General features: G+C 41.9%; 4 protein-coding genes across 6 annotated transcripts; 2 read left to right on the plus strand and 2 right to left on the minus strand.

Annotated features, from left to right (window-relative positions):
- Positions 1-3,277: 3,277 nt before the first annotated feature.
- On the plus strand, positions 3,278-8,756 carry prss35 (serine protease 35). The gene is made up of 2 exons (XM_080501573.1): positions 3,278-3,425; positions 6,194-8,756. Exon 2 carries the CDS (start codon positions 6,213-6,215, stop codon positions 7,485-7,487), a length of 1,275 nt encoding a protein of 424 aa, XP_080357699.1. The 5' UTR covers positions 3,278-3,425; positions 6,194-6,212; the 3' UTR covers positions 7,488-8,756.
- Positions 8,757-29,933: 21,177 nt separating this feature from the next.
- On the minus strand, positions 29,934-60,536 carry snap91a (synaptosome associated protein 91a; the record flags this gene model as incomplete). Its single annotated transcript, XM_080500692.1, has 9 exons — positions 29,934-29,999; positions 34,683-34,724; positions 34,809-34,915; positions 35,512-35,623; positions 36,682-36,775; positions 37,230-37,332; positions 38,168-38,243; positions 40,036-40,178; positions 60,407-60,536. The coding sequence occupies 9 exons, from the start codon at positions 60,534-60,536 to the stop codon at positions 29,934-29,936; spliced, it is 873 nt and encodes a 290-aa protein (XP_080356818.1).
- Positions 60,537-63,044: 2,508 nt separating this feature from the next.
- dop1a (DOP1 leucine zipper like protein A) lies at positions 63,045-88,274 on the minus strand. 3 transcript variants are annotated; one of them, XM_080501363.1, is made up of 38 exons: positions 87,892-88,274; positions 85,245-85,443; positions 84,781-84,962; positions 84,514-84,684; positions 82,877-83,066; positions 81,877-81,975; positions 81,357-81,456; positions 80,327-80,436; positions 78,408-78,522; positions 78,195-78,315; positions 77,716-77,835; positions 77,412-77,529; positions 76,049-76,078; positions 74,943-75,209; positions 73,080-73,602; positions 72,623-72,906; positions 72,389-72,541; positions 72,212-72,312; positions 71,786-72,051; positions 69,558-71,688; positions 69,239-69,350; positions 68,864-69,046; positions 68,574-68,699; positions 68,264-68,398; positions 67,649-67,704; positions 67,427-67,531; positions 67,224-67,290; positions 66,915-67,059; positions 66,436-66,515; positions 65,762-65,871; positions 65,471-65,620; positions 65,122-65,183; positions 64,626-64,778; positions 64,322-64,458; positions 64,184-64,239; positions 63,928-64,092; positions 63,552-63,681; positions 63,045-63,359 (listed from the first exon to the last, which is right to left on the minus strand). In XM_080501363.1, the coding sequence occupies exons 2-38, from the start codon at positions 85,380-85,382 to the stop codon at positions 63,051-63,053; spliced, it is 7,500 nt and encodes a 2,499-aa protein (XP_080357489.1). In that variant the 5' UTR covers positions 85,383-85,443; positions 87,892-88,274; the 3' UTR covers positions 63,045-63,050. The 3 variants fall into 3 exon arrangements, with proteins under 3 accessions (XP_080357489.1, XP_080357487.1, XP_080357488.1); XM_080501361.1 differs by lacking the exons at positions 76,049-76,078; positions 84,514-84,684; positions 84,781-84,962; positions 85,245-85,443; positions 87,892-88,274 and having other exon boundaries at positions 82,877-83,039; XM_080501362.1 differs by lacking the exons at positions 81,357-81,456; positions 82,877-83,066; positions 84,514-84,684; ... (1 more) ...; positions 85,245-85,443; positions 87,892-88,274 and having other exon boundaries at positions 81,877-81,953.
- Positions 88,275-89,980: 1,706 nt separating this feature from the next.
- Positions 89,981-117,060, plus strand: ube3d (ubiquitin protein ligase E3D). The gene is made up of 10 exons (XM_080500998.1): positions 89,981-90,099; positions 93,489-93,703; positions 94,233-94,323; positions 96,583-96,805; positions 97,190-97,262; positions 97,364-97,445; positions 99,032-99,140; positions 101,142-101,308; positions 107,361-107,499; positions 116,660-117,060. The coding sequence occupies exons 1-10, from the start codon at positions 90,011-90,013 to the stop codon at positions 116,678-116,680; spliced, it is 1,209 nt and encodes a 402-aa protein (XP_080357124.1). The 5' UTR covers positions 89,981-90,010; the 3' UTR covers positions 116,681-117,060.
- Positions 117,061-144,179: the final 27,119 nt, after the last annotated feature.

Genomic DNA, 144,179 nt, shown 5'->3' on the forward strand with positions numbered 1-144,179 from the left:
ATATTTTCCGTGTCTTTTCTTGGCTCATTGAGATTTCAACTAGTCACCGTGGCATTCTTCCTCGTGTCAGCCGGAGGCCCCTTTCATTTCTTTCTTTTTGCTGCCGACCACGCATCACAAAAAAACTAAACACAACACAATATTAGCCCGGGTTGTTACATTTTTCGGGGAGCACGTCAAGCCTCTAAGTGCTCAGAGAAAGCCAAGGGATTGAGGTTATCAGGTTCTGAAGTGCCCTTTAGCCTATAATTATTTCTGAGAGAGGGAAAAAGTGAATAGTTTAATATATTTTACGATGTGTTCCTGTATTTATATGCACTGATGTTGCAATAACTATAGCTTCCTGAAATATTCCATCAGGAGGAATCTATATTTGCACTCTCAGCTGTATGCTTTTGTCATAATGAGAATGGCAATTCTTCAGTTTTGTTTTTCAAAGAAAAAGGCGGGTCAGGCTTTTTAATATTTGGATTAGAGTGGTTTTATAGACAAAGAGAATGCTCAATATTTTTTGATATGTGTATTATGATTTATCTACAAATGGTATTTGGCTGATGTTTAAGCACCAATTACCAGTCGTGCTCACCGTCGAGCCTGACGGTTTGCTGCGACATGGGGCTCTATGGACAAAACAACATTTGTAACATACAATATTCACATAATAGGATTTTTTGGGGATCTTCAGTCATCTGAAAAATAAAAAAGTGAAGTGAAAAATAAAAGACGTGTAAATTGAAAAAAGCAATTTTCGACCACATCAAAATGCCCAAATAATTATAGCACAAGTCAGACACAAATCTATAGCGATTTACAGAATAAAAACATGTTCGCATGTTGTTAGGTTTGGTTCTGGAGAGGACTTAATGGGCCATACACACATCTTTAAGCCACAGGAGCATCATATTTTACTCTAAAATGGCAGTAATAAAAAAAAATAAAAAAATGCAAATCAAGTGCACAAGAACAGAGGGGAAACATGAAGAGACACTATAAAGTTCAGATGTAAAAACATAGAAACACACACGGAGTCACTGGAGTGCTTTACACACAGGAGCACCAACAGACCAGCAGCCAGAACACAGAGAAGATGCCCAGTGTATACCACAGCCACCAGGTGATGGCAATCACACACTGAGGCACAGGTGAAACACATCAGGGTGATCAACAACAATCAGATGTGAGACAGGGAAGTCAAGGAGCCTGAAATGAGAGACAGAATCAGAAACTAAAAAAAATACAAGAACACTAAATGTAAACCATGGCTTTCATTTAGGCCTAAATCTAAATGTACATTAGGGAGTCCTTCATTGTGATTTTATAATTTTTCAGAGATCTAACTCCATTGATAAATGCAGTTACCTGAACTGCTGTTAAATAGTTAGAAAGAGTTAAGAGTGAGAAAAATTAATGTGAAAACTGTCAAACACTGGAAAAGCAAGATGTTTCACAGAGTTTATAGACGATGCTGTGTTGTCACTCCACATGATTGTATTTGTGTACCTGGAAAGGAATATTTCACAATGATTCACTTAAATATGCCCGACACAGCTAAAATGAAAATTCACGAATATTCAGCAATCAACTGTAGGCAGTCATATTTTCAGATGTGAAGAAATGACATCTGTTAATTTGATGACCCATTATTTACTAGGTCCAAACTCCCCCAGTGGGACAAAAAATGCACTTTGAGCTTCCAATTGTGAAAGTTAGGGTTAAGGTTAGGCAACACAACTAATCTGACATCAATTAACACGGCAGGGTTTTTCATTTTGTAAAAGTTAAAAACAAACTATTATCTATTTTTGCTCTTTCTCATAGCTACAAAGTTTAATAGTCCTTCTTACAACTTACAGAGAAACAAATAAATCTATCGTTTTGTAACCGATTGCTGATGAGTTAAGAGCAGTAAACAAATCTCTATATGTAAACATGTTTTCATCCAACAGTTGATGTTTATGAGTGTTTAGATGACAAAATATCAATACTTACGTTCTCATGTCAAAATATTAATATTTACATGCAAATGAGTATTTTGAGTTAAACATTTGTTTGTCAGAGATTATTGTCCATTTTAATGTCTGTGTATTGGTATTAACATAGATGATAGATTTGTGACACATCCTCACATAATTACAATAACTATCTTCATTGAAGCCTGACCTGAAAAAAAAAATTATCGAGTTACAATTATTTGAGTATTTTTTTTATCCACTGACCTGATGGTACTACCAATGTTGATTTACTTTGTAGATAACAGACCCGCATGAACCCCTACGAGTTGTTTGCTCAGTTATCTGTATCGTTCAACTGTTGATAACGAATAAGAAATAATACTGTTTTTATGTCTTTTCATTGGCTGTAATGTAAAACAAAATAATTTACTTTTTTTAATGTACCTATAACCTTAGTTATTGTACACATGAGGCCTCTGTATCAATCAGTGTGAGTTCAAACTGGTACATGTTGTGTAAACTGGGAAATGGTACTTTCCCAACTGGTGGCCATCCCACTTGAATGCAGAATAGCTTTGTGATATACACAAGCGTCATTTCATGCATTTGTTGGCTTGATTTAGAGACAAGGGCTGCAGAAATTACTGGTGATGGCTTTTCTTGATGACACATAACTGGTGGAAGTGAATTTCTCTCCTGGTAATTTCCCACCTCTGGAACTTTAAACGAAAGAGCAGCGTCTTCACGGGTCATGGTTACGGTTGAATCTGATATATAGACCATCAGGGGAGGTATTTGTTGTTGTTTTTAAACACGTGTTAGGAATCTTTCATCCACATGTCCTGTGTTTTTCACTTCACTGGACTTTGCAGAATCAAAGTGCTGCAGATGTTCAGTTTCACACAAGCCTCAATGAAACGCCTCACAAACTATTGTGGAGGCCGGTGGAACTAATTCCTTCACAGTCCGCTGGAAGTCTCTCAGACTGAGGTGTGTTTCATCCTCCTCCTCTTCCTCCTCCTTCTCCTCCTCCTCCTGAGTTCATACCAACGCACCTCCCTGCTGCTGAATAGACCACTGACCTCACCCCCTAATTCAGCCTTTAGTTTAGATCTGTTAGCTCTGGCCCCACCTATATGTGAGCAGCTTTTGTCACTGGCTGGAAAAAAAAAACGAAAAAAAAAAAACTTCTTTTCAGATTTGTCTCCCCCTCAGTCCTCCCTCCCTCCCTCTCTCGCTCTCTCTCTCTCTCCCTCCTCCTCCTTAGCATCAAGTGCAGCCCTGAGCGTCCCGGCTGAGACTTTCCCTTCTCTCAGCCTCTTTTGAAGAGGCGATGAGAAGAAGGCAGCCTTCACCCTGCTGATACCAGGACGTCTGGGATTTGTTCTCTGGTGGGATCATATTTGTCTACATCCAGGGACAAACAAACAATACCCTGCGGATTTGGCAGATTCATCAATCGGATGCGAGCAGGTAGGACGACACGCAGTTATTGTGATCACTCAATGGAGACATGCAGAGAATAAACTCTGTTTTTCATATTAATTAACAGTTTGGTGTGATTTTGTTTTTTAAAACACTTTGTCTTTAGTTGTTTCTATTCTTGCTCATATGGATTTAGATCAGTTTTGTTGAAAAGGGGCTTCTATGTCATTTTGATCATTCAAAAATCCTTGAACTTTATTAAATAAGTTATTCAATTAAACACATTAAACCTACCAACTGCATGCATTTCCTGAATGTAGAGATTAGTTGCTGAAATGATGGAAATCACACTGTTTCTATATGTCCCTAGTTTTATTGTATTTTATATGCTTTAAGAAGTTTACTTTAAGAGGTTTAAGTGGCTTTTGTTTTTTCTCCTCCAAAATTAAAGTCTGTCTGGTGATGTAATTTTTATTTTTATTTTTAAACTGTATAAAAGAGAGAGAGAGAGAAAAGTCAGCTCGATTCAAAGTCGTAAAAATAGGTCAGAATGAATGGATTCACATTTTAATAAATGTGGTTTTGAACTGGACATCAAACATACTGAGCTGGACACAGAGGTCTGCGCCAGAGCGCCATCCACTGGCCTCTTTGGGTGCCGTTCCCACAATGACTCAATGGTGGGATGGAGAGAGGGAGAGAGAGAGAGAGAGAGAGAGAGAGAGAGAGAGAGGGGGTACAGCTTCTTGTTTAGCTGACAGCACTGGAAAATGGTTTGGTTTGAAAATGAGACCCAAAGAGCCACCATGGCACCATATCAGTTTCCAGTCTGAGCTGAATAATTGCAGGTTTTCTGCTGGAGTTCCTCCTGTGTGCCTCAGCCTGGCCGCTGGGAGTGCGAGGCTGTGCAAGGAAGGACTGAGGGTCATTTTTGTATCCTCATTTATTGAGTCTGTTATACAGCTCTTGTGGGCCTGTATTTTATTGCCGTCTCTTTCAGGCTGGTTAGACGTTGGCCGCGAGGATTGTTTTATTGGGCGCTGTGTGGTAGAATGAAGCCAAAACGTCCCCCTATGCACTCAGTTGGATGACGGTGTAGCTAATGACAAAGAAATTCAACTTAAAACAGGTAATATTTCAACTGACAAGTTGGGTGAAAAACTCAAAACACTCGAGGTGCACATGCCATGAGGTCATTCTCAGCTGAGTCTTCTGGGAGGTTTGCCAGACCGGGCTGCTTCTCATTTCAACTGAAAGAGAATCTACAGACCCCATCCCGGTGAAGTCCCCCCACAGGACCGTCCTCCAGATGCAGATGTCACCCTCTATTTAGGCCTTACTAACAGCCACAGTGAAGGTGTCCCTCTGGTACTTCACACTTAACCCCTGTTAGGAATTAGGAGCTGGAGTTGCACTGATTTCATTTCCCTGTGTCTGAAGTCACCCGTTTGACTTCACCACCGCAGCTATGCTGACGAAACAAAGCCCTCCTCCTCCTCTGCCTCCTCCTCCTCCTCCATGGACTAAGTGATGGTCTGGTGAATCTATTAAAGTTGTAATTTTCTTTATGGGGTTTATCAGACACACGAGCATCCTCATACTTGTACAGTATAGAGGCATGAAGCAGCAGCCTGTCTGCAGCCTCAGGCACACGCACAGAGTCTCATGGAGCAAAAGAAACCAGATATGGTCATTACTGGAAGAGAAGGTTAACCATTGTGGCAAACCTCCAAGCCAATGTCTCTACCCATTCAAAGGCTTCAGGGTTCATCTTCTCCTTGTGGCTGTCTGCAGCCTCAGACAAGACTTGGAGGATATAAATCTGCCCCGAATAGTGTGTCATCTAGCAACGTGCTTTAAATATTCAACAATATATTAACATTTTGGCCAAATGGTAGATAACAATTCATATAGGCATTATCATACCAGATGACCCAAACAGCTGAGCTGAACACTAAACACCAAAAGCTGTTGGGTCTAATGTGCTGGCCTATGTCGCCCCCTTGTGGCTGTAAGCGGAACTCGTGAAAGGAAATAGATATCCCAACATGAACAACATACAACTCCTACATCTTTTAAAATCACAATGAAGGTTATATGTGTAACGAAGCCTTATTTATTAGCAATATTAGATATAGGTTTTTGCTTGAATAATCTGTGTTTTCATTGAACCCTTGAGGGTTTTTTTGAAAGAGATTTCTATTCAAGCCACACATGTTAACCTCATGGAAACAGTGAGATAATCAAACAGTTTACTTTTTTCTCTCTCTCAGATCATTATTGTTAAATTGTCGGCAACCCATTATTGCAGATTTAGATATTTTCACTTCACCAGGTTGAGGTGTTCCTGAAAACATTATAGGATCACCAGAGGATTTACCCACTGAGGACTGCAGCCAATTGGTCTGAACTGCAGTAAGCGACAGATGCCATTAGAAAAACTCCGTCTGTAGGTAAAGAGAAATCAATTGATCAATTTTTGTCAAGAAGAAGAACACGATTGCTAAATTCAGATCTGATTTAAAAAAAAAAAAAAATAGATCACACCTACAATTAATAGACTTTTGTTTGAGTAGCAAGCTGTCACACTTGATCAATCTCAACATGATTTGCATGCTTTGTCGCAGTCACCATGTCACAATAAGACGTTCGGTAAAGTGGTTGTTGTTTCGGTTTGGAGACGCAGAAGTATTGACCTTGACATTGGCTGTACGACCTGAGTTACCACCACCTACTATCTCTTCTCAACAAGTCTGTCAGTTGCTATAAAAGGACATAGAGATGAATGTTTTCCATGTTTGTGCTTTGCGTTCCAGAGCCAGGCCCAACTTAGCAATGGGCCCCATCCCCCTGTGTCTCCTGCTCCCGGTGACGGTGCTGGCCGTGGTGGCGGTCGTGGCTGCGGAGCCGTACGCTGTCAACGATGAGTACACCTGGCCACAGTGGAAGGTTCCTCTGGTGAGGAAGAGACGCACCGTGAGTCTCAGCAGCCCCAGCTTCTCCGCCCAGTCTCAAGCCGAGCTGAGCGGAACCTGCGGGATCGAGTGCCAGCGTCACCTTCCCTCGCCCTCGCTGGACGACTTGGAGCAGCTCCTGTCCTATGAGACGGTCTATGATAACGGCACCCGCACGCTCACCTCGGTTTCAGTGCAAGGCCTCAACGAGGTGACGGCCTGGTCCAGGAACTCCTCGTCCAGCTCCCGTCGCAAACGAGAGGTTTACGGCACAGATTCTCGCTTCACCATCGCGGATAAGCAGTTCTCAACTAAATACCCCTTCTCTACGTCTGTGAAAATCTCTACCGGATGTTCTGGAGTTCTGGTGTCGCCGAAACACGTGTTGACCGCTGCCCACTGCATCCACGACGGGAAGGATTATCTAGACGGGGTGCAGAAGCTTCGCGTTGGTATTTTGAAGGAGAAGTCCAGGCGAGGGAAAGGAGGAAAGGGAAGAGGAGGGCGAGGAAAGGGCCGAAGAAGAAAGGGTGACAAAGGCAAAGAAGAAACAGAGGAGAAGGACGAGCATGGTGAGAAAGACGATCGGAAAGGAAAAGGGAGAAGTAGGAAAAGCCGGAGTCGGCGGAGTACAGAATTGGAGAAACCTTCGTTCAGATGGACCAGAGTGAAACAGACCCAGGTGCCTAAAGGTTGGTTCAAAGGAGTGGCCGATGGACTGGCTGCGGATTACGACTACGCGGTTCTGGAGCTGAAGAAAGCCCCCAAAGTCAAGCACATGGACCTCGGTGTTATCCCGTCAGTGAAGAAGCTCCCTGCAGGTCGGATCCACTTCTCCGGCTTCGACGACGACCGTCCGGGTAACTTGGTCTACCGGTTCTGCTCCGTGTCCGAGGAATCCAAGGATCTCATGTACCAATACTGCGACGCCAAACCGGGTTCCAGCGGCTCCGGGGTGTATATCCGCCTCAAAGAGCCCGGCAAGAAGAAGTGGAGGAGGAAGATCATCGGGGTGTTCACTGGTCACCAGTGGGTGGATGTTAACGGGGACGGCATGCAGCAGGATTACAACGTGGCGGTGAGGATAACGCCCCTCAAATACGCTCAGATCTGCTATTGGGTCCATGGGGACTCCAGCCAGTGCCAGGTAGCCTGAGACAACACAGGACGCCTCTCTCACTCACTACATCTTTTACCCAGCATCCCCTCACTCAACATCCAAGCTATAAGACTCCCAAAACCAACCAGGGGCCTGACGACTGCCTCTTCTCTCCCCGCCTTCCAGTTGACCTCCTGTGCCTCGCTCCACCGATCAACACACACATACACACATACACACACTCAACACAAACACACACACACACACACACACACACACACACACACACACACACACACACACACACACACACACACACACACACACACACACACACACACACACACTCATCACACAGCCACCCAGACTCAGCGTTGACAACAACAGGAACTCATCAGCGCATCAAGAGAACTGTGGCTCTTCAACTTTTCTAATTTATTTTTTAAAAACAACACAGAAAACAAAATGTTGTATGTATGTGCAGCTCTGCAGTTTCTTTTTTTCATCTAAACAAATATTTGACGTCTTTCCAATGTTGGAAAGGCTACATTTGGTACATTCATACTCCTACTTGTCTAAAAAGTTGTTCTCCACCACTGCAGAAAAAAAGTGAGTTTGTTTTAACAAGGTCCCAGGAAAATTATTATTATGTTGCAAAGAATCTACATGGAAATATTTAGATTCTTCAATTTTTTTTTTATAAACATTTTAATTGCTGGTATTCTGCATTGTGTATATCTAGAACGTTTTTTTTTTTGTTTTTTTTACAACTACCTTTTTTTTTGTAAAGACTATTTTTATTTTGACTAAATAGAAAAAGGTTCCTTATGGTTCCTGGATAGAAGCTTTGTTTTTTCTGATTTGTGTGTCTCATTGTCTTTTTTCTTCTTGCAACGCAGTGAAATATGGTTTCATTGTTGTGCACATAATGATATCGGTGCTTGTCCAGAAGACGTGGTGCTAATTTATAGAAATATACACTTTTTTTGGGGGGGGTGGGAAAGATGGGGTGGGATGGGGAGACTCTTCGGAATATATTTTGATAGCCGAGTACTGTAACTTTGTATTTAATGTGAGGCTACATAGCGGGGTTGTGTTAATATGGGACTGAACCATTCAACAATTTACTTGAGCTGTTAATATTTCTCTAATTCTGACGGTTAAATGAGATTACAAACATTTTTGATATTTTGGGATCTTCGTGTTGCTTAATTTCCAAACCAAGAAATAAAAATACAAATCATGAGTGGCCTTTATGAATGCAAAATATCTAAAGGTAATGATGCAGATTGAAGACGATAAACCATTAAAGTAAGATTACTTCTTGTTTCTTGTTTGTGTGTGTTTGTGATGGTCCTTTCCTCTGACTGCTCTGCATCTGTTTGGTTCAGCTGATCATGATAGCTTAAGTCGCTGAGGGACTCATTTACAAAAATGACATTATGAAATTCACATTGATTTGTTTATGTGAATTTCTACAAGATATCTGTTTAATTTAACATAATTTAAAATCTGGAGAGGTAAACGTAATGTCATATACATCACACTTAATGCTGACTGGTTGAAATAACACTAATGACGATACTTTTTAAGTAGACACAAAGAAATTCAGACACTGTTCCATTAACAATTTCTATCGTGGCTTTTTTTGAGTGACAGATGAAATGTGTTGCAGGAAAGTGAAATCTAACATACACTGGGTGTACTTGTAATGCATCACTAAATATTGTTTAAGAAGACATCAGGAGTGTGTTTCAGTCTGATCTGGCTCACCATTTGGCTTATATTAAACTAAGATATTCCCCATCGACGTATTGTTGTTATGGATTGACAATGTTTTGAAAAGGATTAGTTGTTTGGAAAATAGTTATAACAAGTTGTCAGTTTAAGAGCAGATACATCAATTTTTTTATTTACAGAATAGTATAATTTCATTACTCGTCAAGGAGACAAGAGAAAGTTTTTGGCCCATGTTAATGCTGACAATGTTGTGTTGATAGTATGTGACCTTAATAGATATGACCAATATACCCAATTTAGTTTTCATCAAACGATGCCCAGTCCTTGGTTTACTGCATATCATTTTCCAATCATTCATTAGATTTAACAAAATTTTATATGCAGACATTTAGAAAAAGTTTGTTTACAGGGCATAGATCAATCCATGATGGTTCATCTCTGTTCCGGTGACTCTATTAATGACATTAAAAACACCAGTGTGTCTTTAGAGTCTTTAGGTGTTTTTCATTGTCACAAGCGAAAATGGAACAATTTATCAAGTCAAGCGAAAAAAAGAAGGGTCATTCAATCCGTCATTGAGTTTATTGCATCTCAAAGGGCTTACATGCACTGGATAGGGCCATTGTAAATAAAATAAATTTACAACTCAACAAAAATACAATTTCAATTATACAGTCATGAATAATGTCAATACTCTCCCGTTATTTTTAATCTGAATCACATCTGATTCTCACAACCGGTCCACTAGAATGACAACACACAAGAGTATGCTTTTTTAAACTGTCCATAGGTTACAGCACAGTAGACGGTGGAGGTGGGAAATGAAAAGAAACTGTTTCCACTACAGGTCAGAAAAGAAAGAGAAGCTTCCAGTTAATTATGTTTTGAAGGATGAAGAAGCTCACAGCTAAAAGGGTTCAATGATTTGTTTGCACACTGTCATGTGGCCACACAAACAAACAACTCGAACACTGTGTTTAGACATCAGTCGCAGGTAAACGTCTGTTTTTGGGAAGTCTTAAAGGTACCCTGTGGAATTTCTTGTTTTTACCAGTCGGAGTGCTGAAGAGCAACATTACAATTAGCAAAAGTCATTTGTAGCCAATGCAAGTCAATGCAGGTGATTTGGTTCATCACGTTTTTTTGTGTGGAATAACTTGAGGTTATTTGGTGTTGGAGGGTCTTAAACAACCCAATATGATTCTCAGACTCCATTCCGAAAATGAAAATTTTCTTCTAAAAAAATGCAATCTCAAATATTTACACGAAACAGGCAAAATCCTTTCACTGCTTTTCTTTTCTTTTTTTTAACACTTAACTTTATCATTATGGCTTTGATGCTAATGCTATTTTGGAATAGGGTCCATAACTTTTCTCCCTCACTGAGGCAGTGTGACCCCCACTGGACAGATTTGCTATAGCAGTTACATTTGATGGAAAATAGAAGTTATTGAACATTTTGCAAAGCTTGCCGGTCAGATTAAACCCTCACATCGGCTGATTTTGGCTAAATGTTTGACACCTTTGCTTGGACAGGGTAGCTTTAATCTGTTTTAACTTCACCACTCCAGCTGTTAAATCACGAACAGACCTAAGCGGACTTGTCAGAACACAGAGCTTTAACTGCAATCTTGTTGAATAAAAAAATAAACCCTCCTGGTATGATCAAAGGAAGAAATAAATCCTACGCTGCTGACATAGTCTGTTAAAAAATGGCCAGAACAAAGTGTAGTTGGCTGAATGGTTCTACTGGAGGAGAATCAGAGTGTTTAAGATATGTTATTTCATAACAATGCCAGGAAAATATCGACAGCAGTCTGGAGGATTATTCCTTAACGAGCCAAATATGAATAACAAAGAACAATAAGACAACAAAACAAACAAACCAAAAAGTGAATGAAACCACAATTAGAAAATAAAAATAGAAACACAAAACATTATGAATCACTTGCTGGTCTGGTGACTCAGAAGCCCATAGAAGTAGTTTCTAAATATACAGTATATTTAATCATACAGCTGGACTTTCCAATTACTTTCAAATGATGACGGAAATAGAGGGATACTCACACGACTTCATACGACTTCATGTCAGATTCACATTTATATTTCTCTTCAACAGACATACAGAATAGAGACTTAATCCTCGCCAGAGAAATCTATGTACATCGAAGAGGACCGTTCTGTAAACAACACACAACATGTTTCTCCAGAATGAAAACCAAAGAAAGAAAAACAAAATCTACTGGGTTTGGTTCACCACTCTCGACCAATCGGAGTGGCACAAACAAGAGCTCCTCCCCCCTTGGCAAGGGGGTGGGGCCACGGTGAAAGGGGCGGGGCTTAGGACACCAAAGCACATCCATCATTCAACTCAACACTAGAAATAAAGCTAAACACACACGCTTCCTCTCGCTTTTTTTTTTTTAAGTGGTTTTGCGTGATTTTGTTTAGACAAAAGATTAGTACATCGACATAAGCACACGCTTGTATTTTTTTTTCCTGTTATATTTATTATATAATCCGCTATGATTCACTTTCACAGTTTGTGCTACGACATCACACAGGAGAAGGGTGGGACGTGGATGGACGGGGTGGAGAAAAGAGGCTCCTATAAGGTCGAGTGGCTGAGCGTCGTCGACGTCCCGGGATGGACGCCAGATACAAAGGTGAGAGGGCCTCTGATCCAGAGAGGAAAGCAGCTGGAAGAGAAGAGTTCTCGGTCAACACAGAGAAGCCCACTTATCTGTTTATTTGGGAATAAATCATGATGGAAGAGAAATAAGAGGAACATAAAAATGAATTTCCATGTACATCCATTCTTCTTCATTTACACTTTGTCAGTAAAGAAAACGATAATCAACTTGAACATTAATGGTAACAAGTAGTGGCAGCACCTTGCGTCTGGCTGAATTATGCTAATGGTAGATAAGCAGAGGCGTGGTGTGGTCCGACTACAATCACAACCTTGACCTTGTAAATCTACCTGCCGTCTGTAAATCACTGTTGGTTTTGCAGGCTCTGTTTTCCAGTCATTGATATTGGGTGAAAAAAAAAGGGGAAGGACATGAGCACGAAAGCTGAAGCTAGGAAAACCGTCTTGTTTTGTTCCATTGTATCTTCAAATGTGTGAACCATTTGTTTCATTACGTTTAACCTCCACAGAATTGCCACCTGTGGGAATTAAACAGTTTTTTTAATCAGTAAAATTGCATGCAATTAGCGAAGGTGTGTTTACACTACAGGTCAACAGTGAAGTGATGATCAAGGTCAATTAGCACTCTTTCTATAAATGGCCCTTAAACAGGCTCTTCATTTATATGCAAAGTGTTGTAATGCCACATATATTTGCGAAAATAAGCTGATTCCATCTAGATATTGTTTGCAACTGGTGAAAACAATCAGTGATATTAGTCTATAATATCCCTGTAAACAGTGACAAGGGAGACACTTTTTTTGGTCTTTATTTGTAATTTCTACAGAGTAGTGAAGCAGTCTGAATTCTGTGTTTATTCCCACTGCTGTGACTGCAGAATTAAAGCCGTGTTGCCGTTGTTCCATGCTGTGTGTGTTCTGGGCTCCTACCTGGAGCGTTATAAGAAGTCCTTGAGGTCAAGATCTGCCAGAGGATCCTTGGGCTTCTTGGGGCTCTGGTTTGCAGGTCCTGGAGAGATCTGACAAATAAAACAATCCCGAGTTTCAATGCAGTCATGGAATCACAAATGAATCAAATATTCAGTATTGTACAGTTGAAGTAAGATCCTGATATGACACACTGATTATATTAAGTTGTGATTATGCATGAATGTTTATTGCACAACTAATTAGCGCATAATCAGATTAGCTGTGAGTCGTATATGAGCATGTCCAGGGTGTCAGTCATCACTTATATGTTAATTCTACTTGACAAGATACTTAAAATCATTTAAATGGAAACAAACTGAACCAATATCCTTAAGGCAAATCAGCTGAGCAACACAGGATCATTAATTGTGTTAACCATTGACTTCAGTGGGTGCGACGTCTTACCGGTGCTCCTGGCGCAGCGGCTCCGGGTGCAGCTCCAGCCACCCCAGTGAAGGGAGGTCTCATCATGGGCTGTCCCATCATAGGCTGCCCCATCATGGGCTGCATCAGAGGAGCTCCAGGGCCTCCAGCGGCAGTCTGACCACATGAGCAAAGCATTACATTCTGAATTTCACAGGTAGTGAACATCAAAAAAAAAAATGAAAAAAAAGAATTGCAGCTTCTTTTAATTTTGTTAATTCAGAGTAAAATGAATCTCACCATGCCAAAGCCAGGCTGTGTGCTCATTGGTGCAGCAGCTCCCGGGGCTCCAGGGCCTCCCGGGCCTCCAGGGGCAGCACCAGCCTGAAGAGAAGAGGTGGGGGAGAGGAGCACATCTCATAGGAGGGCTTTGTCTCAAATCTCAATCCATCGAATAAGCCGAGTGATGGTATACACATGTCATGTTCAGAGATATTATATTGTGGAGGAGGTGTGATGGTTTTTCTCACCATGGGGGCTCCTGGTGTGCCCCAGCTGGTAGGAGCCACCTGTGGCATCCAGTTAGCACCTCCCGTCAGCTTCTTCTCACTCTGTGGGTCCCTGTAGAGACAAACACACATCGGGTGCGCAAAAAATTAGAAAGACTGATCCAGTTCATAACCACTGCTATCAAGACAAAAACAAAAAACAAGCTATTATTAAAAATGTTTTTAACCCTAGGAACAGATCAATTCAATTGAGTTCAACTGTATTTCTAAAGCACCACATGCAAGACAGTCATTTCTAAATGCTGTTAACAGAGAGAAACCCAACAAATCAACATGAGCAAGTAAAAGCAACGGTGGAAAGGAAAAACTCCCTCTAACAGGAAGAAACCTTTGCAGAACCAGAATCAGAGGTGGCGGCTTCAAACGTAATAATTTAGATCACGTACTTTCTGTGTGTGCTACATTTAATAGCACGAACACAATATTTGCAATATATTTCCAGTCAGTGTTGTCTTACAAATATGAACATATGTTCACATGTTCAATGTTAGATTTGATTTTGGAATTATGATAAAAAAAAATGTGTAGCTTTATACTACCCATAAAGTTGTGAAGTATAAAGTTATACTAAACTACATATTTTAATTTAGACTTATTTAAGGGGTGTGTGTGTGTGTGTGTGTGTGTGTGTGTGTGTGTGTGTGTGTGTGTGTGTGTGTGTGTGTGTGTGTGTGTGTGTGTGTGTGTGTGTGTGTGTATCTAATAGCTGAGAATGGAAAAATCATTGGGCTGATTATTTAAAACATTTGCAGTTGAAGTGAGGAAAAAGTCTGGTAATGATCTGACTGGTGACTATTTTAATTATATATTTACATTTTTAAAACTGTGTTCCAACTGAAATATACCTAAAAATAACTCAATTATCTGCTGACTTGTCTCAGCCTATATGACCTATTGGACCCAAAGATGAAGGAGAAACTTAGAAAACTCCAATAATAAAACACACACATCACTTACTTTTTCTTCATTCCGAGGTCTGAGCAGCGAGAAAACAGAAAAAAAGAAGAAGTTATCTTCAGTCAATCATCATAAAGTGGGAATGAAGTAGCACCACGTTCAAAAGAATTGCCGTCTACCTCCAACCAGATTGGCCAGTGACGAGTCCAGGTCTCCTCCGATGGTTTTGGTGGGTGGTGGGGTAGCTCCTGTAACGCCTCCCACTGCAACGGGAGTCCCCAAGCTCCCGGCGGTGCTGCCCCCGGTGCTCTGGGGCGTTACGGCGGGCATCAGCAAGTCGCCTAATCCACCCAACACTTTGGAAATGACATCAGAAAAACAACGACGGATTACGGAGATGAAAATTCCTAATCTCACCAGCACAGGCAGACAGATCTGTGAAGGGAGGGGTGGGGGATCCAGCTGTGACTGCAGCAGCAGCAGCTGTGCGTCACATCCACGAAGGACGTTGGGAATACTGGAGCATTCAGAGGGACAGAAGTACAGCAGCGGCACTTTTGCAGGACCTGGGCCCGGTACGGCCACCCGGAGCCACAGAGAGGCGGACGTGGAGCTTTTCACCAGCTGTCATCAAGGTCACACACTATTTTTATTGTCATTACTCTGAGGAGGCTCTGTGGACTACAAGCAAATCAATAACTTAAAAATATAAACTAATAAAAAACTAACTATCTGAACTCCAGTCAGCATCTTATCAATGCTTAGTGAAACTCTGGACTCAATGTTGAGATGATTTATTTCTAGTTTAACCTGTAACCTATTTTTTTCTTTTAACTTTGGCAAAAATCAGATGAATCACTTTTAATGTCTGATCTGTTGGCGATTTTTTTTCTTTTGAAATGTGTCCATTTTCTGCATTGCTCTTGCCACATATGAAAAACAAAAAACTAACAGGAACTTAAAAATCTACTTAAATTACTGTTGAAATATTATATGCAATTACTGTGACATTTTAACTTTCTCTTTCACCATGGGGGTATTTTAGTTACACTGGGCAAGCTTTTTAATCATCTTCAACCTTGAATTGAATTGGGATCATGTGATATTTCCTTACAACTATTTTAATCATTTATTTAATAACTTAGTGAAGCACTTTAGACTCAGTCAATCAACAACTTGATGGTTTTCCACTTGATCGTTGGACATATTTCAAGACAAAAAGAAGAGACATTTCATGTCTATGTTTTTTAAATATACTGTACAGATAACAGTTTAGGTCAGATCATGTTAAGTGAGGCGAGGCTACTTCAAATCCTTTTTTACCAATTTTATCAAGAAGTTACAGAAAGTCTGAAGACGCTCACATTGTGTAGGTCATGATTCTCTGCAGTAATCGACTGAACTATAACTCCTTTGGAGGGTGAGAGCAGCTCTTAGAGTGCTATACTGTAATTAAAGAAAATGTAACAAAACGTTAAGCCTCAAACCGATGCTTACAGTGAAGTTTTATTGTGTTATCACAAACTGTTTTTTTGGGTTTTTTTTACATTGAAATGTTTGCTGAGCCACTTGGAAAAACACATCATTGAAGTGAGGCCGCTGCAGGCCTTGATGGCATGTGGTCACTCTGAAACGGGCCAAGGGTAAACAAAGATGGACTGAACAAACAGAGGCAACAATTCTCATCTCATGCAGTAGAATCACACACTCACACACACACACTGGGGTTATTTCAAAACATGCAGAGTGGAATTGCCCTCGAGAGAAGCAGAAGTGGGGGAGAGCCGTCCGAAGTGCACATGCTGCAACGCAGTGCGGGGTTCAACTCACCAAGTACAGATTAGAAGAAGCAAGCAATGACCCAGCAGAGTGCAAGAAAGTGAAAGGATGGGGGAGGGAGAGGGTGATTAGAGAAAGAAAGAAAGAAAGAAAGAAAGAAAGAAAGAAAGAAAGAAAGAAAGAAAGAAAGAAAGAAAGAAAGAAAGAAAGAAAGAAAGAAAGAAATGGGGAGGAGGATAAGCCACAGCATTTGTGAAAGTGTGAGAGAAATAAAAGGAGGAAAAAGAAGAAGAAGAGAAGTCGAAGAAGAGAGAGATAAAGACAAATCATTGCAACAGAGGCAGCAGTGCTGAGGAGTTAAGCAGTCAGCAGAATCAACAGTTTTCCGTCTGGACAGTGGCGGCAGCTCGTCTTAGTGTGTCGTTCATGCAGAAGTCAGGCTGTCAGCAGGAGGAGAGAACCTCGGTGAAAATAGTTCGATAGTTCAGTAAAGCAGGCCAGAACAATGCACATCAAGCACACCTGTGCAGACAGGAAAAGAAACGCTCCCACAGTTCACTGAAATGAAACCGAATGAACAAACGTGATTGCAGAATCGTCTTACTTGACGCGTCGAAGCCACCAGGGGGAGCCGCTGCGGACGATGCAGGGTCTCTGGCTGCAGCAGGTACCGGTGGTGTTGGTGAAGGAAGAGAGCCCAGGGCGTCAAAGCCTGACTCCAGGAGGTCGTTCTGCACCGGAGCCAGAGCCGGAGCCAGAGCCGGAGTCAAGGCCGGGGCCAGGGTGGGGGCGGCAGTGGGGGCGAGGGTGGGGGACATCAGGCCTGAAGGAGGCATGACACAGGAGCGAGGCTGTCGTTTCGTAAGTGGCTCAGTTCACAGGAATCACCATGATTCAGGAAGAAAAACACATCAAATAGGATTACAGATACTAGAGATGAAACATGAGAGAGAAATAGTCCGGCTGGTTCCACTGGTGGTGCATTTAAAATCTAAATATGGACATGAGGTAAGTACCAAGGTAGCTATAAAGTACTATATGTTGCAGTAGTGTATTACAGGTCACCACATCCAGTGATTGCTTGTAGGATTCAAGCCTGAGTCCCTCATACACAAAGTCATGAATCAGCCAATGCCAACATTAGTATTAGTACTAAATGATCTAACAGGAATGTCGTTGGTGCCTCTGTGGTCATGAATAGACGAACAACCCCAAAACAATTCCCAAGCAAAGTTCATTACAGTAAATGTGATGAAAGGAAATTAAGAGCAGAGACATGAAGGTCTGAAAGATGAACTACAGAAATGAGTTGCTATGTTATTGTCGGGAAGATCACATATACACTACAATGCATATAATGTTTGTAATGGGAGGAAAAACTCTTAAAAATATTAGCCAAAAGAAGAGTATAGGTTTCATGTCAAGACAGAGCTTCAGAGGGTCTGATCTCATGACGCAGCTCTTTATTCTGGCTGTTTAACCCACAGGAGGTCAGCGAGAAATTATAAATCAAATTGTGAAATATGTGTACCTAATGCATGAATGCATGCAAAAAAAAAATTCCCAGTGTGTATATTTCATTGTTGTGCATGAATATATTTGATAGGGCCAGTAGTTCATGAAAATCACATATTATTCTGCTTTTTAATAAGATATATTCATGTTTTGCAGAAGCATAATGTCTCGGCCCTCCACAGTAGTCTTAATTTATCATGTGGTCGCCTCAGGAAACATTGTCAGCCCCTGTTCTAAAGGAACTCGTGGCACAGGGGCCACCCCTTTTTAGTAAAGACTGCACTGTAATGCACTCTCAGTAATGTCTGCCTGCACGCCGATTCATGAGGGAATTAAAGGGCACAATTATAAACCAGAGCCAGGCCACGAGAGCTTTAAAATGAACCAATAACATCTTAAAATCAATAATAAAACAAACGGGATGCCGAATAAAACGTGCAATGCGGCCATAAGTCTTGGTTCAGCTGAGCGGCTGAGTTCTGCACAGTCAGCAGACTTGTCAGAGCATCTCGATTTACAGACTGCGATAATATTCAAGGTGAGAGGAGATTACGTGAGGCATTTTCTGTAAATCGCAGAAATAAAATAGATGTTAGTTTGAAAGGAGGATTTTACACGCATGGTGTGATTAGTCTCAGCTGATTTCCAGTGATGTCAGCAAGGAATGACACTGATAAATGATTGTCTGTTGGAAACACCCCAAAGGGAATGATGCTTGTAAGTGAAAGACATTTTGTCTCAGAGAAACCCAACAACTCATAGTTAATATAAGTCTACAATACAATGGATATTTATTAGAACATTGTTTGAAAAACCTGACTTTCAACCCTCAGCCAATGCTGAAATCCAACCACAAAACCACAACTAGTCACAACAACAACAACAATAATAATAATAATAAATTAGGCTACAACATTTCGTCAATCAGCCTGTAATGCATGTTTTTGGACTGTGGGATGATACCAATGTATCAGGACAAAATGCATGAAAAAAATTAAATACTAATTCCACACAGAACGGCTATAAAGTCCAGACGGGACTCGAACCAGGGCTCGATTAGGTGTGCTAATCTGTACACCACTGTTTGGCTTTTAAGTGCTTTAAGTTAATTTTTAATGTGTTATCACATATGTTATTATTTTCCTCCAACAGGTTTACTGTAATGTTTGCTTGACAAGACTTTTAATTAATAAAATGTTAATCAAATGTTAATCAAATTTTGAAGACACCAATCTAAATCAATTACAGGGAAAACAAGTGACCGAATGGTAGTTTATGACAAGTCTCTGATTTCAAATGAAGACATTTTTGAAGGCTAAACCAGAAGTTGTGGTACTTCACTGACCAAGGTCATACAGTCATAAAGTCATTCAGTGAATGACTTGCAGGTCAAGCTTATTGTTGCAGTCAGAACTAATGCATTTAGTTGAGAACTGTTTCAGTCGGCGCTGACCTGAGCGATTGCTTTGACGTCTTCAGGACGTCCTGGACTACTTTGGCATTGCTGTGTAATCACTTCAAGAAGTCTCGCCAATGTTCTGCTGCGATGTACTTGGCGAAAACATCCCGATATTTATACGCAAAATTTCCTAATCAGTATAAAACACTTCCACCAGCTCATTTGCCAGCAGTGAAACCTTTTACAAGTGATTGGTTGGTCTTTTTTTTTAAGCTTTTCGAACTCATCTGAACTTTCTAATTGAACCGTACTTTGCATGAAGTGTTTTGATGCCTCACCTCCCAGGAGGTCGTCTCCGGGCCCTCCAGGAGCAGAGCTCTGCGTCTCCTCGGCTGGACCGCCGAAGGAGTCTGCAGGAGCATCCGCAAGGCAGCATGAAGGGCAGAGAGGGGTGAAAGGTCAGCCCTGGACAACACGACGAGACATGATAGGAGGTACGATCAGAGAAGGGTCAAGGAGCGGAACACCCACGTTCAAAAAGAGAACAATAATGAGCTAAATGCTCACGTGGTCAATAGATAGAAATAGAAAAAGAGTAGTTGATCTTTTAAAATAACTCATATTTCTTGTTTTAAGTTCAGTTCAGTTAAATTGGCTTGTTACAAACCACACAGTGTAGTTACTATTTGGAAGCATTTCAAAGATCTACTGTTTTACTCTCTATTCTAACATCCAAACAAACAAAGCTGCAACAAACATTCGCCTGAGAACTTACTGTGAAAAACGACAATTGACTGACAAAAGAGGAAGGGAAGAAAAGTTACATTCATGATACTGTAAATAGAGACATCAGATGCAAAAGGTACGTCCTGCATTAGAGGTGCATGACACAGAATAATAACCTGTAATCTGACAGTCAGTGTGATTTTTGGCTTGTTCATAGTGACGTCAGTTCAGCAGTAGATCAACAATTTCCTTTTTATTTGCATTCCACACTGATTTTTTTTTTCTTTTAAAAGCTAAAAGCAGCTAAAGAAGGTAAAACAGATTAATGAGCCAGAACAGAAAAATGGGGGGAAAAAAAGAAAAACGGAAGAAAAAAAAGAAAGGGACTGAAAGGCAAAACGAGGAAAAGATATTGAAAAAAGGATTTAAAAAAAAGAAAAAAAATAGCAAGGATAGATAACTGAGCTAAGCATGAGGAAACACAGAGCAGCTATAAATAGCTAGAGGCTAAATCTGCCAAAATCTACAAAATGGCTAAAGCATGAATATCCATGGAAAAAAGCCTTTAAAAATGGCCATAACAGCTAGAAATGTAATAAAATATATGTTAATTGTGTCTATTGTTGTTTTCTTTTAAAGGTTTTTCTTTATTTCAAATAATTGGCATGTGTTGCAGCTCCAGACATATTTCATTTGGTGGACATTTGTGAATAAAGCTCTTTTGTTGTTAAAGATTGCAGAGCACTCAGCTAAAGCATACAGAGTTGGATCTAGGTTTTAAGGTATATTAAGGATGAGAATTCACGTTTATTAATGTACATTTTTATTTCTTGTTTGTCAACCTATTAGATTTTTGTGTTTGGTTTAACATGTGCAACATAAATCAGGCCCACTGGTCTAAGATACCGTACCCAACAGGTCGATGACCGGCTCTGGCTCTGCTTTAGGTGGAGAGGAGGCTTCAGGAGCTGGGGCAGGAGCTGGAGCAGGGGTAGGGGCAGGGGCAGGGGTAGGAGCTGGCGCTGGAGCAGCAGCAGCAGCAGCAGGAGGAGGACGAGGAGGAGGAGTGGTAGCGGCCGCAGCTGGAGATGAAAATGTATCTGTGCATCAAAGACAAAAACACAAGCAGAGCAAAAGTGAACTACCACTTTTATCAGTCACAACTACATTTCTGGGGACGCAGTGTTTGGCTCATGCAGCTACTCCGCCTGCTCTAACAGCTAAAACACACGTGCAGAAGAGGAGGAAGAGGAGGAAAGCAAGCATCCCTGCATCTCAACTGTGTATCCACATCCTTAAAGTGCACACCGTTTGGGAGTCGAGGTCTGGCCTGCATTTGTATGCAGGTCGCCGCCACCATGCAGAAAACAACTGGTTGAGGCTGCACCCCGGTTTAAAGAGGAAGGGAAACAGAGATGCAGTCGAGGTAAAGCAGCTTAACTCACCCGTCACGATGTCTCCAGCCGGAGCCGGCTCGGGCAAAGGAGAGGGCCCGCGTGAAACAGCAGGGAGGTCTAATTTACCAACGCAAGCAAGAGGCAGAATACAAAGAAAGAAGGAAACCGTGGAGGTCCGGGGAGCAAAAGAAACAGAAGCATTAGCGTGGCAGGTGGAAAGATAAAAGCGGAGACAGAAAGCAGCCACAACGACCATCCACTACGCCACAAGTGGGTTGCATGCACAGTTCTCATCGCACCATGGGGGACAAACCAAGACGTGTAGGAAAAAAGAACAGTTTGACACAGGAGTGGACATATAGAAACCAGAAGAAGATGGAGAGGTTCCACACACAGAGAAATGGATATCAGCTCCTGTACCTGAACCAAAAAGGTCTACGCTAGGAGTGGTAGCAGCTTTGGATTCTGTGGTAGGGCTTTGCTCAGGCATAGAATCAAACATATCTAAGAACAAGGACACACAATCATATGGACATTCAGATTTTTTTCCCAGTGCAGTGCAAACAGAGTGATGAGTTAAGAGAGAAGAGATAAGAGAGATGTGGGAGAGCAGAGAGAGCAGAAATCTGGATCATTGAATGGGTAAGTTGCAGTGTATCAAGTTCAGTGCAATGTAAAAGGAGACAGTGCAAAGGTTAAAGGGGGATACTGACAACTGTAAGCATGAAGGTTAACCTTCAATTTTACATTTAAAATATGCGATTAGAAATCTGGGGAATTATAGAATCTTTAAAATCAACACAAGCTCTAAGCCTTCTGCTTGCGCTTTGGATTTCTGAATAAATAACTCTTTAGTTCATAATATGTCACGGCGAATTCAAGGTTCTCATGCTGTCTCTGCTTTTAAGGTCCTTGATTTTCCCTCCTGGTGTCTGATTGGTGCCCTGATGTGTTTCGCCTGTACCTCAGTGTGTGATTGTCTGCACCTGGTGACAGCAGTAAACTTCGGCCTTCTCGTGTATGTCTTGTTCTCCCTTGTTTCTGCTTTTTTTCCCCTTTTGCTACAAGTTAATAGAATTAAAGTTTTTCCCTTCATAAATAGCTTTGCTAGATTCTTGCTTCATGTCCCCTTTCCCACACAATGAGTTTCTATCTCACCAGCTGCAGTGTCTGGCTGTCGGCACTCTTTGACATAATAATACAAAGTATAGCAGTATTGCATAAATGAAAACCTGTTCTGACCTGAAGATGTTGCCGGGCAAAATTACTTTGTGCTACAATTCCTTCAACACAAAATGTGAGGAATGAACTCAATATCCATGCATTTGATAGGTCAACCAAACTCGCAAACAATTCTTATTTTTAAGGCTTATGTCACCAGAAAGAAAAAATATTGTGGCAGTGAATTAACAAGAGGCTAAAATGTGAATTTGAATGCAAATCTGGTCATATAGATAAAGAAAAGGTTTCGTAGTAGATTTGTTATTTTGAATTATTTATCCTCCTCTATTAAACTGATTCTTCACTGTTAAATCAATTCTAAAGCCACAATCACACAAATATTTTCAGGTTTGGAGCCTCATTGAGACAATATTTCTCTGTTTCACATGTATGTAGCAATAAATATATTTAATTGGGAAAAAAAAATCTTTGTTGTTCATTTCTCAGGCCATGTGATGCTTAAATAAAATTTAAAAAACCCCCGAGGAAAACAGCATTTTCTTGGAGAAAACACATTGTTTAAATTCAAATAATTTCCAAACCTGCCAATTTGAGGAGCTGCTTTGACTATGTTGTCGATATGTTGCCACAAATATAATTATTATCACAATAAATTGCACTAGTAATCTGATATAATGGTTTTAACGTCATATTATGGCTTAGAACTTGTTTTGTCTCTGATATTACAAAGTGAAAAGTCTGCCACAGTTTTTCCCATGATAGGAATTTGTAATGTTTTCAACAGTGACCAATATTCCCTTTTAACGCAAGTGTGTAAAATACAATAAAGCATCCTCAGTTTCTAGCATGTAACACACTGGTCACAAGCAGGTGAAGAAAACAGTTTTCTTCCCTCTACGTTTTGGCAAACTATGTGTTAGTATTAGGTTGGTAATCAAAACACTTTGAGCCACCTCTGTTCATGAAGAAGACTTCATAAATCTCAAGATGTCAAATCATTTGCAAAGCATTAGCTCGAAAATGATTATTATTATTATTTTTTTTAATTACCATTCCATACCAGAGCGGATCAAAATGTTTGATTAACTGTAAAAGTGATCTGTACTGAGGGAGAAGGTGTCATGGAAAATTGAAATAAATCTGAAATGTAGGGTCTGGGCAAGTTATTATCATTGCCACTATCATCATCATCATCATCATCATCATCATCATCATCATATTGCAGGGCAATGCAGTGACAGGCATAATGAGAGCGAGAGGACTTTACCACCAAAGATATCTAGAGTCGGGGCGGCTGCAGACTCTGTGGTGGTGGTGGTGGTGGTGGTAGTGTCGGAGGTGGTGGTGGTGGTAGCGGTGGAAGAAGGGGTGGGGGCAGCAGGGGCAGCGATGGGAGCGATGATGGTCGGCGCCTCAATAGAGGTGGGAGGGGTGGCGTCGGCGGTGGCGGCAACCCCCGTGTCGGAGGGCTTCATAGCGAACAGGTCCAGCTCTGGAGCAATGTCCGCACTCCCCTCGGTGGTAGCGAAGGGGTCTTCAGGGAGAGCAGCCGGGGGAGGGGGGGTGTCAGGGAGGGTCATGATTAGAGAAGAAGGGAACGGGAGTGGTGGATGGAGGAGGGAGGGGAGGAGGGATTGAAGGGTTTGTTAAAAGAACAAACACTGTAAAAAGCATTCAGAGCTCCGAGTCGGGGTTAAAATTCACTATATCACTGGGCGGGGACCAAAAGGACAGTGGGATTCGTGGACTTCCACACACATTTGCTATTTCCTCAAGTGAGTATAACGGCCTCGCAAAACTTGAATATGTTGTGAAATGGTCTCATGGTTGTCGCACATTAGCTACATTTGGTTCACCGTCTAATCACAAAATGATTAACTGGAATATCCAATGTCATTCGTGTATCAAGTGCACAACTGTGAAGCATCAAATATACTGTAGGTAAGACCATCTGGAGAATGTTGGGCAAATCTCGAAAGAGCATCATGCAAAGCATTGTGCAAATGTTACGTGCATTTCAACCATTTGAATGTTATTTTAATGCATGTATGTCAATAAACCTCAATTAAGAGACACCCAGCTGGTTCCTTTCATTGAATGAATATTCTCATAATTCCAGCAACTATTCGGGAGGATGACATTTTTGTGGTGCTACTCATCCCTGGCCGACGCTGTCATGAGTGAAACAACAGAACGCTGGGCTTCCTGTGGACGCAGCATGAAGGTAATTCTCATACAGCTGCAGTAGTTCAGTATGCACGAGGCAGTTCTCAAAAATGTTACCATAAATATGTATTTGAGGATAATATGTTGAATAAACAATGAGCTGGTAAATAGCACAGATTGTTACAGTCATTGTATTGAAATGTAAAACGTCGTAGGCAAAAGAGAGCAACAGAATGGAGTTTAAGAAATAAATAAAGGTAAAACAAAAGCCCAGTGATGATTATGACAGTCATCATCGTCTAGCAGTATCAGGGTTATGAGCGTCATTGTGAGAAATAGAGTTAAAATAACAGCTGGATTGTGCTTTTTACTGCAGTATTTAGTGGGGGCATCAGGAGTAGTTAGGATGAAGGGGGAGAGGGTCCATGACTGGGGCATTAAAGCAGGACTTGGGGTGAGACAGTAGGCCCTGGGGGCATTCATTCTACTGTCTCCAACCGAAGCAGAAGAAGCTTTAACATAAAGACTAAACAACTTTCTCTCACACACACACACGCACGCATTTGCACACACTCGTGCAATAGAAGCAGTTTGATCACCCACCGGATCCACCAAAGGCATCGGCAGCGGGGCCCGCGGCCACGGCAGCAGGACCGTCTCCTGGGGAGGGTGCAAACGCATCTAGGGTATCGCAGGCGAGAACAGCGGGAACGCAAACGCATAACGCAACACATGGGCCAACACACCCACAGACACACAGATGTTTAGAACAAAAGATGAGTAAACAGATAAAACGAACAGGAAACAAAAAAATGAGAGGTCAGCATCAGGGGAAAAAAAGCAGAATACAAGAAATATGCAGCCCCGCTCATCAGACCATCAGTCATGGGGTTTTTTTTGGGGGGGGGGAGGGGGGTTCTAAGGGGGCGGGCGGGCTGCATAATGCTGCATTCAGTGAGTGCACAACCTGTGCAGGCTTGTGAGATGAGGCAATTTGTCACAAGTTCTATTTGACTCTGTGACAAGGAGGGACATGTCAAGGATCAGGGAAGGACAAGGCAAAATCGCTCTGTGACAAACATTTGTTCTTTTCAGTAGCAGCTGGAGCGTGAGAGCTGTTTTCACCAAAAAGACAAATTAACATCAAAGAAAATCCAGCTGACACGACAGTCACATACAGGCACATCTCTGAAGATTAGAATACGATGGAGAAGTTCTCCGCCCCATAATCTCATCAAATGACTGACATTTTTCTTTTTTTTTTTAGTTTAATCATTTATCATATTAGGCAATGATAAATTAAAAATGCATAAAACATTTCAGTTTTGATTTTATGAATAGCTGACAAAACAATTCACAAACAATACTGTCATTTTTTGAGATGCACCTGTAGAAAAAAACATCAAGAAATCACGAGATCAAGAAACCAAATCCCAAAAATATTCTTCATATTAGCAGAACAAATAAACTCCAGCAGGATTATCAAAGTGTGCACACTATCACAACACCACCAAACGCTCACATTTCTTTCAAGCATGTGAGTGTTTTGTGATAAGTGTGCTGCCCCGAATAAACCCGGTAGGAAAGCGAGTGGTCATATATTTTTGGGATGTGCCACAGATGATAAACATTTTGCCCCGCGCTGGACGGAAAAGAGGGAGCGTGATGGCTGGATGTTATGTCAGCAGATTAGTAAACGCGGACGCAATAAAGTAGGATAGAAAAACATTCTGAGTCAGGAGCGTTACGCATCTTTCTCATGTAAGCAGATACACCACAACAACTCATTATTCTAGTAAATCTGACATTTCTCAAACATTTCTCCAAAAAATGTCACGCAATGTTAGTGGTTAGTAGTGATTGTTATTTACAACCGTTTTAACTGTTAGATTGACTGGATTTATAAATATTTTATAGACAATGAATCACTTTTCACAACTTTAACTTCTGATATTTGGCAGTTTTTCAATAACGCTGTGTGTGTTTGGGTATAAAGTACTGAGAAGCTCATGTTACAAATGTGTGACACGCCGCAGAAAAAAATGGGCATAATGTTGATTTCCTCCACTTTCTAAAGATTAATAAATTGTATCAATAAACAGTGAAGAAGTTTTGGTTACGACAAGTATCACACAGCGACAGCCTAGTTAAAACTAATTATTTAGCTTTGAGACTCGTTTGTGATGGTATGGAGGCATAAACAGGGATAAACTGGGTAACGGTTTTTAAATCTGTAAAGCACTTTGTGTTACATGACATGTATAAAAAGCGCTATACAAATAAATTGATTGATTGATTGATTGGTAGTATTGTAGAGCTTTCAGCCATGATTTGAAGTTTTTAAAACTGCATAAACCTCAAACAGAGCATGTTGCAGATAAAGCAGGCGAGCCGCCGTGCCATGTATCCTGCTCTACACTCCCACACTCCGTCCACACTGACCTCCGAAAAGGTCGATGTCTGTGGCTGATTTGGTCGTGGCGGTCGTGGTGGGAGCAGATACGGGCAGCGAGGTGGGCGCCGGGGCGGCTGCAGCAGTGGCGGGGGGCGCGGCGGGGACGGCGGCAGCGGTGGGAGCAGCGGGCGCAGGGGCGGCAGCGGCAACAGCCGCAGCATCAGCAGACTTTCCTCTTGCCAGGAGAGCCTCAGAGGCTCCGTCAGCAACGGCCGGAGGCGCTAAACCCCGTAATCCAAATGCCACGACCCAGTCACAGACCCCCCCACCACCACCCCCAATCCCGAGGAGAGAAATAGACGAACAGAGTGAGGAAGTGGAAGCTAAACAGCGTCACACTGACTCAAAGGGGAAGGAGTTCAGACCTGATGTGTGTGTGAAGAGTTTAACTGGAGAGCTTTGGGTGTTAACGGTGTAAGTGCCACAGCTTGACAAACAAATTTGAAAACTCCAGATTTTAAAGACAGGTTTGACAGTGGAAAAAAAAAAGAATGCAAAACAAAACAGAGCAGTCATATCAGTCCGTAGCAAAGTACTGCCAAATAAAAAAAACTCACCCTCAGCCAAGAGATCTGCAACCACACAAACAAGAGAAAACAGAGAGGTCAGAAGAAATGATCGACTGCACCGAGAGAAGACGAATGATTTCACAATATGCAGATGCTCTTAGCAAATTAAACATATTTCAGCTAAGTAATGCCAACACGAACTGAAAAAGCAAAGAGTAGCTTGTTGAAACGACCTTTAATGTGATTGAGGCAGTGAAAAAGCTTGAGTTGGAATAAGGCCATTTTAAATGCCTCAGTAAGTTAAAAGAAAAAAACTGGAAAAACTGTCATTTAAACTAATGTGTTTAGACATTATGGGATGTCAGAAGAGGGTACCACTTCCTATCTGACAACAGGGAATTGCTCTCAAAGTGTTTATTCAAGCACTTATGACCAACTGTGAATATTTGATGTGCCCGTCAAATATTTCTCAAACCTTAGTGCCGATTTTTATATTGATTTTCGATTTTCTGTCCTCAATCACCTTAATGTAATCTGAAACTCACTCTGTCGGCTTTATGGTTTGAAAATGACGTTTAAGATCCTAGAGCTTCGAAAGTGAACAGATTCTGTTAAATATACTTTGTTGTTTATTGATATTTCGCTTCTGCAAGTAATAGAAATGGAAGTCAATCAGTCCTTTCGACAGTTCATTGAACCCCCACTGAGTGGATCTTTACAGCTCAACAGTAGATTCAAAAGTAAAGTCAACGATGGGATGCAGAAATGTATGCACACACAATGCTGCTATGTATGTAACTTATATGCTGTCCAAAAAGAAACTCGAGTACATTTAATGACTGCATCCAAAGCTATTATTCTTCACAATCTGAAACAGATAATAGGACATGAATCACCTCCCCATCCAGTTGTGGAAGTAGGTGCGGCAGCGCCTCCTGTCTTTGAGGACGACATGGGGTCTAAATCCAACAGGAAGCCGTCGTCCAGAGCGCTGCGGTCAGACATCAAGAGGGAGAAACTGTGTGTGGGTGTGTCTGATCTGATGGGCCTCACCTCCAACACTTTGTCATATTTTAGATTGACTCTCACTTGCTGGCGGCGGGAGCGACGGCGGCAGCGGGGGCCGGTGCAGTGGGGGTGACAGAGGGTGGGGGTGGTTTGGCCGGTGGACCAGGACGAGCGGGGGGCCCGCCAGGAGGCGCAGGCTTGGGCGGTGCAGCAGAAGCAGGAGCAGCGGTGGCAGCGGCGGCAGCAGCAGCCGGCACACTGTTATTAGCTGTTCCATCCTGCAGCAGAGAAATCTCGCCATGAGGTGATGAAGCAAACCATTATGTAATAATTTGATTCAACAGCTTTTTAATCACATGCGTTCACACATAGAGTTCATACAAAAAGTGCCACACTTTACAGCAAAACAAGCATTATCCACAATAAATAGCGATTATCATGTGACAGTACATACCTTAGTGGGCGACCTGCGGAAACAATAAGAGCACAGGAGTTAGAAGGGTTAATGATGTGCATGCTGAAAACTAATGGCTGAGATTGAGACGGGAGGCGTAAGTATCGCTTTGTTGTTCTCGGGCAGGCAGCATTTCGGAGCAATCCCATTAAGCAAACATCTGCAATTACTGGATCCGTGCCGCATCGGCTGAGTAACGGCTGCTTTTGGCCCCAGCTGCACTTCAACAAAGCTTTTTTTTCTTGTACAGACACTGAGAGGTGGGAAGCTTTCCAAATCGCATGCGTCAAAAGCAGGATGGTGACAGATACTTTAGCCATGACGCAACTCAAGTTGGAGACCTTGATGATCGACATTATTTTAGGCAGCAAAACAAGAAAATAATTCTATAGAACTGCATCTGCATCTATGATGACCACACAGAAACACACGTTTGTTCAGATGCTGTTCCTATAGAATCACTTAACAGAAACCTTAAACGGAACCAACACCACCACCCCCCCCCCCAAAACAATCAATACAAATGATTGAAAAAACACTTACAAATCCTATCTCTTTGACAGAATACTTACTTATCATCCCTGAGTCGTGTAAAGATAAGAAGAAATGTCATGTTAGACGAGTATAATAGATGCTACAGGTAGATGAAACGAGCTGCTGAAGCAGAGCTACACCGCCGCTAAAAATACTGCAGCTCAAGCACTAAAAGATATATATAGCGACTTACGGCTTCTTCCCTTCCAAAGTGTTCAGATGGGTCTCCAGCGACTCCAGAAGACTTTCGGGGGCCTGCAGGAAAATGCAGAAAGAGGCGGTGTTAATGCTACGAGCCCTGATTCAAACACCAGCGGCAGCTCGGGAACAATCAGAGAAGGAGACATATGATAGAAGGGCTCCTACTGAAGATGCATAGAATAACATCACGCAGCAAAATCTCATCTTTTTCCTCTTTGTAGAAACGCTCCGATCTGTTTGATAACTTCCTCCAAAGGTATGTCCATAATATCATATTTCATATCTTGCTTGTGGGACACAGCGCTCTCTGATAGAAACCAAGCAAACAAAGACAAAAACGATACAGTCTATCTTTCTCTTGTAAACCGGCTCCAATGCACACAAAGACTCCCACTGCACTCACAATAACATTTTAGTTCATCACCCCAAAATCACACACACTGAAACGACAGGGTGTTTAGATGGGAATGCAATTCAGCACGCGTCATAGAGGAGCCCAGCGAATCAGGCCCAGAGTGAAGTACATAGACACACAGAAACACAACAGACACAGTGTCTTCGATTGTCACATCATAATAGTCACATCAGATATCAGCCACATCTGATCGCTGTTACAAAAACCTTTAATACGACAAAGACATCAGGATTTCTCGTGTACAACAACTCCTTTGTATTTCTAAATCCCCTTTGTCGGTTATTGTTGTTGTCATTAATTCATTGGTTATATTATGCAGCTCTCATTCATACAAACATAAACTGAGCTTAATATTCATGCTCAGAGAGAAAACGTGGTTCCGGCTTGTCACGATGCAAAGCTGCATGCTCATCCAGGCTAAATGGGACATGATGGCCTCCCATCATGCAGCACAATAACCAGCAAGCTTCCTAAGAGCTAATTCAGCCAATAAAATATGTTGCTTTTTCACTTCCCCGCTCCATTTCTTGGGTCTATCACTTCAAAGCAGGCAAATCCATTGTCCTTATAGCAGGCGGGTGTGCTTTGTTAATACCCTGAGAGGGATAGACCATTCATCACCCTGGGACGTTTAAGCGTCTGTCCTCAAGCACAAAAGGCGCAGGAAGGGCAGATACAGTATAATAGGTCAATTACTGAAGTGCCTCACACATCCACTGAGCTCTCATTCATGGAGGCCAACATCTAAGTTACTGCACCATTTCCCTGCGGGTGTGACAGCAACAAGCCTCCAGGATGGCGTGTACGAGATTTCTATGATGTGACTGACACTGCCGCCGTTTGTTTTTCCTGCTCGCTGCTCTAAAAACCACAGCACGCAAGTGTGCCGGAGAGATGACATAACAGCTCAGCTCTTAAGTCAGCCAGTAGTGAAATCACTCCGTCTTGTTTGTGCTGACGTAGGTCATGCTCGCAGAGGGGGGAGGGGCCCAAACTGGTGCTTGAAATTGAGATGAATGGCAGTCATTTTGGTGTGAACGATAACGTTTATTCTGCCGCGCACATGAGATCTCGTTGGCCTCTGGAGGATGCTGCCCTGCTAATTTGAAGCAAAATACTTATTGCATAAACACAAAAACGGGGGCAAATTTAACTCGATCTTTCAGTAACTGAGCACTGATTCATTGTGTAATGTTCAAGACATGAGTTCAGTTATCTGCATTTTGAATTTAATGCAAAACCTGACCACAATCCAAGAAGCAAGATCAAGTTTCTCAGGGAAAATGTTCTTTTAAGGCACTCGATCTTCTACTTCTACTCCAAATGTTGAATCGAAAGAGTTTAGGCATGTCTGCATGGTTTCCATAATACATGAGAATCCTGGTGCTGCAGCGTTGTTTTCAGTTTGGGTTCTACTGCAGGACTAACGACTTTTTACCTGCATTTACAAACTCTTGCACAGTACCAACTCCTCTGGTCGCACATATATAATAATAGTTCATTTCAGTTTTCTTAGCTCATTCCTTAAAACCAATAACTTGTAGTTAAGTTAGATAGACCGTGTTTGTGTTTCCCGTTTTTGTCATGGCTGTACAACTCGGCTTGTAACACCATAAGAGAAGAATTAATGCACTTCAATAATTCTTCATTAATGCACATTTGGTAAATTCCACATTTCTTTGTCTTATCTCGCTTTACACTTACACATAAACCCCTTTGACGACATACTTGACGATAAGAACTTGTCATATAAAAAATGTTTTTCGGACAAAAAAAATTTAATCTGTGAAACTTTGGTCATTCTTTGATGAAGTAGATTATTACTTTATTAATTCCCAAGTATTTAAAAGAGTACCCTTTAAGGGTTATATAACATAAGAGTTAAAAGTCATTGGGAAAATCATTATGATGCAGGGAAAGTTATACTATTTGTCAGAACATATTGTCAGCGTCAACACTTTGAGTGTGGGTTTGTGTAAAGGTAGCAGCAACTGTGTGGGAAGTGTTTACAACATTAGTCCTATGAGAGCTACTGTAGCGCAGAATATCGCCTAAGTCTCTGCAGGTTTTGCCAAGTGAAGCAGCGTTATGTCATTTGTCGCATTTTTCAATGCAACAAAACTCAAAGAGAGGATGATTCATGAATGAAGGACATGTTTTGTGGATATTTCATACCAGCGGACACCATTACAATGACTCGTTTTGAAATTGCACTTTAAAAATGTGAACTTGTTCAGGACTTGAGAGAAGATTATTTGTTGAAATTGTGTATGTCTTCACACTGAACCAAAGAGAAACGTTTGAAGATGTCATAAAAGGTTTTTGTTTTACAGGTTTGGCCCACTCCAAATCAAATTGGGATACATGTGGCCCTTCAACTGAAGTAAGTTTGACACATGTATTCTAGTTTGTCTGTAGAAGTCAAAGTGTTCTCCATCTTTGACAGACAGAATCAGACCAGCTCACCCTCAATTTCAGATCGTTTTGTAAAAACTTTTTTTCCTGAGATCTCACACTCTTGGCCCAATTCTTTGAACGTTGCATCGCAGCAACATGTCAAGTGTGTCCCATTTCAAAGGCTGCTTCGCATTAAAATCACAAATTAAAACTGGCTCCATAACCGAGTCTCCATCATGTTCAGCAGCAGATGTCAAGGCTGATAAATATCTAGAGCGTCACGGCACGAGACAACAAAACGCTTCTGGACTGATTTTTGACCATCCTTCACACAGCAAAAATTAGATTGACGAATGGAACCACATTTCTACTAACCTCTGGATGTGACATGCTAGAAAAATTTATTCTAGTGACAAAAAAAACATCAAAGCAGAGTTTTTTTTTTCAAGAAGCAGTTTTTTTTTTCCATCCTCAACTCAAGACAGGAAGTACCTTAACATAAAATATCTAGATGAAGCGTTTGAAAACTTTATGACCATATGGCTATTTTAGCCACTTTAGCTGTTTTTTCCTTTCCTTCCTTTCTTATTTTTTTCTCTTCTGCCCTTTTATATTTTTCAATGTTTGCCCCTACTCCCTTTTTCTGTTTTCATTCCCCCTTCTTTAGTTTCCTTTTTCTCCTTTTTTATTTTCTCCTTTCTTTTAGTTTTTTTCCACTTTTGTTCCGTTTTTTTCTTTTTAGTTATTATATTTTAGTTATTATATTTATCTACTGTAACTCTTTCAGGTCTTTTACCATATTTTGCTAATCCATGAGATTAGTGACAATCAGTGTGGTATGCAAATAAAATAAAAATGAAAACAAAATGTTTATTTCCAAATAACTTTCTGAAAGCTTCAGGGGGCCACTACCTGGGGGCTGAGGAGCCACATGTGGCTCCAGAGCCACAGGTTGAAGACCTCTGACATTGCCTCACTTTTAGCATACAAGCATTTTCTGAGCCACTTCAGACAAGAAGGTAAACAAGCAGGTTTTTAACTTGCTAACATCATAGTAAACTTTAATTTTTCCAAGTCCAACAATAAACCTCCATCTCTGCACAATAAAGAATATCATTTATTGCCCCAAGCACAAAAGCAACCTCACAAACGTGCAATCAAAGAGCTTCACAGCTATTCACGCCTGAAACGACAGAAATTCCACAACAGAACAGAGGTGAAAAGTTTGAAAGGCTGCAACACTTTGGAAAATCAGGCTTCTCTTCCTGGGAATCGACTCGATTTTGTCAGTGACCCACAAATGAGGAATCCGGATCGGAAAGAGGCCCTGTGACTGTGTCATGGAAACTCTGTAGATCGACGGTCTGCTGTGCTTTGTGCGGAGCTAAAACTAAAGCTTCGTTCAGACGATCGGTCGCCTGCTCTGCTGCATTGCTCTGCCTTCCGCGCGGATCCGACAAAATCACTCGTAGCACCCCCCACATCACAGGAAAACCAGACACTTTTTGTCTTTTGCAGACGTCCAACAATTGGGCCTTTGCTCCCGATGCTCTGGAGGGGGAGAGCGGGACTAAAACCGACCCGATTATCATGTAGTGTGCCTTAGTCCGTCTGCTCGCCAAAACTAGCTCTGTGCTCGACTCACTACTCACACTCTCAGTCTGAATGATCAATCTGCTTGGCTGGAAGTGAAACACAGAAGGAGGAGGCGACATGGGCCATCAATCACCAAACTACCATGGCTTGTTAGTGGCATGGATGTGTGATCGCCGAAGCGGAGGTGCTCATGGAGGACAGAACAGGAGAAAATGACTCTATACTTTCATACCGCGTGCAGGACAGTCTGATAGAAAGCCGACGTTCTCTGTTAGCATGTGACTTTAAATGATCGCCCAGTAAACATACGTGGAAGCCTTCCATCTTACCTGAGTGAGCTCGGGAATGTCGTTCTTGTCTATTCCCACTTGCTGTAAAAGAAGGCAGAGATGTGTGAGACCAGAGCTATGAGTCCTCGCCGGAGCAGGCGCCTCGGCGTTCACACTGCAGCTCACCTCAGCAATTTTAAAGAATTCAGAAACCCGGGTCATTCGAGTCAGGAACCTCTTGTAGATCTCCAGTCCGTCTTTGCACTGGCTTCTCTTCATCTGGAAAAATTTTTCTGGGAGACAAAGGTTGAGTGAGCGTCTTTTCCTGAAATTGTCAACTCAGCATAAACACCTTTAGGTAAAATGTAAACGTGAATTAACAACAACACAGAATAAATAGTGGATGCATCCAGAGTGTCTGGTTGAAATGGAATCTCGATAGCTCAGGTCGATCCAAGAAAGCAATAAATCTCAAAAAGACAATGCTGATGACGATGAAGCATTAGTTTAAAATTTTAAGAGGACAGCTGCTTTTATTTCAGCGGCGATCTGCTGTCCTGACAAACATCTGAATACAACCTGTGTGTGCCCTGCAAAGTCTTTTAACTGCTGTGTTTAACTAGTGTAATAAAGAGGTGATTGGTATACAGTGGAGAAGAGGATCATGGGAACCATTAATAAACTAAACTAACAACAAATGTATTTACAGTGTTTACAGCGTATCCCTTGGTTAGGCCATCACGCTGCGGTTTAATCAGACACAATGCATTTTAATTATACCACTGAATGTTTTGTTGTTGATCTGATTGATCACAAAAACATCCATGGACTGCAAACTCTTTTTTTTTAAATTATAAATCTGCTGAAGCCCGTTGGAGTTGCTGTTTACCGAGCAAGTTGATGATGCCGTCATTGTAGCAGGCGTAGAGCTTGATCAGATCTTTGAAGAGCAGGAGGAAGCAGGCGTTTATCACTCCATTGTTCAGCTCCTGTGGGTGAACCTGAGCGAGCGCACACACACACACACACACACACACACACACACACACACACACACACACACACAGGGATTTAGTCAGATTAGAGTCTGATAGATTGCAGATTATATGTCTTGATCCAAAAACTGAGAATGAAACTGAATCCAAAATCAAATACTTAACAAAACATGACTCATGAAACAACAGATTACTAAAGTCATTGTATTTGTTTTGAAAATAGTCAAACAGTTCAAATTCTTTTCAACATTGTAAACCTCACTCCACACTAATATATACATTTTCTGCATTTGATGTATTCAATTTGAACTTTAATCTGTTCATATCAGTGGCTATGTTGTTATGTTTATAGTGTATTCAGTCTCTAAATACAGGTACATGTTAGTGATATTTTAGTGTATTTGTTCTGGATATATTATTAAGTATGCAAGTGCTGCTTCATTTAATATGTAGAGCAGAGTATTTTTGTTGCTATTGTTTTGGTGCATATATCATTTAACCTTTAGTATATATGTTGGTGATTGTGATGAATCTAGAAATCTGTATTTTGGTGTATCAGATCTATTTATGTAGTTATTGTGTATAGCATTGATAGCATTTCATGTACTAGGTCTGTTGGCGAATCAAATTTGTATATATTATTGTATACTGGTAAATAAATTGGTGATATTTTTAATTATTGTGAGTATACAGGTTCGTGTAGTATTCATTTTGTCAATGTATCTATATTTTAAAATTCTGGATATCTTTAGTCTTGGTTCATGGTGTATATATATATATATATATATATATATATATATATATATATATATATATATATATATATATTTGTCTTTTCTATAATTGCTGTTACTTTTATATGATATTTCTTTATCTATACAAATACTCATGACATTATGTAATGAGAAAGTCTCTCCATACTAAGCAGGGTTGAATCATTTTTTTTACTGACACTCTATCAAAGACCATCCATCATTAACGTTGGCCTCTGGTCCTGCAGAGCAATGTAAAGTCGCAGCAACGTGTCATGTCAGCACGTCCTCACAGTTTTGAGTGTCACTCACATCAAACTCCAGCAGCGCGTCGATCTGGCTCTGCAGGGTGGGCATTCCTTTCAGCAGCTTCTCCACCGTCATGGTCCTCATGGCTCCGTCGGCCCTGAGACAGAAAGAAAGAGACAACGTGAGAATTAAGCAGCGGCACTTCTCCGAGATATTGAGAGCTTGAAGAGAAACAGAGAAACAGAGCATGACGGTCTACTGACGGCCGTCATTACTCTCCTCTCTGCACCAGGCATGCTCAGTGTTGAGCAGTGTATCTCATAAACTCTACTCTGTACTCTAGTTTGTGCAGCCAGAGGGACACTGTATCTGCGAACCAGAGCCGTCCACACCGTGAGCGACACAAAAAAACATCTGTATTCAAATCTGCAGCCATTACAAGCATGTACTTGACTCAATGCTGCACATTGTATTCTTATCGTGATGCGACCTCCGTGGGGTGCTGCTCATCTTAATATTTGTGGAGGTAAATGCAGTTTATCCAGGCACGGCCCGCTGAACGATCCAAAAATAAAAACACCAACACAGAGAGATTCACGAGGGATGGGTACCCTTTCTTGACGCGGCCGAAGTCAAAAGACAGCTGTCTGTAAGCGAAGGCCTTCTCGTTCAGGTAGCGGCTGTAGCGTCTGATGAACGTGGACATGTCGTAGCCTGAGGAGGACACACACACACACACACACACACACACACAAAGTATGTTCACACAGACACAACTTCCCTTCTCACCGCAGTGCAAACAGCAGATTGTTTTCTATTCTATGCTGAAAGCAAAGTGAGGCAAGCTTCGAAAAGAAACTGAAAAACTGATTGTTTATCTTATTTTTAGCTGCTTTGCATTGCACTTTTATCAATCTTTATTTAAATACAGCACTTTTTATGGAGTGAAATGCTGTAGAAAGTGTTTTACAAGTTAAAAGCAGAGGTCTTCCCTTCACCCACAGACACATGGTCCTGTCCACCCACTGCTCACAACCCTCCATTCCCTCAAAATGATGAAAAAAGAAAAATTCAAAATAGAAAGATATGACACGGAGAACCAGAGAGGAAGCACTATTCAATCACCACACAGGCACAGAGTTAAAAGCTATGCTCCAACGCAGGCAGGGGGGAGAGCTCGGTGTCATCAGTAGAAATGGCTCTCTCGTCCTACCAAGCCAGAGGCAGTCTTAATGTTGGAAAGGATGTAGAAGATGAACACAAATCTGATAGATAAGAATTCACTAGACCATTAAGACATTTAAAATGATTAACAAGACTGTAATCAATACAAGTGGAAAAAGAAGTGTGTGTCAGCATGTTCGTGTTAGCCGGGGAGAGATGTGTGCAGACTCAGGCTATAGTCTGTTAAATTGTGTTTCTACGCAGACAAATTCATTTACACTGAACAAAAAGATAAACACAACACCTTTGTTTGTGCTCCCATACAACATATCCAAAAGACCTTGTTGGAGCCCGTTAAAATGGAAATTATACAGAAAACACTCACCATGAGAACCAGTTTTGTCCAGGAAGTTGCTGAGGTTGAACAAAGTGTTTCTCGATGCCAGGAACTGAATGAATTTCTGTATGAACACAAATATATGAATGTATATTAATGTATATTATCTTGAGAGCCTCGTCTAGTGAATACAGATTTCTGCTTATTTATCATCATTCTCAAATGAATCATTTAACGCCTGTGAATCTGTAGAGGAAAGAGCAGCTAACTGGTGTGATTTTAGTATTTCTTTCTAAAAGCGAGGAGAAAGTGGTCTGCTCTAGAAAACAATTCTGCTGTCTTCACAAGTGGGCGGGTGTCAGTAGAAAATTAAACACATGGAGAGGACACTAGGAATTAATTTCATTAAATGACGATAAATAAAAACAAGCATAATTCCCTTGTTCACCGTTTCTGTGAACCTTTAAATCCACATCTCATAGATTATGACACAAAATGTCACCTTTTCTTATCATCCTATTATGAACTGAGCTCATTTGTGAGCTGTACGTATGAACGGGCTGCACTTTAACTCATGACAACCGGAGTGCACCTCCACCTGACAGCTGCCGTGTCGATGACAAAGGTTAATGCCGTTATCACCTGTGCTGTCAGTCAGTGCATGCTGGGATAAGTAATCCCCGCGCTCTGTGGTAATACCTTAGAGGAGGACAGCGGGGGAAAGCTCATTCTCAAAATAATCACTCTCTCTTTCCTGATGAGCACTCCTGCATTGATATGTATGTTTTCGTTTTTCGTCATCAGTGTTTCAGTGACAGCTTTGATCGCATCTTATTGCTCATTCAGAGTCGGGGCTTGCTTCAACTGTAAGGACATCAACTGTTTGAAGAGGTCAGGACCTGAAGAGTCCCTCTGCTCATTCCATGGCAGCGGCTCCAGCTCCATGAAGCAAGAGTTGGACTTTTTCAATACCGTATGTGAATCTGTTTTTGTTGGTATGTGGCGTTCTCGTGTCACATTGTAGTGCTGAAAGCAAAAGGGCATCCAAACCCAAACTGGCAAAGTGTGCTGGCATGTGTCCAACAAAAGCTCCAACAGGTGAACCTCTAGCTTCCTGATCATCCTCTGGTAAAGTGTCACCATTGGCTTTCAAATCAAGTTATTATGATAGATTGTGATAAGCCGTTCTGATAAACATTAAATGTGGCTTCATCAGCTTGGCAGAATTGGCCTATTTAATAATTATTTTGTGTTTTCTTATTTGAATCAGCTTGGTTGTACATTGCAATTTTAAATGGAGTCATTTGTACTGTTGCACAGTTTAATTGACTCTATTATACTGAGTCATTGCCACAATTTGAGACGCAGCATCACTTCAATGAAATAAACGCTGCAATTTGTACTTGCAAGCATGAATCTGCGTTCCTGCTTCAGTGTCTGTTCAGGTATCTGTGTGTCTATCTTGGATGGTTTCTTCGGAGAAGGTTGAACACGGTACGAGTCCTCTGTGTCGACGGCTCACTCGAACCAGCATCATGGTGGACAGGAAGCTCCTGTGTTGTGTTTACTTAAGGATCTTAAAGACTTTTCTTCATACATTTTATCTATAATGTGAGACGTCGATCAAACATGCATGTCAGATCAACTTTGACATCCCATTGTCGCCCTCCACACAATCATTAGAATTCTGAGTTAACAAAATCAATGTGATCATCTCCTGCTCACATTAAAAAAAACTCAGACTGTATGAACACACTGTTTCCTCAACCAAATGTTCGCTCTCTGTCTCGGTTCACTCTTTGCTGATGCCATCATTTTATACATTTGATTAAAAGTTATATATGGATTTCCTGACTTCATTCTCCATTAAATTCCAGCTGGCACACAATAAAAGCACCGGACTGTTCTGGACTCACCTCGTTGCCTTGCACCATGAGGTGGTGTGTGGTGATCAGAGCTTTAAACACCACCACCCAGCTGGCATTGCCCACCCTCTCCATCAGCGTATCGGCCATCTGGGGGACGTTCACATTGGTGTCCTGGGTGGCCTGGATCAGGTCTGAGGAGCACAGAGGTGAGGGAGATCGTGAAAAATCTACTTTAATGTAGCAGCACAGGTACAGACTGCGCTGGAAACAGAGAAACGGCTGCAGGGATGGAAGGAAAAGGCAGGAGAGCGCCGCAATAAACCCAACCACCCTGTTGCATCTGGGCTTTGATATATTTCAGACACACAGAAGCTCATTTTCACTTTGACTGATTGTAAAGGTTCCCTGAGCGCCTCAGAGTGAATCAACCTATTTAAAAATCTTAATAGAAACACTGAAGGGAACCAACTGCCCACTGTCTGTTCATTCTTTAGTGAATATAAGACTAATCTGTGGAAGCCAAAGCAAATGACCCAGAAAAGTGCTTTTTCCCAACTGAAACTTTTTTTTTGATGAGTGCTTCTCATTATGGCACAACTGGCCTGGTATGAGTCATGCACTCGGTCTCTGCAGCCCATCATTAACACCAGCACAGCACAGGCAGAGAAAGAGGGCACTGTTACACCGCAGAGACACTGTCACAACATTAACAACAACAAAAAGGAAAGTGGCGAGAGATTGCACAATGCACCATTCGATAGAAAGGCCCAAAAAGGGAACACTCAAATAAGAATTAAGAGGGCGCAATATTTTCTGATCAGTCATTATTGTGATATCCACATGCAAATAAACGTATTGCAAAAGAGTGACCTGATCAATAGTTGTGTCAAGACTAACACAATCTACATAAATATTTGTATTTAATGCATATAGCCAATACAATACTTTATCTAATTATATTGAATAATAGCGAGGGATATTTTTTGAGGAAAAAGGTTGTTGGAAAAAATGTTTCATCGTATTACAAGAGTCATCTAGTCACACTTAATACTCATGCTTAATACAGATTGTCGGAATTTCATTCACAGTAGCACTGATAGTTTTTAGTTCATCGTATAAGCGTTTATTCTAGCAAATGCACAATAATCACCAGACTTTACACCACGACGAATGATAATTCAGCTTTATTCTGTGTGCCAGCCTCTTTAAGACTAGAGGCGCAAAGATTACTATCTTTGGGTCCAGTTCATTTTCAATATATTTCTTTAATATGATTTTTCAGGAATAGTGTGCTCAATGTTTTGTTAATGATTCTAAAAGAAATTGCAAAAACTGCCACATATTTTGCACTCAAGTTGGAAGGGATTTGGGTGAAAATGGGACAAAAAGAACATCAAAATGTGTCAAACATATAGGAACAGTGTGCTATGAATTTTAGTTATCGATTCCAAAAGTGTTAGAAACTGCAAAACCAACTACAAGAGGAACAGTGCCTAAAACTTAGAAATGAGTCCAGAATTTGAAGATTTAAAGTTTTCACTCACTTTTTGGTTGATATTTATTCCAAACTCATTCCAACTCAATATTTGCATTTCATCAAACTACACCGGATAATGTTTTTTAAAGCTTTTTTGTATCTTAGAAAAGCCGCTAGATTAATATTTATTCTTTATAGCCTCATCATGTTTAGATTCTTGCAAACAATTTTGACACAATTCTTTCCAAATTGCTTATTTATATCTGTCCTTGAGGTCACACAGAAGCTGGCTTGAAGACGTAATGTCATAAACTTTCCTTTCACCTGCAGTGGGATTCATACCAGCAACCTTTTAAAGCTTACCCAGGACTTCTTTTCTGCACAAATCCAAAAACAAACTCAAATTCTCCAGGCTTTTCTTCAATCGAATCACTGTGATCCTAAGTTACTGCGGTTTATTGATAAAGAAGGAAGATGTCTTTTAATTTAGCTCAATAATCTTTGGTTTTAAAGTTTTTATACCATCAGCATTGGGTTGAGAAAAAGGGCAGACTCTAAAAAGCTGTGAATACCTTGTACAACCTGATATACGAGGCCTGTCTAAAGTTCTGTTTCCTTCCTCCCGTTTCTCTCTGTCTGGGAGATAACAAATATGTTTCTGTGGAGGAAATCACTGGTAGATAGAGGCGCTGTCCTCCATCCATCAGGTGGTATCTCAGAGGGGAGACTCAGATCTGTATTTACAGGTTGATGGACAGAGAGGGGGGTGAAACATGACTGGTGTCATATTAAAAGCCTTGATTCAGCAGAGCGGGGCAGACTCACAGCCATTTCTGTTGAGTCCTGATTCATTAGTGGTGTCATATCAATAGCTGCACACTTACTGCCGGCAGACTGGCAGGCAACTCAAAGGTGGCTGCTGGATCCTCCGCCCCAGCCGGAGGCAGATCTAATGCCAGTAACCACACTAAATCCCCCACCAGCACAGAGCCGAACATCGCCAGTGATCATGGCAGAGAGGAATGACTGATGGGTGCTTTGGAACAAATAGGATTTCTGTAAATGATGTATATGAGGAAAATTAAATGTTACAAGATGGATTAATACTGAGTTTAATGCTTTTCTCTTGAATTATACTGCTGACTCTAACAAGCAGCCATTGTGCATGAAATTGTCTCTGAAGTCCAGTTTTCTGAAATGGGAGTAAGCTTTTCTGTATAGAAATACAATTACATGAGATCTACAGCCTGGTAATAAACAGATTGAAAAATTCAGTAGTAATCAATAATGAACTATCAGGAGAAACCAGCATCTTGCACGAGAGGTGCACAACACATCAGTTCTATTAGTATTAATCTATTGAGAGGTTTGTTGGGTTTTTTTTACAATGAGTACGTGAATGTCTTTAATGGACAAACAAAGTTTTTGGAATTAAGATTCAGGAGATCAACTAAACATTTTAGAGAAATAAAACCAATTATTTGTAACAGAGTCCTTTTAACTGAATATATAACATACTGTATATCCCCCCCCCACAAATGATCAGCGAACTTTGGATTTATACAAGCTGGCTGCGTATTATTTTTTCCCTGAATAAAACCAAACATGGAAGCAGCAGGAGGTTGTGAAAGAAAATGAATGAATAATAATGTAAAAATATTCCCAAGGTCACTTAGCTATAGTTTATGCTTCAAGTCCTCTGGCTCTTTTGCTTCCTCCATCATGCTTTCATCATGCAGTAAGGATAGTAAGACAGGAAACGCACACACGCACATGCACGCACGCACACACCAAGTGCGAAGGATAATCCCTGCAGGGCTGATGAGTCAGCAGCCTGCATCATCCGACGCTTTCCATTCCTCTGTCTGTCAGTTGGTCTGTTTCACTCTCTGTTTCTCTACTTTTCCTCCTCTGAAGTCTGGTGCTTCTGTGAGACAAAATATTAAAGCCCCTTCATGAAACGTCTCCATCACTACACAGCCACCGTAATCCCATGAGAGCTCACCAACAGAGGGCTGTGAACCTCCCATGACCTCCATCCCCCTTTGAACGCCAATTAGTCGGCGATACATTTCTGCAGTTGGAAGTGAATCGGAGTCGCAGTTCTGATTGAGATGCAGAGCCACACTTCTGCAGGATCTCCTGACTCACCGTCTCTCCCCACCACCATACTCAATTATTTATATGTGCAAGCGTGAGGAGTAAGAGACGAAGGACACGGCACACACAGATACTCATCATTAGGAACAATTATTTGTACGTTTGAAGCCTGTTTCCATTTCCTTTATTGTGGCAACGTACAGCAGACGGAATCATAAATAATTTTATGGTCCTGTTCACCGTTTAAACAGTGATGTAGCAGGGCTGGGCTGTGTTATATCCTAGATTAAATCCAACAAGTCCCAGAAGGCAACGCTGCAATTTTCAGACAAGAACCTATTTGCATGGTAAGTGCTTTAATGTTTCAATGCTTCGACAGCAGAATTTCCCTCCTCTTCTGCAAACCGGGTAAACGACTCCATGTCTCTTTCTCTGAAGCAGGAATTTCCCAGTGTGTGAGGATGATTGAAACAATTGGCAGTGTTGGATTGTTTATCACTTCATCAGATATTATTGGTAACATCAGTTGTGATTGAACTGTCGATTTGTTGTTTAGGTTTATTTAGCCACATTATTTTACAGTTCCAGAGAAAATTGTGCTTGAAATGCAAATTTGTGAAAGCCTAAATGAAAAGTCTACAGCTTTTTCAGGAAAATGTAACAAGAAGAAGCTACATTTAAACATGCATCTTTATAGAAAACATGAATTCTTAAAAAACTAGTTTCCAGCCAAACCTACTCCTGATCTTTGAATGGTTTCAAGCCCAAATACACTGTTGTCAGTTCTTCAACATCCTCGACATGTCGGTCATCTTGAGCTCCTCACTGCTTCACAAAACACTTATGAATGAAATAAAAAAGTCCACTGACATGATCAGATACTGTATCCCCCTGCTTCAGTACACACGACTCCAGACACTGGGTCCATTGTTCAAATGATCTGTGTTGAGACAATGATAAATATAAATCCAGTATAATCAGAGCAATTAGATCCAGAACCAATACCAATAGTGTTTTTTTTTTTTAATTAGCATGAAACCACAACACAATAATCCACGATTATCCTGATTATCTGAAAGTATCACGGGCTGGAAACACAAACCGATCAAATATGTCACATGACCTCAGAGTGTAGAACAGTGGATCACACTGCACTGAATTAACCTGCATCAACTGGTCTGATCCTTCTTGGCAGACAATGAACAAGGGAAAGTGCAGCCACGTGTAGTTTATGAGACAAGGCAGCATTGATTTCCTGTTCTGTCAATTCCAACATGCGGAAGTGCTGCTCTAACTTCTGCAGCATGCTAAGAGGTTTATCAGAAAACTAGAAGACACTCATTCTCCCAGCGAGAATAAATGTTTCTAAAAAATCTCACAGCATACAATCAAATTAAAACAACAGGAAATGCAGACACCAGGGTCTGGAAGGGTCTGCAGTACATGTGCAGGTGACAACAGGAGACGCCATATTGACGAGACCCTGGTGGGAGCGCAGGAACAGCGAGCGCTGCCACGGAGAAGTGGTGGTACTGAAAGGCTGCAAGTAATTGCAGTGCGAGTCCATCCAGCTGTAGGAGCTACTGATTACAGCAATAGTCACATCTACACTTAAATCCCCCCAAACCCCCATGCAGTTTCCTGCACTGATGGAGCTATTTGCTGCTGCTGGCTCGCAGGAACATGAAGATGAAGATGTAACTACTTTCATCTTCACTTATGCATCTTTATAATGTGTACCGGTACATACTTATATTACTGAAGTAAGAAGTTACAGCGAGTTGGAGGAAGATGCTCTACAATGTGGATGTGAGCACTTTTTGAAAGAAACAGATTTATAAATTACCAAAATGCCAACAGCAGCAGTCGTTGCTTACAAAGTTGACGTTTATTTACGGCCGATGATGCGTGGTTTGGAAAACAACTTCGACAAACAACCGTCTCGGTGAAGGAAACTGCGGCTCATTAACAAGCAAACTGAAATCGAGCACTTCGCTTTATTTTGTAATAAGAGTCAACGACGAGTGTGTTTACGGCAAAGTATGGTGGCGTTGCATCAATTCAGAATTTTGAAATGCAAGACATCCCAAAACGGGATGAAATCATGTCCTCAAAATGGCTTTTACTGGCAAAATCAGAGCTCATCGCGTTTTCTTCAGCAGCCCCGAGACCATCACACCACATTACTCGCGTCCTTCATTTGAAGCCTGGGGAAGTTTTGCATGTTACACAAGGTTATTACTGTCATGGGTCGTTTAATAGCTTCAATGCATGATTGGAGAAGAAACTGTGCATTCTCAGAAATGTATGTTCTCCTTCAGCCTGTGGAAATTCCTGAGGATTCTCGCTTCGTCGCAGAGAGCGGAAAGAGGGAAGTCGCTGCCCTCACACGTTTATGGGGATTTGTTCATAATTTGATAAGACAGGAGAGGAAAAATAGAAACAAACAGGCAAACAGGCCTGCAACCTCGAAAAGATGCAGCACAAACAGACCCTGTTATCCGAGGGTGGCTGAAAGCTTGCAGGTGCTTCGTGCTGAGTGGGATCTGTGCTCCGCTGACCTGCACGGTGTCGGATAACTGCAACTGAATTCCATGTCGGGGCGCCCTGCGGTGTCGGCCACGCCCTGCAGCACGACGCACAGGCTGGACTCCCATTTCAACCGGCATCCCCTGACACATCGATAACTGTAAAGTGATATCAAAGCCACTCTGGGTGTGTGTGTGTGTGTGTGTGTGCATGCGTGCGTGCGTGTGTGAGTACAACTCAGGGCAAGCTGCCGAGCATGCACGCAGCCTCGGACCACACTCCAGCTTGCTGCACGACAACACACGCTTCACCCTCCATTTTCATAGCTTAGTATTTTTACAAATATCCAAGCGCCACTGGGGACATGTCAAGGTGGTTTCCACGGCAACAGGCTCTCGTATTTGCAGTGACACGAAAGATGCGGGGAAAAATAAAAAAAAATAAATAAATAAAAAATCTTTGTGAAATCGTCTTGACAGCGATGAACTGGCGGGGGTCATATCGTCAGGGCCAGATGTATGTGAGTCATGGCTGAAATATTCAACACCACTAATACTGAGCATTAACTTTCCCATCGCTGCCACGCTGAGCCTTCACCTGATTTCTGAGCTGGCTTTTTTTTTTTTTTTTACCCAGTCTGCATGAGAGCGTGATACAAGCCATGCTGCAGGAGTGTCGCTTTGTCGAGCGACACATGAATGGACCGTGAAAGCACGGCGTTTATTTATAGCTCTTCTTAACCTCAAGCAACATGCAAGGGGGGGGGGGAGGAAAAAAAATCCCAGAATGCACTGCATCCCAGCGTAGCATAGCACGGATGTGGCATTGTAGCCAAATGAAGAGGCAGCCATTGGGACACTGTGGAGGATGGAAGTGACATCTGAGGGAGAAGCTGGCGTCTTTTACAACACTGCTGCTGCTGGGAGCACAGATAGCAGCTTTTTAAGTGACGTTTTACAAAGTGGTTGGTGGAATTGATATTGGTGCATGAGATGCAGCTTGTGGGTGGTGAATCCCCTTTATCTATTTATTATTCATGACCTTCAGATTGTACGCCCGTTGTGTCTCATAGAAAACTGACAGAATGCAGCAAAACCTTTTATCAGTGTATCTGAATCTGGAGTGAAAGCAGTGATACACCAGCAGCAAAGTATAAAGATAAATAAAATATCATTATGTGAAGCATCAGTGTGTGAGTAGTACGCCAACTGTGGAAGGTTAAACTGCTTCATACACAGTTTCACGCGTAGTTCAATCTCAAACAACAGCAAAGCTGACGATTTAACAATGCTTCAATATGATATAATGATAAAGACAAAAGCACAAACACACAATATCAAATCGAACTCAAAGAATAAAACGCTGTATAAAATGAATAATACACTCAAAGGTTTTGTCAGTACCGAACAAAGATGTATTTGAAATATAATTTAATGAATCAGATCTGCATCTGAAATATAAAGAACAATGCCCTTTCTGAAAGTATTTGAAGCACCTTAAAATATTACAAGTACTTGTTTTTGCTCGTGAATCTACTGAGGAAAAAAAAAACAATGAAAGCCAGACATCTGATTGGAGAAGAAGGAAAACACTATTGAAAGCTGTGGCTGTAAAAAAAAAATCACTAAAATCTTCCAGTGGATGTGAAACACAATCATTGAGTCACAATATTTTGTTGAATATTTAGATATATGACTAGGTCTCTGTCAAGCGTATTTTGCAGTTTCCCTGGATACTGAACTCAAACTCAAGAACACACACGTGTGTGTGTGTGTGTGTCTGTCTGTGTGTGCGCTCATGTTTGTCTTGACGACAGAAAACACCCTGGAAGCTGCACCAGGTTGATTTACCGTGTGACGCTTCATCGGACTGAGTATCAAATGGACCTTTGTTCTGGAGCCGGAAGGTAAACATTGTTCATTCTCTCTCATCATTAACAAATCTCTTCCTCATCATAGGGGATAAATCTTTTTCCTGGAGAATTGATCTGTTTCTTTCCCAGCTGTGTCCTCTGATCAATCTTCCTCTAATTACTCTAATTGTACTTCTTCCTGCCCACAGCTCCTCTAAAATACCAATACTCAGGCAACAGAGGGACCTGCACTTATACAGGTACTTGTACAGGAATTATTAGGGACCGAGCAGAAAGACCAGGAAGGACCCTATGGTTCCTGTAGTATTTCTTATTATTAGGGACCGAGCACCGACGGCCAAGCCTCCGCAGGGTTCGGGTTACAGATCACTAGTTAATTGGTTAATTGACCCTAGGGTCAGAGTTACCAGACTAACCCTAGTGGCTTGATAGATCCTTATCTATGGAAACCAGACAAATGAGGGTTCGGGTTGGGATTAGGTGGTGGCCTCTATGCCACGAGCTACATTAGAGTTTAGTAGGTTTTGAAAATAAAAGCCCCCCCACATTTTTCAAAATAAAAATGCTTTTTTGTTAAAACCTTCAAAATGTATATTTGATCAATATTTAAAGGGGCCAAAGGGGGTATGATTGGGCCGACTCCGACGGGCCAGTTATTATTGTTTTTTTTGCAGCAAACTCACCAAAAGAGGTCCCGGCCAACGCTGCTTGCAGCTTTAATATAAACTTGTTCCACTATGTGCATTTCTGTTTTTTTAGCTTTGTTGGTCATTTTATTACCTGCTCACCTCGCATGGGGACATTTTCTTTTACAGTTCCTGCTTTGTGGCTCATGGTCAAAAGTTCTACAATATCCAAGGGAGACAAAACAAACAATAATCATCTGCTTTGATTTCTGTTTTTCTTTCCACGACAAAGAAAAATCTATATCTGTTTGTGCTATGGGCATTCTGCTGGTAACTACAGAATAGTTGAAATAAAGAATGTACTGGGAATAGAATTTTTTTTTTTTTAATGGATATATGGTACTTTTTGTCCATATGATTCGAAAGCTGCAGAGAAAAAGAAAAGGTCTTTTTCTATTCTAACTCCCTTGAAAACCAAGAAAAACTCTGGCTCAGAATATTCAAACTGAGTTGTCAGGTGAAATGTAACGGGGTGATTACAACAAGTTTATGGGACAATGAGAACAGCTAGAAATCTAACACTGATTCCTAAAACCGCTCAGTTATGTAACAATCCTGAGTTGCCCAGAGAGAATGCCTGCATGAGTTTGCAAAAAACAGACAGTACTGTGGACTACCAAAGGAACTGTACTTTGTCTTGCCTTTGTCTTTGACACTATAAAATAAACTTTTCTTTTATAGTGTCAAAACAAGACAAAACACACAAGAAACCATGCATAAAAAAAGCACAGTATCCTAATCCTATTTGTTCTTGCCTTCAACACATCCTCATGATATCTGATTGTGATCACTCTCATAGGTATCGTTTAGTATAAGAACAGTACACTCTAACTGCACCGACAGAGGATACCTCATGAAGTGTGTTTTTTTTAGCTGTTGTGAGAAACGCAATGACAAATTGTTAACAGTAAGAATGAAACATGGAATGTTTTCATGTTTCATGTTTTCCTGAACCTAATCTTGTATGTTTGTCCAACAACTGTGTGAAAGCATTACCGACGTGTTTATTGTGGTCATCGTGACATTGATTAATATGCATTGCGACTGAAATCGTGTGTTTTGGCGCATAAACCTCACCAAAGAGCCACTTTGACATAAATTAGTTTCTGAAATGATAACAGGAGTTCAGTGCAGCGGATACGATATGATATGTCTCCGACTGGGCATTCTGACAAGACTAAGATGAGGGCAGCATTAAGGAAGAGAAAAACAAATCAATTTGATGCTCTGATTTAAAGTAGACAACAATCTGATGGCAGCTGCAGGAGGAGATGCTCGACCTGGCTCATTAATCTGGACATTCACTGCTACTAGAACTATCTGCCTCACACACAAGGTTCGACATTAGAGAGACATTTCTGGGCTTTTCGAAGACACCCGCCGTGCGATCAGCACTGCGATGCATGCTGAGACCTCTCAACGACTTCTTTCACAATCCTCTGTTCACTGCAACTCTCCATTAGGCAAACAATGCTCTGAAGCACAGAGGAAGGAAGGAAGGAAGGAAGAGGAGCAGAGTGGGAGTAATAATGAAGCACAGAAGCCACAGACATCTCGGTCACAGAATCACAGTCTGAAACACGAATAATATTTGGAGAGTCCAGTGTTAGAAGTGACACAAAGCCTGACTCAAACGGTAATTGGACATCTGGCTACAAATGGTAGTTCACGCGTAGGATATGACCATGGTGAGATGCCAAAATCAATAGTATAGTTCATCGTAGATAAATGTAATGCAACGAGAGAGCCGTAAATTGGTTAAACATTGGTTTAAGACAAGCTTTCCCAGCCACTCCGCCTCAGCCGGGACCAAAACCGAGCCACGAGATCTACAATTGGCCTCATTGATAAGTCTCAGTCACCTCCGATGTGTAAAACATGAGTATGTAATATTTATCTGAAATTATTGCCAGCACATGCAAGGCTCATTAAAAATAAATAGTCGGGGAGGCAGCTCATAAAAGTACAAAAGGAAACCGGTGAGGTTTGCAAACCGAAGTTCTTTAGGTTGATTACATTAAACCCTTTTTCAAATAAAAAAAAAAACCAAAGAAAAAAAAGGAAAAAAAAGAAGACAGTGTGCAGTTCATGAGCCAAAGCAAACAGGCTTGGCTAAAAGCTCAGCCCAATTACTGCTGCCAGCAGAACAGAGCACCCTGGCATTTATGGAAGATTTCACCGCAGACGGAAGCAACACAGAGGTAAACAAGCCCATTCTGGAGCCAAAAGCACTAAAATGTACAGGTTGACATTTCATCCTTCAAAAGGACAATGATCCTGAACACAAGAACCATCCACTCGTCTTCTGTCGCGGCTTCATCCCGTTCAGGATTGAAAGGAGCCGTCAGTCGATATTGGGTAAAAAGCAGTGCAACCAAAGACGTGTCATGACTCACCAGTCCTCCACGGGGAGACACAAAGAGACAATAACCGAGATTCACATTCACACCTACGGGTGTTTCAGTGATCAGTTAATCTAACCATGCACAGGGAGTACATGCAAACTCAATACTGAAAGTAGAATATGCATTTTAACTGTTGGATAACAACATTTTGTATAAAAATGACAAAAGATATAAGAAAAAGATGATTTTTAAACAATATAAAGATGGACTGTGAGCAAATGTGCCTACATGCTCTATATTTCTACATGTTGGTATATGTGTGAATACATTTCTATGCATATAAATTGTATAATGTTTACTTAAAGTAATTTATGTATGTATAATTGGATATGGCCAAACAACTTTATTATATTTATTCTATATTACATATCATTAATTATTCAAAAGAATTTCAATTATTGATACCTTTTCATCAGATAATGTCTCAATATAATAGTTCTAACATGTGTAAATGAGTTGAATATTAAAGAAGCGAATGCTAAATAAGATGATATATTATTTATAGAGAAGGGGTGGGATTTAATAAGTTAAGAAGCAATAACTTCTTCCCACTCCTTTTCGGACATGCTATCTGATTAAATTGTTCTGCTGTAATTATTCACTGTTTGTGTGGTGAAATATCTTTGGTAATCTGGTTTGCAATCTGGACTTGATATTGATTTTGAGCATGTATGAAATGAAATTTTAATAAAAAAATGAAAATGAAATGAAAAGAAGAATTGTTCCCTGAAATTCTTGAATTTTGCAAATTTCAAAGGGAAACTTAAACCGTGCTGCTTTGCAGGGACACACCAACTGATGAAATTACCAAACCATGAAGCCCCGCCCTGGTCCTCCGTCCTTCAAAGAGCCAGTCTGTCTCTCAAATGTAGCAACACATTGACAGTGACTCATGTTGTGGTAACAGCACCATAGCAGCCAAAGGGGACACAGCACGCTGTTTATATTCCTCACTGCTTATCCTCCTGCTTTTTCCTCCCCCCGTCACCAACACACACACACACACACACACAGAGGCGTGCAGAGCAGGTAATATATTCGACGCGTTCGCTCCCAGCATCGTGTTAATCGCATCTCCGTGTTAGGAAAACCTGTTAATTGGAGTGACTAGATTTAGAGCGGTGATAATTATTGCCGTAACTCAGGAACGAGGCTTAATCAACGACAAGGTCACGAAGATGAACATTGTTTTGGAGGAGAAGAGGAAATGTAGGGGCTGTAATTCATATGAAACCAAAGCGATAAAACCTGTCCTGTTTTTTTTTTTTTTTATGAACTCGTGAAGACTGAGGATGTTTCAGCAACACGAGTGTTATGTGATAGAGATGGAAGCCATGAGGATCGGTCTTTGGAAACAGAGCCATCTTCATTTGGCTGACATTCATTTCCTGTTCCACTCGAGTTGCCGCCCTCGGAGCTGCAGAAGCCATGCGTGTCCTCACATCCAGTCTCTAAAGTCTGAGTATTCAGACTAAGGAAAAGCTCAGCTGTCCCAATCCAGAAAACCTGATGATTCAAGTGCTTTTGTTGTGAACCTATATTGGTGAGGTAAGAACAAAAAAAAATGTGTATTTAGTTGTTTTACTGGGGTTGAAACCAAGCAGCACAAAATCTCACTGTCCTGCTGCAGCAGAGTGAAGTGGGAAGAATAAACGCTGGTTTAACTGATGCATTTTTCAGCTGATGTGTAATCCATTAATCAATCCAGGCTGACTCCATCGCTGCAGTATCTTCAACACAAACGTGACTGACATGCCGGAGTGCTATTTCACACTGGTGCAAAATCACAGGCCACTGATTGTGGGGGAGAGAAAACTCTTTGTCATTGTACATCCTTTTGGTTTTATTTGCAAGAATAAATGATGAACAATGGAAATTAGTGGATGCTGGAACTAATAGTATGTCAATTTATGAAACAATATTTAGAACAATCCGCCATGGTTAGAGAGATAGTCTCTGGTTCCCGTCGTCCTATTATAAGGGTTATACTGAAAAAAAAAGCAATGTCGGAGTCGGAGATCCCACGGTCTGTCAAGACTTGCAAATGATTTTAATGGAAATATGAGTAACTTGTGTGGGTCACGGGAGATGAATGTTCGTTTTGTGTTTTTGCTGTACAGACCAAAGCACTTTAGCTCCAGTGTAGGAGTTAGCTGTTACCAGCTCCAAAGCCCCGAGACCCTGAACAGGATAGAGCGGTGTAAAGGATGGAAATGTTCATCTGCTTGTCTATGGCTCCCAAACACTTTATTCTTGAGAAATATATGAGGATTATGTTTGGCAGTCTGGCCTTCTACATGTACTAAAACTTAGCATGGGGAAAAAACATGGCGTTGACGTGCAAAGTCCTTGATGGGGTCAATAATAGATCTCAGAACCTCTCACTACAGTCTTCATGTTAATCCCACAGTTCCTTCAGTGCCACTCCAAGGAGGCGAACCAAGTGTTCAAGAAGCTCATCATCATCATCATTATCATCATCATCATCATCATCATCAAGTTAAAGGCGAGAAACATGCCATGTTCTCTGGTGCCTCTAAACATTGCATTTCCTGTAACCCTCCCACTACAGACAATCATTGGAGGTTTTTGCACCACTGACTTTAACTTTTGGCGGGTCATAAAACTTCAAATTTGGTGCCTATGCGATTATAAAAATCTACTATTGGTGTAAATCTAACTTCTGCTGATCATATCCTTAACAAGCGTCTGTTAATATGACTGAGATGTGCCAGCAGGGTCGATGGACACATTACTGCACCGAGATCATTGAAAAACTTTTATATCACAATACTTCCACAGCAATACTTGACCTGCTGGATGAATATGTTCCATAAATGTTCAGATCATTGCAGGAGGAATGAATTATAATTCCAAAACAGTGGAGGACGGTTCTACTACTTTATATCTAATGGGCAGTTGGGAATACACAATGAACCATTTAATGTTCCCCTCTCTTGTGAGGATCACGCTTCTAAAGCTATTATAGGTCAAATCCTCAGCAGTGGGTCGTCCAGTTGGTAGCAGATGATTTTACTCCATCGGCACACAACAAAATAAAGGAAACATATTCCGATTTTGACAGCGATTTTGACAAAACATTCAGATCTTCTCGAAAATGTGTTGACAAATCTAATGCCTTCAAAGCTTCGGCCTATTCAGACATTTGACTCACAGCTGCTCGCCCTCCACTGCACCACCCTGAATACCGGGCGGATCCACACTCCAGCCCTTCACACTGGAAAGACGCCAAGTGCTTGTGGCATGCAGGCACTTTTTAGTCGATGCACAAACACACACACACACACACGCAGATCAGTGCATGGAGGTGCTCATGGATGACACACTTGGAGCACGTGGGGTGTCGGACGACCAATCTGTGCTGCTCCCAGAGCTCCAACCATCTAATGGAGGACTTCCGATCTGTATCGTGGTCAGTTGTCGTTAAACGTAGAGCGACATGAGACCCTGACACGAAGGTTAATTGCTGCGGTGTTTACCATATAAGGACAGAGTCTCTCTCTACAACAATCCCTTCAAGTACAAACACGTTGTGCTGAAAATGATGTAATTTTCATATCTGGCCACTAGTGGTTGCTGTTGGTTGTTTTTGTAATAAAAGCACACACACACACACACACACACACACACACACACACACACACACACACACACACACACACACACACACGATTGCGCAGAGAACAATACGCTAGAAACAGTAACAATGTCGAGAACACGGACATTCGTATGGACAGACGGCCAAGTTGGATTGTTTTTACGATGACTGTCTACTATTAAAAATACCAAGAAGATATAGAAGCTATGGACTGAGCGCCATGACACTCCGGAGTCCGCCGTTGTTGTTATTGTTAATCTACTCGCTCATGTGCAGAAGAAATATTCACAACGTCTGTGGAAATGGGAGAAAAAAACTACTTTTATGAAACGTCGCTGTGCGTGTGCACCACAAAGATAGGAGTGCTTTCAAAAAGTTCCACCAAATTTTGTCTTCAGTGAACAGACTTAGTCATATTACGTCAAGCATGTCGCTCACAAACCTGCAAATGTTTTGAGTTCACACCGTTCACAACCGAGCCCAGTGAGATACGGGCTCAAAGGTTCCCGACAATGTCAATTAATGAAATGAAAACTCTATATCCGTTTACACTTTCATCCCAGACATTTCCAGTACGATCTATCCAGGGTGGGGTTCCTCCACTTCTGCGTTTTCCTCTGTCTCATTGTATCTACAGACTGTGGGATTGCAGCGCGAGCAGCTTACTGCCCTGGATGTCCCTCGAACCAGGCCGGCACACATTCAGCCGTCAGTGGAACAATCTATGGGGGATATTTTTAGAGCGACACAACATACAGCGACCAACAACAGTCCCTTTCGCCATTCAACAAGCACACACTCGTTTTTTTTTTTGGGGGGGGGTTATCTGCTCACGATGAAAGAGCAGATTTATCTAATGAGTAACTGCTGATTGGTGCAGCGTGATGATACCCAGGATGAGAGAAATCCCACAAAATATAGAGAAAAAGAGGAATTTGGTACTTTAGAAGATGCTCGATACCTTTGAAGCATCGTAATATAATTTTGCTTGCCCTTAAGGAGAAACAAAGCACATCAAGTCTGTCAATACAAAACGAGATGATGATGATTTGTCTTTCTGCTCGCAGGAGCAGAAGAAAAGGTGAATGTTTATTTGCTGCAGCTCTGAGCAGCGCGGCGAGGTAAATGCCAGCTGTGGATAAACGGGACACAATGTCAGACAACGTCCCCGAGGCCGTCACCCCGGTGTCACAGTCATTCACGTTTCACAATGAGGTGGACTTGGCGATGGAGGCAAAACTAATGCTCATGAGATCTCTCATGGGTCACAGTGTCAAGTGTTCAGTACTCTCACCTCAAAAATAAATAAACAGAGCTTCTTATTAGTTTTTGTACTGATCTTACTTCTAGAAAATTACAATATAAAGGTTATTCCCTCTTCAGGACTACATCCTATCTAGACTTTTGAGTTTGGCCCCATTTATACGACGATGTTTCAAGTGAAAAAGGTTTTGTTTTGGCATTTTCATTTCAGAAAAGTTTCGCATTAACACAGCAACATGAAAAATTATGTCCTTTTCCAGGGAAACGGCAGGAACGCTGAAATCGATGTACTTTCGTTCAGCGAAAGAATAAACATTATAAACATTAACAATGGCGAGTACACAGAGATTTGTATGGACAGACGATGAAGTTGGACTGTAATCACGGTGACTCTTAACTATAAAACCACCAAGTCCCAGAAGAATATGGACTGGGAGTCATGAAACTCTGGAGACAGCCATTGTTGTTATTGTCTGTCTAGTCTGGAAGAACTATTTACTACGGCCGCACAGTAGCAGCTTTTCAGAAAAGTTGCGTTTTCTTTGAGACAGAGTTGGAGCATTTTCAAAACGTTGTGTTTTGAGTGGCTCCGAGCACCGTTGTCATGTAAACGGAGACGGGTTCCATTTCAACTTGAAAGCGTTGTCGTGTGAATGCATTCTAAATTAGTTGTCATGTTCTAGCCCCTCAATCAAAAAGATCTGTGTATCACTCCTGTCTGGGGCCTTTTTGTGTAGAGTTAGCATGCACGGCCTGGGGTTCTCTCAGTTCTACTCCAGCTACTTAAATATATGTTTGTTACCGTGTTTAAGGGGATCGCCGATCCCGAGCAGTGAGGATTTTCTTTTCTCCCACAACCACAGGATGTGGATTTCGACTGTATTTCTTGATAATAAAACCTTTTTTTTATCTTCCAAAGCTGTGAAAACATTACCATACAAAGCGGATAAGAGAGGCAAAGGAGATCAGCGCCTGTTGCCACGGAGACGCCCTGCTCAGTGTTTCACACAGTGATGTAGCTACCTGACCTTCCTAATTAGCATTCATATGAGCTAATGGCTATCCTGCTAGAGATGCTAACTCGGTTCAGCAAACAAATGTGGCGTTAGCGAAGGTCTGTGCTCGACTGTTCACGTGGTGCTTATCAAAATGAAGTGTTGTGGATGGCACACTTGTCATGTTCATTCATTGAGGAAACATAAATGCATCTCTCTCGCTCAGTTATGGCTGTGAAACAGCTTTTACTAGTTTAATACATTATTGGCAAGTGGGCACATTATTGGCTTTATTTCATTCAAAATGTACAAATTACATTACTAGCAGTTATTAAATGATTGGCCATTATTACATTACTGGTTGCTGCAATCCTCTGCGTTTATAGATTAAATAGACCGCTGGATATGTTTTGCTGGTGTGACTCTGTTTACGTTTTTGCATTGACTCTGCTGAACTCTTCTGAAAAGACATCAGTGGCTGTGCTACCAACAATACGACTGACATTTTAGGAAATAACATCCTCAGCTTGACCGTTTTCAGTTCTGACTTCAGCTTCTCAGCGGGACAGAGATTGAGGCATGGGTAGGGAATTGTGAATATATTGAGGGCGATAATTCTGCATCCAGAAGCACAACAAACTGCTGACTGAAGCAGCCTTTTCCTCTTTTATACTCTGATTGGTGGCTAATCATTATTAATTTCTATATTTCAACCCAGGCACCAGCAAATAGGTGGATTGATTTCTTCTTGTCACCTCTCTGGTGTGAATGTTTCATCACATGTAAACAGCTACCAGTCAGGGAGGGTGTGTCATCCTCCGTGGTTCATCGTTACAACTATGAGAGAAAACAGAGATTTTTCTGATATGATGATGGCTGTGATCTTTAGTCAATGGGGCGTTCAAACCAGGCCTCATTCTAAGAACTTCCTTGCAATTCATTTCAAAATGTAAATTGAACCATGTCATTTTTATCTTAGAGGACAAGGTCCATTAAGCTTTTAAAGTTAAATTCAACATATTTGATCTTTACTGCATGAATGTGAAGGCTATAAACAATATTTACAGGTTTTTGCGCAATGCATGTCCCATATGGGATATTTGCAAGATAAAGCAACGGTACATTCTGCACAACATGTTTCTGTAGTGAAAGAGTCCAGGAGCTAAAGGAGTCTGCATGTGTTGTACCTTCCAATACAGGAAATAATGAAATGAGAACAACAACACATTTATAATAAACATCTTCAATCTTCCGTCTAGACACAGGTCATACATTCAAGTGAAACCATTACTTAGCTTATGCTTGTCGTTATTTTAATGTGCAAATATATGTGTCTTTTAATTCCAACGTACATGTTACTATATGACATCACTACAATGTACAATCCCTTGGTGGGCTTATAGTGTTTTATGAACAGTATTAAAAGAGAGAGGATTGTCCTTCAATTGTCTGCATTAAGCAAGTATTAATAACTTTCACCAAACATTTACCTTATTCATGCGCATAGCTCTTTTACAGTGATTATCTCTGGGCTGCAGGCATCAACAACTACTGATAACAGTTCACATGATCATCTATTAATTAAACAATGTGTTCAAATAAAACTATCTGCGATAAATAAAGGATGGAATTATCTAGAAGATTGGATCAATATTTACTCGCTGTCAAATATCAGGGTTTTCCCTCAAGTTTATAATGATTCCTGCTTGTTTTCAGAAATAAACATCCATCCAATCCAAGTTAAAGATTTATTGAGGACCTAATTTGGTTCTCTTGAGAAGGGAGAAACTTGGACCGGCAGTATGTTTGGCTTTAGTCAGATAGAAACAAAGACGCCGGCTCCATGTCTACTTAGCCTCTTTAAATCTAGGCCTTTCACATATAAAAAAAGATGAATATGACTGAAAAGCCAAAGTCTTACCAGATATTTCTACACTCACATTATATAAGATGTTGGGCTTGTGGGCTTCTGTGCAGAGTCTGTATGTTCTCCCTGTGCCTGTGTGGGGTTTTTTCTCTGGGGAAATCCAGTTTCCTCCCACAAGACACAAGTTGCTGACACCAAAATAATGTCAGCGTTTGTCCTGTGATGGACTGATGACCAAGTTGCTTCAATGCTTCTTCTTGTTTTGTCTCATAAAGAATGATGTGTAATTTTGCAGCCTGTGTTCAAGATTGGAACCTCTGATTCATTGTGAGACAAACTCCTGGACAATCATGCAAAGGTTGTACTGTGATATTGTCTCTTCTTGGCACAATAATGTAATATAATTGTCTCAAACTTTTTCAAATCGCTCTCAGTTTGATTCCTGTGTCTTCTGTCTCCCTGAGGTTTTCTTACTAGGTAATGTTCCTGACAACAATTTTAAATAATTGATCTAATTAACTATTCCCTGACTTTGAGATATTGTCGATGTGATGGGGATGGTTGAATTATTAAGTATAACTTAAAACTGACATTTGAAATATTTCAATCTGAATAACATTTATTTTATAAAAATGTATGTGCATTTTCTAGCTGTACATGTATTAGTGACTGTCAGGTCTTTGGACAGCAATACAGTATTGATAACTACATTTAAATCTAAGATGTGAGGCCTTCTGCTGCGAGTTTGCATATTCTCTCTTTGTCCACTTGAAAGTTCTCTGGTAGTCCAGCTCTGCTGATGAAAATATAAAGCACAGCTTTACAATGTGATGCATGTGTATCAAGCATTAGAATATGGTTTCTTTTCCTTTGCACCGGCTCCCTTAAGACCACTGTCACCTCACCTGTGCTTAAGGGTTTGCACATACCAATCAGCTGTATGTGGATGCTCAGGGGGGTGGGGGGATGTGAAATGCATGCCTTTCTGGTTTTAAGCCCTTGAATTCGGCTAGCACCCTTTAAAAAAACCAAACATTATCCCTTTTAAAACAGACCACCACTTTACACAGAGAAGCCTGTCTGTGATGAGTATCTTCTATTAGTGCGGCACACCTGGGACGAGGAACCCATGCAGGTAAGCATCTGACAGCAACAATCCAACCATTATGCCTCCTCAAGCGGTCTCCTGCCAGCAGGAGTTAAGTGACTGGTGCAAGGCTTGGTGGCTTCCTCCTGGCTCTGCACCAACGCACGTGGCACCAGCACGATGAGGGGTTGAGGGGATTGGGTTCAGAGAGGGCCTCTGTTAACGCCAGATATTTGTGGAGAGTGTGTGCCTATGTGCAAGACTATGGGAACACACACTTGGAGGAGGGGGTGTTGGATGAAGGGGAGGTGTGAGGTGTAAGGGGGTGGGTCCATGGAGGCTTTGGTGCATGGCCTAGTTGTACATGAGGAGGACGGGTGGAGGGTTGAAAGGACAGCAGATAGATAGATAGATAGATAGATAGATAGATAGATAGATAGATAGATAGATAGATAGATAGATAGATAGATAGATAGATAGATAGATAGATAGATAGATAGATAGATAGATGAACTCACACTCCAGGTGCTTCTTCTTTGGAGGTGTCTGTTCATGTGTGGTGGCTTTACAAACAGCCCTGGACACCTCGGATCCCGTCAAGCTGTACTGCGCCGCGGCGATGCGGTCCGTCAGCGTCTGCCCCGACATCTTCTCTCGGATCAGGCGTCCAGCACGGTGGTCCTACCCCCCCCTCCCACCCCAACCCCAACCCAGCACGCACCAAGCCCCAGTAATCCCGAGCTCCGGCTCCTGGAACAGCCTCGTTGAGACGCTCAGAGGAGGATCGCACTTGATTTGAGTTGCATAACAAAGCAGCCTGGAAGTGGTCGAATCCCACCTCGGATCCCAACGGACGTTTCGCTGGAACGATCACTTTTCTCTCGGCCCCCCCTCCCCTGAAGGCCAGCCTCCTTTCACTCAGCGTGTGCACGGAATCTGAGAAGGAATCCAACACACCCCGATCTCCCCCCCCCCCTCCCCTTTTTTCCTTTCTTTCTTTCTTTCTTTCTTTTCCTCGTCGCTGCTTCGCTCCGGAAGATGCTCCTGCAGCGTCCCCCTCCTCCAGCCTCCTGGACGGATAATCCTCACGGCCACCACACCGCCACACCAGCAGTCCGACCGTTCCTGTGTATCAGCGGGGCGTGCAGAGCAGCATCAGACCCTGGATGGCACCATCATCACCGTCGTCATCAGCATCATCATCATCGGCATCATCACCCCTCCATCAACCAGGGTTTTTTTTTTTGTTGGTTTTTTTTTGTTACTCTCCTCCTCTTCCGCCCCAACAATATCTTGCAAGTACCGTTGAATGGTGTTGTTTTCTGTGCGTCTATAACCTCGTTGTTTATTAGATTATTAATTATTTATTTTTATTCCCCAACCAACCCTGCCCCCCCCACCCCCCTCCAATGTGTCACGTGGCGCAGCGGTACCAAACATAGACATAATGTACGTAGACTGTTGCGGAGTGGTCAGAGGCGTCGCCATATTGGATGGGTCTCAGAGGAAGGACGTCTTCCTCTGTACCTACAGTTCACGACAGTGAAAGCAAGTTATCTGTGAGCTAAAATACAAACATTTAATGACAAACTGCCATGTTTGCTCTGAGAGTACCTTGAAGAAACATAAGTAATCTGTGAGCCATAATGTAATGTCTTGCGTCAGGTTTATTACTATCATCTGCATAAAGTTCAATAATACAGCTGACATTTTAATAACCGTAAATATACAACTAATATTTGTAAAGAAAATAATAAAATAACATTTGAAATACCCTGGAGTCACATTTTAATTTTATGGAAATGAGTGGATAGAGGGAGGCAGAGGCCCATCCAACATGGCGGTCATGCTGATTCCACTTTCTATTATTTTATATCTACTTTACCACCCCCTCCCACCCCCCACCACCCCCAGAAATCGCGAGAGCTGAGGAGAATGGACGAGAACAAGGAGTCGTGGATGTGTAAGAGGACGTCAGGGGTTCATAAAGCTGCTTCACTGCCAGGATTCATGTCTGAAGGTCATGTGGAGCGAACATTGTTTTCTACGAGCACGTGCGCGCATAAAACATACATGCAAAACTGCAGCCAATCAGGGCGCGAGAGAGCGCGCGCGCCTATTCGTCACTGTCCATGGTGCTGATCTCCCTTGCTGCACACTAATGCTGCTCTTTCAATCCCTCCCACACCAGGATTCATTTTTATTCCCATGCAATTACCGGAAAGAAAATCCAAAATATGATGCGCTGCACCATTTAAGTCATATTCAACCCATCAATATACATCATAGTATCAGATACAACCCATCTTCTATACCGTTTAATCCAATTGATGTAAATTACCCTCACGTGTTTATGTACCCACACATGCACAGGGAGAACATGCAACTTTGCAAACCTTTTTTTTTTTTTTTTTTTGTAATCCAACCATGTACATAAACAGATTATCTATGTATCAATGTATGTATTTAGAACAAAGCCAATCAGCTTGGGAATCACAGCAATGAAGTCAAATAAGTGCCTAATAACTAATGAAGCATAATAAATTCACTTGGAGTGAAATTCTTCATTCTAGGTTAACGTTGTTCAACATCTCAAATTTGAGTGTACAGAGTCCCAGCATCTACTGTCCTGTAAAATATTGTAATGCCAATGCATTTCTAAAGAAAATCATCCCCCTCCCTCAGGACTGACGCAAAACTCACCTCATTCACCATCATAGAAATGTGATCCAACATCCACCAGCTCGGAGTTCTTTATGACAAACTGCTAAGCCACATTTACGTACAGTCTTACTAATTGGAGGAAGACGCAACGCTACTATTTCCAGTGTGAAAAACGGCGACACAGTGTAAATGTACCATTAGAAATCTTTATTAAGTCACATCGATATGGAATGGCACAGCGTCTTCACTTTGACCCACGTGAAATGTTAAAAGTTGTCAAAGCCGCACCGTATTTACAAAAAATTAAAATTAAATACAGTAGCTTTTCAAAAGTAAAAGAATCATTATAAATACAAAAAAATGTACAAATTGTTTCCCCCTTATACTTTCCAATATTGTTCTGAAATGTACAGGCTGAGGTTTGTTCACTAGTGTTGATCAGTCATGAGTTAAGCCCCCCCCCCCCCCCCCCCCCATCGCTCCCCCCTGGTTGTGTCCTCACGTCTTGATGAGACCCTCCAGAAAGTCTTTTTCCACCATCTCTTCTATGTTCTGCCGCGCTCGGCTCCAGAACACCTTCTGGCTCTCCAGCTTGTGGCCCTCCTTGTGGCCGGGGAAGGAGGCGTCTGCGGGGTTGCGGCTGAAGGCGGGGCCCGAGCGGCTGCCGGCCTTGCTGTTGAACACCTGGCTGAGCAGATTGAAGAATGGCAGCAGCTGCTCCATGCTGCGGATCACGTAGAGCGTCAGCATGAGGTGGCCGGGCTCCCAGGAGAGGGTTCGTGTGGAGCAGTCCTCTTCTGGGTTTTTCTATGGGAGGCCAGAAACAATCCATTTACTGAAGAAGTGACTTCATCCGCCATCGAGCAGAGAAATCACATTACTGAAAACTTGGAGAAGAGACTCGATTTCATGAGCGTTTTTATGAGAAGTCCTTGCGAGAAGCAGTCATTTATCTCCATTACTTAATAACCTCGTGTCAACAGAGCGAGGAAGAAGTACCTTGGCTCGTTTCCTCAGCAGCTTCACCAGTCTGACCACGTAGGGCTTAAACTCTCTCTGATGAGTCCCCTGACGTCTCACTTCCAGCCCTGAATCGTCTGAAGCCTCTGGGATGAAGGCCCAGCGGTACCTGCGATGACACAGCAGTTACTCGGAATCAACATTTTTGGGGCGCACACTTAACAAGTTGTGACGCCTTCCAAGGAGCCGCATCCATCCTACCGCCCCAAATATGGTGAGACTGAGCATTCCTACTACCACAGGATCATAAGCCCTCAATTAGGACACTCAGGCAAACATCTCCATCTCTAAAGAATTTCTCTCACACGTTCTCTCACTGAGCCCCATCACAAGCATCGCCTCGTGTGAGCCTTACATCTGGAACTGAGGCAGACTCTCCGGCGGCAGGGCCAAGGCCAAATCCAGGAGCTTGCAGGCAGAAAGATAGAGGTTGAGCCACCGCTGGCTGTTGTAGGAAGTGGAAAAGCCGTTTCCTCCTGAATAGGTGGTCTCCAACCCAGCAACGGACGGCCCTGATGTCCTACACATGAACATAGAGGATATGTTATCAAGTGGATTACGAGGTTTATTCCCCTCGTCAAGCTAAGTTTGTGACTTAGTAAATACTGTACCTTGATATGTCCTCATCTGCTGTCAGCTCCTGCTCCATCAGTAAAAACACCTGCACCTGCAATGAGCAAATTAACGAGTTTGTAGTGGTTTATTTGAGAGACAAAGGGTGTTAAGAAAGTTGGTCACGGAGTGCTCACCAGCTCGGTGATCATAGTGGGCCAGAGCGAGGTGAGGTGCTGAGGTGATATGCGCAGCAGCAACACTCTGAAGAACAGGAACACCTGTGCGTGAAGGATGGGCACCTGAGGCAGACGGAGGCTCTCCACCAGACGCTCTGCAAACACAATAAGAAATGTTTACCTCTGAACTGGGTATTAAAGCACAGCGCCTTCAGGTGGTAGATGAGCTCAACTATTTCAAAATGAATGAAGCTCAGGAGATCAACTCCCCCTCAGGCTTTATTTCTATGATTAAATGTTTGATCCGGTGGGTAAAACTGACCTTGTATGTCTGGCAGGTATTTCTGGTACTGGTCCACTTCGCTGCTGTAGATGGTGAAGGCCAGGCGTTTGAGCAACATGGCCCTCTGCTCCAGCTCGGCGTCTCTGTTCGTGAACAGACTCAGAGAGCTGCTCTGAGCGACGGCCACCCGGGCTGAGGAGGAGCACACTGCGTCAATACCACACCCCCAGCAACAGCACTTTACCTTCTTAATATCTCGCTGGTGGAAGTCTGCAGGCCGCATGCCAAGCAGCTCATAAGTCAGGCATGTGAAAAGGTGTCAATCGATGCTTAAAATGTCGTTTAAAAACTTGTTTTTAAACTTAATTTGAGTGGAACTGAAGGTCCATGCAGATCAGGAGATCATGTGTGGGTTGATTTTTGACTGTAATCACATTTGGAGTAAAGTAGAAGACTAATCAGTGAAGTGCACCCAGTGGTACCATAGCTGCACCGACTTGTGAATGAAACTGAACAGAGGAAATGGAAATCTTACTCATGAGATCTCTGAATGTGGTCTTGTCATGAGTCATTAAGTGGTCGATGATCGCTCTCCAGCTGAAGGGGAGAAAAAGAAGAAGCTTAATGTACTATGAAAATATGAACATGTATTATAAAAACATGGGAGAGCCGCTTACTCGCTACTACTAAAATTACACATCATTATGTTTTGAAGAAAGTCCAAAGACGTTAGCAGTAAACATGTACTACTAATTCCTTCCATGCTCATTTAATAAATCAATGATGAATGATGAACAAATCCTAATGTTATGATGTAACAATCCTCTGGCCTGCTGTGGTGAAGGAGTGGATCCACGCACAGTCACGTTTCCTCTGCTACTCACTGGCTGACACAGGATGAGTCCATCTGGAAGAAGGTGTGGTCCATGAAAAGGTCAAAGGCCTCCTTCTTCCAGGCACGGCGGGTGTATTGATACCCACTCAGGCTGCTCAGCAGTTGGATGCAGGCCCGGTAGCTAGGGGCATTGTGAGCACTGCCAGGAGAGACAGGGAGTGAGACACTTCCATGCAACACACAGCTGCAGCTCATCCTACAGCGAGATGGCAGATCTCTGCACTTTGTCACTCACATTCAGTTGACGTGGTTTTTGTACTGTAAATTGATCAAATGTTACCTGTGGTTGCGGAGGTAGGGCACTACATAGTGCATGATATTAACCAGCAGTGGGATGACCTTCTCCTTCTCGTCACTGTAGAACACCATGTCCAACAGATGGGCCAGCACCTGGCAAAGAAGCCATCAGGTCACACGCGGGTCATGTGACAACACGGAGTGTCCAACATCAAAGCAGAGATTAATGGGCCACTTTGATACCGTGGCTAGAAAATGATAAGATGACACATCGCTATTGCACCAAGCAACCTTTTATTTTATAGTTTAATGACACTGTAAATCTGTCGGCTGCAACGTTTGTGAAGCACAGGCGACACGATCTGCATAATTAGATTCACATTGAGCTGAGACAGCCAAGATGGAGGAAGGTGGCCGCTGGTTTAAATTGTTACCTTCCTCCGCAGCACAACATTAAACACAAGAGGATTTATTGACTCACTTTGAGTGATTGAAGAGGTGGGGGGGTGCATTCAAATCAACTAAGGAGCTCAGCTAGGGTTAGTCTACTGTAGGGTTTTGCTTTATAGCAGTAAGCCTGGACAATGAGTGAGAGCAACTTGAGACACAATCAAGAGAAACAATAGAAATAGCAAGCACAGCAACTGACTGATGACTTGAGAAATAATGTGAGGGTGGCGAGGCTCAAGCACAGTCAGGGACACATGGGTGGTTTACCTCAGCCAGCAGCGTGAGGGCATGGACGCTGTACACTGATGGAGTGAAGCTGGAGGCCTCCATCACTGTGAGCATTAAATCTACAAAACACACACAGCAAACATTACTAAGCTGACATGCTGAAGCGGCCGAGATCAACTCCTACTTCACGTGTGGTTTTAAAGCAGTGTGCGCATGTGAACAGAAGGATCTAAAGAGCTCTGTTGGACCTTTTCACACCGAGACTTATTGTCAAATAGTCAGATTAGAACCAGAATTCAGTGTGATTACATTAATCCATGACAATGCGATGACATTTCACTTTGACAGGATCAAAATTGGGTTTTTAGATGTATTCAAAGGTAAAACCAAGAATGCTTTCTTTCTGAATAAAGTGAATAAATTTACTTTGGTAGCAGGATCCAGATACTTAAGTCTTAAGATAGACTCTATAAAAGATTATCCAGTGATATGGTAAAAAGTGCTCGTAAGCTGCACACCTTCTACATCAGCTTCCAGGTTGGCTCCATCCACGACGATCTGAGGCGAAGCCTTCACCTCCAGGTTTCTTCTCAACCACGTGGTTTGCTCCAACGACGAGCCAGCGATCGTCCCGATGGCCTCCACCACTTTATGGGTCACATCCTGAACACATGTGAAGTGAGACTTTAATCATACACACTTCAAGTTTTTTTTATAGTAACATGGATCCACAGTCCAGGATAAACATTGGTTTGAGATGTCACATCTACACAGTAATCAACGGATGACACAACACAAAAGTAACAAGTAAACATTAGGATAACTACCTGCAGTTCTCGCTGGTCCTTTTTACTCTCCAGATTGGGATTCTTTAAAATAAACTCATTCAGAACTCTGTAGAGGAGAGAGGGTAAAGGGAACGTCTCATTTATCCAGACTCACTCCCCTAAAATGACCTGAGTTTCTGGAGTTGTGAGGAAAAACAGACTTTTGTATTTCACAGATAAAGGTAGCAGGGAGAGCTACTAACCCCAGAATAAGAAACTGCCCAGGGGCAGGAAGGCCTAACTGCACAGAGTCCTTCAGCAGTGCCAGCAGAGATGGCCAGCTATCAACTAAGCTGGAAACTGGAATCCTGAGACGGAGAGAAAAATGTTTCAGCAGTTTAAAATCGTGCAGAAGCAAGACCTCAACATAAAGCAGCAATAGAGACATTTAGTTAGGATACAAGTTATTAATGCGGTGTCCTCACCTTTGAACGTAGGCATAGAAGAACTGCAGCATGCAAACCTCCAAAGAAAGGTGCTTCTAGGGAGCAATTCAAAGATATTACTGTAGTGAGAAACCCTGGACAGGTTAAAACTAAACAAAATCAGGATGATAAATAAGGAAAAAGGTCGACTAAAAAAAAAAAAAATCAAAAGGTTATGTCCGTCTCTTACTGTATGAAATGAGACCACAGAAATTAAACCATGGTCAAAGATATTGCCACAATTGCAAATTACAAATCTCAGCATACAGGAGGTGTTCAAACTTGAGACATGTAATAAATAAATAAGATGAATTGCACTAAGGTGTGGCTTGCTTTCTGTTGACACTAGCATTGTAAAAAGATGCACTCTACTAAATGCAGTTAATTGTATATTAAATTATATTTTTAGGATTCTTACAAACCAAAAACTCACAGTCTAACACAACTTGCAATAAATAGCACAGATACTGAGTCTGTCAAGAAGAGTTTGATCTACTTAGAGTTGTTTGGTTCATGCTGTTTGTTGTATTGTAATGTACTTCACCAACAAACAAACAAATTGATCACTGAGAAAGATACTTTAGTAATTCCAGGTAAAAACAGTGAAACACCAACCTTGTCCTTCGCAATGGCAGGCGGTTGTTTCAGAACCTCTTTGACTGTCTGCATAACAGTCTCGGTACGCATTGCGCTCACTGAACGGACCAGCTCAACCAACAACAGCTGCTCCTCACTGGCTACTGGAATCACCTGAAGAGTACACATACATTGAGATGTGACAGAGTCTCGGGATGCTCTGGAAAGGCATGCTCATACACATGAAAGGATTTAGATGGCTACAGCAATGTACAAAAAATATAAAGTAATTGGTTTCAAAAGAAGGCATCAAGACAAGAGCATGAATTCACTAAAAGTTCCAACTCACTTTATTTCTGATTGGAGTCTTGACCTGTTTCCTCTCGTTCCAAACGTAGGCTATTGCTGCCATGAAATGAGCACCATGGTTCATGGAGATTGGCCCAAGCAGCTCCAGGATCTGTTGACGGAGGTTCTGTAGAACCAACGTGAGAAAGAACATGATTAGAAATAAAAAAAAAAAAACATCTGGAAACCAAAGTGAATCTCCTATCAAATCTGATTTCATTCCACATGCCTGATGAGTCAGGCATGTGACTAAATAGGTTTTGAAGAACCAACAAAGACCTGCTGTGATACCTTGGTGGAGCCCAGGTTGATGTTGGAAGTGGAGGCAGCGGAGGCGGCAGCTGGCTTGTCAGAGTTGTCAGCCTGGTGGAGGACGCTCCACAGCAGGGTGACAGAGGACATTATGGTGTGGAGGATGGAGAGGATGCCTGAACGGGCCTCAGCCAGGTGCTTCTGGTCAACACTAACCTGTAACTGAACAGTGAAAACAAAGGGAATCAGTGTTGGACACAAACTGAAAACAATCAAATAACAATGCATCTCTTAATATAACCAACAACTCCAACGAATACATTTGCATGAATAACTGATTATAAAGTCTGTATATGTTTGTGAAGATCTGAAAATGTGCTTTGCAGCACATTATTTGGTATATGGCGCCCTCACCTGGTGGTACTGAGAAGTGGGATCCAGAAGGCAGTAATGAATGATGGCGGTCACCCCCTCCAGGACAGTCAGGATGAGGTCAGGAGGAATGCAGAGAGCGATCCATTGAGGTCTGGGTAACGGAAGAATATGCACCTTAAACAACCAGCAGTTCCAATGTATTTGAAAGAGAGATTCTATTTTTAGATATTGTGCATACATGGAGCATCAGAGGTGAAGGTTGACATTTAATAATCAAGGGACCAAATATCTTTGTTATTTCAGTGCACTGTACTGTCAGCATGCAATGTACTTAAAACAGCCATTGAGATAATAATACCTGGTGTCAGTAATCCCAGTCTCATAGCGGTACTGCTGGAGGAGATTATCCAGATTCCTGCACAGCTGCAGAGTGACTGAGGCCACCACCCTTCTTAACACTCTCCCCATGTAAGGCAGGGTGGCTGTGATGAGTCCTATCCACTGCGGATGCATCTTGCATGCGTGGTGCTGGTGCAGGGCCCTGATCACTGCACACAGGAACATTCCCTGAGCTGTGATGGGCTGTCCGTGGAGATATTGTAGTGATGTCATTGGCTGCTGAGGGTTGACATGCTCCACTTCCCCTCCGAGGACATCAAACCCGGCCCCAGCACTGCTCCCAGTCCCTCCGCCAACTGGGCCTCCAGTCACGGGTCCTCCTTCTCCTCCTTCCTCAGCTGGAACCAGGACCCTGTGCTCAAGAACCACCAGACTCTGCAGCAGCCTCAGCAGCTGGGACTGGACGGCGCTGCAGCTGTCAATCTGGTCCTCTGACAGATTAATAACGCTGTCCTCTGACAGACCCTCCTCCACCGAGGCTATGTTGACCCCTGCCGCCCGATGGTCGTGCCACTTCTGGGCGCTGAATATGGATGAGAGCAAGCAATGGAGAACCACTTTCTGAACTTTGCACTTTGAGAGGACGTCGCTGATAAAACTGGCAAAGCCCTTAGCCGAACCACCGGTCACTTTGGAGAGCTCACTGAAAAGGAGAGTCAGGACCTCAACACTGGTCAGCTGCATGGCCCGGTTCCCTGCCAAGTCCTGAGCCCCTGCTGCCACATGAGCAGAGTAATAACTTCTGAGGAAGTACAGGCAGAGTGAGATGATGATCTCCAGGTACATGGCGCTGCGGAATGAGTGGGAGTGTGAATCTTGGGGAATGGGGCAGTAAAAGTCTTTTCCCATGACAGACACCCTGTGACGGGCTAGGAGGTTCTGGAGCAGGGAGAGCTGTGGAGTGTAGGTGTTATTGATGCTAGTGGTAGAGATTGCACTTACAAACCCTGAGGGAGCGGCTCTTAACATGGCTGCAATGGCTGACAGGGAGTGCAGGGTCCGGGAAGAGTCGTACAGCTGGAGGTAGAGCAGGACGTGCTGGTAGAGAGGGTGGATGTTAAAACGGGGCGGGGCAGAGGAGGATCTGCGGCCGGTGACATTACCACTAGCAACAGTGACTCCAGAGCCGCCGCTGGGTGAGCCGGTGTCACTCTCAATCTCTGACACCTCCCCTTCCCCACAGCTGTACCAGTTTTCGAGATCCAAACTGTCCCCAAAGAAAATACTGGGTGGACGCAGTTTTTCAGCTTGAATTGCTGCTTTTCTCTGCCTCTCTTCCTCTTTCCTCTTTGTTTTCTTGATTTTGGGTTTTGCCCCTGTAGATTTGTCTGCCAGCCTCTCCATGATTTTTCCTTTAAGGCTGAGTTGTGTGCTACTATGGCTGCGTTTCCGGGCCTGAGGGTCATCCACCTGCAGGTAGTGGTCTGGGGTAGTTGGATCCGAGCTGTCTGGCAGCGTAACAATGGAGGGGGAGGAACTGTGACGGGTGATGCCTTCTATGTGCCGCTCCTCCGCTGATAGGTCCATCGTTGTGACGGAGAGAAACTCTAGTGTGCCTTCAGCTAACATCTCAGGAAGAGTCTGGTGGTTGGAGCTGGGAGGGGGGCCGGAGTCCAGGCGGGTACCAGTGGAGGTATCTGAGGAAGTGCTGTCGCTGTCTGTCTGGGCCCAATTTTCAGGCGGAGTTGGAACTTCAAGAGATCCCTCATCTAATAAATTAAGGACTCTGTCGACAAGCTCTTTCATGACACAGGACACGGCTTCCTCTATAGAATCATCAGACGTGTCATCTGAGGATCCAGGCTGCCGATCCAACACATTTACTGTGCTGCTGACGCCATCAACTTCTTCAAAGCTGCCATTTTCCACCGTAGAAGACCGAGATCCAGTGGACTCCGAGCTGTGAGGCTCCACTTGCTGGTCGGCAGGCTGATATTCACCAGCAAGTTGCAGGTTCTCACTGCTCAGACTCAGAATGGACAGACTGTCACTCAGTGGGTTGACGGTGAGACAGAAAGGCTCCATCTCACCTATGGTCAGGCCTCTGAAACCCTCCTGCCCAACCCTGTCAGTTTGGATCTGACTGAAGTCTAAAGTAAAAGAAAAAAGACAAAGAAAACAAAACAATTTTTCGCATCGTGGCAAGACATCTTGGAAATAGTAACAAAATTTGAATCTATCACTTACTGTCTGAGAAGCCAGAGTCTCTGTTATAGGCAGGCTCTGATGACTCCGGTTCAGACGGTTCAGGGAAGACCTGTGTCCAGTGCCGCTGTGCCTGTACTCTCTGAATGGAAACCCTGTGTGTCTTGGGGTGGAGCAGCAGGAGGAGGAGTGGTTCGAGGACACGGGCAATGTCATGTCTCTGAAGGACCTGATTTAACCACGCCCGGCCTACTGCACTAGTGCACGGATCCCAATAACTCAGGCTGTCCAACATAATGAAGAGAGACCTGAAGGAGGAAGGAAAATAAAGTTAGCCATGAAAAGTGTACACAAGAAAACATTCAGGAAAATATGAAAGGGATTATAAAAAAGGAAAAGTAATGTATAACTTGACAACAAGAAAAGGTTACAGACAAATTTGAAAGCAGTAAAAGAGACGAGATCTACCTGTCAAAAGTGCGACTGAAAGGAGAAGATTTAGTGATATTCAGATCTCGAGTTAAATGCCACAGCACAGAGAACTTCACGTGGGCCTCCAACCGAATTCTCTGAAAAAAAAAAAAGCAAGTCAGCATGAATTTCACAGAGAAAGTGAATTTATGCTTGATTTCACCCTCTATTGACCTTGTCCCTGTGCATGAGCTGCTGGCTGATGACGTCCTCACAGATGCTGGAGGAGGGGACCAGGTTGTGAAGCTGATAGAAGAGCTCCACGCTGCGCTGATGGTGCTGAGGTGTTCCTTCACTCAGTTGGTCCCATAGGATTAGAGCAACATTCTGAACAGAGGGCCGCAGACGCGACAAAATTAAAAGAAGTGCAATAAAAAGTTTGCCTCCGGTATGAAATAAAATCGGTACCTTAAAGAACTCTGTCTTGTCAGCAATGTGCTTCAGGATTCCCTGAGTGAGAGGTGGACTGATAACGACAGCCACTCGACCCTGGCTGGGACTCATGGGCTGGGTGGACTCGGTGCTGGCACCAGATGCCACACTCTCAGCGGTTACCATAGCGACCGATTGGGTAAGTCCCACTAGGTCCATGAGGAGGGAGATGGCAACGCCCTGCAGGCTGAAGTCACTGGCCAGGCAACAGGCATCCATCAGTGTCTGCAGCCACACCGGCAGGCGAACCTGATCATTGTCTGTGTTGATGATGACGCAAAGAGAAGAACAATATGTTTATTCTGCACTTTGACAGGCTTCTCGTTTTGTATGCATGCATGTCCAGAATCTCTTTGTCTCCAGATGCCTCAGTGATCAACTAACAGTCTTCATAATGTACGCATTCAAGTCATAAAGACATTATGGCACTTACCAAGCTGCTCTTCCTGTGCAGGGGAAGACTTGAGGTTGCCTTCTGCTATGTAGACAGGGAAACTGGAGCATTCTAGAAAAAGCTGACAGGCAGCAGTGAAGGCTGCAACACAATCTCTTTGGGCCAGCCCGACCTCTGAGCACAGCTCCGTGTGATCACTGGGCTGGCAGCTCTGTGACACCAGGCTCCCTGAGTGCGTGACATCGGCCCTTTGACCGTCCGCTTTGTCCACCTGGCCAGGAATGATGTACAAGGTGACGAGGCGGGAAAGAAACTGCTGGAAGTGCTCCAGGCAACACTGCATGACTGGTTTGTCCAGAGGCTTGGCCTGGCCTGGGCCTGAGGAGCGACGGCCCGTTTTGAGCGCGGGGTGGGGGTGTGGCATTCTGATTTCCTCGCCACTGTCTCCTTGATACTGGACAAAGTCCGTGAAGCCACTCTCAGAGGAGCGGCTGGTAAGAGGGGTGTCTCCATCCTCAAACACCTGCCCACTGCCAGAGACCTCCCGAGTTGACTTGAGAGTCTATAAAAATGGAGATTTTGTTTCAAAAAAGCATGTCAGGGTGAAGAAAAAAGAATCCAACACAATATAATGTAAGTCCAGTTATTATTTGTACTTTAGTGTGAACACCATGTGTGGAAAAAACACCTCGGATATCAGTTCCGAGAATCATTAACAGGACACATGGTGATATTTATGGCACAGTCACAAGATTATCCTTCATCTGAAATTATAAACAATCATATACCATGTACTGATATGGTATATGATGACATGAGCAAAAACCTATTGACTTAATAATTGATGCGTGTCTTTTAGTCCTAAACAACCCTGTGTTACACAAGTCTTTACATATGAAGACGAAATGCACAGCTGCTGGGTCAGACGTCGTTTACAGCAGGGGAGCATCGTGCTGCAGACAGACTGACAGATTTAAGTTCCTACAGTTCTTTGTCACAGTCATCACAGCGGGCCCCGAGGGCTTCCTGCGTTACATTTGGTTCCAGGCGGCGTGTGCTTTCTGGAGTCTGGACTCAGATGGCACATTACCGAGAATGTTTTCTATACACCCCTCGGGGTGAGGGTGGGGGTGGGGTGGTATCGCATTCAGAGAATGTATGCAGAATAATTTCCACTCTGATAGAGAAGACACACCCTGGAGGCATCTCAGGCTAGTTTAGCCCCCTTCTTCCTCTGAGGGAAAAAAAAAAGGCGAGCTGGACTCAGCTGTTGAGTAGCTGTCATCCATATTTCTACTTGTTCTCTCTTCGGCCCCTCAAGGGTCTTCATCTATCCATCCTGCCCCTATCCATCTCTGAGCTGGGGGACTGACTGACTGAACTTTTAATTATGCCTCACTGGGCTCTTTCACTTAAGCAGCCAGGTTGTTGGACAGGGACCAGGAGGACCAGGGGCTGCCAAATGAAGCATTTGTTCTGAACAAGTCTTCAAATGCCTTGTGTCAAGGGAGTGGAATGGCAGGGCCACCCAGCCAACTGCAGGACAGGCTGACAGAGTGGCATAAGGCTACGAGAGGCCCTGTTCAGGGACCAGGACACACCATCACAGCCTGGACTGATGAGTTTTTGGGCAACAACTTGTGGGCAAAGTGGGTCAAACAAAAATGTGATCTGTTTATGGGTACAAAAAGGCCTACGCAAAAAATGCTAAATGGTCAGAGGATAGGATTATCAGCTGGCTTATTTATTTTTTAATCAAAGGACATTTTTGGAATATGTAACTGGCAGCTAAACAGATTCTCTCATCCAAAACACAGCAAACAGAACTACTTCATAATCTTTACCACAATGTAATCAATTGCCCTTTCACACCCATGAATTAATATCAAACAGGCCCCTCACCCATTTGTCTTCTGTGTCTTTGCTCTTGTCCAGTACTGAGTTTGAGGAGTTTCCTGTGGGGTTAGAGAGGCCGTGTGCCTGAGACCCCGAAGGCAGGGACAGAGGAGAGACAAGCGGAGGCTGCACTTTACTGAGGATCTTGGAGCAGAGACGTAGGCAGTGGGTGAGCTCACCGAGGCCCAGAGCCTGCAGGTGGCAGGTCAGCGCTGCCACCATCCGCAACAACAGCTGAGGGAGATGCTCTGTCTGGATTTCTATGTAAGTTTCCTGAAATTGAATTAAAAAAAATAAAATTACAATCACAAAACCTAATTATTTGCAACTGATTGCGCTTTAAAGGCATGATGCAAGAAGGTAGACCTGATACAAGGTTCACTTACACTCATCCCAAACTTTGATTGAAGACTGATGCAATGTAGTGTTAGATAAGTGTTGAATTTACATCGATAGATAAAACAATTTGAAGTTTTATACTTTCGTGTCAAATGGTAAACAATGACTGAATTGACCAATCTATAAATACAGTCCCCACTAATCATTAACAAGCATAACAAATAACACCGACTTACGTTTGTATGTTTACTAGTTTTTCAACCACTTTCAGAATAATCTAATTTTGAAATGTGTCTAAATAAATGTGTTGTTGAGTACATTGAACCTAAAGACCACTGTATAAAGTATTTTTCATTGAACAAACAAAACACATTTTACGAACCAAAGAAGCAAAAATAAATAGGTTATAAAAAGGGCATAAAAAAAAAATCTGTCATATTTTGTGAAAATATGTGAGCACTGCAGTAGCAAATAACTGCATGCACGCTAAAACAAAAAGCACATACACACTGGGCAAAGATTTCATTTTCACAAAATCCACACCAAACAGCCATGGTTAGCTTTGACCACATATAATGTCATAATCCCAAAAGGATCATGGTCTTTTTTTTGTTGGCATTGAGATGTGACAAGTCAGTCATTCGGAAATCATCACTCAAAGCATGGAGGGAACAGAGATGGCCTGAGGAATGTTGGCAGGACGTTGCAGAAATGTTATCGTAGCCTCAGTGAAGCAGGGTGAGGTGAAAAGGCAGGAAAGAGCAGTACTTTACCTGGCAGATTACCCTCATGCTTCTAGTAGGCTTCAAGGAGAAAGAGCAGATAGTTTGAACAGACAGGAGCAAGCAGAGCATAGGCCACACAATACTTTGTTTGCAGGCGCACACGCGCACACGCGCACACACACACACACACACACACACACACACACACACACACACACACACACACACACACACACACACACACACACACACACACACACACACACACACACACACACACACACACACACACACACACACACACACACACACACACACACACACACAAGCATTTAAACAGGGTCATAAAAGTGGGATTTCCAAACTATTCAGATTGGAAATACAGTGTGGACAAGCATTTTTTTTTTCTCTTAAAAAGATGCAAATGATAGTGTTGGAAGGGGAAAGGAATCACACAGGCTTTTCAAACCTGTGTAGGGACAGCACACGTAAGACAAGGGCGGAGAAAAGACAGCAGACAAAAACTGTGGCTGTAGCATCCTGAGACGGTACCAAGAAATTATAATGACTGGCAGATCCAACTACATGAATGCCAAATGGTGAAAGTATGTGGAAAATGCTTCTTGGATAAACAGTGAACTTAGGAAGGAGTTTTGTGACTTTAAAGAGGAATGTAAAATTGTGGTTGAAAGCCCAAGCAAGGATGACAGAACTGTAGAGGAGGAGCCATAAAGCTAAAAAGAAAAGCCATTGTAGATATGGAGTACAGGAAGTACAAGCAGGCTGTAATTGAAATGAAAGTTGTGGACGAACACAATACCACATTTTTGAAAATGTGAGATAGATATGGGAGAACCACTCAATTCCACTGCAGCTTAATCTAACTAAAAGTTATTGAAGAAGAACTTCGAAGACAGCCAGGACCTAAACCATGCGTCAGATTGTTAACAATGTTAATACCTTGTAATACTACTGCTTTTGTTTGTCAGCGGCTGTTGTGACATCCATACAGGCTAATATTTCCTCTTTGAGACTAATGAAACAATAGATCATAATTTGAGCAGCCTATAAGGCATTGTGCTTTTACAATAACAGTAATTCATCTGACTTTCATTTTGAATTTGGCATCAATTTTTCATTGTAATAATGCAACTACATCATATCTGTGACAGTGACATCCCAGTACACAGACTGAAGAGGATAAGGCATGAAAATGAAACAATAAAAAAAAACACTGAATGATAACAGTGAGAAGAAAAGTGAACAAGAGTTTTCCAGCAAAAGCAGAGAAATATCAGACGAGCGAGAGAGAGAGAGAGAGAGAGAGAGAGACAGAGAGAGAGCGAGAGAGAGAGACAGAGACAGAGAGAGAGCGAGACAGAGCGAGAGAGAGAGTGAGAGAGAGTCTCACCAAGGAAACAATATCCAGCAGGAAATCGACCAGCTGACAAAACTCCACCAATGACAGCTCAGGAGCATCCAGGCTCCCAGCATGCCTTGGTGCATGTGTGCTGCTGTTCACTGTCCTCCTGCAAAGAAAAAAAAAAAAGTTCAACATTTTTAGAAATGCAGTGTGCCACAGTATCCACAAACACTGAGCGGTTTCAAAACAACAGGGTGTCATGAACAGCATGAAGTGAAAACCCCGAGCAGGGCTGTACATCATTATCATCAATATGAAAGCAAGTCGAAATGCACATATTCAGCAAACAAACCTGCAGGATTCCTCAAACCACCGAGCAATGTAGTCCCACATGTAGTACGGCTCAAAGGAGTTAAACAGGAGATTGGCTGTTTTTATCAGTTCTGCCGTCTTCTTGTTCTCTCGTAGTTTACTAAAAAAAAAATATGTATACATATATATCATTAATAAATACATTATTAGCATCATAATATATGATTTACAAGCACTAACAAAAGATTGTAACTGGACAGAAGGCATTTTTCTCAGCAAAGAAAACACTAACATTATACCGAATTATTGTTATGATTATCGTTATTGATAATGATTATTCAATTATTCTTAACATCTTTATTTTATTTTACCACTTTATAACAAATATAGCAACATAAAGGACAGCTTTGACAACATTTGTCTTGTGTAATATACTATAGCTCTTCATTTTATTCCATATGTATTCAAACTATTCTTATTAGAAGCTACAAAATAGGTGGTGCACTCTGAGTCACTGACCTGCTGAGCTGGGTGTGATCTTTGCTAAATGGACTCTGGTTTTGGAGGTCCAGCTCTGTTCGACACTGTGTGTGAAGAGTCCGAAACACTTCGATGAGAACATCCTCGAGGATGGCGGGCCCTGCAGGAACACAAATGTGTGCAGGTGACACTTAGTGACTACACAACCCCAACTGGACTGCAGCTGTCGACGCGAGAGGTGGGCCAGGTTACCGAGTTCTGGTTTGTCCAGCAGACTGATCAGGATGCGGAACGGCTTGAGGTCGTGCATGAGGATGCTCTCCTCCTCTCCACCTCTGGCTTTTCCCTGCAATATTTCCACCATCGCCTGAAAACACAAATGTATCAAATGTTAGCCAAATCCAGAGCCGCTTCAGACGCAAAACAGTCAATTCGTCTGTTTTCATTGTATTCTAACTGTATCGTAAATATCCTTTTAACATATTTTTTTTCCCCATATATTGTTTACGTTTCACGCTTGGTCTGTCTCGTAATTGGCTGAGCCATGGAACAGACGTTCCCTGCAGTACCAACCCTCTCCCTATGGAGGCGGCTCTGACAACCATCAATGAGCAGATGGCAGAGGAGTGACAACATAACAAAAATAAAAAAATAAAAAAATACTCAAATGAACACTTTCAAAAACTAAATTTCCCCTGCTTGATGCTGGCTCTAACCTCTGTTCCAATTCCAACCCTGGAGTATCAGAGGGTATCACATGCCAGGAAGGCTGGGGCTTTTTAGAACGCGACAGGACACACCACATGAAAAAGTGAGACGTGTCTTCAAAGCACAGGCTGCTGGGAATATGAACAGGAAATGCAGTGTCTACAAACTCCCGAGAGAAGATGTGGGAGGAGAGGGATGAAAGCTGATGGATTCACTGTATACTGGACAAAGGAGTTAAAAGATCTGTCGAAATTTAGAGGGAAGTTGTAATAACACACCTCCAATACACATGTCCCTTCTCAGGAGGTGTCACTTCAAAAGTATTCTGAAACCACACGGTAGGCCAGGGGTCGGCAATTCAATTTGGCTTCGGGCCATATTTTTTCTGACCAACTCAATGATGGGTCAAAATTACATCTTCAACAGGCAAACCTGTCTTTTGTACGAAAAAAAAAACCTTGTTTATCCTCATCTATACTATTTTATATTGAATAGAAACAAAATTTAATGAAATTGTTTATTCAAAATTAATGAATTTGCTATAGGCTGTTATTACCGTGTTGCTGCTTTGGCTCCACACTGTCTCTGCATTATGAAACAGACCTGGTGATAATAAAGTCTTTAATGACTTAACCACTCACGTAAACTGTCTCTAAGACTTAATGGTTAAATAATTACCATTTTAAGTAATAAACACTTATTTGAGCCTAACTGACGTATTATAAACTGACGTTTCAAGGACATAATTATATGGCTGTATTCTCGCGAAACATCCTGAAACAGTTTTTATACTGAGATAACGTTGTGTAAGACAGTTAGAGAACCCCAGCTAGCAAGAAAAATGTCACTGTCAAAAGCAACGAAAAGAAAAGTTTCTAGTGAAGGTGGGATGTTCAAAGAAGAGTGGAAAGAAAAGTGTGCGTTCACCCAACCTGATTTTATAAATTCCAAGCCAGTCCGTCTCATCTGCAATGAGGTTGTGGCAGTTTGTAAGGAATATAATATCCGAAGGCACCACAAGACGAAGCATTGAAGCTTCAGAGAAGCTTATCCACTCCAGAGGAGCAGAAGCTGACACTTAGCACACTAACAGCTGGATATGTGCACAGCGGCAAGGTCCTGGATCGAGGACTCACAGAGCAGTCCCTTAAAGCAGCATGGGTTCTCACCCAGCACAACAAACCATTCACTGCAGAAAGGCAGCAGATCCCCGCCTCTCTGCCATTCCCTCCTGCTCCTCATCCCGCTCTCCGGGATGCATTCAATGACTCCCCTAACAGTCGGAATTCAGAACATCAAGAACACATGAACTATTTTCATAATTTCACATGGCGGGCCAGGTAGATTATTGACGGCGGGCCAATTTATGTCAACCCCTGCTGTAGGCAAATGAAAAAAAAAAAAAAAAAAAAAAAAAACATTTTCACTGGTGATCTCAATATGTGTGTCGCTTAAAAACTGACCTGCACCAGCAAGTCCTTAGAATATGTGTTGAAGTAGAGACTGGCGTGTTCCTCTGGGTTGCTCTGTCGAGTGCTACGAGGGCCTATTATGACGCCGTTGTTGTCAAAGCCTTGAAAGGAGAAAAATGTACAGTTAGACGTACATAAGCACTCAGATATACGACTAATAAATTCAAGCACAAGTGAAAGAACAATGAACTCATTCAAGGTGAGCATGACTGGATCTCTGTGTGACTGGGCACTGCTGTTATACACATTCTTCTTAGACTCCATAATGCAGCTAGCCCCATGAGTAAGATTTCAGCCTTGGTATCCTGTGCTATGTTTCCACAAAATCAAAGTCACAGACTAATACCGAGCTTGACAATTGGGACTCTAAACAAATTAAATTGAAGAAAACATCAGCAAAACAGCTGCTAGTCAAGCCAATTCCAACGCAAGATCATAAATCTCATTCATTTGGTTACAAAGGTGCTTTGCTTAGTATGTCATATCTATTTTTACTGTGTGGTTTCATTAATTTCTATTACAACAAGTTGGTCTGGTTGAAGAGTATGAGCTTGATGCATTCCATGTCCATCTTGAAGTCATGCTAATACTTACCAGTGTGTTGGGCCGCAGTGAGTTGCAAACAAGAGAAAATAAAGTAAGACAATGGCCAAAGCAGGTAGAAGCCGACTGTATGGTAAAGATAACTTGTTGTTTTGAATTGTGGGGTCCCTAAATGGTCTATGTAAAATATGTATAACTCTTGTTTGTATACAGGTTATGAGGCCTTCAGGATCTAGATAAATATTCATGTTAAAGTGATGACGGACCTCAGTTAAGTCAAGCAGCTAATATCCTTCAGCAAAGAGTAGTAAACGTCATTCATTAGTGTCAATGCTCAGCGTGTGTGTGTGTGTGTGTGTGTGTGTGTGTGTGTGTGTGTGTGTGTGTGTGTGTGTGTGTGTGTGTGTGTGTGTGTGTGTGTGTGTGTGTGTGTGTGTGTGTGTGTGTGTGTGTGTGTGTGTGTGTGTGTATTTCGCACCCAGCAGCCAGGCGTAGAGTCTGCGGTTGAGGGACATGTCTCTTCTCAAAACCACATGCAAAGCTGCTGACAGGATCCGGATCATGTCAGGGCGGGTTGCCTGAACACAGCACAACAGAACATTCGTGATTGGGCCTGTTACTGTCTCTCTCTCTCTCTCTCACACACACACACGCATGCGCGCACAAGCAGAAGGGGGGCGGCTGTGCGTCAGACAGGAGCTGTTGTCCATGTTTTGACAGGTCCAGAAACACTTTGAGATGAAGGATTTAACAAGAAGCCAGCTTGAGTCACCAAGCCGCCTGTGTGAGAGGCTTCAGAATCGTCACATGCATGCTGATGTAAATGCAAAGGATAATGCAAAGCTACACATGCAACCTCATAACAATGCTAATGTTGACGTGAACATCTATGAGTGCCACTTTATATTTGGGTCCATTGGCAGAATGTCAGCATCATCGCAAGTGGTTAGGTTCAAGCCAAACCCCTCACACACCCACACACACACTGTACTGCTCACCTGGCTCATATGGAAGGGAAAGCAGAAGAGGATCAGGTCCAGGGTGCTCCTCTGCACCAGAACACTGGAATCCTGGACCGAGGTACTGACCGCCTCCACCTGAGAAAAACACACAGAGTTTCAGATACACAAAACATGACTGCAATGACATCTGTCAAACTTTGTTTATGTAAGCATGTTTGACTCATTTCTATTGACATTGAAACATTTCCTCAGTGTGTTGAATTGAACAATCTTTATGTTGCTTTGATTTGTTTTGTTGTGTGGAGACTTTTAGTGGCACTTGCTAAGATGAAGACATGAGGCTCAGCAGGAGAGTCCAGGACAGATAAGATTAAAGGTAAGTTCTAATGAAGGCAGCAACATGGGGAGACTCCAAGTCTCCTCCTGCTGCAAGAGCAAAAACTGTTCTGACATCAGAAGGCTCTCAATCACATTATATTGTCTGCCCAAGCTGCCAAACAGGACAAGGGGGGGGGGGGGGGGGGAGTTTAAAGGTGAGGAGATCAGTGGGAGAAAGGTTTAGAGATAAAGCTAGAAAATGTTGGGATGGTTTGGACACGAGAAGAGAAAATTAAAATATTAGACAAATGATGTTGGCAGAAGGGATTGAGTAATGTATATAGTGAAGGAGGACATGGAGATGGTTGATTAATCGGGTGATGCACAGTTGCAGCCAAAAGACGAGGAAAATGATTTTTGCTCATTATAGATCATTCTGCTGTCTACTCCTCTCCACCCTCACAAAACACCACCTTTTGTCTTTAAACAAATTCTCTGATTCTCAATTGACACGAATTTCTGCACTGCTACTAAATTAACTAAAGCACATAATTATCAGTCTGAGTTTCAAAGAAAAGCAGATTGGAGTGTGTTATTAATTATTTCAGTAAAAGAAAATGTCATTGCTGTAAACGTTGAACTTGAACTTTCATTTGAACAGCTTGTAATGCTATCACAAGAGTTTTCCACTGAAATGTCTGCAGATTCTGTCACGTACCATGAGCTCAATGTCACTCCCCATAACGTAGAGCTGATCCTCCATGGAGAGCTTGCGGTTCAGGTGCAGCAGCACAAAAGACACACCAGGGAGACGCACAGCGGGGCTCGTCAGGATGCTGCCCCACAAGGCACTGTAGAAGGCCGACTGCTCAACAGCTGAAGCCACTTTCTCCAACAAAGTGTTAGTTCTATGGGAAACAGGATGCAGTGAGCATTGGGATCACACACACACACACATACATACACACACACACAGACATCCAACCTGAAGCAGCCACTCTGATATGACAATAAATCAAAGTAACATGTTTTATGGGGATATAGGTTGGATAAACTGAGATTAGAAGACACTAAATACTCAAGGAGAGCAGCTGTACAATTGGAGGTCACACAGTAGTAGACACCCTCACTAATCGTGAGACTGTCTCCTGTGACCTGTCAATTTCCCACCACAGTCCAAATCCCTGCATTTGAGTCTAATGGTGACTCCAAACGGACTTTCAGTGTGAAGTTTAGTGTGTGACTGTGTGTGTGTTTGTCCTGTAACTGAAAACGTGTCCAGGGTGTAGCCTGCCTTTCCCCACAGTCTGCAGGGACTGATTCCAGATATCACAACTGGAAGTTGGACATGGTGGTTTAGAAGATGAATAGATGTGCATGAGTAGCTTTACTAATAAATGTATAAACATTTTTTTTAATTCTTTGGGGAACAAGAGCAAAACATACCTAACCACAATGATAAAATAATAACGCTGTTCTTTTACAGCAAGATGGAATGTGGTTTTAACTTGCTCGCTCATCAAAGTAATATATATTAAGTTAATTAGATGTGAATCTTCTGTTGGTTCTTAATGTGTGTGGGTGATTGTGATGGACTGGTGACAGGTACATAGTGTAAGCTGCCATGCACCCACTGTGATAGACACACTAACATCAAGTTGATGATATGGGAGCCACGTTGGCGCGTCATACAATAAGCGCCACATATTTTGGTCTCAGAATAAGCTTTGAAATACAACAAACCTATATGTGCCCTTCACAAGAATTTGGAGGTTACAAAAGTGACAACATCCTGTTTATTCCATATGGCAGAGCTAGCTTAAAAAAAGGACTTAAAAGAAGCAGCAGAAAAGGTGTTCAAACTACATGTGGTCTTATGCTTCTCCGATAAAACAGTTTTGACAGTCAGTGTTGGATGCAGGCCTCCTTTAGGCTCAATGTGATTCAGTGACATAACTGGAGCTATACTGCCCTCTAGGGTCTGTTTTAAGTCTGGTGAATATTTTTCAGTGTGATACCAGTTACAATAAGATACATGAATAATAACGAGTAAACAAGTTAAATGAATGAATCAGATCCCTCCACTCTCCAAATAGCCCTGGTTAGTTACCCTAGTATAGTTTTCAGTTCGGTTCTAATCATAAAGACAAACAAAATAGCTTGTTTGTAAATCAGAGACAGAAGATTGAACAAAATGTATTTTTGGCACCAACTCATAGATCATTTATAATATATACAATCAATTCCTTTATACATTATGCAATAAAAATGCTTGTTCCTAATGGCACTTCCTACTTGTTTTGTACTCGCGTTACCATCACTTCAATGTTCTCTTTTTCCATTGCATTTGCTTGCCTGTCATAGTACTCAGATCCCTCCTCCAGACCAGGCAGGACACCGGTCAGTAGCCCCTGCAGGCCTGGCTTCAGAGTCTTCCCCAGGGGCAGGTAGTAGGTCTCATAGAGTCCCAGCAGCACAGGCTTTACGGACATCGCAGCGTTGGAGAGTAGCGGGAAGAGCCCGGAGCTGCAGTGACGAAGAAAATACAGCAGACATGAAGACCAACAGACTCTTGTAGCTGGCTTGCTGCGGTCAGCCTCCATCATGGCAGGGCAGTATTACCTGTAAAGAAAGAGATCCTTGGCTAGCCTCTTGGGCCCGATGATCTTGAAGATGATCTCGTAGGTCTCCAAGGCCTTGCGGTGAACACCGCTGGGCAGGGCAGGGTGGAGGCATTGGGCCAGCCGTTTGCCTATTGTCAGCTTCTTAGGGACCACTTGGTATTTTGCATTGTTCTGCAAAACCTGCAGGATGCAAAGGTGGAATCATCACAGGACAGCAGGTGACAAGATTGTTCAAAGCACAAATGAAGCATACGACACAACCAAAATTATGTCTTTTGTTTTGTTTATTATTTTACATCTGTATTACTTGAAACTTCCAAAGCTAACATTCCCAGTTTAACATGAAACATTTCATATACTTGTGTATGTATGTTGTGATTGACTAGATTGAGGCTGTATGTGAAAGTCCATCACTGTAACTTTGTTCTGGGTTAACCGAGCTGTGTTTCCGGCGAGTCTTACCTTGTTGAGCTTGCCCAATGCAGAGATGAGGTCCGCCCACTCGCTGGAGTACTCAAAGTTCTTGAGGGCTTTGTCCACTGCTGCCACATAGTTCCTGTACTTGGAGTCACTGAGCAGCTCCACTTCCTCTGCATTCATTCTCCTGCGCGGTTATTCGGCTAATGCACAGCACCGGCCACACATACGTACATCACACCCGCTGTGAAGAAAACAGACGACTATGAGGCGAATACAAGACACAGATCACGAGTGGGTCTTTAGTCATCTACAGGCAAGATGCTGACCAAGAAGCCAGATCCCATAAATCAAATCCTGTGTAGAGCGGGGCTTGCTCTAATGGAGACAGTCGTATAAATCAGAGCAAGCAAAGTCTGACACGTGTGGCTATTATCGTATTCATCTCATGTGTTTCGGAATGAAACTCGACAGCCGAAACATTGAATCACAGACCGACCTCCTAAAATCTGTTTAGTTTAGAGAAGCAGGAGAGTCATCAAGTTTACGCGGCCGCCGCCGCTACGCCATCCTTCAGCGCAGCACTTATTGTAAAGGAATGACATTCCACAAATCTCTGCAGCAGCAGAGAGATGAGTCTGTCTGGCATTTAAAACAAGCAGCCACGCCATGAAATGGGCTCTTGTTGGCATGTGCTGCTGTTGTTGAGCTCACGTGGTTGAGAGGAAGCTACATTGTACCATCAGGCTGTTAAAGGCACCAAACACATCAACAAAGCCGCACTTAACTCCTTCTGACTCATTCAATTCTCGAAAAGATGTTTCTACTAAAAAAGGTATGGAGAAAAATATTTACTGGGTAAACCCATTCATGACAGATTGTTGATGACAACAGTGAAATATGAAAAAATGTCAATAAAAAAAAAAAAACTAACCACTTAAATTAGCAAGGAACGAGACCATTACCGAGACAGGTGCATGGGGAATAAACTTCCTGGCTCTTTCTGGTGGACAAATCTTATACAGAGTGCAGAGTTTCTGAATGACTCCTAATGCCCAGCTTCAGAGTGATCAATACACTGACGGTAATAAAGCTGCAATAAGATATCAGCAAACACAAATGGGCCTGGCTCATTTTTCTCTACTGCCTCTCCAAATATTGAAATCTCATTCGAGTGTCAACTCGATAATTTCAGTGGAAAAACCAACAGTGACAAATTATGGCAACCTAATGGAGTACGGGAACTGTTTGGTTACCATGGCAGAAGGAGACGCTTGGCCAATTCATTATATTACGAGCCGTTGATACTGATAATTATCATAAAGAAACTTTTTTTGTAGTTCAAGAGTTGATGATGTTCCAACGCAAATGCTGAAGAACCACTCAATTATAATACTAAATAACTTTAATGGGCAGAACGTAAGAAACACATTGCAAACTAACCATAGCAGTGCATACTCCAATTCAAAATATCTCTCAAAATATGAGGGACACAACTATTATGTTGTAATCCCTCAATGTAATAATAACCTATTGTGGGTATCTTGCCTCATTTCAGGCCACACAACATCATGCATGCATTGTGTAGCCCTTATTGTTTCATCGTGTTTCTTATGGTCACTTCTTCCTAACAATACAACCTGGATTTGACATGTGGCAGTTTGGATCTACTCCTTCCACCTGTGAGGCACTCCAGCATTCTCCACAGTGTTTAGTCAGCTCAGTCAGGTACAAATCCCTCCCTCCCCGTGTTACTTATTGCTATAAGCAACTTGATAAGACTTTCATGGGATTCTGTTAAAATCGACACTGTAAAGATAATGGCCCCACAACACGGGTTACACTACATAATCTACCTGTGAGTGTACAAATGTGTTAACCCAGGAATGGACTGGCAACCTCGCCGGTGGTTTCCTTTTCCCGATGTCAGCTGGAATAGAATCAGACCAATCCATCATCTACACCAACTCAAGTTTAAGGGGTCAGGATCAAGTCCCAGTTGATTGAGGCCCCTGGGTACAGGCTGGACAGGTCACCAGTCCATCACGGGATAAACACAGAAAGAGAACATGTAAACTCCACACTTCGAAAAGTGTGGAGTTTATGTGCTTCAATTATGTGCTTCATTTGTGGCTCAACCTCCATGACTGTAGGTTGAATGAAACACGTCTGGATGATGGTGATTGGGGTATAATAACGTAAATAGGATGTTTATGGTCTGTCAATGGAGGAAAAGTGGAACTAACAACTTTAACTGTGACTCAGTGGGCGTGAAAGGATCCAGAGATCCATCGTGTCCAGAGGAGCCATGGATAATCAACATTATTAATCACACCTGTGTAGTCACAGATAAGTGAAAAGGACGACCGAGGAGAGATTAAAACTGAAATTGAAGTCTCAGATAACGAGGCAGGTCCGTGGCTGACAGCATTTCTGCTCCACAGCCAAGATGAATAAAGGTTAAGGTAAAGCAGAGACGAAGGAGCAGGTTCAGGCCACTGTTAATATTAATAACTTGGCTGCTTCTGAAGTAACTAAAAAAATATATATAAATATGTTATTCCTGATGTTTAGCAGATATCCGTTAGTAACGTACGAGCTAATACTGTTACTGGCTAGGCGAGCTTCATCCCGCTAACTCAGGTTTTAACACATCATACCGTTTAAATTCAACTTTCTATAAAAAGCTTACCGTTCTATGATATATGGAGGAAAACTGTCACTCGGTCATTTATCCGCTCCGACGGGTGAAAACGGACTGACAGCGTCGGTGAAGCGGGACCGCGGAGCTAGTAGCTGCTGATGGTAGCAGGTTGTTTTAAATGAAGGGCCCGGCTCTGGCTCCGCTGTCTCCCGCACACACACACGGCGGCTCCCCGCGAGACGAGGCTGCGGAAGCTGACGGAAGGTGGGTTTTGTTTATGAACCTACATGTTCCAGTCCGTCCGGGGGAGGAGGAGGAGGAGGGGAGGGGTGTCCGTCCCGCTGTTTGTAAATAAACCGCTGCGGGTGTAGGCTGGGGATACAAAGCGATGACAGTTCCCAGACTGCACTGCAGATCAGCCGCACGTCCGACGGCTCTTCTTCCGCACCGACGTCGTCTTCCGCCTTCTTTTCCGCTGTGAAGCCGCACGAGAGCCGCACGAGAGCCGCGCGCGACCCGCCGCCGCTTCTTCAAAACAAAACGGGCCTTTACACATCCGGGTCAGTGCGCTTTCCATAATTCATGCTATTAAAGCGTTTATTTGACCAACTATATTAAAAATTCTGACCCATCCTTTAAAATCTTTTTCATACAATTTATTAAAACCTATTTATTTATTTTCTTAAACCACGTGTGGCTCTTTGACCTTTTGTTGTGGCTCCCTGGAGCTTTCACTGATTTATATATACCCAAACAATCATTTAATCTAATTTTTCGTTCTGTTTACACATCAGAGTCATTTCCAAAACGACCTTTATCTCTTGGATAAATGTCAAATTGTCTCTCCATACTGTGGCCAGTAGACTCCATAACTCCTCCTTGTTATTGTTTGCCGTATTTTACTTAACTTCAACAATATTCATCAATATTTAAAAGCACTGATTGTTTTCCTGTCTTTTTATATTGAACTATATTTCTATGCATCTGTGCAACAGCTCTTAAGGGAATGTCCCTATGGAGTTGATACATTTATTCTATTCTATTCCATTCTAGGATATTCTATTCTATTCTGTTCTATAATGTCGAAATCATCTGAAAAATGTTTCAAAACATGAGTAAAACTAAACTGAATTACATTTTTAGCATCCTAAACTACATGTACAGTTTTGTATACGTTTTATAATTGCTGTTTATATGTCTCTTTAGAAGCTGTGTTACTCTCATTTTAAAAGTTTGACGTGTTTTGTGGATCCAGGTAAATTTGATTCACAGGAAAATCACAGAAATGGCTCTTTTGGTCATAAAGGTTGCAGACAATAAAAGGCACAGGTAATAGTCTAATAATAATAGTCTGATACTGTTATTAGATTGATAGTTTGGTTCTAAAGCTTTTCTTTTTTTAATATTTGTTTCATTCACACAACGAAATCAGCTAATAAAATGTGTGGTTTAACCTAATCGGTTCTATTCTCCACCAGAATTTCTGCTCGAGGCCGCATGGTGGAGCAGTGGTAAGGGTGGAGTTTGCAATCTAAGATCACCAATTAACCTCGCATGCATGTTTTTGGACCATTGGAGGAAACCAATACCTGGAGGAAATCCACACACATGGGGAGAACATGGAAACTCCACACAGAAAGACCCAGCTGGTATTTGGATCCAGACCTCACCGTGAGATGAGAGTGATAATCACGACTATATTGTGCAGCGGGAAAGGACACATTCACTTTGAAATGTGAAATGTAACAGTTATATTCAAGTCAGCTCCTGAGACTCCTGATTGGTAAATTGATCAATCGCTGTTATCAATTCAACCTATAAACTTTGATCCATCCAATTTGCTAACTTAGCAAAAATTGAAAGAATCGGGTGTTCAAATGTAATCTTATTGGCAAAAATCATTCTTACCACAAGGATAGAATAATCCATAAGAATTCATTCCTTGCAGTCTTTCCATGCTGTTATTTTGAAGTCTAAACCGGAAGCAGTGCTGAGCCTGTGTTATATAATGCGCCTTGACTGCAGGCTGCCACAGAGAAGAAACGTGGAGCACTGTAGCCGCTAATTCAGACCTGGAGCAGACATTTATGCCGTTTTATTGGCTCGATTGTTCCAGGCTGACTGTGCGCGGACTGTTTTCTTCCTCCTGACAGAGTAACTGTGTTGGATGATGGAGGACATGCCCGCTGAAGCCCGTGGAGCTGCAGTCTTCTTGGAGCTGAGGAGGAGGCTGCACAGCGGACTGCTCATCGTCCGGTAACATAACTTCTCTTCACTGCTGCTCTCACTTTGTTTTTAAGGTCGTTTAATTAATGTGCGTTTGGGAAGATTTAGAACAACCTAAGGCCCGTGGGACAAAACCGGCCCGTATGTGGCAGGAAACGACCAAGCACATTGACAAAATCCCAATGAAGCCATTGAGCCCTTTCTAAGTTCTGTTATTATTAGTGGATAAAACAAAGCATTGGAAATCAAACTGCGATTCCAGTGATGCTGCCAGGACGGATGGCCACCAGATGCAATAGTTGGGTTTGTGTGTTTACAATAAATAAAATGTATTGACTTTGAGACGTGTTTCTAATCATACCTCATTAAACCACTTGGGGAAATTAATTTTCCTGCATTCACCCATAGGAGTTCGAGGATGCGATGAGCAGCCACATTACTGCACTCTGTGGGGTCAAGGGTCATGCTCAGAGAGCCATGATGGTGACCTGTCTACTGTGGGGTTCAAACCTGCGGTATTCCATTCTGGCCTCTTGACCAGGGATGTCAACCACAATATATACAGTCCAGTGGCATCTTGATTGGGCTGGACCGGTAAAATAGTGCCATAATAACCTTTGGCGCAGCGTATACATGATGAAAATGTCTATATGTTCACAAATCCAAACATTTATTATGGAAAAATGACTCCAGTCTCAACACAAAGCCCATTTTAATTCAACCTTGTACTACAAAATACAGTAAAATGTCCCAAAAACCTTCAATAACTGTTCCGTTATGGATGTTTTTACACAACCTGACAGCATGGTTCTCAGACTAGAGCAAGGCTAGATTCTCAGCTTTCATGGCAGCATCACTGATATCTCAGCTCAGGTCTTGTGTTGTTTTGTGTCCGCTGCGCTTAAGCAATCATTGTTTTCTTTGCAAATCTTTACAATTTGCTTGGTGGTTTGTTGGGCCGGGATGCAGCCTCTTGACTGGTCTGACATTTCACATCCTTGCTCTTGGCCACTACTGCGCCTTAATTTCACTGTATTTTTGGTATGAAAAGAAAAACAGATTAAACTTGTCTTTATGTTGAAATGATTGCAATTTGCAGTACTCATTGTTTGGTTTTGTGAAAACGGGCTTCTTTTTTTTTTTTTTTTAAACATATACTCTGCACCAAACCAAAGAAAAACCTAAAAGTTTAAATGTAAAGGATGTATTTGACTAGTCCGGCTCACTTGAGATAAAAGATTTAGAGTCTCAGTTATCATAGTTATATAATACTTTACTCGGGACCACAACAAAGCAATACTTTGGACTTTGAATTTCATATTTCAATTTTTATTGTTTATTAATAACCTTGTAAAAGTTAATCTCTTTACTTTTTGTGGTTGTATTATATAGTTCAGATTTATCAGTTTATGAATATGTCTTCATTTTAGTTTTGTTTATTCCCTTTACAAAAGTCTTTACCGAAACTTTTCTTTTAAGACTTTTGTATGTTGATATGGTATTGAGTAGGGTTTTTTTGTTTTTGTTTTTTTGGTGGGGAGGGGGGGGGGGTCATGTGTTCACTTCTTTTTGGTGAGGATATGCTGTCTATTTTATTGAAATGTATTTTTATTTCAGCTTTAATTGTATAAAACCACAACGTTATTTTGTGGACCTTTCGGGTCAAGAGGTCCAATCAGGCGTATTAACTACATTTATTGTTTTTACATCATAAACATCCTCACGAGCAATAGATAGGCTTTTATGTGAATGGAGGTTTTGTTGCAGGATGGATTTTATTACGGTTTCTATTATCCACTAGCTAACAACTGCAATTTATGTATATTACCTAAGGGAAAAACTTACCTAAACTGAGTCCTATCAGTTGGATTAACACTGACGACACAGACCGTGATACTATCAATATAATCTTGTTGTGACTGCACCATTGGAAATGAACTCATCTAAATTCATATTAGATTTTCATAAAATGATCCATTTGGCTTTTTTGAACACGGGTCACCCAACCATGTTAAATCCAGATCTTTTTATATTTACTGTACGTGTAATGGACCTGCAGCATCACTAGATGGAGTTAATGAGATTTGAAATGCAGCTAAACGAGTGCTGCTATTTGCTCTTCCTACAATTTAGAGGCCGACAGGTAACTCCATACACTTGCAAGATACAATACAACTCTTCTGTGATCAGTCGGAATCACTGCACCCAAACTTATTGTGTGTAAAGCAATATTGAAATTGGAACCAGCACTTCTATGTACCATTGTCTGTGATGGCAGGACCCAGTAAAAGTTAGAGGTGCTACAATTCTTCTGCTGTATATTTTAATATTTTATCATCGCCACACAAAGCTCCCGAAATAGAAAACGAGTGATCTTGTTGTGCAGTCCAGGTCGGCTCATTATTCACCGCAAGACTAATTACAGATACTTCTGTATCCGTATGGTCTGTATGTACTGGAGAGCTGTGTTTGTGAAGTGGGAATGGATAGTCTGAGAAAACTGATTAGTCAGTGAATTTATTTCATAATATGATGAGAGAAGAGTGGGCACAAAAACATAGTAACTACAAAAGAAATGGGTAATATATGAATATATTTGAATGAAGTACGGTAAGCATATTTCCAGAGGTCAGATACTCCCCCCAAAAAGTTTAGAATTTCCTTTTTCCTTTGTTTTGTGGTTCATTGGGTCTTTTCTTTCTTAATTTGTATACTGTTGGGTAGATTCATTATCAGTCATCATAACTAGTTGCCCTTATAAGCAGAGCTGTGATGTGTTACTGCATGTGAATACTTGTCATTTCTGCATGTAAATCACCTATTCATATGACTATTAGTCTGGAATCTGTTAAGCAGCATCTTCCCCCTGTATGAACGTGTCATTGGATTGAAGTGCACAGCGCCGACAGCTCAGCTCAGAATATAGTCACATGCGCAATGATGTGACAAGCACAAGTAATATTACCATCCTAAGTAACTAGTTACTCTTTATTTGTGAGTAAAATAACTCCATTGCTATTTAACGGAGATGTTGGCAACTCTATCTCGTTAAACACTGATTATAACATTTTTGAATAAAATCTGTTATTGTCATCCTGTGATATTTTCTGAGAATGAAAAATATTCAAAGTGAACTCACTTTGGTGGTTTTTGTGGTCCCGTGCCCCCCCCCCCTATAAAAACGATAGTATTTTATTCTCTTAAATGATGGCTTCATTGGAAATGTCAGGAATAAATGTATTTTTGCTTTGCCAGGTTCATTCGTTCAGTTTCACCGAGTTGCTGCTTTGCTGCGGTGTTAAATGTGCTGAGATGTTTTATTTGTCCCTCAGAACGCCAAACCTGACCGCCAGTCCAAACATCCTGTCTGCGTCACTCCTGAACACGTGTGTGCACTAATCCCTCCGTCCTGTCTCCAGGAAAGATGTGGCAGGAAGTCCCGCGGACGTGCAGGTGACGGGCGGCGACTCCTCCTCCCTCTGCATCGCCACTCCAGACGGGGAGCTGACCGTGACCTTGCCGGCGGGGGTCACCTTCCAGCAGGGTTCTTGCATCCCGACACCGGCGGGCGAGTTCTGCGGCGAGGAGCTCCACTTCAGACTGCGTATCGGCATCGAGCAGAGCGCAGACGAAGGTAACTTCCGCCACGGAGACGTCTCATCCAGTCGCATCCGGCCTCCCTCCGGCACTGCCGCACTCCTCCGTGCCAGAGATCAGAACAAAGTCTTTATGGTGGCTATTTAGAGCTCGCCGCCTATTTTCAATTAATTGGACTGAGTCGCTTGGTCATTTGAGATGGCGAGGGTGTGAATTCGCCCCCCCCTGCTGATCCTCTGTGGGCCACGAGCGACTAATCATCCGCCACGAGAAAAGTCCCATCAGGCTGTTTTGAAGGGACATCATGTAAAATGTACCCAAGAGTTGTTTCGCAACCCCCCCCCCTCCGAAATGTTGGTTCTTTTCTGGCACCCCCTGAGCTCGCCTGCTACGACGGCTCAGGACAATCCTGTGACGGTCCAATCACGACCAGATTGATGGCCCGATCCCTCGCCACCCGGAATCTTATTGACTTTGTGCTCAGTAGTTGAAAGTTGCCACCCTTTTGATTTAAAAAAAACAAAACAAAACAAAACAAATCACCCGTTTGTTTGCTTTTCCTGCAGAGCTTCCTGCCACCGTGATGGAGACGCTCCGGGTGAAGGAGACTTATTGCTTTCACTGCCAGGGCTGCATGACCAGGCTGCTGGAGGACAGGTGAGGAGCGGCCGGGACGAGGAAGGGCATCGGCGGAAATGGTGTTTTATTTACACCTTCCTCCGCACAAAAAGACGAGTGACTGTCTATTGACGATGTGACCCAGACGAGATAGTCGAAGGGGGGAGGGGGGGGGGGCAAGAATTGATGGATGGAGCCTCGGCAGAGCCCTCACTTCTTGTCAGGCCGACTGTGTTAAGAGTTATCGAGCCAGTGTGATGTAAAGGCCTGCACTTCTATTAAAAAAAAAAAAAAAAAAAAAATGGGTTTCTTACCTTGAGGAGGCTCGACTGGACGCTCGGTGTTATTCTCGTTGCCTCGTAGCTTTCTTTGCTCAACACTGTGACACGCTGAAAATTGCAATAGCTGCATTATAGAGACCCTTGCCCCCCAGCTGTGATTGCAGCGGTAACCCACTAAAAGTTGCCAAACCTGATTTTTTTTTTTTTTTTTTTTTTTTTTTAAGTCTCAATAAGGTTTGAGAGAAATGGAAACGCCAGAAGTGCTTGCGGCACAGTGAAAAGTTATTTCCGACAACATTATGCTTCGTAATGCTCTTTCACCACAGGCTCCTTTTTTTTTTTCCCCAATAGGCCCTCGAAGGCTTTAACAGGTGATTTTATTCCCACAATCACTCTTTGTCATGTAAAAGAGATGTTGGAGGCCAACAGCAGCAATGAAGGCAGAACTTTTTTCAGTATGTTTCTGCTCTGCATACAACCTGGTAGTACCGTACTGCTTATTGCCAAACGGCAGTTGTTAAACACACTGAAGCAAGGTGAGTGTTTTCATCTAATGTGTATAAAACGGGAACGCATCTGCCTTCATAGTTTGTCACATCAAGGAATATTTTATAAATCACGGAGCAGAGTTTTAATGAGGGGGGATGATGTGAATTTGAGTGTAAAAAAAAAAAAATCCCTCAACTCTGTTTGTTGTCAAGCAGTGAAGGCTTGGCTGTTAAAATGCAACGTCTCACCTGTCAACAACTGCCAGCTGAAAATACATCGTGAGACGCTGTAAGCAACTGAAATTATTGCACATGTAGGCATAGCAACGCTGGGAAATATTCTGACAATATGCCCACCCTCTTCTGCTTTTTTAAATCCCTTAGTCTGCGACTTTATTTCTACTGAAGCGGGCAATGAAACTTGTCTCCCAATTATAGTGATTAAAGCTGCTTCACTGGCATGTGGACAACAAAAAACAAAACACAAACGTAATGATCCATATTTTATTCTTTTGTTTACATCCCCCTCGAGTTTACTTTTTGATGTCTTTAAGCATGAACCACAAACTAAGTTTGTGTTTTGTACAATGACAATGAAAGCTTTCAAATAAAGCAGTGCTGCAAACTCTCCCTGCACCCGCAGTGAAACTCAACCAATTAACTGTCATATGGTTCATACCGTGCTTCAATAACTACCCTTTTATGACTGAATTCTTTGGAGACTTCCCACAGTAAAATAGATTTTTAACAGCTATTGAGATCCATAGAGCTTATTTGCTAATTTTTCATTAGTTGTCATTGTATTTGCATTGCATTCATCACTAAACTGTGTATAATGATTTAATCCCATATTATCATGATTTCTTCTCACCTATGTTCTAGTTTTATCACAAAGCGAACAATCACAGTAATAAAGTTGCACTTTTGACAATATAGCTGATGTCTGCAGTCATTTTTAAGTGCATTGAGAGAAAAATTTGAAGTCATACATTTATATTTCCATCTGATCAGTGTAAGGAAATTGACTTAAAGGGTCTTGATTGCTTTTATTTCAGCTCACTCAAGACGAGCATCATCAATGCTTTAGTCTCGCAGCTGCCTGACGCAATAAGTACAATAAACAAAAAACAGTTTGAATTCACTTGAAATCTGCAGTTAGTCTTATTTGAGTGCAACACCTGTAGGAACAAATGTTTGAATTAGCTTTATGCATATTTTAAGTAAAAGTATCGCGTATATAGCAAACATAAAACTTAAGGAGTTAAACGGACATGTAATACAATTTCCTGACTGATTAGGAAGAGAGTAACTTTATGATGTATTTAGAGTCAGTCCCACTGCCTTCAGGTTTCCAGGACAATTAATATAATTTTTGTTTTTTTGTAATGCCCCGTTTCCCTCTCACCTCCATCACTTTTTTCTCTGACCGTCACAGAGCCCTGCGCTTATTTAGACGAACTACAGCTCAATGCGGAAGGAGGCCACGAATGCAACACTAATTTGCCCTTGCCTTGTTCCCTCTTCTTCAGAGCATTCAGGCGAGTTCTTCCTCTCCCTCACTGCAACTGGAACGCCATCGTGGACGAATGGTGCTGCCACCCGGATCCCTTCGCCAACAAGAAGCTGCTGCCCCGGGCTGAGGATTGTTTAGTGGGAGACAGCTTCGTCCTCCTCGCCCGAGACGAAAGCTGCGGACAGACTCTGACCGAGGAAGTGAGTCCTGTTGGCGCAGAGGACGGTCAAGATCCAAAGGTGAGGAATGAAGAACAACCTTTGCCAAAGTAAAGGGGTTTTCAGACGTTTTTTTGCAAAATGTCGGTCCGTTGCTGTGTGGCTCAAGCCCGCAGACACTCTCCTCAAACAGTTGCATCAATAGAGTCAAGCTGGAGCACTCTGTAGATGAGAATTGATCTCCCCTCTCTTCCATTACTCGCTCTCCACACAAGCAACACTTTTTGCATGACTGAAACCGAGAGAAAATGAAACGAGGAGCAACCCGCGGCGTATCTCTCCCCTGCTTGCATCTTCTACTGATTACACGTTTAAGACAGCCAAGTTTTGGATAAGTGTGTACCGTGGTGATCGTTGTTTTTTTTTTTTCTTCTTTCTTTCTTTCCTTACCTGCCGTGTTCACAGAAACCCTGCCGTCGCCTGACACTTGCCTCCTGTGCAAGCTGTTCATTAGAGCTGGGAGAGATTGTCGCGCCAGGTACGGAGCACAGTATTGGAAGAAAGTGTTGTTTGTTTTTTTTTATTTTAAGTATCACAATTTTCAGCAGCACTTATTGAAGATTTCTCTGTATCTTCCAGGGACCCTGAAACTGTACATCACACAGGTGGTGGTGGAGCCCGCTGTGGGAGACAGGAAACCAGAAGATGCTTCACTTAACAGGCAAGTTATTAATTTTTTTTTCTTAAATCCCAACCTCTGCACTGACATTTAGAAAAGTGTTGCTGTGAAAGCAAACTCCATTTACAGAGAAGAATGAGGAAAGTGAAGGAGAAGTCTGTTCAGGTTGGTCACTTTGGCTGAAATCAAAGCTGGGATTATAAATCATTTGTCTGCAGTTGTTTTTGTTTTTTCTCCCTTCAAATGTTTGACATCCTGCAGACGTAATTTTTTCTGGAGAACAAATAATTTCAGTTACACCTTTGAGGTCCTTCACAAATGTCACAAATATCCGTCTGAATGAAACGTATAGTCGACACTTGTCCCTCTGAGTGATTTTACTCTTTATATATGAATATATAATATACACATACACTTTGGTGTTGTTGTTGTTACAATGCCTCTCAGCAGTGCGATTGGAAAGCATTCTTCTATTTTAAGAAACGTGTATTTGTGGGATTAGCAGTGTCCGTCAGTGCGTAGCAAGTGTACTCTATTGGATGATTGAAGTCTTGCAGATGATTGCATCTTCTCCGCTGGTCTACGCTGTGGATGTGTATTGCCATTTTGGAGGACGGAGTTCCTTCGGCGATATGGGAGTCCCACTGGTCATCTTTGTGTTTTTATCTGCATGGAGATCAGCCAATGAGGCAACTGCTTGTCAACAGCTTGGGTTACAAGAAGCTTAAACAAGAGTCAATAGTACCAACAGAATTAACTTCTTGTCCGAAGTAGATTAGAAATCTGGCAAGTGCCCCTTCTTTACAACTAGTGTTAAATACATTTTGGAATAAACAGTGTTTCCAATGAGAGTTTGCCGAGAAGTAATCTTAGAAAATTGTAATTTACTGCCACTTGTTTAAAAAAAAAAAAAAAATTTACTAGTCGTATCTGTTTTTTCTTATAATTGTTTATCCTGTAACTTAATGGGGTTATATTATGCAAAATTCACTTTCTAATGGTTTTCCAACAGTGATGTGCATCCCCATAACTGGAATAATGCCCCAGAAGTAAAGAAAGTGTGTCCTCTCCCTGACTTGTTTCAGTTTTGAAAAAGTTTGTTGCTCCAACCGGTCAGTCAAAAATCAAACCCTACATAGTGTCATCGGGGGTTTAGTCCATCCCAATCAAGGTAGGCTCCTCCCCTTTGACTCCTCCCACAATTAAGCAGCTCTGCTCTGGCACATGGCACCCCGGGAGGAAGCATTTCCTCCTTTTCCCAAGATGTGCATGTGTGGGCGGAGCCAGTCCAGCTCGCAGAGACACAGCAGATTCTAAATTCAGCTCCTATGATCCAATACTCAAATCGGTGAAAATCTAGAAAAAGCTAGATTTGGTGCAATAAACTGTGAATACAATGTTTTTTTGGACAAACGAGACCCATGTGAAAGTGTTGAAAAGCTGCATAATGTGACCCCTTTAAAAACTTGCCATTTGGAAACTTCCATCCAAGAGGAAATGGCCCCCTCCTGAAGGCAAAGCACGCTCCTTTCAGTTTCTACTGCGAGTGCATGAAATGAGTGACAGTCGCTATGCTGTGCAAAAACAGAATATGGAAATGAGCGTTAGCTTTTTTGTCTTTTGGGCAGATCTCTCTTCGTGGAGAGGACGGTAGCAGCCAGGCTGCGGGAGCTGTCGAACTCGCTGAGCACCTTCCACTTCTCGGTCCAGACTCCTGATGGAAAAGCCTTCTTGTTGGTAAGAAGCGCCGGGCGCAATCAGACGAGCGAAAAATAGAGCACTCTGTGGCTTCACAAGTGGGGAAAGATTGACATGGCAGGCTCTGAAGAAGATGGAAAATGTTGATTTATGGTGATTTTAGGGCGGTCGGGCACACTTCCAGGCTTTTGGCTTCTGTTAAATCAGCTACAAGTGGATTATTACAGGTGCTCCATTGTAAAACAACAGTAAGTCAACACTGGAACACAAACAAATCGCAGTCAGCTGCTAAAGAGTTGGGATTATTCCCATCAAATATCTGTGAATTACTAATAAATCAATGTTTATAATATTGGCCACCCCACTGAGAGTGAATGATTATCAAAAGTCGGCACGTACAGATTCTCATCTTTCTGCAAAACCACCAAGACCAAAACTAAAGCATCTAGTTGGCAAATAATATCATAACGTCTGCATACACACTAACCTGCGGTGATTAATGGAGCAGGTACCTTCTTCTGAAAATGATTGTAGAACGAGTGGAAAGTAGATTTAGCATTGCGGAGTGAAACGTCCTTCAGTCTTCAGATCAAAGTTAAACTACCTGGTGTGAAGGGATTCCTGCAGAGAGAGGTGTAGCTGCTAATCCGCAGCTCTCCGCCAGTGTGGATTTTCACTAAATTATTCCTGGTTTTCAACTCATTATCTTGAGGGAGTTTACTGGAGGAGGCTGCCTTTGCAGATGTTGCACTCATTGGAGATGTGAAGCTCAGCACGTTGCTTGTTACATCTAATATTCATCTTTTTCATGTAAATGGTTACATTACAATACAACAGACTGTAGTCATGTGCAAAGGCAATTGCACCTTTATACCCCCTTTTAGGAGTATGTCCAAAAATCTCATGCAGAAAATTGGCATTATGGATATATTTTCCAAATTGAAAATTCCAATTCAGTTCTACTATTCTTCCTTCTTAACTATGATGTCAATGTCGTAACTTGCAGTTGTCATTATTCAGCTCGTCTTTAATACACGTCGCACATCAACAGAATACATTGGAAATCAGACGTACAGAGGGGTCTTCTTGGAATGAAACGTAGTTTTTAACTCAAGTTTTAATTGATTCTTCAGTCTGACCATTTACGCAACAATAACATCCCCAAAGTATTTCAGTTTTACCGTCGTGTTTATTGCAGGCTCTAAACTGGAATCAGGATAGAAATAACAGTATAATTAATCTTGTGTGAAATTGGGCCAAAATGGACCACAATCTTTAATAAATAAGTGCCTCTGGAGCTGCTGCTGAATGGTTTTGCAATCATTATTGCATTTTCCTCAACTTTTCTTTTCTTTTCTTTTTTTCTGTTTGACCTTATTAAGCCTCACAGTGAAAAGAGTATTGAAGCAGAAACCCCATAATAAATTGCACTTACAGAGGAGAGCATAATACATTGTTATGATGTCAACAAAGCACTTCTGCAGCGTCCAGCACCGTAATTAAACGGTTGAATATTGTACATGCCTTCACTATTTTTTAAAAAGTACTAAAACTTACAGCAATGTCTTTGAAAAAAGAAAAGGTGGTATCATAGAAAGAAACTGTGAAATGTATTGTACTTGAATACTTCTTGCAGTTTTAACAAGCAAATGTAAATAAAATAATGAGGCGGGTGTCAAATAACCACTGCTCGGTGAATTTGCTCTATCTATTCAGCTTCCAGAAGTGTGTCATCAGTTTAGGCTTCGTCCTACTCCTTTTCGGTTCTGGTTGGGCATTATTTATTTAACTACTTAATTTTTGCTTATGTTTATTTTATGAGTTTTTATGGAATTTTGTTGTTGTTTAATTTGTGCCCACATGTCCTAAACAAACTTTCAATTCAACAAAGAAATAATTTAACATTTGTTACATGTTTTGGTATAAACCGTTCTCTTCTGAATCGTTCAAACTCGATGTGTGATAAAGTGAGCGGTGTGAAGGAGGACGAGTCCTCATGTGCGTCCCCAGCGTTAAGCGGCCCGTCTCCTCCTCCTGCAGCTCTGGTTGCTGAACAGCGACTCCGTCATCGCGTCGGTCCGGGAGCGGCAGGTCGGAGGCGAGGGGTCCATCGGCTGCCCTGCTCTTCACGGCCCATCAGCCAGAGCCGCCCGAGCCCTGAAACTCCTCTACATCATCTGCTCTGACTCAGGCACCCAGCAGCGAGAGTAAACGAGGACACTTAACCATCTCCTCACCCACTCCTCCAATCTTTGTTTTCATCCCTTTACACTTATCCTTTCATCTTTCCTACGCAGCCTCTCAATCACCACCTATCTGGGCTCAGCTGCGAAGGATGAAAGACAGCTTTGTTGCTGAATACATTTTAGATCTTAATAGAACATTTTGCACTGAGGGTCCCCGCTCAAACATAATTGTCTGATTGATTGATTGATTTATTTATTTTTTGCTTGCCAGCAGAAGCTGTCTTAAAGGTGCCAGTTGCATAACTCGGGTTTGTTGCTCATACAGGGAGCGTTGTTTTGACTGGAGCGAAGTTCTTCTGCGCGCCCCCCCCTGCAAAGCATTAGACAAGTGTAGGTGGATATGCTGCATGTGAATTTCCATGTTCAGTGCAGCAGCACCCCACTGGAAGAGCCTTCAACCCTCATTATTTTCATCTGAATCAGCACTCAGCATTTCTTTTTTTTTTTTTAACTCTACTTCCTCCTCCTAATCTCTTTTTTTCCTTTCGTGCAGCCGGAGAGAGTGAAGGCAGAACAGCGAGGGTTTTGTTGCTTGCTTCATTCTGACAGGCCCACCGGCTGACTGATGGAGGAACGGGTAATTAGAGACAAAGCTCGCACAAAAGCAGAAACAAGACTGATACTTCAGTCGGAGCAGGAAGAGAGGAGTTGAATGCCGTGTGATGCACGCGATCTCGCCGGGTTGCCACAGCGAGATGAGCCGGTGAAATGAACGAATGTTGCAGCTTTTGACTGAAGTAGTGAGGTTTTTAACTTCCTACCTGCTGGACATCGTGCATGCCTGCCTCTTGAGTTGTTAATTATCTGAGCTTCACTTGTACTACTTCTTACAGTGGGAATATCAGTGCTTGACTGTCGCTGTGTGACAGAGATGGTATTTCAGGGGACTTGTACTGAGCCCACAGCTGCGAGCAGGAAGCATTATGCTTTTAGTGTTGACCGTCCTGTTCTCTTTAATGTGACACTGCGTTCAGGTGAATTCCTTCAGTTTTACTCCAGATGTTCATTCTGGGTCACTGGTCAGCTGATTGTGCCAAATCAACAATGGTGTCAATTAAAACATTCACTATTGATGGAGAGCTACACATATGAGACCATTGTGCTGCTCAGACTAAAATTATGGTTTTCTAAGCTCATCTAAAGCACCGATATCACAGTTAACTGGTCCTGTTTTTATGGGTTCATAATTTCGTCTTGATTTATTGCCATCTGGTGTATGGCATCAGCCTGCTGGTGTGGCAACACTTCACGCTTTAAGCAAAACTGAGCTCCGTTAGTCCATCCATCAATCTTTTCCAAAAGCATTATGGAAAGCAGAGAATCCCAGATGTTCCTCAACCACAACTTTAGGGATCCGAGTCATCCCCTGACCAACTGGTCCTTTACAATCTGTCCAACAGGCTTCGGTCCAACTTTGGCCAATTTGGCTTCAGCTGGCATTCCTCCAGTCGTAGATTACTGAGAGGCGGCCTAATTAAGTCCCGGATCCAGTAACACCATTACTACCACTGCTGCTCAGTGGCATGTATGCCCTCTGGCAAGCATCGGTTTGCAGCAGCTTGAAGGAATCCGTAACGGATAAGCATCTAAATCTTTTCTACACCCAAGAAACAGCGTGGTTCGACCTCCTACTGCCCCCAAGTAGTGGTGAACTGTGTCTCTGGAACTCGGTGACAAGCAGTGAGGGAATAAATCACAAGATTAACACTGGGTTGGGATTCAGCTCTGGAATTTCAGTGTGAGAATTAAGTTGGGGGTCAAACTGGCAACCCTGGATATGTAAGAGGACGAGCCTCTCAATACAGCTGCAGTCATTTTTGAGGTAGTTGAAGTTAACCACCATTTCAGTAGACGTGTCGCCTCATTCAGTATGAGCACATCTCTCCAACATTTGAGTAAAAGACAGCTTGTTGTGGACAGTTGTAGTAAATACAGTTATATAAACAGACTTTTTGATGAGGTAGCGTTTTTTTGTCCCCTCTTATAAATTGCTGCCAAAATACCGTTGGCAAATTAAAAGGACAAAACCAGCATCTCTGTAAAGCTGCCACGTGCTGTTAGAGCAGCTTCAGAGTACCTTGGCGTTAATTCTCCAAGTCTTTAGATCGCTACTAGAAGGATAGACGGACCATTCCAACAATTGTGAATTTCTCTTGGAGATCATTAAAGTATTTATCTATCTATCTATCTATCTATCTATCTATCTAACAAATTACATTCACACATTTTGGTGTTCAAAAGCGAGAGAATTGCTGTTCAGTCTAAAGTTGAAACTTGGTTGAGTTGTGTCTGTGAATTCCAATGGATGGATGGATGATGGATGGAGGTGCTGCAGCAGGCGTGAAGTAGGTTCGTAGTCCATCACAGAGCAAAGAGACAAACGGTCTCATTCTCGACAGGTAACTTTGTGTCACTCGTTGGCCTCAAGTTAATGTTTTTTGGCTGCAGAAAGAAACTCGAGAACTCAGAACATGTGTACTCCACATCAAAATGGCCCTTAAAGTCCAATCTAGACTCTAACTTCTTACCGTGAGGGGAAATTGCCAACCGCCCAAAGTTTCTCCTAATAGTGTGCCGACGCTCTGCATGCCAGCTGTCGCCATCTGTGAATGTGACTGATCATGTACATTACGTTAACCAGTGATTTACTCCAACGGCGCCACTAAATGAACAGTGGATTTTTGAGTGTAGGAACCAAGAGTAGATTGACCTTCTACTTTTCATTTTGTGGGGTCATTAAGCTTCATTTTAGGCTTGTAACTGCATTGAACCTTTTTTTTTTTTTTTTAACCTTCTGCCATTTCCCCAAAAAGTCTGGTGAAGCTAAATGCTGGTGTTACTCACACTTCCATTTCCCCTTACATAATTTACCATTCATCCTTCATCACTCATCTCTGACATTTTTAAATTAAATGTTATGCCTGGGGAGCCGAAGTCCCACGTTGATGGCCCTCTTATTCGGGATACAGTCGGTTACAGCCCACTGCTGCCAGAGGTTGTGGTGTTGCGTTGTTCAAACGGCCAATAATTGGCTGGAGAACCAGTGAGCCAGTGCCTAAGTGGATTAGGCTTGTCACTAATGGCAGTGACTTGATTACGAGTTGAGTGAAAGTCGCCAGCACCATCACAAGCCGGCACAATGGGGGGAAACGGCAGGTCCTCCACAGTGAGGGAAGGAAGACTAATGGAAATCGTACGCACAGCTTCGTTTCCACAGAGCTCTTTGTAATATTGGACTAATCAAATCCTCCTGATCACATTAACTACTCCCTGGCTGCTTTGGGCCCAATATAGAGATCATAACTGTCACCCCATTGGTAGTCTTGCTTTAGTGTTGTTCCAAAATGCTAATAAAAATAGATGCAAATCATTTAAATCCTCTGTGTACTTAAACATATGTATAAAAAGACTTCATCAAATGATGATACTATAGTGTTCACCAGGTGATCCTTAACTGATACTCAAAATATAAATGCAGTTGTGTCACTGTTGAAAGTTTCACATTGAAATTATTTGCTGAAAGAAAGCCGAATTCAAAATGAGACCTAAGTTTGCAAAGGTGAAGAAACTGATTTTCTGTTTTATTTAATGCAGTTATAGCTACTAGATATGCAGGTCCTTCAACCCTCGGCCTCACTACTAAAACCACCCTGACTTGAGATTTATTCGAAGAGGTCTTGTAATTTTAATCGTTGGAAAATATATCTGGAGAAAAATAGAAATGATTATATACATTTGCATGGTCTTTTCTGAGTTTGCTTAACATGATTTATTTTGCCTTACAAAAATCACTTTTGCAGTCAGTGGCACAAAAAACAGAAATTCTGTATGAAATGATTTTAAAAAGTGTGTCGTCTGAATAGAAAATATATGGCTGAGGTTTTACTTGACAAATAGTGGGCAAGGAAGATGCATTTTGTTTTGATATATCATCTCTCACTATTTTTTGGTCTTAACACAAGTGCACATGGCGTTCTGTTGCAGAAGAAATGGCACATGATAAATTAGTGAATAATCTATGCGAAGTCTATTCAACCAACAAATCCAAACATGCCCATGATTTTTAAACCCTTAGTTTTGAAAGGATGTGGCAAGTTGATAAGTCTGGGCGAAGAAGTTTGGTCGCTCTATGTTATCTATCTTTTAAATATACGTTTAATTGTTCAGTTAGGCGTGAAATGTAGTTTAAATTAGTGAGTTTTCTTGCTTCAGAGAAAAGAACTGGGTTTTCTACTGGTCAGGTTGGGTTTGCATGTTCTTCCTGTGCGTGTTTCCCCAACAGCTTCCTGTCCATGAGCCCTGAAGACCTTATTTGTATATACAATGAATACAGCAGATAACGTTTTGCGTTTAATATGTCAAAAATGTTACAAACGGGGGAAACTGTTGTGTTTCATGACAGACGTGAAGGAACTCATAGTACGTCTTGTGACTGAGAATATTAAACACCATCTGGACAAAAAACAAGGTACAAATAGAAGATACTATATATTACCCCACATTAAAGCTTGCACAGTGTGTGAATCAGGAGAAATCTCTGTAAACAAGGGACAAGTCCCAAATCGGCATCGCTTGGGGGATCTCAAGTCCTTTGGGGGAGCAAAGCAATAAAAACAGGCAAGCGGTAGAAATCCTGATACACGCTCTGTGCACACATTTCCGTCCTACATCCACAAAAATGCAAATTAAAACCCGTCCATGCACAGAAGTAGTCATATACAAACAAGATTCAGAGATGCCCGAGCTCATTTAGGATGGACCGAGGTGAAGTGGAAAAGTATCCTGTGGTCCAGTGAAGCGAGACTTGTTTTGGAAAATCACGAATGCCGTGTCCTCCCAAGCTCGGGGTGGAGGGGGTGGAGGGGGGGGCGTCCGGCTTGTTATCAGAACACAGTTCAAAATCCAACATCCGTGATGATCTGGGCGAGCACAAGTTCACAGGGCATGAGTGACTCACACGTCTGACAAGGCGCCGTTGATGCTGAGCAAAATTTAAAGAAACCTTGTTAATGATGAAGCGGCGCCTTGTTGTTTCAGGACGACGAGGCTAAACCACACTTTATGATCTTAATTAAAGCAGCACTCTAATGGTGGCTTCAATACAACAATCTCAAGAATGCAAAAGCCAAAACACAAACCCTGATTGGGAATTTGAGAAGTGAAGCAGTGAACAGTGAGTCCTCTTGTCACACTTCTTGAGAGTCCTGTGGCTTTATCTTTTGCGTTTTAGCTTCCGCACATTCACAATTCTGAACCGTCCTTGAAAGCATTTCACCGTTTGTAGCATTTGAGAAGGGGATCCTACAAATGTTTTGCAACATAAATATGTCGAACAAAAAAAAAAAAAAAGCCAAAACTCGTACACTAGCTACTTTTTAAATTCTCTTAATGGAAAATCTGCTCCAATTGTGTTGAAAAATGTTCACGTCTAAACTTTTTAGGATCCTAAATTATGGAGGATGAAACCCGCTATTGAAACTAACTCATTTGCTCAGTTTTTCTGTTTGGGGATTTGTAGATTCAGCTCAACCTGTCTGCAACACGACTGTAAACCTTTTCATGCTCATTGCTTTGACAGTTGTGTGGGGCTTTTTGTTGTTGTTGTTGTTGTTTGTGTTGTCACTCGTCACTCCCAGTACAGCCGCTGAAAAGTTTCTCTGAGTAGCTGCACAGATGGCTAAATATCACCCAAACAAACTGGATCAGCACCTCGTCCTGACAGAGCATCAATCTCTCCTCCCTCCATCACTCTTCCCTCTGCCTCTTTCCATCCCTTATTCTCTGTCTCCTTTCCTCACGCACACGCACACACATGCTCACCATCAATCCACCTTTATGTTGCTGTAGTTATCGATTTCAGTTTACCGCTTCGAACCGCTTCATTAAAATAGGAGGCGAAGGCTTCGACGTGAGATTTAGAGCTGCTGTTCTGCGTGTCATCTTGGCTGTATAATGCCGTGGCAGTCGCAGTAAATCATGCCCGCTGTGTGTTTGTGTGTGTGTATCTTTCCAGAATTGTGACGACTTGGGAAGTCAGCGCCATCGGACAGCCCGTGGTGCTGCCGCTGAAGGTGTGCGAGGAGCTTCTGCGAGTGGTCACCGACAGCAACGCTGCCCTTCCCGCCTCCATGCGGAGCATGAGGTCGTACGAGGTGAGGCGTCGATATGCCCCCCGTAAGGCTACGAGATGCAGTGGAGACGTGTGGATGCCGCTCACGGTTCCCAAGGTGTTTTGATGTCTCGAACCGTGCTTGTGCTGTGTAAGCAAAAGAGCGGCTGCAAAGCATTCGGTACGCATTCATCTTTCTTCAGCGTGAAAAGCTGCATTGCCGACGTAGTGTGTGCTGTTTTGGCTGACAGCAATCACTTACTTCACTCACTTTCCCCCACAGTGCCTTGTTTTTCCATAATTCAGTAGTGCTTGACGGTGTTTTTTTTTGTTGTTTTGTTTTTGTTTTTTGTTTTTTTATCCCGCCTTAATTAATTTCATGATTCAGAGCTTTCAGTTAACGGCTTTGCTTTGGGGATTATGTGGGCCAAATGTATGATTTCACTTTTGTCATCCTTACCGCAGCTTTTATATACCTGGAATTGTGCAAAACGGATATATTTAGCACCAGTTGCCAAGGAAAGTGCTTTGACTGGAAAATAGGAGGTGTTAAGTGAGGTGACAACTCTATTCTGCTCGGGCCTTTTAAAGCACAGTGACGAGGGTAATTAGCGCCATTATCCTTCACTTCCTTGCTCACAAAGTTTAGGAAGTGACTTCTACCCTCTGAGCAAGTTTTTTCTTTCAGCTGAAAAATAGCAGAGCCTCCATTTCCCGCTGATGACAACGCACTTTATTGCAATGTAAAATGCCCACACTTAAACATTTGTTCCAAAGTAAGGCAATCAACAATTGAAAGACAGCCTTGCTTATCGACACGCAGCTTAATCTACATTTGTCCCTATTTTGTTTGGGTTTCGGAAATGTGATACAATATCGATCATTTTTGCGTCGTAAATGACTTGAATGATCTAGAAAAGCACAAAAATGTCACCAGCTCTACTGGTTCTCTAAAGAGTTTTACGCTGAGAATAACCACTTTCCAAGCAGTTGGTAGTTGAATGCTATAGGTTCGGTAACTAAGTTCAATTGTTTGGCATGTGTTATATAATTAGTTTACTACTCCTCGTCATAAGGCCATGAATTTTAATGTCGTTTTGAGTTGATACAAACTGATTATGTGCCCAAAGGTAATGCATTTCTTTTTCAAATGACAAACAACTTCTCCTTCACATTAAGTATTAATCTGTGATCGGGGAAAGTCGCTGTAATGAATGATTCACTCATTAATTACTCTGCTCATGTTAGATTAGTCGGTTAGATAAAGATGCCGTGTGATCTGGATGTGTGCTGTTCTTAACAGAAATGTTCTGAACTTCTGACAAGAACAAGCTGAAACAAGTCACTGCTTTCACCATGATGGTGTTTTTACGCGCTGCTGCAACCCAGCTGTGAATGTAGCCTGCTGTTATTCACAGGTTGACGTTGTTGTCAGGTGGACTGAGTAAAATTCAGGCTCCTGTTGTAAATAAAGAGTTTAGTGTTGGGCTGCAGGAGTGAATCGGCCTCCGTCTGATTGGCCATATGTGTTGACATGCAGGGCATGAATGCACAGTGCATTGAAACACTGTGTGTCACAGTTTTTGCTACATGCACATTTCGCACATTGGTATTGCTGTAATGAATAGATTTGAGAGGAGCCAACCAGTAACGGAGCTCATCTTCACTGAAGCTCATGCTCATGCAATTTAAAATACTCAGCACATGAGTCAGAAAGAAGCTGCAGCTTTTTTCTCACACGAAAAAAGTGGAAAATAAAAAGCCTTCACATTCATTAATTCTAAAATTGCTACAGTTTTTGAAATATGGGTCAATTTGCCAATAATTATAAAAGCATGGTTCTTCAATGGTCTTTTGAAAATATAAGATTTACATTTGGTTGCATATTTGGTTCCTTTTGGGGGATTTCTTATAGAAAAGGAAACGTGTATATTTTTTAAAGGCAATTTCCAGTTTTAATCAATGCTTTAAAGTGAGTCTTATTGCCTTCAGAAAAGATTGTGGCGTTCCTGCATTCCTTGGTACAAATTAAGAGTTAAGTTAGAGGATATTGCATACAAAAGGGAAAATGTATGGGGTTTTTTTAAGTATTGTTACATTACTATGTGTAGAGTAGCCACCCTATAATTGTATGGACTCAACAGATATTCAGTTTGACCTGGCTTGAGGTCACAGTGACCACAGTTGACACTTGGCCTATGACCCACTAATGACAAGGATGAATGGTTGAATAGACAACCTGAAGCCACGATGCCTCTGGTCTGTGGGCATTGCTGGGCAAATGTAGAATAGACCCCTGCTCGAAAGCATCTCATCAGCTGCGTGTTCAAAGAGTCTTGAAGAGGAAGCAGTCGGTTGGGTTTTCTTTCTCTGGAAGCATTTAAGCATGTAAAGTTATCAGATTTCACTGAGCGACAGCTCCTATGTCAAAAATCTTGAAGTCTTTACTTTAAAGAGAAATTTGGTTTTCTGCGTCCTTGTCGGCTCATAGGCAGAGAGAGCCTTGTCATTGAACACACAAGTCGAGTCGCTGCTTCTCCCTCGGTAAGACTCCTTTAGTTCCTATGAATTTCTCAGTTTAAAGGCTGCTACCTGCCGGCTGTAGTTACTAATGCAATTGGATTTACAGTTGTGGTCAAAGTGGTCACAAGATGCTTCTGACCAACCCCGGATGATCACAATCCATCCTGCAATTCGAGCACCCAACACGTTTTAATCCCAGCTGTGAAGGAACTCTGAGACCTCTATTCAGTCACGTCACGTGGCGTCTTTGCATTGTACCTCCAGAGCCCAACCATGATGTTCACCCACAATGCAAATCTCAGATGTCTTTTTTTTTTTAATAAACTCTTCCACTTTGTGATGTAAAGATAAGCAGTATTATTGTTTTTCAACAAAGAGGGAATGAGGCTGTACTGTAATGGAGAAGACTGTACACAGTGACCCAGACATGAGACATAGTATCTGTCTGGTAGTAGAAGCGGTGATCGCAGGGGGGGGGTGCGATAAATTGACACACTCAAACGCTTCCTGATAGTAGGAGCCTGTTGCGCTATAGGCGACAGAAGACAGGAAGGTAACGTGATCACAGGGCCATCTACAGTTACCGGACATGGTTTGAGGCATCAGGAGTCCCTTCTTTGAAATAAGGTTTGAGAAACTGCAGTTCCACCTTGAGTTTTAAAGGCCGGGGGGGGGGGTGTTGGAAGCCATGAAGCTTGATAATCTGAGGAGTTGAGAATAAGATGTGAGGAAGCATTGGAGGCTGAAAGTTACTGTAGGGTTTGCCACGTTTTGCCTGATTCAAGCCAGCAAAAGAAATATTCAGGTGTAAATTACTTTTATAATCAGGTGCACTGCTCACGCCTTGAAGTCATGTTGATTTGTTTGTTATTTTCAGAGCATTTTTCGGCATTATGAAGTCATCAGGAAAAAATTGAGAAAAAATTAAGTGGAGCAACTGAAAATTTATTCAGATTATTAGAACTCAAACATTTCTAGTGGTAATGTCAAAATGTCTACCTTTACATGTACAGTACGCGTCCATCAGAGGCCATTTAACCATTCGCAGCCTGGCGCAACATAAAGATTTAAATTGCACAAGCTGATGCGCAGTGTCACATATCCAAACCAACATTTGGTTGTTAACTTGCTGATGAATGACCTTGCAAGTTACATATTTGCACTTAATCTCGGATTTAGCATGTTTATTATGGCACACTAAGGGATGTTTCACCTCGGCTTTTTATTGAGCACAAATTAAAAACAAGTTTGATTGGACTGATTTTACAACAAATTAAACTGACTGGAAGACCGTTGACCTGTCTCAGGTGAAGTGCACATCATTGAAATAAGTTCCTCACAAAGACCGTTCGATGAGTTATTTCTCCCACTGTCCATCCTTTGTGGTGCAATTAGAGATCCTGATGTTGTCTGAGGCTGCAAGTTTTTAATGAACTGAGAAGAAAGACTGCTGCTCCAAAACAACAAACAGAACTATAGCTACCGAGAAGTGTTGTGAGCCCCCCGCCCACCTCTGCACCCTGAAAGAGGAACACAATGCACCATTGGTTTAAACCGTATTTTAATTGGGCCAGAGCGTAATTGGTTTCTGTTGCCTTAAGATAACGCGGACTACCAATGCACACCGCGACTCTCGGGCACTAATGGACAAAGGGATGAGTGCCAGCACATTTACATTAAACGGTGAAGCTGACTGCTCCGTCGGTCTAATACCGGCAGAAATATTCCAACAGAGCTTTGTGCCGGGTTCAGATTAAGGCCCAATATCCCATTGAGGTTTCACAAAAAAGGAAATCCCGGGTCACAAAAATGTTTACGGCGATTGCACATTCAATTTGTCAAACTGTTCCTATACCAGCTGTCTGCTACACATTTTTCATCAGCACATTGTATGAGTTCTCACCTCGCGACGGCGGCACAGTGACCTCGTTTGCAGGTGTGCGTGCATGTGTGCGTGCATTTTTGTTTCATTCCAGTCCCTGAATCCAGATCAAAGTCTGCACCATAACCCAGCCTGTTATTATGCCGCATGTGGAATGTCTGGGCTGCAGACTTCCCCGCCCCCCGTCCCCGGGCCTGCCAGTGGAATAGGGGTGTAAAGTAGATCCAGCTCCTCGTGTCATTCCCACACACCACCACCACCACCCCCCCCCCCCCCCCCAAACTTCATTAATCTCCTCTTCACTCCCAGAGAGGTGAGACAGAAACCGATTTCCCCCCCCCCCCAAAAAACTGATCTGACGTTTCTCAATGAAGAGCCGGTGGCGGTTTATCGAGCACATCACTTCAGTCTTTCTGCAGAAAGACTGAGATGAAAGACCAGATGCGCACGTCTCGATTCATCGCGCCCACAGCACATCACGAGAAGAGAAACTTATCAACAGGACGGGGTCCGTGATGCCGGTTTGCGTCAGTGTTTACGTCACAGGAGGAGCCGTATCTCAGATGAGCAATGAGACGCTCACGATTGCTGATTTCATTCTTGGACCGCATCATTCATCGACACAGCCATTGCATATAAACTCAACTGACGAAATGACCGTGTTTTCTTATTACCAACATAAACGTTTTAGAGTAAGTGTCCGTTACATGCGTTAAAGAGTTGAAGCTCAGTGTGCCACTGCATTACTGTTTTAAAAGTGTCTGTAAACATCCCAACTTTCTCAGACTTGATCCATCTGTCCGCATCACAGAAAAACACTGCCGGTGAAAGTTTGATAATGAGATTCCAAGATTTCACCAAGATGGAAACGGCAATGGCGAAAAAAATAAATAAAAATAGGGCAGCATTCAGGTAGTTTACAATTGAACCAGATGATGTAAATCCATTATAATCAGCTTCGCCTTATTAGATATTGAGTTTAATGATGTAAAACATCCAAGCTAAAAGGAAAAATTGGCAGGAGACGCAATCATGAGCACATTCACTAATATTTTGATGTACAAGCTTCTTATTTGTCGTACAGCCTCTAAATGTCTCATGTCATTATAGAAGCTTCTTTTTTCAGTCTGCCGCCGGCTGCTGACACGTTCGCAATATGTTTAAGCCCTTTCAGGCTGTTCCGCTCCCTGCTGTGGTGGATTTCAGCACACTCCAAACGTTTTCATCTGGATTTAGGTCAGGACCAATTGTTGGTAACTTTAAAATCCTCTCTTTGCTTTCCCAATGAAATTCTTTGTCACTGGATTTGTGATTCGGGATAAACAACCAAGAACTTCACCTTGGACAGTTTTGGGTTTTTTTTGATACTTGGTAAACACATTTTTTTTAGATTTGATTTCTCCTTTTATGGATTTATTGTTTATATTTCAAAAGAATGTCCAATGGAGTCCACAAGAGCTCTCCTGTGGTTCCATCTGTTTAGTGACTGGTGTATGGTATCAGCCTGAATCTACATACTTTGTGCTGTTTTTACCATTGGTACAGTTTTCTCACTTCTTGGCTTGAAGTCCAGAAATTATCCACATTTAACAGGGAGTTTAAGATCCTTGCTGATAACTTTGTACTTCTTGGAATTGTTTTTTATTGATTGTCTGATTTTTCTCCAATAACTTTTTGTACTTTGGCCATTCTGGAAAACGAAATGCAAACAATCGCATCTTTTTTTCTTTTTTTTTCGTTGAAAACCGATCCGGCCGCATCAAATATAAGCTTTATGAATAGTGCAATTCAAGTGCATAAGGTTCCATTCATTTATTAATCGTAATCAAAAGGATTTTTGTTTGGTACGTTTGCAATCAGTGCATTTGATTAAATATACTTATACCTACAATTGTTTGACTTGCATATATTTCCCTTCTAAAAGTGTGCCTACAAATTGAGCACATCAGTAATTCTAATCAGTGTCGTACCACCAATCAAAAGTGCCGTGGCTCTCCTCCATCAGTGAAATCAAACATGCTTTTTATCTCTCAGCCTTTCACCCAGCCAACCAGGCTGAAATGTGGTGCACGGCAGGTAAAAGCATGCTGCTCATTAATCATGTATGCAACTACCTTGTCTAATAATAACTAGATGGCAGCTGAATTTGCTGACTGCTTCAGATAATCAGAAGCAGCAACAGAAGATGTTTAATTCTCGGCTTGTTAAAGGCGTTAATCACCTCACATGTCCCAAGTTTGGAGGCAGATTGTGGAGGATTTTGTTTTATGTCTGGGTAATGTATTTCAGGTGAGTTGGCAATGAACTGGGACTTTTATGTGGGGTTGTTTAGTTCGGACTGCGTCACTTGTGAAGACGCCTCCTCACAGCTGCGTTCCCGGTTGTGACAACAAAACTCTGGAACCCAGCATTAAATAACGCATGTTTGCCTGAGGTATGTCCCCACACCAGCTCCTTGTCAGTGTCTTTGTACCTTTAATACCTAGACATTACCTGTTCTATTACAAAAAAAAACAAAAACCTTGAAGAGAACTAAAGAGCTGTTGTGTTGAGATAAAAATAAGTCTACCATAGGTAATCTCTCGCCGCAGCTCGATGTTCTACTCCTGAGGCTTCACGCTCATGTAGTATATTTTACTTGGATCAAAGAATCGCAACACCCGTAAGCACATTATAGTCAAGTGTTCTCTAAAGACCTTCATAGAATTTTAATGCTGTTAAATACCAACTATCTGAAAACCTTTTTTTGTGTGTGTGTATTCACATAATGGAAACAGGATTGAGGTAGAAGTCCTCACCCTTTCAAAAGCTCCTTTCTGCAGATTATGTACAGATTTCAAACCTTAAAAGATTGTTTGCCTTGTCTGTAAATGCTTTTTATAGACGTATTTGCAGAGCTAAAACTGTAGCAAAACTGATCCATGCGTCATAAAACACTTGTGTGAATATAAAATTGCATCACATTTTCTTTAAACAAGTTGAAGAGTCCTCGAATCTGCTGGTAACTCTGGGAGGATATGATGCGCAGCATTACACCCAAAATATTCAAACCTGTTTAATATCTTGCAGGCTCCATTTTGCTGCCAAAACAGTCGGCAGTCTGTTCGAGACGTGAACGCCACCAGACCTCTGAAAGTTTGCAATGTGGTGTTTCAGATGTTTAGACTCCAGCTTTCCCGGTTCCCCAATTATTTAAAAATTTTTTTTGCCTCGTACACATTAGCTTGGAAAACATTGGCTTGCAGCCTAATGCATCTCATACCAAGTCTCCTGTAAATTAAAAAGAAATCTGTGTTATTGTGACTTATAAGACGTCTGTCTCGCTGTTGAGCCTCGGGACAAAGTCTCATCTAAGATGCATATCTGCAATGAGGAAGCGTCTATGTTAAAATAGCTGAGTCTTTGTTTGCAAAAATTCCCTCGGAAGCATGCTGGAGTACTGTATGAACCTAAAACATGTCCATTGTGAGGTTTTTTTTGTTTTAAAAGGTAAACCTACTCGCCATTAAGGTTATCATAATTGATGTTTTCAGCCACACACTCAGCTGGTCTACAGTTTCTGGATGACAACCAGACGCCTCATTCAGATTGAATCCAACAGATTTTCATGTCTTCTGGGGACAAATTGAACTTTATGAAGCAGAGTGCAATGGTGACGTTTTTGGTCGACTTCCCCCCTTTTTTACAAGTTCATTATATATATTTATATATACTTGAAACAAATCAGTCATGAATTAACCTCATGTGTGTCAGAGGGAAAACTCGCAGTCCAAACAAGAGTCGGTGTACACCACTGTAACACAATGCCCCCTTTCTATGGATCTGTTGGAAAATACATTGAAGAGTTCTGTATTTGCATAAAAGCTATTGATTTGATTTGATATTACAGTGGTAATCTGCAGCCAGCGAACGGGTTTCATTTCTGTTTAGAATTGTCAATGAAATGCATCACCAGTCAATATTTGAATTATTTATGGTTCCAGTCCGGGTCGATTATTCTGTTTTTCCTCCAAGTGTAATAACACAAATTTTGTTTCTGTGCTTTGGCCACAGTGCGCTTCACTGTTTTTCCTAATGATCTCAAATGAATTAGGTTGAAGCCGAGTTTTAATCGGTAATATGTGTGTGTTAGCAAAAAAACTACAACATTAAAGCAGTTTGAGTGGAAAACTATTTCTTCAAGTGCTCTGAAACTGTTTTGTCTTCAGTTGGTTTTTCTGTTTCTCACACAGACCCGCCTCTCCGCCCATGGCTCCAGTTGCTTATCACACCTTTTTTTCAGGGATTAGCCGCGGCTCACCTCAAGTCGCTGTTTCTTATCGTTTGTATGAATTACTATTGATGCGCTTGAGTGGTGTGCAGACATTGGCATGGGGATGGCGAAGACAGGGCCTTGAGTGAGGCAAATGCCCTCATCCATCATCCCAATATAGAGCCCTCAGTGGAGCGCAGCCATTGTCTGCAGCAGGCAAACACCCAGGAAGAGCAGATGGCGGGAAGGGGAGCGAGGGAGACGGAGGGGTTCGTGGCTGTGCCGATTTATTTCCAGGTTTTGTTTATCTGAATGTGTGATTTTGAAGTTGATTAAATCTCTACCACCTCTGTTGTTGTTTTTTTTGTAATTGTTGTTCGAAGGCAGTAATTGCAGATAATGTGTTGCTGCACAAGAGATCCAGTTAATCTGTGCTTTGTGTACAAACGGTGCTTATTATAGGTTTTAAATATGGCGTTTGACTTTTATTTTAGTCTCAGACGTGATGACTGTCGACAAAGATTTTCACATTTCTCTTCTTCCTAGGTGGCGTACCTGAGACTGTGAGATCACCCACCGACAGCCAGGCAGTCTCCACTCCAACCGGCCCTTCTGGCGCGCTCTCGGATCCAAACAGCACCTGATGGCGGCTTTTTCTCCGAGCGTTTGCGTGCACTGTGATATTGTAATTAAAAGTAACATCCTGCAGTTTTCCAGCTGAGCTGGAGAACGAGTTTACTGCAGAGAGAAATGCAGCAAGCGTGCGAGGGCTCGTTTAATATGTGGAAGTGTGTTTTCCTGAGTGCTTCTGTTTGAGAAGTTTGGGAATGTGTCACCACCTGCAGATGGAGACCTGTTGGAACAGGATCCTGTTTTCACACCGAGCAAGGAAGAAGAGCAGAATAGAGTAGATCCCAGTGTGGAATTATACCAAATGTCTCATGATGGTCTACCAGCCTGTATGTGTACATTGTATACTTGTCTACTTTTTTTCTTTTTTTTTTACATTTCAACAAACATAACTAAACTGGTCTTTTTGGAAAAACCTGTGTTTTTTTGTTTCTTTGTGTTGGCGAGCAGGGCTGGTTGATATGTGGGACATTATTCTTAAGTTGGCTCTGGATGAAAGCTTGTTATGGGGCCACTTCAGCTTCAGGGTACAGCAGCACACCTTCCACTTGAGTATAATCACAGCTTGTGCAGCTCCTGTATGCGAATCTAGTACAACGACATGAATTATCACTCAAGATGTCAAATGAGTGAAAGCTATCACTTTTAAGCAACTCTATTTCTCCGGGTTGAGCGATTGGTATTTGCTCCTATACGAAATTAAAACAAACCAATGCTATTTTAAAACATTATCGAGAGAGAGAGAGATTGTCGCTCCAATGTTCACTTACTTGCGTCCCTTCAGGGGACAAAAGTTTTTTTTTTGTTTGTTTTTTTTTTTTACTTTTGTTGATACAATTCTCTCACCTGCTTTTGGCATGGTGTTGAAGTATTCATCTCCTGCCCAGCCTCTGTGGACTGGGAGTTGTCTCGTCAGCCGATATTTTTGGTGTATCCACACGCGTTTGTGGCACCGTCTATAATTGTCGTCTCTCCAACACCTTTGGGGCTCATGCAGCTCCATATAATCACACTCTCACCTCCTTGCTGCTCTGTTGGGGCTACAGTATCACAGCGGTGGTCCTGGTCAGGTTCAGGAAAAACACACGAGGCAGCACCGAAGCCCAACAGAAATATCCCAGTCTCATCGAACCTAAGACTATTACACCAGGCCTCTTCTTTTTTTTTTTTTTCATTATCTGCAGCATTGCATAGGTCTGTCATTTTATGCAGCGGTTGCAGTGCATTGCCCTTTGTTTTCTTTGATAATTGCCGTGCCAAGTCTGAAGCACTTCCCCGTCTGGTCTGTAGAACAAGATTATTCAAGTAGCACACAGTCTGTGCCATCATTTTTAAAAAGCCACTGAGGCTTTGATACTAACCGCCTGATTACACAACAGTGTTCTTACTCATCACCACATTTTGCTATTACTATGGCAATTATTTTTACTTATGCAGGTATGCAGACAGATGCAGCCCCTGGGTCTAAAACTAAAAAAAAACATCAAAAAAAACCTTGCAGCATTGTTTTACTTTACCTCACTTTGACTTGAGACTTATACATTTTATGGCAATACTCTCAGTTTTCAGTGGACTGGTGATGGGTATGCCTTGACAATTTACTATAGCACCATGAAGGGTGTGGTATTTAACTTTTGACTATATCGCTATAATTGTCATCTCTAAAGGTGCAGCTCTTGTGTTCGTGATCTTGTTCTGCAGTGGTCAGTAATTATCTACAGACACCCAGGAACAGGGTCAAAACAAGATGAGGCTCATCGACGCATTTGGTCCCATGGAGCCCCTCCCCCTCCAATTAGCAGGACTGAAATGACCGGTCGCTAACATCTTTGTGTCAGATACCACAACACACCTTCAGTGGTCTCGTGACTTTCATGCCTCAAACAATCAAGTTTCAAAGGAACCTAGACAATATAAAGCAGGTCTTTGCATTTTGGCCTCGAGTTGCCTGCAGGGTTCAGGATCCTCTTTTTTTACTTTTCAGGGAAGGTGTTTTAATACAATATTTCTGAGAGTGCTTTATGATGCATGGACCGGCTCTGAATCAAGATTGAACCATATTTGTGTTTTACCAGCAAAACAGCCTTCAAAACCCAGCCGGCTGAGTAAAGCAATGTGATCTATTACCGATTGCCACGAGAGCTTGATATGCCCACACCTCCACTTCATGGCTCATGAACGCAGCATTCAGCCTGCATAGGTTATCTCTGACCAGCAGTGCAGCATAATGTCTGCCTGCATGTCTATTTTTACAAGCTCCTAGTAGGGGGACGAAGGAACCATTTTTTTTTTTTTTTTTTTACCCATCTATTCCTGACTGCCTGCCCGGATCTGCTGAATGCTGATGCGGCAAGTGACAATTACTTTTAAAAAATACAAAGAAGTATTGTGCCCACTGAAGCGGCAAAGCAGAGAGTGAATTGGCTAATTAAATACATCCAATGCTGAACCGTCAAGGGGTTCTCATTTCCTTTCTGCCCTTTCTCCACAAGTGCAAATGAAGTAGGCTCTAAATAACCCATTTGTTTCAAGCCCGCTGAGCAGAAGGCGCTACTCCACATTACTGGCTGCCGTGGCTGCTGTTTTGAACACATCGACAGACACAGTCATCCAGAAGCCTCAAGGAGTTGCAGGCACCCTTTGTCTTTCTTCCCTTGATGATAGACATTAGAAGTGTCACACACAAAAGTTTTTTTTTTTTTTTTTTTTTTGCTATCTATTGACCATGTGCAGCTCATTAGCCTTTTCAGACAGTTAACTCATGAAAAATATCAGTTTGAACAAAGGTTTCTAGCTTCTTTCTTACATGTGCTGCTGATTTGTGGAGGTTTCAGGGAGAGAAAAAACTCATCTAATTGATTATGAGAGTTCATGAGCCTGTGGGATGGTGCTTCAGTTCAGCATCCATGACACTGTCATTATAATTAAGCCTTCAACCCTGATGTAACTTTACTTGGGAGAATTTTATTGCACTTTCAAAAATACTTTCAAATCTTAACGAAACAAGGCTGAGAGTCTATAGCCAGGGGTAGCATACAACAAGGACAATGATAATGTAAATATAAACTGCACAGTGGTGGTAGCCCTGTAGATATAATGAAATATCACAGTGTATTTCTTTTTCAATTGCAAATGGTAGTGAAAGCTAAATTGCACCCAATGCATAAAGGAAAATGATTACAAACCTGTGGCGGCCATATCAGTTATGATTAAAAAGGCTGTATGAAGGTAGGTGACAAAGTATTAGGCAAGGATGTTGAATCCATTAAATGTCAGAGCCCACATACAGACTAAGTTGCACTCGAGAGGGTCAGCACAAAAAAGAAAGATGATAAACTTTAATGACACTTCCAAATGGTTTCATTTATGTAAATGAGAGGAGACACAAGTCATTATTAAAATAAAAAAGAAGTCTACATTAAATTCTATTTCTTTTTATAAAAATATGAACACATCCAGAAATGGAACAAATGCATTTGGAGAAGGATGTCGAATCCTGTCTGACTCGGTGCTGTACTTCAGGTTAATGTGGGCCAATGCTTCTTACGTCTCAATTCACTTCTCAGGGTTTCTCCAGCCTTCAGCATGTCTTCACAAACAGACCCCACCTGTTTCTGTGTTGTCTTGGCCACGGTTACGAAAACAACGTGATCCACAGTAAATGCAATAAATGCATCAGTAAGCTTTTGTAAATGTAACTTTTTGTTTTCCATGTCATCTTTGAAAGGTTATCCAATGAGCCGGACTGGACTTTATGGCTCTCAGGTCATGTTTTTTCACCTCTGATGTAAAGAGTAGAGCGACCATGTCAGCGAGTAGGGTTACTTGAGGATGGGTCCATAAAAAAAGATAAAAACATTTTTAATCCATAATAACTCTTTTCTCCTTAAAGGGAAATCCTGTGCAATATAGAGACCATGTGGACTACATTGAACACATTTCTGATGTATTTCTTTTGACAGTAACCCTAAATGTCAAAAATCTGTGATATAAAATGTCAAGTTGGGCATTTATGGTCAATTTAAATAAGTGAATGCCAGTTATTTCTGCGTAATAACACAGATTTTCACATCATATATCAAAATGTAGACTTGGATCATTTGGTTTGACAGCAAATTATTTGTCAGATTTGCTTTATGTCACAACATAAGTAAACTAATGAGTTAAGTTCAAATTAAACTATTAAGTTAAGTTCAAACTAAATGAATTAGTTAAGTTCAAGCATGAAAGCCTGTCTGAGGAAGATTCTCAGGCATTTAAAGTGTGTGTTACACTCATTTGATCATGGGTCCTTATGGGTTTCAACAATATATGTCGAGTCACAAAGTATATGCTCACCTATTCAAACTGCCACTACTTACCTTTGTGACAATTTCAGACACATATCCAAAGTATCCAACGATCCAAAGTAATCCTATACCAATGGCAATTATGGCAAGAAACTTCACAATAATAATAAAATACCTCAAGAAAAAAACTTGTTTTCACTCTTTATGAGAAAGATCAGATACTTGTTTCACTATGAATCAGAGGAACAACCTTTCAAATGATTGGACTGCTAATGAACTGCTGCAACATGTTCCTTCACCGGGACTGGCTTCCTCTTCGCCTTCCCTCCCATCAGAGATAAATGTCCAGTGAAATCACACGCGACACCACACATATGGAATGATAAAGTCTGTGACAGTGCGACAGTATGAATTTCAAATTGGATTTTCCAGCCCTTTGCTTTTGCTAATGTGTTTGATATTATTTTCGGATTAAGCCAGACAGCGATGTGTGAGATTACAACGAGGCCACCGTGGAAAGAAAGAGATGCTTTTTGGGAGAGGTCAAGCCATGAGGCTTGTCTCATCTCTGAGAGGAAATGAGGCATTAGATTGAGTTCCCATTTTAGTCACCCAAACCTAATGGGTCATCTATCCTCGGAATCTGGAGTTGTTGTGTGAAGGGGGGGGATCACAGAAGTTTTGCTCTTTCCTCCCTTCCCCAAGTCACTCTGAAAGTGAGAAATAAAGACAGAGAAACCTCGTGAATCAGTTGAATTTGGAATTACAAAACTCCATTCATTCAAATTGCCTTGGTCATTCATGGATTACCAGCTTGGATACCAAATCAATTCATTATGAGCTTGAACTTAGTTTCAGTCAGCCAATTGATTTGAACAACTGCCGACCCCTTTATAAAAAATATATTGTCATTGTGTGTTTGTGTAAACCATATGTATAAGGAATGGGAACTGGCTGGGCTGCTTTTGTTTCTTTTCTTTTTCCTCATTGAGCCCACTGCAACAGTGTTGATAGTATTTACAACAACTTTTTTAAACTTACGAGTTATAAACAATCTAAGTTTCCAATAAAACTAAAACAAAAAACTAAAACAAAAATGGCCTCCATTCATGATGTAAAACTTAATTGAATTAACTGGACTTGGTCAAGTGGCTTCACAGATTCATGCAGTTCCGTTGACTATGCTGTGTTGTGTAACTAAATGTTGTGGAGCCACATTCACACGACACTGTAAACAGAGGGTTGCATTATTTGCTGCCCGTTTGCACAACAACGCTTCCTCAGGTGGACTTTTTCAAAGATGTTCTGACTCCATCAGCGTTGAAATGGGGCAAAATGCAACTTTATTAAAACACTGTTGCACTACAACCATAGTAAACACTTCCTGCGCACATGCACGAGTCAATGGACAATAACAATGGCCACAACAATGGTCAAAACGAGGCCACTTGACTAACCATGACCCTTTGAAGCTGAATTTGACATGTTGTTTGACAGATGGGAAATATCAGTGTTGTAGATAGGGGATAAACCCTAACCCTAACCCTAACCCTCCTCCTCTGCATAGAGAATGTTTTTCCACATCTTCTTTTAACTCCTTGCACCATCTGTCTCCTTTGTCCGAAATGCGTTGTTGTCTTCAAAGGAGTGCGACCGTTTGAGTAGACCGCTCAGCCTGGACCTGAGGAGTTGGTGCGTCTCAGTTGTCCCATATGTCTGTTCACTTTTTGTTTAGCTTCATCAATATAAACTTAATTACTTTGAAATGCCTGATGAGACTATAAATGACAATATGCATAGAGGTTATCTACCGAATAACTACTTTGCCTAACTTAATGGCTGCAGTGATGCCAAAGCCAGCTGACATGAGGTGAAATGCTCCCATAGCAAAATGCCAGGAAACACATTCATTCACACCGACAGGCGATTAAAAGACATCAATTGACCTCATGGGAGGAAGCTGGACTACCTGGGGAAAGCCAAACATGCACAATGTGAACATGCAAGCTCTATACATTTAGGCACCTGATCCAAAATGCATAGAAATGTACAATACTGGCATTTGTTCAAGAATGTCAGAAGGACCATAAAACACGTCATGAAAATTCAATGTGTACAATATTTAAAATGTTGAAAAAAATGAATGCAAGATTTTCAATATGAGTGCCAATTGTTGTCAAACCCTTCTTGGTAAACATTAGCATTCTGACATTCCTGCAACCATTCTTCTCAAATGAGGATCCTGAAAATAACTTGGCATATTAGCTTACTGCTGCGAGACTTGAGCTCCGATTCCTACTATGCCCATGTAATGACATTAAAAAGCCCCCGGCACGACTGTAGACTCTGTCTTGTTTTACTGTCGTCTTGATTTCAAAGTCGTGCTGTCTTTCCTTCTAGCTTCCCCTACATCCCCAATAACTACTAATAACAACCGCTCCACCCCCTGTGTCCCATACCTCTCCCTATGCAACTCCCCCAACTTGGCATCCTAACAAGGCCATGGGGCATATCTGCGAGCCTTCGGGGGCTCATTAGTTTGTCCACTGGTCTCGACGAACCCCAGTGGCGGCCTCGGAGCAAACCCACACCAACTCTTCAAGTAAGCAAAGGCCACAGACTCAACCAACTCCTGGAGAAGATAGACACAGTGAGCACAAGACAAAAAAAAAAAAAAAAAAGATATCCAGAAAGGAATTTTGGAACTTATAATGTATGTGACAGCACATTCGCAGGCAGAGAACTGTTTGCTGTGATCAGGATCTGGTCGAGTTTGACTTGTCAAATGTGTCAGTAAGATTTTTGTCATTTAGGTTACAGGATGCACGCTAACTTTTGATTTAGGCTTAGTTTTTTGTTTTTTTTGAAAGTGTCCTGGGAGGTGGTTCGACAGATATGGATTGAGTTGAAAGCTTTGCCCAGACAGGCAGGAGACATTTTGAGCTGACAGCTGATGGAGGAGATGGAAGCCCTGCTGGAACTAGAGGGTTAGGATGCTGTTTCTGTCGTTTGCTATCTCCTAGAGCCCGGAGGGGAAGATGAATCGGTTGCCGCTTCCTAGTCTGATGATGAGAGGAGCTTTTGACTTGTGGTTGGGAGGGTGAAAACTTTTTTTCAGTGGTTCTAAACCTATTATGGAGGAATAATCTGATACTGTTGCTGTTGCTGCTAATCCTGGGGAAGATGTGCTTGCTTTTCAAGTGGAAGCCGTTGGTCGATGTTACAAAGCTGTTATCAGCCACATCTGCCACATCCCCGGTGTTTTTTCCAGAATGGAGATCTTCTTTGTGGGGATTGATCTTTCAGGTGTGGACCATGAAAGAGATGACAGCTATATGGACTGCCGTTCCGCTCCTGCAGAGGGAGCATCTGAGTGAGGGATGGGTAGAATTGGGAACAGGAAGAGTCGGGGAGGGAAGATGTCAACCACGGGACAGTATGTCAGCACTCACGGCGAAGACGAATGGTCCAATCTACACAGACTCACAGGTGTCGTCTGTACAGCTGTGGTGAGGCCCTCGCTATGCCAGACTTTCACATAAAGTGATTTATTAAAAATGGATTTAATCTTTTTTGGGGGAGAATCAAACAATAGATGAGCAATCTATTTGCATTTTGGGTGATGTCAGTGGCAGTGATGCCTCTAACATCTATGTCACCGTCTGAAAGCAAGTGTTCACAGTATTGCATGAAATGTTTTATAAATGGTGGCATTATGAAATAAATACTGCTGTCAGCACGCTTATATGCCCATCATGCCAAGCCGAATGCAACATTGTTTTACAAAGTAAGATGTTTTTAAGTGAAGCAGGGTTGCTTAGCATGACCCCCCCCCTCCCCCCCCCCCCCCAAAAAAAAAAAAAAAATTCAAACAAACTGAGGAGCAGCAAAAATTCTGTATTGTCAGTATTGCACCTATAATGTTCAATATTAATGGGACGGCTGACCACCAATATGAAACTACTCAAACTGCCAAATATCAACATTTGATTGTAAATCTTGAACCCCCAAACAGGTGTTGCCATCTCTGCAACAAATTTTCATCTTTGGAAAATAATGGAACATCTGCATTTATAATTTGCCTTTATGAAGAGTGCACAAGCGAGCTGCTGTACCTCTGCTTTCTCAAACCAAGTGTGACACGGCAGTTTGTAAATTCAGTCTATTTCATGTTGTGAAATTATCTTGATGGGTTTGGCAAAGAAAGAAATGTATTAAACACACCAGGGTTATCTGTAGCATGTCATGACATTTCACATACAAACATCTGTCCCAAAGAAGCATAGTAAATGTACCATTTCTTCTCATTTAAAAAAAGAAATTAACACACTGTTTGGTGAAAAACAGTAATTGGGCTTGACTATTTCTTTGTTTTCGAGATGCATTCACTCTTTTTTAGTTGAGGTGAATTTTACACATAACTTCTGGTTGAGTGGCTGCAGCTGAGCATTGGCTCAGGTGGCAAAGTGGTTCATCCTTCACTCGTAAGGTCAGCGTCTCAACCCCCGGCTCCTCCTGTCTTCACGTCATGGGCATGTCTGCGAACCCCAAGTTGCTCCTAATGGAGAGTAAGCGCCCTCCTTGATGTGCGTGCGTACTTGTGTGCATGTGGATGAATGACTTTGAGAAGAGTAAATCATTGATGTCGACACGACTGCCGGCTATTTTCCAAATGTTGATGATCTAAGAAGGAGCTGGCACAATTAAACAACAATTAGGCAAGAGATAATGAATGCGTGCGTTCGTGATTCAACTGTTATCAAAACTGCCACTTCACTCCTTTTGTTTATACTGAATTAGGCTTGAACCAATTTTTCCATCCACAAAGTTTCCTGTCACACATAGCTAAAACTGCTGTGTGCAGTTTGTTTATTAAAAAAACTAACAAACAAAAAATGCACTGCAGACTAGATTGAAGCGTTCATCAATTCAGCATTTCTAGGACAGAAGAGAAAAAAGTGTAGCACAGAAGAAGAGAATAAGACGCAAACAAAATTGCAATATTGCTCAGCACATTTCTTCGCTGTCCTCCCCCTCTCTTTCTCCAGGAGTCTGGGCTGATTGTAGCCTTGGGAGAAAGAGGCCTTCTGTTTGTGTAGCAGCATCAACCCCTGGAACCCCACAGCCACACATCTCTCACATGATAAACCCAAGAGTGGAAACCTGGAACCCGAGCAAATAATAGGCAGAGACACATTCCCACTGGCCAACCAGGACGGTCTCCACGGTTTCTGTGTGTTCTTTCATGCCAGTTTGTGCGTTACCCATTGCTTCTTGCCAAAGAGAGGCCTTTTGTCTGTTCCAATATATTTCCAGGAATCTATCTTTAGTTGGGGCCAGTTTTTTGAATGGTTCTAGAATGAGGTACATTATGAGTCTCTTGAGAGACCGATGGTTTGAGGTACCACAGTCTCATTTCCTCGAGCTTCTCCCAATTTTTACTTTCCTCCTCATGTCGGAGTCTCAGGCAGCCAGCGCTGTTAGACAGGTTTTATTCAGTGAAAGGGTTTTGGGTTTTTTTTTCCTGCTGAGACAGAGCAAAGACCAAACTCAATCTCCCCAGGAATGGACAGGTGGAGGGGAGGACACTGTGAATATCATCTAGTCTATTTTCTCCTAAAGCAGTCCTTTCCTTTTTTAGTTTTTTTTTTGCAGCAGCAGCAGCAGCAGTAGATTTCTAAATCTCAGAGGAAATCCAAATGTAATATTTATTCATTTAGTGTATTTTCTTTTTTTCCCCAGCATTATACTATGAGGTAAGTGGCAAAGCCAGTGAGTGCAATGCTGAGAATAAATACTATTTTTGACTGTTGTGCTGTTACAAATATGGAAATTCCCACAGCACTTTGCATACATTTCAAAATGCTCAGTTCAAAATGCTTTGCTTCATGCATTTTTGTGTTTTTTGCAGGTAAGATAGCATCAATTACCAGGACGGGTGAAAATGGAGGGGAGAGGCACTTCATGGAAGAGAGCAAAGCGTCTGTTTCCATGACAACGATTCGGATTTCACTGCTAATATTTCGCTTCGGCAAGTATCCCAAAACACTGGTGTGAGAGCATTGACTCAGGTAGTGGTTTATCTGTGTGCCCCGGCTCAGTGTCAGGCTAGTGAGCATCGATATGAGCTTACTGCTAACATGTGAGCGATGCTCGGCTCCGTAGACAAATGTGGCGTTGGCGAAAGTATACGCCCAACCGAGTGCCTGTTCTCGTTGGATATGCGTTTTCATTGTTTTTGTACAGTTAAACACACTGAGGTTGTGACATACAAGGGGTTAAAAACCACAGAAAGACGTGCTTGTTCCTGCTGCGCCTCATCTATAAGAGGGGCCGTCATCACCACGCCTGCAGAGCCAGCAACGCATTGTGTCGACTTTAATAGCTCCTGTAACAAAGTTAACAAATGATTCGATTCAACTTGCTGAAGGCTACATGTGTTGTACTGCGCACTGCTGTACACGGAGAATGAATCATGGTCGTGATATAAAACGTTTAATGTAATTTCTGTGGAGGAAGGAGAACAGAGGGGAGGAGAAGAGGGCCTTTATTCCCTTTTTAATTGCAGTGCGTGTTATTATCTGCAATAGTTAGTGGGGGTGCAGGTGATGTCCTTGTAATTACCATACAGGAGAATGACTGACACTCTGAGCTGTATCAGTATAGTTTTTTATTAAAGGATAATTTTAGCACAATAAAACTGAACGAACACGTGATGAACATTATCCGAGTGTAACTCCACTAAACAAGTCATGAGAGCAGGATGAAACTGCTATAATGTGCAGCTCTTGTCTGTGAGCCATGTAGCCCGCTGCTGTTTTCTTACGACTAAATGATGCCTCTCAGGTCTGTCAGCATCTAAAGTACGGGATGTTATTACAGCAGCTCTTCTTCCTCTGATCCTCTTCTGTCTCTGCTTGTTATCCAATAGCTCCTTCATTACTTGAACAGCCCCTGTTGTCATCACACTGCAAAGTTACTACAGAGGGGCACAGCAGCCCATGAACATGGGACTTGTGTCATCAATGTCTCCAAGTGTCATGCGGTCATGGCACTTGTAGGGCATATGTACATCTCACCGGCGCCCGATGCAGGAGGGAGGCTGACTGGCCAGTAGCGACGATGATGTGATTACAGTGTGTGTGCATGCACAGTCGATCTGTTGTCATTAACATTTAACACTCCTCTTTGTAACGTCAGTGTAACGCGGCGTCATTGCCTGTGGCCTTGGCCTGCCTGCAACCCTGCCAGCCCTGTTCAGGATCACTGCTGGTCAGTGGACAGTATTGGAAAACTCATTTAATGAGAACAACTCAGAGGACACGTTTAATTTTTTTTTCGCACAACAGCTGTGTGTTTGACTCCGTACGCCCTCCCACATGAGCACACACATCCACACCTCTCAAATCTCTCCCTCACTAATTAAAGCATGAGTTTACCTGATGTCTGTGAAGGCAAATTAACTGGCAAATTGCAGAATATGATACTCTTTTCTTTGGCACATATTAATTTAATGGGAGCAGTGAAATACCATCATTATATGCCTTATTTTAATTTATTATACATTTTCTGCACAAACTGATGCATCTCAAATAATTTGTTGGGTTAGTTTTTTGTTATGTAAACCATCAATTAAAAAAAATAAATAAATAAATAAATATATATATATATATATATATTTGTAATTAAGGACCATGATTCCAGAAAAAGCCAAACCTGACACCCTGGCTGAGCAGGTCACCATTATTAAAACATGTATTTTAAAGGTTCAGATGATAGAAGTTCAATATTATAAAGCATCAATAATAACCTGGTTGCAGAGTGACTGGTGGAAACTTTAAAGACTTTTTCTTTGTAAATCTTTGACATTCACACTGATGCCCTCAGGAGTGACGTTGGGGATGCTGATTATTGTGGTATGAAGTTTCAAGTGTTGTCCAAAATATGTGAATTTATTTAAAAGTGGGGCAAAAGCCTTTACAAGTGGTGTTTCAACGTGTTGCTGATTTATCAAATAATAACCATTCATTAAAGACTGGATGCTTTGAGAACAAAAAAAAGCTCTAAGAACTATGAATTATCAATCAATAATCCAACCAATCCGCCATCAATGATCCAACTTTGTTATCTGTCCATGTAAATGTCCGTATCATCGCCATCGTTGATGCTCACAGCGTATTGTTGTCCGCCTGCACGTGTTTATGCCTAGTGTCATTATAAGAACAGCACAAACTGCGTAGTGGCCCAACTTGAAAACTGCATTGTTCCTCATAAACTCCATATATCCTTGATTGTATACTTGAGAATATTCTAAAAGATATATATATCTTTATGGATCATTGATCTTGAGAATGCTTTTTGAAAGATAAAGTTTGGAAGTTTATAGATTCGGAAAAAGAAAGTAATGCTGGAATATCTAAGAGTGAACACATAAGTGTGCCGTTATTGCAGCTTGATCTCATGCAAACATAAACACTGGAAAGACTAACGAGGCTTTCAGAGAGATGGGATCTCTTCATATGCTGACTTTTAGGTTAAACAGAACAAACCTTAAACTGAAGACGATTTGGTTGTTTGGAGAGAAAGTGAACTTCAACACAGAGTGCGCCTCATTTCTTGTGATTTGCATAATCTCCGTCATATCAAAGGGATATTTGTGGAGTAACAATGCCCCACAGAGATCATTTCCAAACTTTTTTTTTTCTGCTTTGGCTGTGATCCAGACGTTTCTGATTTACAAGGATTCATGTGAAATAAATGAGTCTTTGACAAACTGTGTCTCTGCGGGGCAGAGGAAAAATAGAACTTGTGAAAGAAAGACATAGGAGGGAGAGAGAAAGTACGAGGGGAAATGATGCATTGTGCCCCAGTTCATCCATCCTGAAAACAAAGAATGCAGTGACTTGGCCACATACCTTCATGGCTACTGAACTGACACCTACTCTGACTGCCCGCTCATGGACGTCTAATTCACAGGACCAGTTGTCAGATCAAGTTTTGTCTTCCTGTTTATCCCCACATTGTTGAAGGGATTTGTGGGGAGCATGATGGATTAAACCCTCTCACGCACTCCATGTACTTCAGTGGATTGTAAAAATTTGGTTGCATCAAGGAGGAATGGGAGTAGCTACTACCGACCGGTAGGAAAGGTCTTGACCTGGCGTTTGATCCTACAGACAAGTATGGGATGAGGGGGTTGGTATGTAGAGGGGTCAGCACTTTACAAAGGCTAATTGAGATTTTATCCTCCTCATCTCGGATTGGCTCACGTTCAGAGGGGTAACCGGAGAAATCTTAATTGCCCGAAGCGTTGGCTTGTGGGCGGTAATAGAGGTATCGTCAAGTACTATCTGATATCTACATGTGAAGCTCGTGTTACGCAGCACTTCAACAGTGCTGCATGTCATCTGTCAGGATGGAGGTGGGGGAGGGTGAGAGAGGGGTGGATGTCTGAGCCCGTATCTGAAGCCTGTTTCATTATTCTCCAGGGCCGCTGCCAGACCGCTTTCCTGGCACAGAGACTCGTCTCATTTCATAGAGAGAATAGAAAATGACAAGACGGGGCGCAAAGAGGCGGAACGACGCACTTGACAAGTGGGGGCTGAGATTGTAACTGGAGATATGTGAATGTAAGTATTTCCATGTTCACTCCTCGAAGAAACGGCTCCGTTCGAGGCCCGGGATGTAAAACACATGTATGGAGAGCTCATAAGGTGTGACACTGACAAAGTGGAATGCAGATATCGAAAAATAAATTAGAAAAGGTGTCAGCTTTGGATGGAATATCACGTCAAGAAATAATAAAGTGATATACAAAATGTACACAAGTTTATCTGTTGATCTATTCCTTGATTATAAAGTAAATAAATAAAAAACATGTTCTCTTCCTTTAACATAACTGTTTTTCTTCCTTCATAAAATACATATTTCGATGACAGCGACACACCACAAAAAAAAAAAAAAAGCGGTTGCCACTGTGTGAAATCCCTTCCTCCTCAAACAACCAAGCGGCTATAAATGTCAGGGAAGTGAAAAGACCAGTTGCTGGAGTTTTAGGAGAGGAATGTTGCCTCAACTTTTTCTGACGCAGGACTTCCTGGGCCGTCTTTGCTTGAGGTATTTTACAAGACTCGATCTGTGGACTTGGACTGACGACAGGGCAGTTCTCATTCCCACTGTGATGTCATGTGGTCATGATAAATGCGGACTGAATTGCTATTGTCTTGGTGAACTGTGCAAGGCCTTCCTTGAAAGTGACGCTTGAATAGGAGCAGATGAGCCTCTTGCTCGTTCCAGATGTGTACACTGGCCCATGCCAAAGGCACTAATGCCTCCCCATGCCACCAGAGAAAATCTTCTCTTAGTTTTCAGAGCATTGCAAAGTTCAGCCCAGTGAAGGCAATTGCGCTTTTGATTGTGTTCTTTTGCATTATGCAGCTTTAACTTACATTTATGGATTGGACAACGAGCTTTGTTTGCAGACAAAGATTACTGGAAGTGTTCCTGATTCCATGCAGTGCTTTCCTTAAAAGAATCCCGTCTATTATAAATGGATGAAGACCACACTTGTCCAGTATTCAACCTCAGATTTTGTCATGGTGCACAATCTCTGTCTTGTCTGTTTCCTGTCTTATTCCAAGTTCCTTCACTTTCCCTCCTCATGTCAAACTGTTCCTCCCTGTCCTGATGTGTTTCAGCAGTATGGGCTTGAGGGCACAATTACACATACCTATGTATTTACAAAAACTGTGATATTTCTCTGCATTTGGGCCTTGCATTTACACATAAGCGCAGTTATGAGGCACCACAAATGAAGATTTCTGAACACTCCGGCCACAGTGGAGAGTTAGAAAAAAAAAAATCTCTATGTCTCTGTTTGCAACTTGGGGTAACTTGTTTGTTAACCTTCCCAAGTTCTTGTTTCCTGGAGAGCTTGTCTCAGCACATGCTCTGTCCATCTTTATTGAGCCCACCCTCCTTGTGTGATAGATTTGACCTTTGCCACACATTATTAGATAGACGTTGAGAGTTGTGAGATCTCTAATGTCTTCGCAATCTTTCCTTTGGGTAATTCCATTACTGAAAATGATTCACAATGCACAATAGTTTTTCTTAATTTAATAAACCTCTGCCCATATTCATTACTGCTGGACCCTGCCTCTCTAACCTCTTACTAATTAACTGGTTTCAAAATGCTCTTTTAGCTGTTTTCTATTGCACTACTTAGTTTTCCAGCTTTCTGAGTCTTGCGATTGTTTTTCCTTATTTAAAAAAAAAAAAAAGTTCTGCCAACTCATAGCGGGAAAGTTGTGGGATCAGTCCTGTCTGGGTGGAGTTTGCATGTTCTTCCCATGAGTGCATGGGTGTGTGATTGTGACTGACTGACTGAATTGTCAATTTGTTGAAATTGTACCCTGTCTTAACTCATTGTTAGCTAGAATTGATCCACCACCCTTAACTTGACAAAGTTATATAAAAGAACAAATGTTCTCCTTCCACTATGTCTGAGGTCCACTCTGAATAAAATGTGTTCATTTTGAGGATTTATATTCCTCCAAATGATTTGCGACAGATTTTACATTTTATCATTTTTTATTCAGCCAAATAAACCCTCCAATAATGTATCATAGACCTTTATGTTGTTTCAACATATTAGAGCTTTTTCCTCTCGTGGTGATACCCAGTGTAAATATCACAATAAATGTGCTTCTACAGCCATAAAGAAAAGAAATGCTAAGAGAACACGCGGTACCAAATGGGTGCAAGTTGGTCATTTTTGGGTGTTATGTAAAAGGAAACATGAAATATCCGAACATTTTAAGCAACATAATAAATTCTTGTTTCCATTATAAGTGTGGTAGCCACAGGAGCTGAACCGGTGTCCACTTTAAAAGCTCCTGTAGCAGCAGATTAATGGCAGGAACACCGCTCTCGTACTCCTTGTGGTCCTTGTTACACTGCTTCTTCAAGGCCTGCTGAGCATTCTAATTTGGGAGGGAAAAAAAGAGCCACGTTTTAAAATGGGGCCTTTTTGCACAACACGACCTTGTGGAAGCATCGTGAGCGTGGTTTGATCGAGCTCCTCCAGGCTTTCTCTGCTCCCAGTGCCTTGCTGCTGTGCTACCCAGGCCATTACTCACTGTGACACCCTCTGCTGATCTACATCATATTACCAAGTGTTTAATATTGTTCCCCGCTGACCATATGGCCTTCCAGAACAATCACAGAGAGGACCAGCAAGTGGGGCTGTGGTAAATACATCATCAAGATTGTTTAAGTGCCTCCCTCAGCGAATCTTTCTGGCGGCCGTGAATCTTCTGCAAAACTTTTTTAATTATTGCTACTTTGGTTTGGCTGATTAGTTATTGACCTTGCCTCTGATGTGGTTTGAGAAAACGCACAAGCCCAAGTAATCAAAACCTTTCAGAATTCTCAGATGTAAAATGCTTCAAGATCAGTGTGACAAACAATTTTGCTCCTGGATACCGTTTTGGTTTTTTTTGTGGGGTTTTTTTTTCTCTCAACTTCTGTTTTCTTCAGTTTTCCATTACGCTTCACACAGCAAATTTGAAAAGGAACCACACAGGCAGACACAGAAAGATGATTTTACATCCCAACCTGAGGCTCCACTGTTCCTCTCCCTTTCTGTAAATCTGATTTATTTCTCTCTCTGAGGTCCCACAAACCACAGCTCGGATTTGATAAAAATCCACTTAAGCTTTGCCAGATGGAAGAAAAGAAGTGTCCGTCTGCCACCTGGGTTTATTTGTTTGTAAAAAACACCAGAGAGCTGAAGTTTATTAGTGCTTTTAATAAATTGTATTTCTTTAACTGATTCTATTTTTCCTACATGTTTTTACCACCTGGATTGCAAAATATCCATTTGGTCTGTTTCGGTTTGGGCAGCAAAATGGCTTGTTTGATCATACCATGCCCTACTTTCCAAACACGACTTAAAAACATAAAAACAAGGTGACCCTGGCCGTGACCTCCCACCTCTCTACATTCATTTTATCAGAATAACTGCAGCCACTGGTGGGCTTCTATATCTATCCATCCATCCATCCATCCATACTCTGCATAAAAAGTCATTATTAAAGCCTTTAAATGTTCATCTTTATTTTGAGGTTGTGTGAAAAGTTGTATTGAGTAAAAGTTGTGTCCTTTAGGTAAGTATTTCTTCTTTTTTTGAAAAGAGATCATGATTTTTATTTTTTATTTTAAGAAAAGTTCAAATATACCACTAATCTCGGATTCATTTTTTTTTTTTTTTTGGATCACATTTTTGATGACTGAATTAAATAATATCATGAGGACAAAACTGAAATTTTAGTTGTCGGTTCCTCAGGCTAACAGAGGGATGTCAAATATGTCAAATTTACAGGCACTGTCTTTAAAAACATCAGAGCAAGTAAAGAACCTTGGTGTAATTTTGGACTCTGAGCTAAGTTTTATTCCGCATGTAAAATATGTAGTCAAAACTGTTTTTAATTTTCTTAGGAATATAGCCAGAGTCCACCCATTTCTTTCTCAGGCCAATAAAGAAATGATGAAAAATGCTTATGTCTCAAATCGAATTGACGACTGTAATCCCCTGCTTTCTCACCTTCCCAAGAACAACCATCTCACAGAACATCTCTCTCTTCAGTTTCTCCAGAACTCAGCTTACCATGTGTTGATCAAGACCAGAAAGCAGGAGCACATTACAGACGTTTTTAAGGTGTTATTGGCTCCCCATTTCTTTTGGATTGACTTTAAACTGCTTTGAATGGGTTATAAATGTCGCCATGGTCTTGCACCTTCTTATCACTACAGATTTGATTTGATCTATAAGCCAACCTGTGAATCACCCCCACCATTATTATGAAAAAACCTTTCAGCACTATGGCCTGCCGGAGAAGCTGAGGGCTGCAGAGAAGGTTCGTGGATTTAAAAGCAACCTCAAGTACTTTCTTTTTTAAAAGGCTTTCAACTAATTTTTTTCAACCTGTTGAAGGATTTTAAAGTTTTTTGATTTTTAATTTACTTGTCTTCGACATAAATACACAATGGCAGGGGGTGGGAAGATTTGTGGGTTTCAATCAGTTTTTAACCTGTAAAGTACTTTGTGCCATTCTACTATCCAAAATTGCTATATAAATGAAGTTTGATTTCATTTCATTTCATTTCATTTCATTTGGGGATAAAGTAACATATGAAGCACATTGACAAACATAACTGCAGTTCGAGACTTTATATTAGCATATACTTTCTTCCAAAAGTTTTAGATGAGCACATATGGGCAAATACATTTTATTCCACACATACATCAAAATCATCCATACATATATGCAAATATAAACACAGTTCATGTATTATGTACCTATATCCATAACTCTATAGTGCATATAAACTTCCTTACACCACGTATGCACAACAACAGCAAAGCTTATTCCAACATTCAGCTTACATTTGACAGTTGATGTGAAAAGAAGTTTTTTTTTTTTTTTTTAATTGAACTGTAAAATTGACAATATTTGCTGGAAGTTTCACCTTTAATGCTTGAGAGTTAGCAGCTCTAATTCATTCAGATTATAAAATACTTTTGTTGGTGCTGTGACTAGAAGTACAGTGTGGCATTATGGTGAGCAGTCTTGTATGGCAATGAGATGTCCCCAGTTTGATTCCAGGCTTAGGAGCCTTACTGTTTGTGGTTTGCATGTTCAGCTTCTCTTTTAGTACAGCTAAATAAAAAATTATTTTGTTTTCAGTTTTTTAGAATGAATGAAAATCAAAAAAACGAGAAATTCTGTTTGTTTTTTGTGCAACGTGTCTCGATCATTACAGTCGCTCCCTTTAATCTCCTTGAAGTAGTTTTCTTGTATCGTTATTCAATCAAAAAGTAAAAGTAAACTTTGAGAGTAAATTGTGCACAGTGTCCATTTTGGTTAATGTTCCTGGACTTTTAATCTCGTCACATGATCACTCTCAGCAGATTGACTTTACGTCGTTATTATGGAACTGCAGACATCCACTTTCCATTTGTTTTCCAAGACTTCCTGTTCACGCTGGCTTAAAAGCTGATTGTGCGCTGTGATCAAACCACCGGATCACACTAAATGGACCTCGGAGAGAGATTCTATTTCCTGGACGCAGTTTTCGAGGCCATGTACAGACATTGGCTCTCGGTGGAAATGAAATCGAGAAAATTTTATCGGCTCACGATTGAACGCAAATAACAACTATAGCTGATCAAAACATATTTTATTTAGTGTAATGTGAATTAAACGATCCCATTACAAACCAGACCCCGAAAAAGATTCGTTTTACAATCTTCTTCTAAAACATCAAAAAATACAAGTAAAAAAAAACGTCTCCTTCTTTACCTCCTTCTGTGGGGCTCATACAGCTTTTAATTGCCTTTACTCATTGAGGAAGCGATGAGTAGTAAGTAAGCCGAGTCCAGACACTGAGAATCGAGTCACAGTGGCACATCCGAGCTGTGAGGATCTGATAATGAGCCAGGACAAACACATGGAGTAAAGTAAGCAGGACTGTAGAGCAACATGTTTCCATGAGCTCAGGGGCTGAACATGTTATCTGCCCCTCATCAGGTTTCCACATCCACACAGATGGTAGCACTTAATCGGGTCATTTAATCTTAGTTTTATGTCTTTCTTTCTTTAACATTGTTCTCTGCACAAGCAGGGATCATCACTAACGTGATTGGTTTATCCAATAATCATCTCGGACAAACAAAATCTCCATATTATTTCATTTATGGGAGAAAGATTATTCAGGATATCAGGACCACACAATCCTTTCATGAGAGGAACATTTTCATTTTACTTTGGGCCCACATACTTTTTCCACACTCCTGTCACAATATCACAATATAGAAAAACATTTGAAAAGTCATAATTTCTGTTTGAAAGTGAAGTAAACAAAACAGGCATGTCAAAGGGGAAGAAATGATGCCTTCTTGCTTGCGTAGAAAAGGATTTAATGCACAAGTGGTTTAGCATCGAAAATGCAGGCGAAGCTTCCACCCGGGAGTTTGCGCTGCCAATCTGCTCACTCTACTGAGTGTAGGATCTCCTCTCATTTTATAGAGGTCCAAATGGTATTGCACGGAACTTCCATAAAAGGTACGAGAGACAGTGAAATTACATCAGAACAGCTGGTCTCGTCCAGGACCCGTTTTACAGCCTAAGTTGACACAACAGAATGCAAAACTGATCTAATGTACCTGTTGTCTGATATGAAACAATTATAATGTACACATTGCTGCATGTGAAGCTATTCTAATGTATATATTACACGGCGCCAAGACCACGGTAACACAGAACTCACTTCAAAAGCTCCCTCGAGGGAAGGCTTGATGATGGAGCCCCACATTGACTGTACATGCCCACACATAAATCGGTCTCCAGTGGATATTAAAAGGCTGCTCTTGTGTTACAGGCACTGCTGATACTTCTCAGGAGTTTGCAGAAAATGTGTTGGAGGACAAACACTCTCCTCTTTGAGGCCGGCACATCGATCAGCAGCGCTATCAAGCATGATGAAATCAGTACGTGTGTGTGCGTGCGTGCGTGTGTGTGTATATGTGAGAGATTGGCTGCTGCCGAGGCAACACATTTTGTTGAGGAAAATGTTTTGAGTCACAAAACCATAGGGTAGATTGCAGTGATGTCTGGATTCATAAAGGTGATCCAGTTTTATCCAAGCACATTTGATTAACAACACATTCACTTTAACCCTAAGTCCACAAAAAATTACTTCAGTCACCACATATACAGGAGGCTACGATAAAGAAATAGCCCCACAACTGATATGGCAAATCTTTAAAGCAACAAGATGCATTACGAAATACATCAGGAGTACATTATAACTAATAAACATTTGATTAAATAAATTTACCACCAAATTATTTGATATTTAAGAATCTTTTCTCATGTAAGATACAGTTAAATCACAAAACAATGTCCCAAATGTGCATCTTGTGTTTTTTGTTTTGTTTTTGGTGTGTAAAAACTATTAAATGCAACAAATGACTTGAAAAGTCCCGTTTGTGTTTGTGAGAATGTTTGCAAGCATTTGGCGTCTCTGTAATGTTTGGACCAATCAGAGGTGATGGCAGGGTCTGCAGTGTTTCTTTAAGCCAAATTGGGGGGGCTTCTGGGAGAGAAGGCTGGGAACCAATGCAATAGAATGTGTAACCTACCAGGGCCCAGGGAATATCTAATAAGACTCTACACACCTAAGGTGTGTGCCTATCAACAGGTTTTCTAAGATAGAATAATTTTGCCAAATGGATGTTTTTGTTGATAAAAAAAAAAAAAAAATCACATATCTTAGAGATAATTAAAACTATCTTCTGAAGTGTTCCAGGATTAAAAGGTCACACAGGAAAGGTCAGTATATTATTAACATTTTACATCCTCCAGATTCTGTAAAAACAAACCACACATGATCCTTAGCACTGGCAAATCTCTGTGTAAAGGTCACTCTCAGTTCGTATTTCAATATTGTTACATGCATCATGTTGAGGGCCACTGTTCAGCATTTCTATCCCATCTTCATGTTTTTTTCTCAGTGCAAATCCAAGCCAGCAGAGCTGCCAGACATCTTGGCTGCTTTTGCTCATCCTTATCTCGGTCATCACTGCATCTCCCCCGTTGCTTCTCTCCCTCGAGCACGTGTGGCAGATGCAGTGAGGCCGAGCTGGCTCGGAGAGGCTGCCGCGCTGTCAGCTCAGATCCATCTTTGTTTGTGGGTGTTGGAGGGGTTTGGGGAGGGGTCACTTGTTCATTTAGTCCGACGTAGCTCAACAGGAGGGCAGGCTTCCACAACACACTCATGTGCGACATCATAAATCCACATTAGAAAGGAACTGTGTGGAGGGAGGGCCACTCTGCTGGTGGAGGAAGAGGAGGAGGAGGAGGAGGAGGAGGAGGAGGAGAAGGCCATCAGACTTACACATGATGACTTGCCATAACTGCTGTATAACCAGGAAGGAGTCATTTTCTAGAAAGCGTGCCCCTTTGTGACTATGTGTGCGTGTGTGCGTGTGTTATTTTCTTCTTCTTCTTCTAAGGAAAGGTCAGCAACTGAGGCTACTTGCCAGGTGTTTGCGGAGCGGCAGACCAGTGCGACACACTGAATGTAATTACGGCACTCTGGCAATCCGATAACCTGCCAGTCTCTCTCTCAACACTAGGAAAGTGCACTGGCATATTAAATGTGGCTCAACGAACATGGTTGTGTGTTGGGTGTGTAGTAGTATATATTGGGGTTTTGACTTAAGGCTTTGAGAGTTTGGTTTTTTTTGACAGTGCCATCAGTCAACTCTTTCAAATCCTAACAAATGCTGTAGCTGGAATGGGTACTTGGTAGAGTGTGGACCTTCGCATGTTAGCATCGCTAGTGTGCTAGCGTATTGCTCATATTGATGCAAACTAGCCTGTCAGATAGCAACATCACTGTGCGAAATACTGAGTGGGGGACCACAGATAAACCTCTACCCGAGTCAATGCACACACTTGCCGAACTGAGATATTTGCTGCAAACCCCGGAGTGGGGTTAGCATGGTAGCTTGAGTGCCGCAGTCCTGACTGACGGCTCACAATATCTAACCTCTCCAGGAGCTGTTTGATCCCAAAATCGAATGGATTTGTCCATGGAAGATGACAAATCATCCCTGAAGACGTCATGCAATTTGGAATAGTAGGTTTTGCGAAAAGGTGGTAGCATACATACATACATTCATACGGAAAAAAACATAACCTTCGCCCCAATGTTCGTTGGCGTAGGTAATTATTCTCCCTTTTAAAAAGTGAGACTACAGCAAAATGAGAGTCCCCTTGTCTTCTGAGGAAGATTTACTGTGCATCACTGGATTCAGCTTTCAGCTGCTTTGTTGCTTCTCTCCCGTGCGTAATTATCTATAACTACTGATGCTTTAACTATCCTTATCTATTCCATACCCCTCTGTGAAGCTTGTGGTTTGATGATAACAAGAGAGGCTTTGGTTCCTCAAGTTTATCCTGAAGACAGACGCACCACCCGAGGGGAGAGGCAAAGGATGTATAAAGTCAGGGAACAAAAGTCTCCTGTGAGCAGTAAAGCTGCAGATTACATGACAGACTGGAACATAATTGGCTGCAGCCTTGCTCTGCGAGATGGACTGCGATATGTATCCTGCTGGAGATGAGGCTTTGGCAGACTGAGTTAGCACAATAAAGTGGCAGATCGTCAAAAGTTAGGCATCGTTTTTTGGAGGAGGGAGTTTCACTGGGTAGTTTGACTTGAGAAGAAGTTCATCATGCAAAGATGTAGTTTGAGTTTTTAAAAAGATTACAAACTTCTTTGGAACTAATGAAGACTCCTACAATATTTTGAGCATCATTATTGATATACTTAAAGACAGTCTTTTAATTTAAGATCACACAGGAAACAGATTTGCTGTTTAAATTCTGATACAGATGAGTGTAGAGCAGTACACCACCATGTGGCTCTGTACTTTAAATATTAGTTTTGGATATTTAAAAGAAACTGTTAACTGGATCGATTTAACAAGGTGTCCCATCTCTGTAACTTCGATATATTTATGTTTTCGGTAAAAACTCAACAGAAAAAGACTGACCTAGAAGTTCATCCAAATGTTTAGTCACATCCATCTTTGTTACACCACCCGAATTATCCAGTCAATAAATTTCAAGCATGTTTGCCAACAATTTGTTTTCCTTTTATTGCCTTCATCCAGGCTTGAATTACAGTTAGTTTTAGATTTTATGTCTGCTTATCTTTACAGTGCAGACTGGTTCATTATAATAGTGAAGCCCTTTAATCAAAAGATAACTACAAATGATCATGTCTATAATAAAAGGCAAAGTAAAATTAGTCTGTGTGTCACTGGCAAACATCACTAATATTCCATTGAATAAAGGGTTTGCTGATTAGAGTGAGATGGGTTGATAACAGTGAAACCACTGTGCAATTTTTCTTATTGTAAAACACATTGACAGCAACAACCTCGAGGAGTGGAGGTTTCATCAAGGAAGCTTTTAACCAAGGGTTTGCTAGTTCTAATCCTGGGGTTCCCCGTGCAAGGCTGTGAACGGTCAACTGCTCAGGTTAGGTGTTAGGAGAGACATCCCGTGGAAAATGTACACCAAATCAATCATGAAGATCACATAATCTGCTACTCTCTCGCTTTCTCCATGTGTCTCAAAGACATCAACATTTTACATCATGTAAAAATGTTTTACATTAACTTCATAGTAAATTTAAAATATAGAACTATGTCAAGTGCTGCCACGTACTGTAGTTATTGTGTGTTTTCACTTTTACATTTTTGTAATGCATTACTCTGGAATCAAATGCTTTACTATAAACTCAAAATGGACATTTCGTATGCATTCCTCCGTAGACCACGGTGAGGGAGTGTGGAAAACAAAAGACTAACAAGTATCCATATGCTGCCAAAGAGCCGGGCAACAGCAGGTCATTTAAAACAGCGCCTGAACCCCAGCGCTTCCAGCATCAGCAACAAAGCTTCTGTTTACCAACCAGAGTAAACATCAGTCCTGCTCCTGTCTGGAGATGAGCTTTCGGCGACGGCCCTAACACACGGCCCGGAGAGTCCAGGGAGCTGCTGGAGACACGCCGCCTCCTCTGTGGGCCGCAGCTGACACCATAAGTCAATGACCGGCCTATTTAGACGTCCGGGCTGTTTGGAGACCGCCGTTAACAAGCACAAAGGGTCCACTGAGCAGGCCTGAGAAGGTGTCATTGTGCTCCACTTCATCTATTATTTTCTTCTCCCTCTTCAGCCACTCACTCTCCAAGACTCTACTTTCTTTTTTCTACCCCCCCACCCCCTCCTCTCACTGCAATTACACCTGCTCCACCATGCGTAGCTCGAGGCATGGCTGGGCAAAATCACACGTTAATATGATTCTGCAAGAGCGAATGTGAGGAGAAAGAGGAGGAGGAGGAGGAGGCAACCCAAGTGATGGTCTCTGTGGTAACATTAGGTTGTAAGCAGCCTGCACCTGTATGTGCCTCATGGGACAGGGAGGTAAAGACGCCGTGCCTTTGGGAATAACGTGTGTGAAGTGAAAAGAAATTTTTTCTTCCCCCAATTGAACCTGCAACAATAACCCTGTGTATGTGTAGCTCCAATTATAACCTCAATTTCCTCGTGAAAACCATAAAAAGACACGTTCTACAATCGATAAAAGAGTTGTGTAATGCTTTATTTTTGTATTTGGTCGGAGGGAGTGAATCAGCCATTGAACAACTTCACCGTAACTTTTTGGCCAATTAGACATCAGTGAGTGTGTCTGCAGGATACTCTAAAGAAAAGAGATCAGGAGCCACTGGCCCAACATATACTGGCCTAGTTCTCCAGAGAGAGATTTAGCTTTACGAGTAATTTATTCAAGTATATCATCAACATTCCTTACAGATCATGGTTTACTTTTAAACAACATGTCAATTCACTATCGGACAATAGAAAATAAAAAGAAAGCAAGCATCGATTTAAAATAAACCAACAAAGTGTAACTTAAATCATAGAGAGCTCGAAAATTTTTTACTTTTAGTTACCATTGGGGCAAATAAATATGGCTTCTAATTGAATAAGTAACTCAGATTACAATAAATTAATTATATCAACACAAACATTTGATATTTCTCAACTTAAAATACACTTATGAATACATTTATTAGAATGAAATGGCATCAGAATTAAAGGTGCAAACAATCATTTGTTAGTTTTTATGAATTGGCTACAAACTGATGGGGGAACATTTATCCAGTTTATCACAATTTTACTCCGTTTTAATTTTAGAAAGAGATTTTCAACCCTCATTGTAAGAAAACGATTCAAATAGGTATTTATGCAATGAATACCTTAAAAACACTTTGAAAAACATCTTGTCAAATGAAATTGAGCTTTTTCAAAACAAACAAGTTCCATTTAAATTAGCATGCCACCCAAGCCCTGGTTCGAAATCTCTCCTCACAACTGTTGACCTATCGTGAGTTTTTGGGCCTATTTTGTGCAGAGATTGCATGATTCTTTCCAGAGTACAAAAAAAAAAAAACATGTATAAAAGGAATAGATTACTCTAAATTGCCTTTAGTTTTCTGTCTTCTGTTTCTTTGACGGACCAGCAACCTGTACAGAGTGTAACCTGCTTTTGTTCATAGTAATCGGCTCGAGTGCCCCAAAGCGGTATGGAGGACCAATGGATGCAAAGCCATCTACCTCAAAATGTTGAGTTTGCACATAGTTGTACGTTTCATACACTTGATAATGTCAAGCCGGGTTTGACAAAAGTGATGTGGGCAAAATAACATAATAAATACATTATTATTAATACAAATTAAAGTCTTGCACACACCACAGCATAATGTACAAACACTGAGGATGTTAAAACGAAGCACAAGATATTTAGACTGTGGGGAATATTTGATATTTCAACTACCTACATGTCTGACCCAAGAACATTACCAGTGGCAGCTCAAACCCCACATCCATCTTTACAGTGATTACATGGCTGGCGATAACCTACAAAACAAGTGATCTCAGACAGCCAAAACTGGAGGTGTGATCTTATAAACACAGTATTGCTTAAATACATAGTGCGCGTTCTCCTCTCCTGGATAGCTTTCGAAGAAGCGTCTCTCAGTCACAAAGACTTCTCGGAGCGAAAGTGTGAAACTGGAGGTGTGAGGATGAGTTTTCAGCTGAGCAGCTGCTCTGTTTGTCAGGAGTCGTACGGAGCTGTTAACACCAGGGCGAAGCAGACAGAGTAACACATGGCTTCCCCTTCTGAAGTCCAACCAGCCTAATCAGACTGGAGACGCTCACGATGACAATCACCGATGACAAAGACTAAATATATTTGCCCTCTTCGTGCCAGGAAACCAAAATATGCCATGAAATCAGACCACGTAGCCGCTAGACACGGGGCCCCGGCCAACAGTGAGTGAAATCCGGCGGCACGCACGAGCCGCTCTGTTGCACTGCCAATTACATGCAGCTGCAGGGCAGGCTTCGAGAGGCACGCTCGTTGGGAGATGCTTTGTGTTTGTGAGTGAGGGACGCAGGGAGATTATTATCTCGAGGTGCTGCTAAAAAGGTTCAAGAAAGT

The sequence above is a fragment of the Blennius ocellaris genome, assembly GCF_963422515.1.
Source record: "Blennius ocellaris genome assembly, chromosome: 8".
In the NCBI taxonomy this organism is placed as follows: domain Eukaryota; kingdom Metazoa; phylum Chordata; class Actinopteri; order Blenniiformes; family Blenniidae; genus Blennius; species Blennius ocellaris.

Coding starts and splice junctions, on each gene's coding strand:
- ube3d (XM_080500998.1), top strand. CDS start 90,011: ATGATGGAGGACATGCCCGCTGAAGCCCGTGGAGCTGCAGTCTTCTTG. Junction 97,263..97,363: donor GGGAGAGATTGTCGCGCCAG/GTACGGAGCACA, acceptor TGTATCTTCCAG/GGACCCTGAAACTGTACATC. Junction 107,500..116,659: donor GGAGCATGAGGTCGTACGAG/GTGAGGCGTCGA, acceptor TCTTCTTCCTAG/GTGGCGTACCTGAGACTGTG.
- prss35 (XM_080501573.1), top strand. CDS start 6,213: ATGGGCCCCATCCCCCTGTGTCTCCTGCTCCCGGTGACGGTGCTGGCC.
- dop1a (XM_080501363.1), bottom strand. CDS start 85,382: ATGAATGCAGAGGAAGTGGAGCTGCTCAGTGACTCCAAGTACAGGAAC. Junction 78,316..78,407: donor GCTGGACAAACCAGAACTCG/GTAACCTGGCCC, acceptor GTGTTCCTGCAG/GGCCCGCCATCCTCGAGGAT. Junction 65,621..65,761: donor CCCTACCTCCGCAACCACAG/GTAACATTTGAT, acceptor CTCTCCTGGCAG/TGCTCACAATGCCCCTAGCT.